General features: G+C 46.9%; 1 protein-coding gene across 1 annotated transcript; it reads left to right on the forward strand.

The window, feature by feature from the left end:
• Nucleotides 1-12586: 12586 nt before the first annotated feature.
• LOC140393866 (plakophilin-1-like) lies at nucleotides 12587-93309 on the forward strand. Its single transcript, XM_072480405.1, has 14 exons — nucleotides 12587-12836; nucleotides 13710-13810; nucleotides 35624-36096; nucleotides 50473-50602; nucleotides 51879-52086; nucleotides 52670-52832; nucleotides 62259-62376; nucleotides 65346-65516; nucleotides 75571-75747; nucleotides 76157-76310; nucleotides 77122-77308; nucleotides 79096-79180; nucleotides 85143-85267; nucleotides 88966-93309. The coding sequence occupies exons 1-13, from the start codon at nucleotides 12653-12655 to the stop codon at nucleotides 85242-85244; spliced, it is 2253 nt and encodes a 750-aa protein (XP_072336506.1). The 5' UTR covers nucleotides 12587-12652; the 3' UTR covers nucleotides 85245-85267; nucleotides 88966-93309.
• Nucleotides 93310-144179: the final 50870 nt, after the last annotated feature.

Below are 144179 nucleotides of genomic sequence, written 5' to 3' on the forward strand. Positions count from 1 at the left end.
TTCGAGACGTCCTGGCTAATACCCGGGCCAATAGACAGCCTGCCTGGTTCTGCGTCTGCACTTCTCGATGCCCAGGTGTCCCACATGGATTTGGCGGAAGACCAACTCTGGAGACTGAGTGGAATGTCAATCTGGTCCAGCTTGAGGAGGATACCATCAATCACCGTCAGGTCGTCCTTTACATTGTAAAATTGAGGGCACTGCCCTTTCTGCCAGCCATTGGCAAGGTGGTGCATGACACACTGCAAGAGGGGGTCTTTGGCTGTCTCCTCCCGGATATGAGAAGACCCAGGCATTCCTTCTCTATTTGCGCATACCTTGTTTCGGTGGGCATCATGGCCCCCGATGCGTAGGCTAACGGTGCCCAGGATGGAGTGTCATCGCGTTGAAGCAGCACCGCACCGATGCCTTCCTGGCTCACGTCTGTCAAGATCTTCGTCTCCCTGCCTGGGTCGAAAAATGCCAAGACGGGTGCAGTGTTGAGCTTGGCTTTCATCTACAACCACTCTGCCTGATGTGCTGCCTTCCACTCAAAGGCAGTGGAATTTTTCACCAGGTTTCGTAGGGCCGTGGAGTGTGAGGCCAGGTTTGGGATGAACTTGCCCAGAAAATTGACCATGCCCAGAAAGCGCAGCACCGCCTTCTTGTCTTCAGGGACCTTCATGGCTTCAATGGCCTTGACCTTGTCTGTGTCCGGGAGCACACCCTACTGGGAGATCTGGTCACCTAGGAACTTGAGTGTCGACATGCCAAAGCAACATTTGGACCTGTTCAGCTTCAGGCCATTGGCATGGACACGGCGGAATACCTGCTAGAGACGGGAAACATGCTCTTCAGTGGTCGTGGACCATATGATGATGATTTAAAGAAATCCATCAAAGATGCCAAAAGACAGTACCGGACCAAGCTCGAGTCCCAGGCTAGTCACAGGGATCACCGCCGTCTATGGCAAGGTCTGCAAGACATAATGTGCTACAAGATGAAGGCATGTTAAATCGTCGGCTCCAACGCACCCCTCCCTGATGAACTCAACACATTCTATGCCCGCTTTGAGCAAGAGGTCAGCGAGAGCGAGCCCTCCACCCCAGAAGCCGCAGATGAACTTGTATCTGAGATTACCACTGCAGATGTCAGAGCAGCCTTCTCGAAGGTCAACCCATGGAAAGCCAGTGGCCCGGATGGTGTACCTGGACGAGCACTCAGGTCTTGCGCGGATCAGCTGGCGGGGATATTCGCAGACACCTTCAACCTCTCTTGACAACAATCTGAGGTCCCTATCTGCTTCAAGAAGCCAACCATCATCCCTGTACAAAAAAAAATCAAGCAGAGTCCCTTAATGACTATCGTCCAGTGGCTCTGACATCCATCATCAAGTGCTTCGAAAGGTGAGTCATGTGTTATGGGCCACGGTTTAGAGAACCCCAAAGTGTATCATGGAGTTCACCTGACCCACAACTTTTAATAGATTGTGGTATGGGGAGTACACGGCCCACTCTACAGGTCTGGTACAGCAGAAATGGAAAAGTATTTTTGAAAGCAAAATAATGTTTATTCTATGAACTCGTTAAACTTTTTAAAACATACAGTGAACATCTTAGCAACCATCAATTCAAATACAACCCCCAAAGAATACAATACTAAGTAATCCTTTAAGCTTTCCTTTTAACATCCATAAGACTTAAAACACCTTTTACCAGAAGCACATCAGGTTAACGACACTACTGTTATTAGTTTTAAATCACCAGGATCGATTTACAGTCTTTAGATTACAGAGGGACTCCAGTACACCTTCTGGCTGTGACAGCAGTTATCCAGCTCTGAAAGCGAAACTAAAACACACCCATTTATAAACACCCATTTCTTAAAGGTACTCTCATCTGACACCTCCCCCCGAGAAAAAAAAATAAACCATCAACTTCAAGATGGTTTCATTTTTCACCTTTTCACTATCCTTTAAGAAATGCACACAGTAAATATACTTTTTCGTTTCAAAAAACAACACACTCAAACAGGTATAATAATATAGTCCATTTTTTTTTTCTTCCTCCAACTGAAATTGCTTCCGTTCATCATATTCGTGACAAAGCATCGGCTATCACATTTTCTCGTCCCGCCACATGTACTATTTTTAAATGAAATGGCTGCACCAATAAACTCCAGTGAAACAGCCTTGCATTGCTATTCCGGAATCGCTCCAAAAACATCAACGGATTATGATCAGTATATATAATGGTGTCAGACGGATTGCTAGTCACATCAATGTGAAAATGTTGCAAAGCCAGCACCAAACTCAAAGTCTTTTTCCAAATCGTGGAATACTTTTTCTGGTGAGAATTCAATTTCTTTGAAAAATAACCAATAGGCCGCTCTAGCCCTTCGTCGTCGTCTTGTAGAAGCACCGCACCTACATCCACACCACTCGCATCAACCGACACTTTGAATGATTTTGTATAATTTGGGATGGCTAACACAGGAGTAGTGGTTAACACAGCCTTCAGGTCGTCAAATGCCTGTTGACACTCCGCTGTCCACTGGAATTTGTTACGCTTCTTGAGAAAGTCCGTTAGTGGAGTAACCACACTGCTAAAATTGGGGACAAATTTCCGGTAAAATCCACTCATACCAAAAAATCGGATTATTTCCCGTCGTGTCGAGAGTATCGGAAACTCCCCAATAACTTTTGTTTTCACATCCCGTGAGAGCATTCGACCCTGTCCGAATGTATGGCCAAGGAAAGTGACTTGGGCCTTTCCAAATTCACTTTTGGCTAGGTTTATCACCAAACTCGCCTCCTGAAGTTGATCGAATAATTCCATCAGATGTTTCAAATGTTCTGTCCATGTCTAGCTGAAAATTACCAGATTGTCAATGTATACTGCTTGGGTAATCCTGAAATAACTTTGTTAGTTAAGCGTTGAAATGTGGCTAGGACGTTTTTCATGCCAAATGGCATAACTTTGAATTAGTATATACCATCTGGAGTCACAAAAGCTGAAATGTCCTTCGCCCTTTCGGATAAAGGTACCTGCCAGTAACTTTTAAGTAAATCCAATTTGGAAACAAAAGCTGATTGTCCCACTTTCCCAATGCAATCCTTCAAACGTGGGTTAGGATAAGAGTCCGTTCTTGTAACTGCATTAACCTTTCTATAGTCCACACACAACCATTGGGTACCATCTGGTTAAGGTACCATCACTGTGGGTGAGCTCTATTGGCTGCAACCCACTTCAATTATGCCATTTTTAAGTCTATATGGATGTTGTTTGATTGGAACAGCATTTCCCACATCTACATCATGTATAGCCATTTTAGTACTTCCCATTTTATCTCTACAAATTTGCCCATGTGATTTCAATAACTCTTTCAGGTCAGTTTGTTTTTCCTCTGGAAGATAACTCAACAGTTTATCCCAATTTTTAAGAACACCCTCGTTTTTCAATTTAATTTGAGTTATGTCAAAATCACAGTCATCTGGATTTGGTTCATCTCTTTGCGTTAGAATCATTAAAACCTCCTCCTTTTTCTCTCCTTCCCTTTCAAAGTACCTTTTGAGCATATTCACATGACACACTCAGTGAGTCTTCCTTCTATCTGGTGTCTTTACCACATAATTCACCTCACTTAATTTTCTTTCAATCTGATCCGGTCCACAAAACCTAGCTTTTAAAGGTTCACCTACCACTGGAAACAACACTAAAACTTTATCTCCACTGGCAAAACTACGAACTTTGGAGTTCTTGTCCGCGACCCGTTTCATCACATTTTGTGCACCTTTTAAATGCTGTCTAGCCAATTCACCTGCTCTATTTAATTGTTCCCTAAAATTTGACAAGTAATCCAACAATGTAAGTTCTGATTTCTCACTCACCAATTTTTCCTTAATCACATGGTCCTCTTACCTCATGACCAAAAATTAGTTCAAAAGGACTAAATCTGGTTGACTCATTAGGTGCATCCCTAATTGCAAACAGTACGAATGAAATGAAATGAAAATCGCTTATTGTCACAAGTTGGCTTCAAATGAAGTTACTGTGAAAAGCCCCTAGTCGCCACATTCCGGCGCCTGTTCAGGGAGGCTGGTACGGGAATTGAACCGTGCTGCTGGCCTGCCTTGGTCTGCTTTAAAAGCCAGCTATTTAGCCCAGTGTGCTTTGTTTCTGGAAATATATCTTGGTGTTGGGTGGGTGGGTGGGGGGGGGGGGGGGGGGGGTAAGTCTCGGGCAAGCATTCCATTTTAACTTCCTTGATGATAAATTTTTTAAGCTTCGATCAATTAGCCATGTCCATAAGTGTTACACGGGAAAAACAGACACTGATGAGTAAGTTGACATGGGTGCAGGGCACAGAATAGTTAGCTGGGTTAGGGCACATGTACAGGACGTCTGTTATTAAACACATTCCACACCTATGTGAGCTGTCTCTTTACTCTGTCCGATGCGGGCAGGGACTGTGTGCCAGTGTGTTTGAGGGGCACTACGATAGAAGTTGAGCTCCGGTGCGTGTAACGTGTGACCCCCCGTGCCCCCGCCCCCTCCACGGTTCTCCCACGCCAATCCGCCCCCAGCCATACGCCAGGGCCATGGGATGCAGTGTCAGGGCTGCGTGCAGGGTCCACCCAGGTGGAGGGTCTTGATGTGACCATGAGTCAGACATTGTCGAACGATGTATGGCTCGGAGCACATCGCACGGCGGGCTGTCATCATCCTCCATGCTTGTACCAGACCCGCTTACACCAGCAACCGTTTGCCCCCATCCCGTTGTGCCGTAGGTGAATGTTTCATGGAGGGGTCGTATGCATGCGGGTGATGTGGTGGTGGGGGAGGTGAGGGTGGTCGGTGGTGGGGGAGATGAGGGCGGTCGGTGGTGGGGGAGGTGCCGAACTCTGCTGTCTGTGCCCATGCCCATCACTGCTGATCCCCACCGTGGTCGCCGAAACGTGCAGCTACCAGCGACACCCGTGCCTGCTGGCCCAGCCGGCGGCACTGGGCAGCCTCCTGTTGCCATCCATCCCCCATGACCCATGCATCTCCTTCCCCCTCGCCATCCCTCATCTGGAGAAGAGTTCCCCTCATCCTGACCGTCCTCCTCCAGCACATCGCCACTCTGCTGGGCTATGTTGTGCAGGATGCAGCAGACCACGATGATGCGGCCGACCCTCTCCGACGGGTACTGGAGGGACCCCCCAGAGCGGTCCAGGCACCTGAAGCGCATCTTCAGCAGCCCAAAGCACCTCTTGACCACACTCCTGGTCGCTGCATGGGCATCATTGTAGCGGTGCTCCGCGTCGGTCTGTGGCCTCCGGATAGGCGTCATCAGCCACGACTGCAACGGATAACCCCTGTCGCCCAGCAACTAGCCCCGCAGGCAGAGTGGGGGGGGTCCCTCAAACATGGCGGGGATGAACGATTGGGAGAGTATAAAGGAGTCATGCACACTGCCAGGGTGCCTGGCACAGACGTTTGTCATCCTGTGGTCACAGACCACCTGCACGTCATTGAATATGTTCCCTTCCTGTTCAGGCACAAGACCCTTTCCTCTGACGTGGGCTGCATGGTGATGTGCACTCCATCGATCGCCCCCTGCACCATGGATATCTGGGCAACAGCGGCAAAACCCGCTGCGCGGGCATCCTGGTGGGCGCGGTCCACAGGGAACTGTATGTACCGGTCCGCGAAATGGTACAGCGCGACGGTGACGGCCCAGATGCACCTGTGCACCGATGGCTGGGAGATGCCGGACAGTTCCCCACTCAGTGATTGGAACGACCCCGTCGCGAAGAAGTTGAGGGCGACCGTCACCTTGACGGCCACCGGGAGGACATGTCCTCCCCCGGTCCCACGTGGTGCCAGGAGTGCCATCAGGTGGCAGATGTGGGCGACGGTTTCCTGGCTCAGCCAGAGTCTCCTCCTGCACGCCCTGTCCGGGAGGTCCACGAAGGACATGCGGGGCCGGTACACACGTTCTCGCATCGGACGCTTCTGTGGCCGTGGGACACCCTCCTCCTCCTTCTCGCCATCCTCCTGCTGTGGCTCCCGCACGGCGTGGTGCTCCTCCTGCGCCTCTCGGGTGTGTGGCCCTGCGGTCTGGGCGACTTGCATGTGCCCCACTGCAGCCCGCTGCACTACAACAGGCTCCACCACCTCCCTGTCACTCCCATGTTCCAGCTCCCACTGGGCCTCATGCAGGGCAGCAGCCCCCGCCGCGGCGGCCAACAACGCTGGAAGATGGTTAAATATTGTACTATCGGTAGGGGGTGGGAGTAGACAGGGTTTCAGTATTAGTCTACACCCCTCCATAACCAGGTGCCATGGGCTACATGGCCGGCCCGATTGCCAGCACGCGCCCCACCCCTACCCTCTCGGTGCCCTGAGACCCGTCGGCCGTCCCCTCTGCCAGGGCCACCGTCTGGTGGCAGTGCCCGCACCGGGGGCCTCCCGTGTGTGCCGCCCTGGACATACCTGCTGGTGGGTGCCGCCAGTTTGGTGGTGGGGGGGGGGGGTGCTGGTGTCTGGCACATGTCAGGACGGCCGGGCCGCCTGCGCCGCGAAGCAAACGGGTTGGGTAGACAGCCGCGTGTCCGCCATCATGTGGTCTGGCCGTTGAACCCACCGCTCCTCCTCATCCCCACTCCCACCCCCACCACCCCTGGATGTGTGCCCCCCCCCCCCCAGCCCAAACCCCTGGCAGGCTCCCCCACGCCGCCCGCAGGCACGGCCATGCCGCTCCCCCTCCGGGACTCCCCACCCCCAACGCCGTCAGCCCCCCCCCCCACCGGGGCCCGCTCCACGCCGTCACCCACCTCCTCCCGCAACGTCAGCAAGGACGACTGATTGACGCTGCTTTATACCATTTTAGAACGGTGCCGGCGTGACGTCCGGTCACGCCAGCGGGACTTCGGCCCACCGGCCCGGAGAATCCCTGCTCCAGTGGAGAATCGCCACTGCGACCGTTTTCGGCGATTCTCCAAGCGGCCGGGTGCCTGTTTTGCCACGCATCTGAGAATGGCATCCCGGCGTCGGAGTGGCGTCGTGTGATTGGCGCGGCGCCGTGGCGATTCTCCGACCCGGCGGGAGGTCGGAGAATTCCGCCCTAGATGTTCTGTGTGCATTTTCACCACGGCCCATACACAGAGCATAATAATCCCCACCCTCCACCAGTGCAGATAGACGCACCTCAGTGGTAAACATGAGTGGTCAGGCTTCCAGGGCACAATCTGGTGAGCACCACTCAGCTGCTGATGTACATTAGATGGAGGCAGGAACCACCAGGCGAGACAGCAGTCGCAGGTCTTAAATATCCCAGGACCTAGCTGAGTCCCAGCCTGATGCCAAGACTCGGGTACAGGGCTACCCGGAGCTGATGGAGATGTTAGGGTGTGGTCAGGACATTCAGAGAGAAATGCAGTGACCCTCCAGCAGGATCATATCCGATTGAAGGAGTCCCCAAGGCTACGGGTGTTGGAGATGTCGCTGGAAATGCGTGGCACCGAGGCCAACACTGCAGCGTGGCGACCGCAGTGGAGAGCCTGGTGCATGACATCAGCACCATTAGTGGAGGTGCCCAAGGCTCTGCGCATTCGGTGACAGCCATGGCTGAGGGTCTCGGCAGAATGTCCGATTCGCTGGGGGATGTTACCTAGTACCACATTGACCTTGATGAGGGGCTGCGGGACATGTCCCACTCTCAGATGTGAATGGCCAAGGCGCAGCGGACCTTGTCCCAGTCACTGAGGAGCATCGGCGAGGGCGTCGACATGATGGTGCAGGCATCGGGGAGCCACCAGGGTGGCAGAGCCAGATGATGCAGTTCAGACAGGGGTTGAAACAACTGCCCCTCCCTCCCAAGGTGAACCACAGGGCCCCATGGACACCGAGCGGGAGGAGGCAGCACTGCATGCAAACCTGGACCCTACCATGGAATGGTGATGGTGGCCACAAGCTCCCCTGAGTTCTACCCCTCTGATGAGGCTGCGTCTCACAGTAAGCACATGGGACAAGGCAGCACGACTATGTATGTGTCGTCGACAAGTGTGCCGGGGCCCTCCAGTCCCAGAGCCCCCAGAGGATATTCGCCAGGTGCATCAAAGGCCATGGGACGATGTAAGCAGCTGGCTGCCTCCAAGTCTGATGTGCATCCTGGTCGCACACCTAGATGTAGCGGTAGAGCTAGGATAGCCAAGCACATTGAGGATCACTGAGGGTACTGGGAGAGGGGGGGAAGTGGGGCGTTGGGAGGTGGGGTGGGAGGGTGGTGGGAGCGGCACCATCGGGAGAGTGGGGAATTATATAACACATTTAACACCCTTGAGCACAACCAGTATGACTGTCACTTTCTTCCGCAATGCGGGCCGACCTCCGAACCCTTGGCCCATCTCTCCAGGCATCTCACCCCGCCCCGGGCACACCACGTGCACGTGATGGATATGCGTAAGCACTCAGTAGACAGGCAAGGGTCAAACTATTGCATGGATTGAGGAGAACTGGCACTCAGCTCTCTGCGGGTTATTATCACCACCCTGCCCTCGACAGTGACCCGCTGACAGTGCCGACATAGTCCCTGCATCATGGAGTGATGTGATGCAGACCCTGGGTGTTCAGATGTTGGCTGCAGCCTGTGTGATGTTGCCTTCCACAGTGTTCAGGCATCACGGACTGATTGGAATGCTAGGCAATGACTCCCACATGCTACATGGACCGTCCGCCAACCCACGGGAATCCACTTGGGATATGTGAAGGGCTCACTTAACTACAATTGCTAATTGTCAGTCAGCAATAGCCTTCAGCCGCATGGCCAGTGGCCTCAGCAGTCAGTGGGAGATATGGGTAGGCGGTGGGGCAGACGGGCAGGGTCAAGGGTTGCCCCCAGAACGCATACACATGATCCTGGGGTTGGCATGGTGGTGTCACAAGCTGCTGTCCCCCGGTTGCCCCCCCTATCCTTCCATTGCAGTCCACCCTTGCGGAGGGTCCCCCACCCCCAGCCGGGGTTCCCCCCCACCAGCCGGGATTCTCCCCCCAACACCTGGGTGGCAGGCCCAGTGTCCCCAGGCTCTTTGCCTGTGAGCAAAGGTGGCTACTTGGCTCCTCACAGAAGCTCTTCCACCAGGTTCACATTTTTCAAAAAGAGTACTAATCGGCGCCAGCATGACCACTTGTTGGGGAGGCCAATGAATCATGGGAGGCTGTTGGCTATGGGGTTGCTCCCGTTAATTGTGTGGAAATAAGGCTTAAATTGTGATAATTGGTTTCTCGCCACACTACGGCGGGACCTTGATTTCAGCACGGGTGCCAGCCAGTTGCATCTCAAACTGTTTGGCGCCTGGCGTGGTTCTCATTTTCGGCCTCTCCTGCTATTCACCGGCCTTGTTTCGCTCGAGCGAGAGCACAACGAGGCTGGAGAATCACGCCTCATATTTAAATAGACTGAAAATGTTGGGATTGCCTTGTCAGTTAGCGTTTGTAGAGAGAGATGAAATGTTAATGGCTTAGCCTGGACACAGGTTGGTGTCTTTCCTCTCTTCAGGACTGCTTGGTATTTCCGATTTTATCTTATTTTTGATTTCTTACAATTGCATTGTTTTCCTTTTATATTCTTTCAATAGGTGACTGAAAATTATCTCCCATTAAAGGGGTTAAAATTAAAGAAGGGTGTGGCCAATTCAAACTGATTCTTAAACAGCAATAACGCCTTTAAATTATGACTGAGTTGGTAGAAATTAGAACCATAATTGTATGTATCATAGCAATATAGGAATTAGGAGCAGAAGTAGGACAATTCAGCCCTTTGAGCCTGCTCCACCATTCAACCAGGTCATGGCTGATCTCTTCCTGATCACAAATCCACCCCTCCACCTGTTGCCCATATCGCTTTAACCCGTTTTTAAAATCAAAAATATATCTATCTCTTTCTTGAAACCATTTAATGACTCAGGTTCCACTACACTGTGGGGCAGCGAGTATCAGTTAGAGGATTTCTGATTTTATGCATCCTGAATTGTTGTGATCCATTTGTTGCAAGCGGGTGGAAATGTGAAGCCAGGAGAGCCTGATCCCATAAGGACACAAATGAGTATCCCCTGCCTTAAAGTGGGGACACTACCAGGTATCTCAGAAGGATTGGTACAGCCAAACTGATTGCATCTAAAGGAAAAGTTAAGTAGTGGAAATAACTTGCAACTTCCATTGGTCATAGAAGACATCTAGGAAACTGGTAGACAGTGTTTAAAGTGGTGCGATCATAAGAAACAGCAGAAAGAGTCGGCAATTTTGTCCTTTAAGCTTCCTCCAACATTCATTAAAAATATAGCTGATCTTCTATTTGAACACCATCTTCCTGTACTATCCCCATATCCCCTGGTTCCCTTCGAATCCACTCTAACCATGTGCTGAATAATACACTCCCAAATCAGGAGCACTTCCCACCTCTGGGGAATGGCAAGGTGATGTTGAATGACTTTCTTGCCAATCTTTTTTATCATTAAAAAAATTGTTGTACGTGGCCTCAGTTGTAATTTATTTTCCCCCAGGTCTCTGACATTGGACGCTCGCATGAAACAGGTGATAATGAGTCAGCAGCTTCTTTTATATTTATGAAAGATATAAAAAGAGGTTGCTGATTGCCTGTTTCAAATCGCACAAAGTCAAGATATAACACTCTTTGTCTAACATGTTTTGCATTTTTTAGACCCTTCTCTTTTCTTCCTAAGGCATTTGTATAGACCATTTTTTTCCTCTTTTATCTTGTTTGCTTATCCATTTAGGGTCACGTTGTGTTCAATCTCCTCTTGGTGGTTTTGAGAATGTATTTATCCTGCATACTCAGTATTACACCTTTCAAAATGCAGCTGGCTAACTGATGGCTAGACTATTCTGTAGCTCAAAGGCTTATGATAAAGCACGAAAAGTGAGTAATTTTACCTGGGTCTACACTTACACCTTATGACAAATATGAAAGGTGTTAATTTTGCAGAAAAGCGGTATGGCCTGAAGGTGTGCAGACTGCATTAGTAAAGAAATCATGTCTTAACTTTATTTAAATATTGCTCACCATCTGTGGTTAAATACCCAGATATGAATTTTGACTTGTTTTCGTCACTTCATCCAGAGAAAATAATGGTTCCAGCTATTAATTACTAACGGTGCTAATTACAAGAAATAACTATTAGAAATGACTGTTTTTCATATTGGAGGCAAAAAACATTCACATGATATCGATCTGTTCTGACAGTTTCATCTGCAGAAAATAAACCAATTGACAGATCTTTACAATAATTGAGTGATGTATTCCATATAAGTGCTTTGAACATTCATTCATATTGTAGTCTTCTTTAGTTTCTGACTGGGGACAGGATTCTAATGTCAGTTGCCTGACGCAGATATGAATACTATATGAAGGTAGTTCACAGACTCCCAGGCTGAATGTCTTTTCTGCAACCACGGGGAGTCTGTGTTCCATGTTCATATAAATTGCCCAAGGTTGGAGCCCTTTTCAGTCATTTGAAGAGGCTGCTCCTCAATTTTTGGTTGCACTTCAGTCCTGCGCTCCTAATCTTTGGTCACCTGTGTGGAGAGGGATGGGACTGGAAGCGGAACTCCTTGTAAGCTTACCCCTGGGTCTGGCAAAGGTGGCCATTAGCAGTTCAAGCAGTGGGAAGGAGAGATGTAGTCCAACCTGACTGTCTGTCCCACTGCCGCAGGTGTGTTTGTGGCCAGGTGTCTTAGGGAGGGAGCACAAGGTATGCATTGGCTCGATTCAAGCATTTCCCAATCGGTGGGCGCCATGAGGGCTGGGGTGCATCATCACCCCTTGGGAACAATATTTTGGTTTAATTATCATAGAATCCCTACAGTGCCGAAGGCCATTCAGCCCATTGAGTCTGCATCAACCCTCCGAAGGGACAGCCTACCTAGGCCCATTCCCCCCCTATCCCCGTAACCCCACAACCCCAACATTTGAACACCAAGGGACAATATTAGCATGGCCAATCCAGATAACCTGCACACTTTTGGATTGTGGGAGGAAACCAGAGAATAGGAGGAATCCCACACAGATTCGGGGAGAAGGTACAAACTCCACACAGACTGTCTGACCTGAGGACAGAATCAAACCCAGGTCCCTGGCACTGTGAGCCAGGAGTGCTAACTATCTGCCACCCTTAACTTTAAGTTTCCTTTTGATGTACTGTTCTATGTTACAGTTTTTAGTTACAGTGCCCCATCAGGGGCTGGGCTGCCCTCTCCCCCCCCCCCCCCTTTAATTTGTTTAGTTCATCGATTTTTGTTTTCTCACAAAGAGTACAAATACTGTTTGTAATGGGCACTTCAGTGAGTAGCAGAAAGGCAACGCGGAACCTTGGACCACTGAGGCAACATAAGACAGTGGGGCAGAAAGTTTTAGCCTTTCATTTTCGATTGTCCAGCAGTCCACAGGATTACAGCATGTTCTCTTCCCTTCCGTTTTAAAAGCTGCTTTGTGCAGATGTCCCTTTAAATGCTCTGGCTTGATTGACAGGAGAACGAGCCAAACAGGACACCGACTCCACCCAGGCGTCTGAGTGTTCAGGTGCAGAACTGGGCGAGGCGAGGGAAGAGTATTAAAAGTCCTGGCGAAGGCAGACGATCGAGAGGAGTCCGAAGAGGAGGATAACGTAAACATGGCTTATGTGAAGACAGTTACAGCCGGTGAATTATTTGATTGTCAGGATAATTCCACATTGGCTCTCCCGCGCCCCGAGACGCTGAGCACCTTGACCCGAGTGGACAGCGAGAAGAGAGTCAGCAGCCAAGTGCGGATGACGATGCAGAATAAGAGAAATCAACAGAACTCCATTAAAAAAGGTCGGGGTCCCACTCGCCGCCTTTCCTCCCGCTATAACGCAAGTTTTCTTTTCTGGAGAAATACCATTAACAAACAAGTTAATGATTGCGTCTTTCACGATCTTATGTTTGCAATTATAATACAATAGAGATCAATATTTGAGCGCGACTATAAAGCTTTAATGGTGATGCTGCATTAATTAAAGTAATATTAACTAATTACTATCTTAATTTGATGCAAACAGCATTGGAAATGAAAAACTTTTCACTTTGTATTGAAATATTTTAATCTTTTAACCTCCTGATTCATGGTGGCACAGTGGTTAGCAATGCTGCTTCACAGTGCCAGGGACCTGGGTTCAGTTCCTGCCAATGTGGAATTTGCGCTTTCTCCCTGTATTTGCGAGAATTTCTTTCCTCCGGGCGCCCCTGTTTCCAAAGATGTGCAGGTTAGGTGGATTGGCCTTGATGTAAAATGTCCCTTAGTGTCCACGGATGTGCAGGTTTGGTGGGGTTATGGGTTAGGGCGGGACAGTTGAGTCAGGTGCACTTTCAGAGAATCATCAGTTGATGCCGACTTGATGGGCCGAAGGGCCTCCTGTAGGGATTCCATGATTCTGAGTAGACATATTTTGTTTTGGATTTTACAAAAGTATATTTTTATTATCATTACAGTTTACTGACAATTTTTACATTTTGTCGCAATGAAATGTTTACATATTGAGAACGGTACTATTGGCCTGGATCCGAAGGCATGATTTATTTCAATTGAAACTATGTACTTGAGTCACAATGATAATCGTATATAACTTTAGTTACATTTTGATGTATAATAAATGCAGTATTACTGGTGTTGCTTAGAATTTTTTCTCTTTCTGCTTCTGTGTGATGTAGAATTATCAAATGGACTGTGGAACATGAACCAAAGAGACATTCTCAATTTTAGAAATTCAGTTGGAGGAACAATCACGAAGAATATAGATCTGAGGCGCAAGGTAATTAAAAAAACACATTTCTTCGACCTTTGACACGCAGCATATCAGCTTTCATAATCTATAATAAGGTGATGTAAAATCAGACTAATATCGGGTTACAATTCATTTAGCAGGTTATGAAATTTTGCCTAACATGCTGCCACCCATATCTGTGTTCAGGTAATTAGATTCCATAATATAAGTGTTACCTAATTTCCAGCAAAGCTGCTAAAATCTTACTGACTTACTGTCCTTGAAAGGGTGGGAATAAAATACAATTATTCTTGGTAATACATTTATATTTTCATTTTGCACTGTGCAGTAAAATTGCACCACTTTTCAAAATTTGAACTAGAACCTAATTCAGATTTAGTTCGAATTAATTTCGGTTTAGCAATGTTAATTATTGCAATTTATGCAAATGTGAAATGGAGGACTATTACGACAAAGAAAAGTTTCAAGACCTAAAATATATACATGTTAGTTCATGGGATGTGTATTCATTTGTTCACGAGATGCGGGTAATGCTGAAAAAGCTTTCTGCCCCGAGAAAGTAATGGGGGGCTTTCCTTCACCACTGTAATATGTTGCGATGGTTTTAGGAAAATAATTTACATTTTCACAGTCATTTTTCAAGCATGTTCACTGTTTTTAGTCAAGGGCAACAGCATAGTACAGAGCAAGATCTCCCAAACAACCATGAGATGAATAATCAGCTAATTTTTGGTGTTTCATGTGGGTGGATTATTGACCAGAACACACACAGACATTTCAGCCTGTTCTAATACTGCAGTGGAACATGTCCAACAGGGATACAGGCAGATGGAGGGTTGGTGCAGAAATATATTTTCTACAATGGTTGGAATGTTGATGGTGCTGCAAGCCGTCCTCCAGAACCGAACTGTATGTGTCGGGCTTAATTTATGTATCAAAGCAGGATTAAAACCCACAGTGCTACCAACTAGGTGTAAACTAACACTTGATCCTAGAATGTCCTCACTGGTATTCCTTCACTGCTGCTGTAACCTTGCCAGAGTAGAACAGAAATCCCATTCACAAATGTATCTTGCTCATCCTCCCTCTTCTGTCCACCTCTCAACTCTCACCCTGCCTTTCTCCTCATTCATGGCTATGCCAACTGAATAAACTCTTTGGCCTCTCTAGCCCTCCCTTCTTCCTTAAACACTTCTTAGAATGTCCTTGACCAAGTTTCCAGTAACTCTTCCTGGTATCTCTTTTCACTGTGTGTCTATTTTTTGATTAATCCTGAACAATTAAGAACGTTTTCCTGCCGAACAAATGAACTCGTTCCGCAAAACTTCTTCCTGTATTGTTTTATTGAAATTATTTAATTTAAGTGCCTGTTTAAGCTGAATTTTTACCACACCAAAAATAACTTGGACATATTAAGTTATGGTGTAACCAATTTATAAAAAAATATATATATATTTTTTAAATTCAATTTTAACAAATTTTCAACAACCCCCCCCCCCCTTACAGAAAGAAAACACACACAGAGACACCGTACGCCCAAATTATATAGAGAAGTCCCCCAATATACAACCCCCCCCCCCCCCATGAAACAAAATAAACACATACCCGGAGACCCCCCAGGTTGCTGCTGCTGACCTCCTCCTAACGTTCCGCCAGAAAGTCTAGGAACGGTTGCCACCGCCTGAGGAACCCTTGCACAGATTCCCGCAAGGCACACTTTACCCTCTCCAATTTAATGAACCCTGCCATGTCATTAATCCAAGCTTCTACGCTTGGGGGCTTCGCATCCTTCCACAGTAGCAGAATCCTCCGCCGGGCTACCAGGGACACAAAGGCCAGAATACCGGCCTCTTTCGCCCCCTGCACTCCCGGCGCATCCGATACCCCAAATAATGCTAACCCCCAGCTCGGCTTGACCCGGGTGTTCACCACCTTGGACATGGTCCTCGCAAAGCCCCTCCAAAACCCCTCCAGCGCTGGGCACTCCCAGAACATATGGGCATGATTTGCCAGGCTCCCCGAGCACCTCACACACCTGTCCTCTACCCCAAAAAACCTACTCAACCTCACCCCTGTCATATGTGCCCTGTGAACAACTTTAAACTGTATCAGGATGAGCCTGGCGCAAGAGGAGGAAGAATTAACCCTACCCAGGACATCAGCCCACAGACCCTCATCTATCTCCTCCCCGAGCTGCTCCTCCACCGAGGCCTCCTCCTCTTCCTGCATCTCCTGATAGATCGCCGAGACCTTGCCTTCTCCGACCCATGCACCCAAAATCACCCTGTCATGAATCCTTCGTGCTGGAAGCAGAAGGAATTCCCTCACCTGCCGTCTCACAAACGCCCTCAGCTGCATGTACCTGAAGGCGTTTCCAGGGGGCAGCCCAAATTTCTCCTCCAGAGCCCCAAGGCTCGCGAACGTCCCATCTATAAACAGGTCCCCATTCTTTTAATTCCTGCCTGATGCCAGCTCAGAAATCCCCCCATCCATTCTTCCCGGGACGAACCGATGGTTCTCTCGAATCGGGGACCAAACCGAGGCCCCCATCTCTCCCCTGTGCCGCCTCCACTGCCTCCAAATTTTCAGAGTTGGTGTAACCAATTTTAAACTGTTTGAATAATGCAACATTGCTGGGAACAGAAAGTTAACTTTCTCTAAAATTACTGTTATTTTACATAGACATTAGCCAAATTGAACAAAGTGTTATCTCTCAAAGATGAGATGAAACGCAGCTAAATTATTTGTTTGGTTTTTCGGGCTAGAATCATAGAATTCCAGGGTAGCACAGTGGCTATCACTGTGGCTTCACAGCGCCAGGGTCCCAGGTTTGATTCCCTGCTGGGTCACTGTCTGTGCGGAGTCTGCACTTTCTCCCCGTGTTTGTGTGAGTTTCCTCCGGGTGCTCCTGTTTCTCCCCCACAGTCCAAAGCCATGCAGGTTAGGTGGATAGGCCATGATAAATTGCCCTTAGTGTCCAAAAAGGTTTGGAGGGATTACTGGGTTGCGGGGATAGGATGGAAGTGAGGGCTTAAGTGGGTCGATGGAAACTCGATGGGCCGAACGGCCTCCTGCATTGTATGTTCTACGTTCCTCCAGTGCAGAAGGAGGCCATTCGGCCCATCAAGTCTGCACCGACTCTCTGAAAGAGGGAACCTACCTAGGCCCACTCACCGCCCTATCCCTGTAACCCATAACCCCACCGAACCAACACATGTTAGCATGGCCAATCCACTTTGTGGGAGCAATGTTGGCCAGAACATGAAGATACATCCCAGCACCGATTCAAATAGGGAACAGAATCTTTAATGTCAACCAAAAACCAAAAAGATTAAGGATTGGTTCAAATTTTTTTTTGACAGTGTAAATAAATTTTGAAGGCAAAAATGTTGACCGTGCTGCAGCAATCTTCTAGAACTGAACTGATGTTCCAACTGCTAAGGGCAGGGCTGATGGCAAATGCCGAATTGTTAAAATCCCAGAAATGAAACTTGAAACAATTACTGTCAATTGTGTTTGTAATTTGAATAATATGGGGAAAGGTATGAAATCCGAAGAGATATGTCCCGGAGTGTGATTTTTCATTAAAGTTTATCAAGAAATATTTTTAAAAGACAAAATAAAATAGAGGTATTGTACACTTTTACTCTTCCCAATCTGTTATACAACACCTTACAGATCGTAAAATCTGTAAATATCCAATAGTGTTACCACACAGTGCTTTTATATTTCTTGGGGCTGTTTCTGGGAAACACCAACAGTTAGTTTTTCAAATCAAGCTTCCTTCTCACACACACTGCTTGCTGGGAGGTAAACATCTATTCCTACTGTGGGCTGTGAACTAAAAGGAACAGCTTTCTCGGTAGGTTTCAGTATCTCCTTAAATATATTTTTTCCTTTGATCTCTCCCGTATCTGACCTAATTTATTTTGAACTGCCCTCTCTTAGACTCAATTACTTTCATCTTCTTTAGCCAATGGAGTTTAAAGGCATGTCTTCCTTATGACACATTTCCTTCACAGCTTGTATCTCTTCCTTTGAAGCCTAATAACACCCATTCTTCCTATATTACCTTGGGTGAGCATCTGTTTGCATTTTTGCTAAAACAATTAACATATCAAATGCACTAGCTCCATGTACACATTCACTCTGTCCCTGCCTTAATTATTTTACTCACATATTCTCGCAGTTTAAAACCCTAACCCACACAATATATTCACATTTCCCTGTTATTTTCATGGACTTGTGTCCGATTATGTATCGAAATTACAATTATTGTATTCAAGTACAATGCTCTCCCAATGCAAATAAAAAATAAAATAGAATTATCTTTGAATAACAATTGTCCTTCAGTCATGAATAACTTTAAAAAAAATATTCTTTTTGATGATCAATCTTATTTGTATTATCATTGTTCAGTTCGATCAGCCATGCTGCAAAACAAATAATTATAATTAAATAGACCACCAACATGTAAATGTGAAATTATATTTATTTGGTTGCCTTGCTTGCTAATTTATAATCATCTTATGGCTCTGATTGTATGTTGCTGGTGTTTCTGTTTCCATCATATCAAATTTATTACCTTTTAACATGTAGAAATATTGATATAAATTTTCAAGTCAATTCACGTATTCTGCACAGAAAGCTGCACTACATGTTTTGTAATGATCACATTAATAGACCATTATGCAGCATATCCAAACATTTCAGAATTGCCATCTTCAAGAAAATATGATTTAAATTGATTATTCCACTAATATTACCTGGATTTTAAACACGTGCTATTTACTTGTTAGGAAAGAGAATATCAATGCTGTAAAGTATATATGGTCTTGGGTGAAAAATAAATGTAGGGTGGCAGTCTTCTACCTAAAGAATATGAGGTCCAGAAGACTAATCATTTTTGTTTATTAATTTTAGTTTTTGATGGTGAATTATCCAGAATCACTGATTTCAGGCGTAGTAAATTAAACTTTGTCATTCTAAATTTAAGTATCTCATGACAGATGGGAATCTGGAGCAAAAGAGTAGCAGTTCTAAGTGTTCGACAGCAACTAACTAATGATTTTCATTACTGATCTTGTATGAAAATAAATAATGTCAGGTTCTAGTGGGTGGCTAATTGTTTAATATTCGGGCGATGGCTACAACCTCTGACAAAAATTTAAACGTAATTCAGGACCAGAGTCATCTCTTGGACCAGATTTGATTGCTGAGCTTTCCTAGTCCTTCCCTTGCTCTACTACAATCACCCCCATCCCCAATAGGCCTGAAGTTTTACCAAACCTTTTGTTTGGGTGTTGCTTGTGTTACCTAAGTCATAATTGCGTGGGGCAGCCAAAAGAGTCTTTTCCTGTGTAGAACTGTTGGACTCTTTATATAACGAGTTAAACAGACATCCATAGAAATGTCTGACAGGAAATTATGTGGGAATTCTTTGGCCGTGCCTGGTGCAAATCCTGCTATGCCGGGAGAATAGCAGGAGGGCTCCTAAAATGGGGTTTGTGCCAAGCGCCGAACAGTGCATGATGCTCCTGGCCATGACAGCTGATGTAAGGGCATGCACCAGATTTAAATTTGCTGGGACCGTTTGAAGTTGGATTTTCCCGGCTCCCGGTATTCTTCAACCCCCCCAACACCTGCCGCTGGCACGGTATGAAGCCGACAGGAATCACTCATGTCTCCACCGCCTGAGACCAGACGTGATGACCACACTGGCAGGTTCTGAGGATACAGGTGGTCAGGGACATGGGCAGGTGCAAATCATGCCCCTCCAAAATATGACTTTAGTATGGGGAGATCGCCATGCGTGGAAGACTTGCCACGATTCGCATCGATTTTCTCACCCAAAATGGCAGTCATATTTTGGGAGATTTACACCATCATTTAAAAGTGGTGCACTCAGAAAACAGTAAAGTGCAAAGTTGAGATTCCCTGAAGTATATTGTTTCCAGTGAATTACATTTTGCCATAGAATCCATGCTGCTTTGTGCCCACAGCATTTTATGTCCACCACCATATTTCCCGGCTCTGGGTCACTGACTGTGTGCAGTTTGCACATTCTCCCCGTGTTTGTGTGGGTTTCGCCCCCACAACCCAACGATGTGCAGGATGGGTGGATTGGCCATGCTAAATTGCCCCTTAATTGTAAAAAATGAATTGGATACTGTAAATTTATTTTTAAAGAGATTATTCCTGTGCATTTTCCGTATTTCTTTTTTAAAATTCATCTATAAGATGTGGGCACTGCTGGTTAGGCCAGCATTTATTGCCCATCCCTAGTTGCCCTTCAGAAGGTGGTGGTGAGGTGCAGTCCTTGCAATGTAGGTACACCCACCATGCAGTTGGGGAGGGAGATCTAGGATGATGCCCCGGCGACAATGAAGAAACGGTGATATATTTCCAATCAGGGAGGTGAGTGACTTGAAAGGGAACGCCCAGGTGGTAGGATTCCCAGGTATCTGCTGCTCTAGTGCTTCTAGATGGTGGTGGTTGTGGGGTTGGAAGGTGCTGCCTAAGGAACCTTGGTGAATTACTACAGTGCATTTTGTAGAGGGTACACACGGCTGCCACTGTTCGGTGGTGATGGTGGAGGGTTTGAATGTTTGTGGAAGGGTGAGCAATCAAGCGGGCTGCTGTTTCCTAGATGGTGTTGAGCTTCTTGAGGTTGTTGGAGCTGTACTCATCCAGGCAAATAGAGAGTATTCCATTACACTCCTGAAATGTGCCTTGTAGATGGTGAACAGGCTTTGGGGGAGGGGGGTCAGGAGGTGAATTACTTGACGTAGCATTCCTAGCATTTGACTTGCCCTGGTAGCCACAGTATTAATATGGCTAGTCCAGTTCAGTTTCGGATTAATGGTAACCCCAGGATGTTGATTGTGGGGGATTCAGTGATGGTAATGCTATTGAATGTCAAGCAGTGGTGGTTAGATCCTCTTTTGTAGGAGATGGTCATTGCCTGGCACTTGTGTGGTGCGAATGTAACTTGTCAGCTCAAGCCTGGATATTGTCCATGTTTTGCTGCATTTGGACATGGGCTACTTCATTATCTGAGGAGTCAGGAATGGTGTTTGAGCATTCATCTACAAACATCCCCACTTCTGACCTGGAAAGGAGGTCATTGGCGAAGCAGTTGAAGATGGTTGGGTTCGCACACTCCAATGAGTTGTTTAATTGTCCACCATTCACGGCTGGATGTGGCAAGATTACAGAGTTTAAATCTGATTTGTTTGTTCTGCAATCGCATAGCTCTGTCTATTATTTGCTGCTTATGCTGTTTGGCACACAAATAGTCATATGTTGTAACTTCATCAGATTGACACCTAATTTTTTGGTCTGCCTGATGTTGCTCCTGGCATGCTCTCCTGCACTCTTCATTTAACCAGGATTGATCCACTGGCTTGGTGGTAATGGTAGAGTGGGGGATATGCAGCGCCTTGAGATTAGAGATTGTGGTTGAGTACAATGTTGCTGATGGCCCACAGCGCTTCATGGATGCCCAGTTTTGATTTGCTATATCTGTTCGAAATCTATCCCATTTAGCACGGTAGTACTGCCACACAACATGATGGAGGGTAACCTCAATGTGAATACGGGACTTTGTCTCCACAAGGACTGCGCGGTGGTCACTTCTATCGATACTATCACGGTTAGATGCATCTGCAGCAGGCAGATGTTTTTCCCCACTTGTTGGTTCCCTCGCTACCTGCTCCAGTCTAGCAGCTGTGTCTTTTAAACCCGGCTGGCTCGGTCTGTAGTGGTACTACGGAGCCATTCATTTTTATTTTTTTTTAAATATTTTCTTAAGACATTTGTATTGTGAATTTTAACAAAATAAGCATCCACGCACCAAACCAACAACAAAACCCAGCCAACATGGCTTGCATAAACAACTCCCAATTCCCCATACTACTGAGCCACTCTTGGTGATGGTGAAGTTCCCCACCCAGAGCATATTCTGCACCCTTGTCACCATCAGTGCTTCCTCCAAGTGCAGTTCAACATGGGGTACTGATTTATCAGCGGATGGTGGCCGGTACGTGGTAATCAGCAAGAGATTTTGTTGCCCAAGTTTAATCTGAAGCCATAAGACTTCATGTGGTCCAGAGTCGGTTGAGGACTCAAAGGGCAACTCCCTCCCGACTATACCACTGTGCCATCACCTCTTCTGGGTCTGTCCTGCCAATGAGACAGGACATACCCAGGAATGGTGAGAGTCTTTAAGGTGATTATGTCAGGCTGTTGCTTAACTAGTCTGTGAGACATCACATCCAACTTTCGCACAAGCCCCCAGATGTTAGTGAGGAGGACTTTGCAGGGTCGACAGGGCTAGGCTTGCCATTGTCGTTTCCGGTGCCTGGTCCGATGCTGGGTTGTCCGTCCAGTTTAATTCCTTTTTTTGTTGAATACAACGGAGTGGCTTGCTGAGCCATTTCAGAGGGCATTTTAAGAGTCAACCACATTGCTGTGGGTCTGGAGTCACATGTAGGCCAGACCAGGTAAGGGCGGCAGATTTCCTTCCTAAAGGACATTGGTGGACTTGATGGGTTTTTACGACAAATGGCAATGGTTTCATGGCCATTAAATTCCATCACCTGCCGTGGTGGGATTCGAACCCCGGTCTCCAGATCGTTATCCTGGGTCTCTGGTTTACTAGTCCAGCGACAATACCACTTTGCCACCGTCTCCACTGTCTTCCCTACTTTTTGTGGATTATGTTCTTACAGTTAGCACTGCTGCAAACACCTTTAAAATATCATGGAATTTTACAGTGCAAAATCATTTTTGTAGCAACAGAGAATAGCTCCAGCCTGGTTTGTAAGTTTTAGTCCTGTCATGAGCTTCATACATTGAAAATTGTAGGTTTGGTAATATCTGATCCTAGACACCAAGTGCGGTATTTACCTTGTCTATTCTATTTCCATGTAGGTGGTCATATCCCAGTTTTAAAATTCAAATCTGACAAAACAGTAGAGACTTCTGGTCAGCCATGCTTGTTGTGGAGTGGTGCCCCTCAAGCTATAAGCTTCTGGCACAGCCGAGCGACCTGTTCCAGGAAATGAAAGCTAGTTAGCTATGAAAAACAGGAGAAAGTCTGCCTTGTGCAGTAATAGATGAAGGGAGAGAAACAAATAAAACCAGAGTGACAGCATGTGCTGACAGGCTTTGTAAATGGTGACCTAAACAGACATTACTCATGCAAAAGCTGAACGTGCTTTTTCTCATACCATTACGAGGAGTCTACACATACTCTAATGTAATTAATTGCCAGCTGGAAATACCCACATAACGAGAGCCAAAGCTAGCTTTCAAGATTTGTCAAATGGTACAATTGTGTGCACTTGCTCCTACCTGACTGTTCTTGTCTTTTTTGGAAAAAAAAAAACAATCAGTAAAGATGTGTGTTTTAAAATATGAATTCAAAATGTCTCAAAGTGAACTGGGTTGCAAATTAAGCCTGGGATTTCCTGCTCCCCCATAATGTGTTTTCCATGGCGGAGATGTTTCGCCGTTGGCCACCGCAAGATCTTCTGGTCCTGCCAATGGCGTTTTGTGTGTCTCAACCATCCTGCCACCTATGGTGGGGTCCACTTCGGGCGGGACCAGAAGTGCTGGAATATTCAGCCCCCAGTCTAAGACTGGTGCAGCAAATGCCTAGCACAGAAAGTTTGAAATTGTATCATCAATCCCTTTTCCAATACTGCAAGAGGTTCAGAGATCAGACAATACAAATTTGGACTGGACAGGGAGACTCTTGATGCAGTGGTATTAAGAATATTAAGCAACAAATATTATACTTAACAAAGGAAAGCAGCTGATAGCCTATGGGAGGAATTCTCCGCCCCCCCCCCCCCCCCTCGCCAGGTGGGAGAATCGCCGGGGCGCCACGCGTGTCCTGCCCCAACGCGATTTCCCCCCCCCCAAACCGGCACGGCGAGAATCACGGCTGGCAACGGGCGAGTGTCGATTCTCCGACCCGGATGGGCCGAGCGGCCTGCCCAATATGATGGGTTCCCGCCGGCGCCGTCCACACCTGCTCATTGCCGGCGGGAACAGCGCGGGAACGCTTGGGGATGGGGGGGGGCGACCTGTGGGGGGGGGGGGGTTCCTGCACCGGTGGGGGGCTCAAATGGGGTCTGGCCCGCGGTCGGTGCCCACCGATCGGCACGCCGGCCTCTCTGAAGGAGGACCTCCTTTCCTCCGCTGCCCCGCAAGATCCATCCGATATCCGATATTTTCTTGCGGGGAGGACGGCAACCACGCATGCGGGGGCTGGGACCGGCCAACCCACACCTGCGCGGGTGAGCCGCGTCATTTACGCGGCGCTGCTTTTACGTGGCGCCAAGGCCCGGCGCACGTAAATGACGCGACGGGAGAATAGGGGGCTGGGAGCGGGCTCCGACGCCGGAGTGAAACACTCCGGTTTTTACTCCGGCGTCAGCAGTTAGACTCCCGATGGGAGAATTGCGCCCAAGGTTTTTGCTTTCACTGACTCTTCTGGCTTGTGGCTTCTGTTGTTCTTTCTCCCCCACTGATTTTAACGTTCAATAAGTAAGTTTGGAGTGCTTTTGCTTTCATATACCCTGTATACAGGGGCTCTTCTTGTATTGTCATGTTCTAATGTTGTTATCTGTCTGCTAATGGTGACATTAACTGTCAATTGTGATCACCAGTCCCGAGCAGTGATCATGAGCCAAACATTAACGAGCTCTCAATACATTGGGCGCGATTCTCCCATCGGCAGTCTAAGTGCCGACGCCGGAGGGAAAACTGGAGTGTTTCACTCCGGCGTCCGAGCCCGCTCCCAGACCCCTATTCTCCCGCCCCCGGGTCGGGTCATTTACGCGCGCCGGGCCTTGGCGCCGTGTAAAAGCGGCACCGCGTAAATGATGCGGCAAGGCGTCACCCACGCATGCGCGGTTGCCGTCCTCCCCGAGGCCGCCCTGCAAGAAGATGTCGGATGGATCTTGTGGGGCAGCGGAGGAAAGGAGGTCCTCCTTCAGAGAGGCCGGCCCGCCGATCGGTGGGCACCGATCGCGGGCCAGACCCCATTTGAGGCCCCCCCCCCCCCCCCCCAGCGTTCCCATGCTGTTCCCGCCGGCAGCGACCAGGTGTGGACGGCGCCGGCGGGAACTCGTCATATTCGGCAGGCCGCTCGGCCCATCCAGGCCGGAGAATCGCCACTCGCCCATTGCAAATGGCGAGCGGCGATTCTCCCAGCGGCCAGCCGTGATTCTCGTTGCACCAGTTTGGGGGGGGTGGGAGAATCGCGGCGTGGCGGGATACGCGCGGCACCATGGCGATTCTCCCACCCGGCATGGTGGGGGGGGGGGGGGAATTCCGCCCATTTGGTTTGAATTGACTCATGCCATGCAGGCACTCTATAATTAACTCTTTTACCAGGAACGGATGCAAAATATCCACAACCCAGACAAATAAAGACAAGTGTGAAAAGGCTCACATTTCCTACAGTATGATGATTTTGAAAACCAGACCATCGAATACATTAATCAAATCTGAAAATGAAAAAGAGTTATGTTTTGATTATATTTGCATACTGAACAGTTCAATTAATTTTGTTATTTTCACACTTAAAGTATACATTGATCTTCACCTTTCTGGAAGACACTGAAAACCCTTAACTACACCATGTAACGCATGAGAAAACATCATAGCCACTTTTCACATGGCAAGTTTCCAAATAGCAATTAAATACATGATTAGTTGATTGAGAGAAGATTGGCTGGGATAGCAGAACTGTGTGATCTGAATAGTGCCTTGGCAGTGAGTATTAGGGGATATTTGACTGTCATTGCATCACGGCTGAATCTGATCCTTTTCACATCCTTTTCACATCTGTCATCCACAGACATGCATCTCCAGCAGGAGTTACTGAATACAAATGAGTTAAATGTCTCTGGCCTCTTACCCCCATAGAGATTGGCTAATTCGAGGTGGATCAATTTCTCTGTATGTAAGGAGATAATTCCGGGTTTTGTCAATGAAAAAAACACCATGCTACCCTTACATTTCCTTAAGTGCATTATGACTCTCTGCCCTACTATACTTATTAATTACACCTTTTTGCTCAGATCAGCTTTCAAGACTTTGAATATTGTCAGATTTTATTAAGTTAATTGACTACAAGTCTGTTTTTTTTTTGAGCATTACTCTCTGCACAATTGACAGCCATGCCTTCAGCTGCCAAGACCCTAAACTCTGGAATTCTCTTTTCCTCTGCTTTTCCACCTCTCTTGACCGATTTAAGAAGCCACCGCTCTGATCAAGCTTTTGGACACTTGTCCAGTCTGAGTGCCTTGGGATATTATCGGCACTGTGGTAGTTGTTGACCTCTAAATACTGTCCAGTCAGAAATATCAACTCGGCCAACACTTGCTCGGCAATAGCTACTTCTTGACTCACAAATATCCTTTTAATGTTAGTCTTGCTACAATTTTGCATTTAGGGGAACATTAACTTCATATTCTTGTATTAATATCTCATTTCCCTTTTTAAAAAAAACACGTGAAGGAACAAGAACAGAAGAAACATGAACAGGCTTGCTTGTTTTGATTATATCCTGACAGGTTTTAAACCTTTTTCTGTTTACTTGTTTGAATTAAGACTCTTGCCCTACATGGATATTTTCAATCAGTTCAAAAGTGTTATTGAAAGCAGTTTTGCTACTCATATAATTGAAGTTTTTAAGCTTTGCAGGTGGCTCATTCACACACCAATAGGATTTTAAAAAATGTTCTTTTCAACTATCCCACACCTATACTCCACCCAGATTTTTGGGTGTAACGTTTTGTTAAGAATGTGACTCGGCTTTCTTGTTAAGAAATAAGGCGTGCAAATACAATTGTGGCTGGTTCCAGCTTCAAATTGTAAACTTTCTATCCTTGCTTGAGGAAAGGAGGAGTTTACAGCCCGTCAGAAGATTCTTTCATGGAATCAGAAAATACATGGTAATCAGCAAGGAACCAGGCCCTTCGGTCCATCAAGTCTGCATCGACTCTTTCAAAGAGCATAATAATAATCTTTATTGTCACAAATAGGCTGACATTAACACTGCAATGAAGTTACTGTGAAAAGCCCCTAGTCGCCACATTCCGGTGCCTATTCGGGTACACGGAGGGAGAATTCAGAATGTTCTAATTACCTAACAACACGTCTTTTGGGACTTGTTGGAGGAAACCGGAGCACCCGGAGTAAACCCACGCAGACACGGGGAATACGTGCACACTCCACGCAGACTGTGACCCAAGCCGGGAATCGAACCTGGGACCCTGGAGCTGTGAAGCAACAGTGCTACCCACTTTGCTACCGTACTTCTAGTTTGTCCCACTTTCCCCATATTCCTGCACTATTTTCCTTCTTCCAAGTATTTAGTCAACTCCCTTTTTGAATGCAGTTTCTAGAATTTCTTTGCTGGTTGTTCAAACCGTGAAGTGTTTTCCACCCAATTCTACCGAAGTTATAGAATAGGATTAGGGGCATCTTTTGGCGGCACAATGGCATAATGGTTAGCACTGTTGCCTCACAGCTCCTTGGAACCGGTTTCAATTCCGGGCTCGTTTGACTGTCTGGAGTTTGCACCGAAATCTTTGGATCCTCACTGTATTCAGGTGATGTCCCGGAGGACTGGAGAATAGCCAATGTTGTTCCTCTGTTTAAGAAGGGTAGCAAGGATAATCCAGGGAACTACAGGCCGGTGAGCCTTACTTCAGTGGTAGGGAAATTACTGGAGAGAATTCTTCGAGACAGGATCTATTCCCATTTGGAAGCAAATGGACGTATTAGTGAGAGGCAGCATGGTTTTGTGAAGGGGCGGTCATGTCTCACTAACTTGATAGAGTTTTTCGAGGAGGTCACTAAGATGATTGATGCAGGTAGGGCAGTGGATGTTGTCTATATGGACTTCAGTAAGGCCTTTGACAAGGTCCCTCATGGTAGACTAGTACAAAAGGTGAAGTCACACGGGATCAGGGGTGTCTGGCAAGGTGGATACAGAACTGGCTAGGTCATAGAAGGCAGAGAGTAGCAATGGAAGGATGCTTTTCTAATTGGAGGGCTGTGACCAGTGGTGTTCCACAGGGATCAGTGCTGGGACCACAGGGATTAGTGCTGGGACCTTTGCTGTTTGTAGTATATATATAAATGAGTTGGAGGAAAATGTAACTGGTCTGATTAGTAAGTTTGCAGACGACACAAAGGTTGGTGGAATTGCGGATAGCGATGAGGACTATCCGACGATACAGCAGGATTTAGATTGTTTGGAGACTTGGGCGGAGAGATGGCAGATGGAGTTTAATCCGGATAAACATCTTCTTTTCAGTGGCACAATTTAAGAAATCACCTGAATATGATGCATATTTTTCAAAATAGCACAGGCAGAAGCAGTACACGCCCAAAATGGAGCCTGCCCAATATCAAAATTGACAGTCTATGTTACGGGTGTGCACTTGTTAGATAGTGATATTCATCATTTACGCTGCCTTGAGACCTCTTGAACACAAGAGGGAAAACCACTCTTGTTTTCACAAATGTTCAATGTTTCCTCTTTCTGTCTTAATTTTCAGTTGCCAAATTGAGAAACATATTCACACATGTTTTTCCAGTTGAACCAAGAGTCCCGTTCCATTAATATTTCAATTTATATTGAGTTTCAAAGGCCATCACTGAAGGAGCTTTTCAACAAATTGCTATTTCTTTTCTTAAAAAGAACATTGAACTTCTCTCCCTGTATGCTTGAATTAACTCCTCTTGCACGAGGGACAGCTAGAAATTGTTATTTGTGTTAATCAAGCATGCAAGTGTTTCTTTGACATGCCCAAAACAGTTAAAGAAAGCTAATGATAAACGGCAGGATTCGAATTCAGTAAAAGAGCTAAGCTAAATTCAGGAGGTACAGGAGAAGAGCTGAAATAGGCGCTAAAAGGCACAGAGAGAATGAGTAGAATTTAATAGAGCCTGCTGGAGCAGTTGTGATTGGTGGACGCGAGGGGGGGTGGGGGGGGGTTGGGGGTCAGGAGAACCAGGCAAGCGTACCTCCATAGGATTCACGACATTGGGGAAACAGTTCTCAATTATGTTGGGAACCCGATGGGAGAATTCCGCCTGCTGGGGTCAGGATGTCAATTAGACTCATTGACTCAGTCACTGGAGAGGAAATACAGTCAGGTTTGCATAGTCTTCAAGGCGGGGCCCTTTGCTGTCAGCCATTTGGTGCTTGATTGAGGGACTCCGCATTGGGAAGCGGATGGTGCCTCCCATCCCTCCCCACTCTCTGGTGACACCCATCCTGTGCCACTCATCTGGTGGCACCCATCCTGTGCCGAGGTATCTAGTGGTGATCCTCGTGCTGTGCCTCAGACCATTACTACTTCCGGTGGTGCTGCCAGCAAAAGAAAGCTGCCAGCCTCTGTCTAGCAGCACTCAGGAAAAAATCTGTATCAAATTGAGGGCTTTATTTCATGCAAGACCAGGGGTGAGATTCTCCGACCCCCCGCCGGGTCGGAGAATCGCCGGGGGCTGGCGTGAATCCCGCCCCCGCCGGTTGCCGAAGTCTCCGGCGCCGGAGACTTCGGCGGGGGCGGGAATCGCGCCGCGCCGGTTGGCGGGCCCCCCCTCACGATTCTCCGGCCCGGATGGGCTGAAGTCCCGCCGCTAAAATGCCTGTCCCGCCGGCGTAGATTAAACCACCTACCTTACCGGCGGGACAAGGCGGCGTGGGCAGGCTCCGGGGTCCTGGGGGGGGCGCGGGGCGATCTGGCCCCGAGGGGTGCCCTCACGGTGGCCTGGCCCGCGATCGGGGCCCACCGATCCGCGGGCGGGCCTGTGCCGTGGGGGCACTCTTTCCCTTCCGCCTCCGCCACGGTCTCCACCATGGCGGAGGCGGAAGAGACTCCCTCCACTGCGCATGCGAGGTAATGCCGTCAGCGGCCGCTAACGCTCCCGCGCATGCGCCGCCCGGAGATGTCATTTCCGCGCCAGCTGGCGGGGCACCAAAGACCTTTTCCGCCAGCTGGCGGGGCAGAAATTCATCCGCTGCCGACCTAGCCCCTTAAGGTTGGGGCTCGGCCCCCAAAGATGCGGAGCATTCCGCACCTTTGGGGCGGCGCGATGCCCGACTGATTTGCGCCGTTTTGGGCGCCAGTTGGCGGACATCGCGCCGTTTCCGGAGAATCTCACCCCTGATGTTGGCCCATTAAGTGCTTGAGGGCACTTGAACAGCACATTTTCGAAGTGATGTGGATATGGTGCTCGATTGAGGGACTCCGCATTGGGAAGCGGATGGTGCCTCCCATCCCTCCCCACTCTCTGGTGACACCCATCCTGTGCCACTCATCTGGTGGCACCCATCCTGTGCCGAGGTATCTAGTGGTGATCCTCGTGCTGTGCCAGTTTCTTCAGCCAGTTTCGAAGGAGGGAGCGGCCCTCTCATTGCTAACACTAATTCCCATCCAATGTATGGAAATAGGTTAGTGGAGAACATTAATTAAAAATGTTTTGTCATACAGACATAAAATGATAGCCAAAAGAAGGGTGGGGCTATTTCTGGAGGCATGGTGTGATACTAAATGAGTAGTTTACACCTGTCATCACGAAAGAAGAGAATTTTGCCAATGAAGAGGTAAAGAAAGTAGTAGTCGAAATAAGAAGCGGCTTAGCTTATTAGCTCACTCATCCAGGTGAGATGCATCTTATGCTGCCGAGGGAAGTAAAGTTGGAAATTGTGGAGGCTCTGGCCATAATCATCCAATTCTCCTTCATAATGGTAATAATGGCAGAGGACTGGAAGGTTGCAGGTATTATACCCCTGTTAGACACTTTGGAGAAGGAAAATCCCAGCAAATACAGGCCAGTCAGTTAAGGTCAGTGGTCTGGAATTTTCTTTGGAGACATCCATCTGGGACAAAATTAATTGACACTTGAAAACAATGTGGGTGAATGATTGAAAGTCAACATGGATTTCTTAAAGGAAAAAAGGGATAAGGAAAAGAGAGGAACTGAAAAGAGAACATCAACTTAAAAGGTTAGGTTAGAGTTAAAGGCAGAAGCTGAGGAAGGTCTGGGGAAGGCGAAATATTTCCTCAAAAGCTTAGCAGGAATATGTTTAAATATATTCAAGCATTGCCAAGATTTAATGAGAAAGATGTGAAAGCCTTTTTCATCTCATTTGAGAAAGTGGCTAAACAACTGAATGGCCAAAGACCATGTGGGTAGTGCTGGTTCAAACAAAGTTGGTAGGTAGAACTAGTGAAGTGTTTGCATCACTATCAGAGGAGGTATTATGGGATTATGATGAGGTGAGAAAAACCATATTAAGTGCATGTGAAATCGTGCCAGAAGCCAACAGACAAGTTTAGAAATTTCAGGAAAGAATCCGGTCAGACATGTATAGAATTCAAAAAGTAATTTTGGTAGGTGAGTATGAGCAGTAAAAATAGACCGACCGCATGGTGCTCTTAGGGAAACAATTATTTTGGAGAAAGTTAAAGATTCACTTCCCGCAATATTGAGAACTCTTGTAGAAGAGCAAACAGATAAAACTGCTAGACTAGCAGCAGAAATGGCAGATGAGTTTGAATTGGTTCACAAAGCAAAGTCTGGTTTTCAACATCAATTCAATCTGTGAACAATAGAAACTGAGGAAATGAGAAATTCACAGGTGGTTAATGCAAAGGAGGTTTAGTTGGTAATGTTAAGGAGAGTCTGCCTCAGAGTAAAAAGGAAACCTATGATAATGGAAGAGAGATAAGAAAACTTAAGTTGGACATGTTAAGTCGTAGTTTTGGTGGGAAAGTGCTGGGAAGACAGACTCCGTGAAACAGAATAAGCCAGTGGGGTTTATTAAAGTGGGAAGAAAAACCATTGCCCAAGGTGCAACAAAGTGTACAGTCTGTTTACAGGTTGGTGGATAAGCAGGTGCCAGAACTATTTATTTGTGAGGCTAATGTTTATTTATGTGTATAAGGTGGAGTAGGGAAGGGGTTTAAGATCTTAAGGGATACAGGAGCAAGTCAATCTTTCATGGTGAGCGATAAGGAGATATGTAGCTTGGAAGGAGTATTTTCAGAAAAGGTGGTAATATGTGGAATTAGTGGTGAGAGGAGTAGTGTGCCACTATGTAAGGTAAAGTTAGAGTCCGGTGAAAAGTTTCGGAGTAATAGACAAAATACCTTTTTCGGGGTACAATTTACACTAGGTAATGATATAACTGGATCACAAGTGGGAGTGTAGCCAACTGTGGTTGGAAAGTCCATCAACTGAGGTGTTGTAAGAAGTATATCCTGGAGAGTTTCCTGATTGTGTGGTGGAGACAAGATCACAAAGTCACAGGTTGAGACAGGAGAAAGAGAACTTGAGGAGTACCGATGGGGAGCCTGAGGTTCAGTTGTCAGAAACCAGGTTAACCAGATGGTGAGGAACAAGAGCAGGTGGTGGATGGAACGGATATCTTTAGTTGAAGCAAGTTGATTGAATTACAGTAGAAAGATCCAGTGGTAAAGTAGTTATATCAAAAAGCATATACGGAAATATAATCTGAGTGTATACCAGAGTGTTATTACATTACAAATAATATATTCATGAGAAAATGGAGACTTACTGAAGCAGATGAGAAATGGGCAGAAGTTCATTAAGTGGTATTACCGGTGGGTTATAGAAAGGAGATTTTGTGGGTAGCACATGAGATTCCAGTAGAGGGTCATTTTGGAGTAAGGCAAACTTTTTTTTAAATTTTAGAGTACCCAATTATTTTTTTCCAATTAAGGGACAATTTAGCAGGGGCAATTTAGTGTGGCCAACCCACCTACACTGCACATCTTTGGGTTGTTGGGGTGAGAGCCATTCAGACACTGGGAGAATGTGCAAACTCCACATGGACAGTGACCCGGGGCCAGTGTCGAACCCGGGTCCTCGGTGCCATGAGGCAGCCATGCTAACCACTGCAGCACCGTGCTGCCCTCGAGTAAGGCAAACTCGAACAAAAATATTTAAATTGGCCTGGAACTGTCTGAGTACTTCCTCCAGGTTTTCCATGTGCTCCTTGTCGGTGGTCCCCGTAATGAACACATCATCCAAATGCACTGCTACCTTTATAGTTCCTGAAGTATGCCCTCCATCACCCTTTGGAAGATCACAGAAGCTGATACCCCAAATTATGGGTAGCACGGTAGCATAGTGGTTAGCACAATGGCTGCACAGCGCCAGGATCCCAGGTTCGATTCCCGGCTTGGGTCAATGTCTGTGCGGAGACTGCACGTTCTCCCCGTGTCTGCGTGGGTTTCTTCCCACAAGTCCCGACAGATGTGCTATTAGGTCATTTTGGATATTCTGAATTCTCCCTCTGTGTGCCCGAACAGGTGCCGGAATGTGGCGACTGGGGGCTTTTCACAGTAACCTCATTGCAGTGTTAATGTAAGCCTACTTGTGACAATAAAGATTATTATTATGGGAGGAGAGTGTACTCGAATAATGCCCTGTTGGTGTTTCTAGTTGCATACTTTTCGAGGTGCGGAATCCAGATCCAGCTGCAGATAGGCATGGCTCATATCGAGCTTTGTAAAGGTTCCAGCCAAGTTCGCATACAAGTCCTCTGGTCCGCATGGGAAGCACTGTTCACCATTAGTTTGTAGTCCCCACAGAGTCAAACAGACTTGTCCAGCTTCATAACCAGTACTACAGGTGCGGCCCACTCTGCAAACCGTACTGAGCATATGATCCATATGCCAGTGCTGCATCAACCGTGACGAATAAGGTATAAGAAACAGGCCAAGCCTTGAAATATCAGGATTGAGCCTCTGGGTCTACGTGGAGGTGAACCTTGGCCCCCTTTATTCTGCCCAGGCCCTCCTGGAATACCTCTGGATAATTGCCCAGGACTTCATACAAGTTTCCAGTGCTTATTCGAAAAATCTGCTGCCAATCGAAATGGAGGACTCCTAGCTAATCACACGCCAGCATGTAAGGTCTCGGACCCTGCACCAGGACTGAAGGTAGCCTGACTGTTTTGCTACCCATGGGTCACTGGGGTCACACTGGTTTCAACAATGCTCAGCGGTTCACCTCTAAGTTGCCAATCTGGCCTTGGTGTCACGCAAGCAAGATCCCTGTAGCTAGCGAACGATTTGCTGACCAATAATGTAGACAGTGACATCTGTCCCCATCTCCAGCACCAGGGGTGCCTGTTTACCTATAGTGTGACCTGGATTGGTGGCAGCTTCAGGGTCATAATGCAGATTAGCTGCATCATATTGTCTTCCTTGGGTGGGGCCACATGCAAGGCCCTGGTCACAGTGGCAGTGTTTTCTCTGCTGATTCTGGCGGCCCTGACTACCATGTGTTCTCCGTCCTCGCGTCCGGCAATGTGGTCAGAATTCCGCTGCCCCCCCTGTCCTTGCGGGAGGTTTCCCGCTGGTCTGTAGCGGTTCCTGAATATAATATAATAATCTTTATCTGTGTCACAAGTAGGCTTGCATTAACACTGCAATGAAGTTACTGTAAAAATCCCCCAGTCGGCACACCACGGCGCCTGATCGGGTACACTGAGAGAGAATTCAGAATGGCCAATTTACCGAACAAGCATGTCTTTCAGGACTTGTGGGAGGAAACCGGAGCACCCGGAGGAAACCCATGCAGCCACAGGGAGAATGTGGAGACTCAGCACAGGCAATGATCCAAATCGGGTCCCTAGCGCAGTGAAGCAACCGTGCTAACCACTGTGCTACGGTACCACCTGACTGTGGTACTGCACTGTTGTTTGCAGCTTTGAAGGAGATCTGGCCATTCGGGCACTGCCCTGGGATGTCACGGAAGTCCGATTATGGAGGGCGGGTCACATTATGGGCCCCATAGTCCATGGACCCATGGACGTTCCTGTACTCCTTTCTCCACGTTTCCGCAGGACAGTGCTAACTCAGTGGCCTGTTTTAAGTCCAATGTGGGCTCCACAAACAGCTTCCTTTGCATGGCTATGTTATTGGTTCCACAGACAAGCCTATCCCTCAACATTTCAGATAGGGATGGCCTGAACTCCATGCTCTGCCAGCCATCTGAAATGGGGTCAAAATATTAGTCACTGACTCTCCCGGAATTCAGACAGCCTTGTTGAACCTGTAATATTGCATTATAACAAATCACTTTGGACTATAATGGTCAGACAGAGGGCAACAAGCTCATCGAATGACTTGGAATCTGGAGTAGCTGGATAGGTAAGGCTCTTTATAATCCTGAGGGTTGGGACCTGAAAACTGGTAGGATGAGTACCTTTTTGCCGTTCTTCATCCAAAATGCCATTGGCCTGAAAGAAGTACCTCCTACGTTCCGCGTATAGGTCCCAAGTTTCCAAGCCTGCGCCAAAGACCTCAAGTTTGCCAAAAAGCATCATTTTTGCACCTTGGGTCCTCATGCTGCTGCACGGTGGTGGTGGTGAAATCCCAGCCTTCAACTCTATGGTAAGCAAAACATCAATGAGAGTCTGAAATAAGCCGAGGCATTTCATTTTAAGATTGAAATTACACCTGTGCTCATTTGTGAAATTGTAAAACAAAGGGCCCAATCAATTTACCACCCTTTTGAACTCTCTGGTTTCAAGTGTGGCTTTCTGCATTGCTGCCCTCCATTCTGGGCCAACAAAATGGGTGCAATAAGTTTAAATTTAGATTTGTAGGATCTCAACTACATTTAGTACTGATGATGCTTATTTTTACCTTGCTGTTCTAGTTTTTAGCTTCAACATTAAATATAGAGGCATGGAACCTTTTAAACTCGTTTATTTGAAAAATGAAGCTGTTCAACTTTTCACTTAACCTACCTTTTTTCTTTAAGGGTTCGCAATATAATGGCACCATGAATGGATTTTCTGGCAAGGAAAGCAGCATGACTTTTGGAACAGGAATCCTGAGAGAATATCCGCAAAAGTCCCAGTTCAGCTCTTTTAGTGTGAAGGGAAACCGGTCCATCAGTGCGCCATCATATGCAAAGCATTTTGTGCCACAAAGTCCGCCGGGTGACAATGAAGTCTTTTACCAAGGCATGTCAAGTAGTCGAAGTGAACCAGATCTCCAAAATTTTCAAAAGAGTCCAACTATAAGAAAAGTGAAAGGCCTGAGAGACAAGAGCCAATCTCAGGGCAGAAGTCTTCAAATAAACACAAGCAGAATGCACCGTTCTTCAATGCAACGTTCTTCAATGCTTCCAGATACTAAAAGTCAGGAAAACAGAAGGTTAAGATCAATTGTCCCAAACGATCACAGCTCCCAAAAAAGAAGCAGTTTTCAGAAACGAATAAATGAAATGCAGTAAGCCTAATTTTGATTTAATTAACTATCGGGATTATCATATTCCTCCTTGGTAATGATTGCTGTCAAATGTGTGTGATGACCTGAGATTTTGACCCACAAATCACGGCAGAGATCCCACTGGCAGCTTAATTAGAACAACATTTTTGATGGCATGTGGTTGGCTGTTTTGCTTGCATGTGGGAATAAGCTATGCTGAGGATTTTTGTTGTTGCAACTTTTTTTAAAAAAAAATGTTTATTAAGAATTTTTAAACAAAATTTTAAACCTTACAAACAACCCCCCCCCCCCCCCCCCCCCCCCCGGGCCCGGTAACAAAAAGAAAGAAAGTTCGCATAGCAAGACATGAACATGGCAAATCAATATGATACATAACTTTGCACATTGGATTCCTCCCGTACATGTCAGTTATCCAGATCATTCATGTGTTTTCTTGCTCAAATGCCCCCCAGATAAACCCCCCCTTCCCCCCCCCCCCCCCCCCCACCCAACGAAAGATATCCCCCCCCCCCCCCCCCGGGTTGCTGCTGTCCGACCTTCATCTAACGCTCCGCGAGATAGTCTAGGAACGGTTGCCACCGCCTGTAGAACCCTGCGCAGACCCTCTCAAGGCAAACTTTATCCTCTCCAACTTGATGATAAACCCTGCCATATCATTTATCCAGGCTTCCACGTTGGGAGGCTTCGTCTCGTTCCACATTAACAAGGTCCTTCGCCGGGCTACTAGGGACGCAAAGGCCAGAATGCCGGCCTCTTTCGCCTCCTGCACTCCCAGCTCGTCCACTACTCCAAATAGTGCTAGCCCCCAGCTTGGCTTGACCCGGACTTTCACCACCTTAGATACTGTTCCCGCAACTCCCCTCCAGTGCCAGGCATGACCAAAACATATGGACATGGTTCGCCGGACTTCCTGAGCACCTCCCACATCTGTCCTCCACCCCAAAGAACCTACTCAGCCTCGCCCCTGTCATATGTGCTCTATGAACCACCTTAAATTGTATCAGGCTAAGCCTGGCACACGAGGAAGAGGAATTAACCCTACTTGGGGCATCAGCCCACAGACCCTCCTCAATCTCCTCCCCCAGCTCCTCTTCCCATTTACCTTTCAGCTCCTCTACCAAAGCCTCCCCCTCTTCTTTCATCTCCTGGTATATCGCCGACACCTTGCCCTCCCCGACCCATACGCCCGAAATCACCCTGTCTTGAATCCCCTGTGCCGGGGGCAGTGGGAATTCCCTCACCTGCCGCCTCACAAATGCCCTCACTTGCATGTACCTGAAGGCATTTCCCAGGGGTAGTCCAAATTTCTCCTCCAGCGCCCCTAAACTCGCAAAAGTCCCATCGATGAACAGGTCCCCCATTCTTCTAATCCCTGCCCGATGCCAGCTGTGAAACCCCCCGTCCATCCTTCCTGGGACAAACCGATGATTATCCCTAATCGGGGACCACACCGAGGCTCCCATTGCACCCCTGTGCCGTCTCCACTTGCCCCAGATCTTTAGCGTTGCCGTCACCACCGGGCTCGTGGTGTACCTTGTCGGCGAGAGCGGCAGCGGTGCCATCACCAGCGCCCCCAGGCTCGTTCCTTTGCAGGACGCCATCTCTAACCTCTTCCACGCAGGCCCCTCTCCCTCCATCACCCACTTACGGATCATCGCCACGTTGGCTGCCCAGTAGTAACCACCCAAATTTGGCAACGCCAACCCTCCTCTATCTCTGCTACGCTCCAGGAACCCCCTCCTTACCCTCGGGGTCTTGCTCGCCCACACAAATCCCATAATGCTCCTGCTTACCCTCTTAAAGAAGGCCTTGGTAATCACAATTGGGAGGCATTGGAATACAAAAAGAAACCTTGGGAGGACCACCATTTTAATCGACTGTACCCTGCCCGCCAGCGAGAGTGGCAACATGTCCCACCGTTTAAAATCCTCCTCCATCTGTTCCACCAGCCGCGTCAAATTAAGTTTGTGCCGTGCCCCCCAGCTCCTAGCTACCTGAATCCCCAAGTATCGAAAGCTCCTTTCCACCCTCCGCAACGGTAGGTCGTCTATCCCTCTTCCCTGATCCCCTGGATGCACCACAAAGAGCTCACTCTTTCCCACATTGAGCTTATAGCCCGCGAAGTCTCCAAACTCCCTTAGGATCTGCATGGCCTCAACCATCCCCTCCACTGGATCCGCCACATATAGCAACAGGTCGTCTGCGTACAGAGACACTCGATGTTCCTCTCCCCCTCGGACCTCCCCCTTCCATTTCCCTGATTCCCTTAATGCCATGGCCAAAGGTTCAATTGCTAGTGCAAACAGCAGAGGGGACAGGGGGCACCACTGCCTCGTCCCTCGATACAGCCGCAAATACTCCGACCTCCGCTGGTTCGTGACCACACTCGCCACCGGGGCTCTATACAGGAGCTTAACCCAACTAAAAAACCCTCCCCCGAACCCAAACCTCCTCAACACTTCCCAGAGATACTCCCACTCTACTCGGTCAAAGGCCTTCTCCGCGTCCATGGCTGCCACTATCTCCGCCTCTCCCTCCACCGATGGCATCATTATCACATTTAGGAGCCTTTGCACATTGGTGTTTAGCTGCCTACCCTTTACGAATCCCGTCTGGTCCTCGTGAATCACCCCCGGGACACAGTCCTCAATCCTCGCACCCAACATTTTTGCCAGCAACTTCGCATCTACGTTGAGAAGTGAGATCGGTCTATACGACCCGCATTGCAGTGGGTCCTTATCCCGCTTCAAGATCAAAGAGATCGTCGCCTCCGACATTGTCGGGGGCAGGGTCCCCCCCTCCCTTGCTTCATTGAATGTCCTTACCAGCAACGCGGCTAACAGGTCTACATACTTCCTATAAAACTCCACCGGGAACCCATCCGGCCCCGGGACCTTCCCTGCCTGCATGCTCCCCAGTCCTTTAACCAGCTCCTCCACCCCACTTGATGCCCCCAAACCAACCACCTCCTGCTCCTCCACCCTCGGGAACCTCAGTTGGTCCAAGAATCATCGCATCCCCTCTTTTCCCCCTGGGGGCTGGGACCTATACAGCTCCATGTAAAAGGCCTTGAATGCCTCATTGACTTTCACCGCACTCCGCACCGTAGTTCCCCTGCCATCCTTGACTCCACCTATTTCCCTCGCTGCCATCCTCTTACGGAGCTGATGTGCCAGCATCCGGCTCGCCTTCTCCCCATATTCATACATCGCCCCCTGTGCCTTCCTCCACCGTGCCTCTGCCTTCCCTGTGGTCAACAGGTCGAACTCCGTCTGGAGACTTCGTCTCTCCCTGAGTAGTCCCTCCTCAGGAGCCTCTGCATATCTCCTGTCCACCCTTAAAATCTCCCCCACTAACCTCTCCCTTTCCCTGCCCTCTCTCTTCGCCCTATGAGCCCTGATGGAGATTAACTCTCCCCTGACCAACGCCTTCAGCGCCTCCCATACTACTCCCACTGCACCTCCCCATTGTCGTTGGCCTTCAGGTACCTTTCGATGCCCTCCCACACACTTCCTCGTCTGCCAGCAGTCCACATCCAACCGCCACAATGGGCATTGGTCCCTCTCCTCGCCCAGCTCTAGCTCCACCCAATGCGGGGCATGGTCTGAAATGGCTATCGCCGAATACTCCGTTCCCTCCACTTTCGGGATCAATGCCCTGCCCAGAACAAAAAAGTCTATCCGGGAGTAGGCCTTATGTACATAGGAGAAAAAAGAAGATTCTCGGGCCAAAGGCTTGGCAAATCTCCACGGATCTACTCCGCCCCCCCCCCCCCCCCCCCCCCCCAATCTGATCCATAAAAACCCCCTGAGCACCTTGGCTGCAGCCGGCCTCTTCCCCGTCCTAGATCTGGAACGATCTAATGCTGGGTCCAACACCGTGTTAAAATCCCCACCCATTATCAAGCTCCCTACCTCCAAGTCTGGAATACGCCCCAACATCCGTTTCATAAATCCAGCATCGTCCCAGTTCGGGGCGTATACATTTACCAATACCACCTCCGTCCCCTGCAACCTCCCGCTCACCATCACGTATCGGCCTCCATTGTCCGCTACTATATTCTTGGCCTCAAACGACATCCGCTTCCCCACCAGTATTGCCACCCCTCTGTTCTTCGCATCCAGCCCCGAATGGAACACCTGTCCTACCCATCTCTTCCTTAACCTGACCTGATCTGCCACCTTCAGATGTGACTCCTGAAGCATGACCACGTCTGCCTTCAGTCCCTTTAGGTGCGCGAACACTCGGTTCCTCTTAACCGGCCCATTTAGGCCTCTCACATTCCACGTCATCATCCCCCTCCCCGCTAGATCCACATCTAGCTCTTTTGCTCCCCCATACTTCTTCCGTAAGTCAGCTGACTTCTGCTGACCCCGGCTTCCCCCGCCTTCCGGTTGATCTCCCCGTGTGGGAGTCTCTCCTCCTCCTTACCTTCCTCCATCGGCCCCCCCCACCTAGCGTGGGAAAAAGCCCGCGTTTTCCTGAGCCAGCCCCGCCCCCTGTGGCGCAGCTCCTGTTGTGGACACTATCCCAGTTCCCCCATCCCCGAGTCTCACTTCCCTCCAGCACCGACGCCCACATTCCCCATTATCTCATCAACAGAAAAAAAAGAATTTTAACCAGAAATCTACCCACATCTCCATCCATCATCCCACCCATGAAGCATTCTTTACCCATATTTACAACCCTGTATACAGTCAACATCCCCCCCACACCCACAGCCCGTCAGTTCGAGTCCAATTTTTCCGTTTGGATAAAGGTCCAAGCCTCTTCTGGCATTTCGAAATAATGGTGTCGGTCCTGATAAGTGACCCACAGTCGCTCAGGCTGCAGCATGCCAAACCTGACTCTTTTTTTTTGTGCAGCACCGCCTTGGCCCGGTTGAAGCCTCCTTGCCACCTCCGCGCTCCAATCCTGGTACACTCGGATCACCGCATTCTCCCATCTACTGCTCCGCACCTTCTTGGCCCACCTCAAAACACTTTCTTTGTCCACGAAGCGATGGAACCTTGCCACTATCGCCCTTGGCGGCTCATCAGCCTTGGGCCTCCTCGCCAAGACCCGGTGAGCCCCTTCCAGCTCCAGGGGGCTCGGAGAGGCCTCCGCACCCATCAGCGAATGGAGCATCGTACTCGCGTACGCCCCGGCATCAACTCCCTCCACTCCTTTGGGGAGACCCAGAATCCGGAGATTCTTCCACCTCGACCTGTTCTCCAGGACCTCTAGTCTCTCGGCCCACCTCCTGTGCACCACCTCGTGCGCCTCCATCGTAACCGCCAGGCCCAGGATCTCGTCCTCGTTCTCATTCGTTTTATCCCTCACCTCGCAGAGCTCCACCGCCTGGGCCTTCTGGGTCTCCTTCAGCCCCTTGATCGCCAACAGCATCGGCGCCAGCACCTCCTTTTTAAGCTCCTCCACACGTCGCTTGAGGAGCTCCTGCTGGTCCGGCCCCCATGCTGCTCGATCTCCGCCCACCGCCATCTTGTTTTGTCCCCCTCGTTTTTGCCGCTGCTCCAGAGCCTCTTTCTTCGACGCTCCACTGCTAATCTTTGCCATACAACGTAAGGAGGGACCTTACGTCACCTTCCCACACGGGATGTAATCAAAAAAATTTCCGTTGGGGCTCCTCTGGAGGGCCCAAACGCCCGTTATCGCGGGAGCTGCCGAAACGTGCGGCTTAGCTCCGCATCACCGCAACCGGAAGTCCCTGTTGTTGCAACTATAAAGGCTTGCTTGCTTTCATTCATAACGGATAATGGTTGGCCTTTCATGGACAGTTAATTTTCCCGGGGTGATTCTTCGGGCTGTTGACCCCTGGCGGGAATCGCAATGTCCCGGAGGAGACAAAACGGCATTCTCGCTGGTTGTCAAACCCATTGCTGGTCTCCCGGCTGACCCCGATCGGGTTCAAGCTCCAAGAGGGCGAGAACATGCTAAATACTCATTGACATTTGAGGCCGGATGCCACCACCTCCCAAGCTGGAAACCCCGCTGCCATGAATCACTACTAGTCCTGGCCAGCAGGGACCAGGTGCCTTGGGGGAGTTGGGCAAGGGGGTAAGTACCCTTTCACACTTATCTCCAGATTGCTGAGGGAGATCCTTCAGGGGAGGTGGGAGCTGGAAGGGGCTCGGGTGAGGTGTCTTTCCCAGGATGGGGGATATATGACAGGTCATCCTTCTGTAGTTAAAAACAAAATTGGGAAAAACGTAATAAAGAATATATTTAAAAAGAAATGGTGCCTGAATGGAGTAAGACCAGTCAGTGAGTTTGAGCCCTACCCCTCCAGGCAAACCCACCCCTCTCCAAAAATACTCTCCGATTTTCCGCTGGCAACACTTTGTTTTTATTCGGGAGAATCAAGCCCCAGAATTTAAGAGCATCAGTTGCCTTCTGGTCAATTGTTGCGATAAGAATGTTTGAGGATGGGGCTAAAATTTAAAAACCTTAGCAAACTGGACACCACTAATACACTGGTGTTCCTTCCATGCAGCATTACTTCAGCATGAATGACCAAATACTAGAATGCAGGTACAGCAGGTAATGAAGCAAATAGAATTTTGGCATTTATGGCTAAAGGAATAGAATATAATAGTCGGGAAGTGTTGCTGCAACTATACAAAGGTATTAGTGAGACCACACTTGGAGTATTGTGCGCAGTTTTGGTCCCCTTATTTGAGGAGGGATGTGGTTTCATTGGAGGCGGTACAAAGGAGGTTCACTTGATTGATTCCAGAGATGAGGGGTTTGTCTGATGAAGACAGATTAGGTCTGTATTCATTAGAATTTGAAAGAATGAGGAGAGATCTACTGGAGGTATACAATATGATAAAAGGCATTGACAACGTAGATATAGAGTGGATGTTTCCTCTTGTGGGGCAATCTAGAACTCGAGGTAATAGATTTAGGATAAGGGGTAGCATGTTCGAGATGAGGAGAAATTATTTTTCTCAAAGGGTTGTGAATCTACGGAATTCACCATCCCAGGGTGTGGTGGATGCCTGGACATTGAGTAAATTTAAGGAAGAGATTAACAGATTTTTAATTAGTAGCGCAGGAAAGTGGAGTTGAAGGGGAGTTCAGCCATGATCGTATTGAATGGCGGAGCGGGCTTGAGGGGCTGAATTGCCTACTTCTGGTTCTTGCATTCTTATGTTGATGTTTGTAAAATCCACACCGGTCCTCTCATTCCGTTACTAAATAATAGCAGGGGGCAGAACAATGGGCGACTTTGTTTAATTTAATCTTTTTTTTAAACAGTGTGATTCTTTGAGTCATACAACTGATTAGAGATTACTGCTCATGGTTGGGTGTTAAAAAGTTCCATTGGTCCTTGTCACATCCAGCGAAAGCAATAAAGATGGAAGAAAATAGCAGTGAGGTTTCTCAGAATCAGGAATCTAGATTATTCCTGCTCTGAATAACACCAGCTTTAATAGGGATTGTATTTGTTCCTGTCCCACTATCAGAGTTAAAATAGAAAATCTCCTGATAGAGATTTGATATTTTGTGTGACAATAAAGCTACTTCACATCTGTCCATCCAGTACTTTTCTATTTTAGTGAACATCCTGCAAATTCAGACTTGTTCTCTCTACTTTGTGATTAATGTGGGTATTTCCGATATATTGGCAGGAATTACCAGCTGTTCACCCCAGCGGGAAATTCCGGTCCCACACTGGTGCACCAATCCCATTGACAATGCGGGAGTGGCAGTTCTCACTGGCGGGCCGCCTCCACCGCTGAAAAACACGTGGCGGGGCGGTCGGTAAATCCCGCCCATTGTTTTATATGTATTTGCTGCAGTAAGGGTTAAAAGACTGGGTTAGTGTGTGTATGACTGCTGCAGTAATATTTTTGAATCCTGCTTTGAAAGGTTTTGGGAGCCGGGTGAAATTAAGGCATCGTAAAAAGCTTGGGTTAATCATAAGAATCCCTACAGTGCAGAATGAGGACAATCAACCCATCAAGTCTGTACCGACTACCTAGGGGCAATTTAGTACGGCAAATCCACCTAACCACATCTTTGGACTGTGGAGGAAACCCACGCAGACACGGGAAGGATGTGCAAACTCCATATAGACAGTCACCTGAGGTCGGAATCGGATTTCTGCCACTGTAAGCAGCAGTGCTAACCACTGTGCTGCCCTGCGAGTTTTGTTTGGATTAATGGAATTCCCTGTGGATTTAGTAGATTTCACCTTGGTAAAATGATGTAATTATTGGGAGGATTTAAGGTACCTGGCGATTTGCAGTTTAGTTACGTTTTGGATTGAGATGTGAGCAGAAGTCAAGCAGCTTCTCTCACTGCAGTTTAGTTAAAGTTATGTCAGTAGATAGATGAGCATTTTTTCCCAAGCAGTTCTGAATTGTATGATTTGATGGTGAGCTGAAACAAGCTGAGCAGCAGCTTATGAAGAAATGCAGCCAGAATTTCTGCATGGTTCTGACTAGGTTCAGGTCTAGCTCTTACAACAGTCTCAAAGTACAGTGGTCAGACATCTCTGAACTTCAGGTATTCCTTTAAAAAAATAAATAAAGTTAGAGTACCCAATTATTTTTTCCAATTAAGGGGCAATTTAGCTTGGCCAATTTACCTTCCCTGCACATCTTTAGATTGTGGGGGTGAGACCCAGGCAGACACAGGCAGAATGTGCAAACTCCACACGGACAGTAACCCTGGGCCAGGATCAAACCCGGGTCCTCGGCGCCGTGAGGCAGCAGTGCGAACCACTGCGCCACCGTGCTGCTGCAAACAGCAGGTATTCCTGAGGGCTAACTGTATTTGGATTGAGAGCTGAGATTATTTTGTTGTTTGAGTGGGAATAAAGATAGCAGTTAAGGATTATTGTGTCACTGTATTGACTAGCAATGTTCAAGGGATAATTGTAAGCTATTTTTCTTATTTGATGTCAAAGATATTTTAGTACTATTAAGAATAAAATTTGTTTTAATATAACATGACCCTATTTTGCAGGAAATCGCTCCTAGAGAGAGATATCCTTTCCTCACAGTCTTGCTAAATTAAAATAAAATATTGGGCTTTCTGTCCACTATCCTAGCCACTTTTGGGGTCTGGTCCAGGATCGTGATAATTTGAAGAATATAAGCACCAGAGGGACTTGATATTAAATTATATATTGTGACATTGCACTGTTAGAACTGAGGTGGAGCAGAACTTTATCTTCAGGTAACAGCATGACCAATTAGGGTCAGTAAATTGCTGTTGAAAAATTTCCTGATCTGTGTCCAATATATACAAGAGGTGGAAGTAGCTGGGCTTCAAATAGGTCACTGTAGAGATTAAAGTCAGAAACTATCAGGAAGAGACCCAAGGAAGGGAAGGGATGGGATGAGGTGAATGGGATGGGTGGGTGGGATTATGGAGGGATATGGATGGGGGGGGGGGGGGGAGGAGGAGGAGGAGGAGGAGGAGGGGGCTGGGGTATGTAGGAGTGGAGCGTTGTGGTTGGTAAGGGTGGAAGATTATGTTGGGAGAACGCAAGGAGGTGCAGTTGGAAAATAGATCAGAGAGTGGGAAGTGGAGACACTGCAGCAGTCAGTCCCAGATTCCAGAGTCCAGGGGCTCATCACTAGTGGCTTGCTCTAAGACAGGATTTTGGATGTGCATCTCACTTTTGTCGACACACTTAGGACGATCTTAGAGAATCAGAAATGGATAGATGGGGTGGCTAAATGGATAGATCTATATGTCAATACAGGGAAAGAATTTTGACACCGAACGTCATGCTGCCTGGGATGTAAGGGAAACAAATTTGTCTGTCCATTCCCACCTCCCAATTGAGAGATGTTTAGATTAGTCAGTACATCCAAAGATTGCAATTTGACACATTGGAGGACTGTTTAGTGAGAACGATGGCAAGCAGCTTTGCAAGATGCAGGGTACCATTTTCTTGGGATCTGAAGGATCTAATTGATACCATCAGATTTTCCTCCGGCACTCAAATTCTGGACACAATGGCTGGAATTTTCCAGCTGTCCTGGGGGTGAGGGGTGCATTCAACGTGAAACCCCGTTGACAATGACAAGCCACCCTCCTGCTGTGAAACACAGCGGGTTGAATGGAAAATCCGCCCTGTATACGTGGCATAGATAGAATTCACCTTCATGATGCCATCTTTTTCTGGTGTCTTGAGCCAGATCCTCCGGTTCCTTCTCACGCAAGCGTTGAGGCATGGACTTAAGCTGCCCATGCACCTGCATTGTTGACACAAACTTTTATAAAGTCCTCCGAAGCCTCCAAATCTATGAGAAAAAAGACAGATTGGACTCCAGAAGCTGATGGTACCACAGTGCAGCCAAGTCCCACTAGCATTACCTAACCTTTGGGTATTTCCTCAGAACAGTGTTGGGATATATTTAACAATTTAAAGGCACTAGGATGGAAAGGTAAAGAATGAGAAGATTTATAAATACATTTATGCACTGCAGTTTAATCTGAAGTGTTCTAAAAATATGGGGCGAAATTATCCGACACCCCGCCGGGTTGGAGAATCGCCGGGGGCTGGCATGAATCCCGCCCCCACCGGTTGCCGACGTCACTGGCACCGGATATTCGGCGGGGGCGGAAATTGCGCCGCGCCGGTTGGCGGGCCCCCCCCCCCCCCCCGCGATTCTCCGGCCCGGATGGGCCGAAGTCCCGCCGCTAAAATGCCTGTCCCGCCGGCGTAAATTAAACCACCTACCTTACCGGCAGGACAAGGCGGCGCGGGCGGGGTCCTGGGGGGGCGCGGGGCGATCTGGCCCCGGGGGGTGCACCACGGTGGCCTGGCCCGCGATCGGGGCCCACCGATCCGCGGGCGGGCCTGTGCCGTGGGAGCACTCTTTCCCTTCCGCCCCCGCCACGGTCTCCACCATGGCGGAGGCGAAAGAGACTCCCTCCACTGCGCATGCGCGGGAATGCTGTCAGCGGCCACTGACACTCCCGCGCATGCGCTGCCCGGAGATGTCATTTCCGCGCCAGCTGGCGGGGCACCAAAGGCCTTTTCCGCCAGCTGGCGGGGCGGAAATCAGTCCGGCGCCGACCTAGCCCCTCAAGGTTGGGGCTCGGCCCCCAAAGATGCGGAGCATTCCGCACCTTTGGGGCGGCGCGATGCCCATCTGATTTGCGCCGTTTTGGGCGCCAGGCGGCGGACATCGCGCCGTTTCCGGAGAATTTTGCCCATGATGTGGAGATGCTTTCTAAAGATAGTGGCAGGAATTCTCTGGCCGCTTGCTGGTGATGGGATTCTCTGGTCCTGCTGGCATCGCACCCCCACCCACAGGTTTCCCGGCGGTGTCAGGTAGTGTCATTGAGAACGGAGAATCCTACCGCCAGCGAACGGCATGCCGTCTCCCACTGCTGAGAAACACGCAGCTGTGAGGCCGAATAATCCCGCCTAGAAGAGTATTTTTGAAAGTCAGTCTGCAGTGAAGACAATTCCTTATATAACTTTTTCCTCCTTAAGCCGACTTCATTGGAGTGATCCTGAAGTCCGTAGTATAGTTTGTGGAGGGTGTTCCTAGTTGGTCTTTTTTGGGTGTAACCTTTGCCTGAATGCCTCACTCATTTCCTCTGCCCTCTCCATCATAGAGACAATGTGCAAATATCCATGGTGAGGCCTAAGGTAATGGTTCATGAAAGTGTCCTTTAGTTGCACTGCTGATCTTTCTAATTGCTTCCATCAAAGCTGATGGCCCAGACGAAGTTTGTTGACATTAGAAAGCTGTGAGCTCAACTGCTTCCTGATTTTAAAGTCATGCGGGCAACTTGCCATTCCTTTCTACAAGTTTAACCTAAATATTTAGAATTGTGCTGTAAATGGCAGCATTTCTATGAGACTGATTTGGCCCTTTGCTGTCCCATCATTTACGTTCAAGCACATTTGGCTTTGTTTATGCAGAGTGATGGTGTGCTCTCCTGCAATAGGAATTGAGTAGTTTGCACAAAGTATTTTAGATGGGCCACCTGACACACAGCTTTATATTCTTCCTGCTTTTTAATAAGGCCACTTTTGCACAATGGAGGAACAAAAATCAGAATTGTGGGCCTTTGTCATGGTGGGTGAGAGTTGGGCAGATGTACATTGGATGCGACCTACTTCTGAAGATTAATTTCCAATTCAAAATGGTGTCACATTTCACATTTTGATGCGTGTCATTTGGATCTGAAAGCTCATTCTCATTATCTGCACAAATACCGACAAACTTTACAGCCTGCATTTGTTCTCAGTTCAACAGTCAAGTACTATATGACTTTGGATTATAGCAACCAATGTTATGATTGTATCACTATTATACATATTCGTTTGTTCATGAGTCGTGGGCATTGCAGGTTGTGCCAGCAATTGTCCTTGAGGGGACAGTTAAGAGTCAACCATTTTGTGTGGATCTGGAGTCACATATAGGCTAGACCAGGTAAGGATGACAGATTTCCTTCCCTGAAGGACATTAGTGAACCAGATGGGATTTTACAACAATCGCTAATGGTCTCATGGTCATCATTAGACTTTTAATTCCAGATTTTTATTGAATTCAAATTTCACCATCTACAGTGGCAGGATGTGAAGCTGGGTCCCTGCTCGACTAATCCAGTGATAATACCACTATGTCACAGTCTCCATTGATCTTTCTATATTTCCGGTGCTGCCCCACTGATAAAGCAGCCTATTTTAAAGTCCGGTTATGGTTTAATTCAGTCAAAATACACTAACCATCTCCATGATAATAAACTACAAATTTGTCACTCACCCGTGATTACTATATCACCTTACCAGATATTTTGAGCAGAATAAGGTCATCATTGAGAAGTTCATGTTATTAATTTACACTTTACATTAGTCACATCTAAACATTTGATGTTGCGGAGGAGAAGGTTAGGAGTATGCATGTGGGAGAACATGGAGTTTAGCATTGATCTTATACTATGGGCGAGAAAGTTTAAGGAATGCCTGAAATCTAGGGAGATCAGTCTGAACATGAAGTCTGGGCGGAATCAGAACAGAGTCCTGGGACGGGTGCTCGTAGTACCAAGAAACACCTCCGTATCTACGGGGACTCTGGTTCAATTCAGCACCTCAGTGGGAACTCCCTGACGAGGCCACATTTAGTCCTGTTTCCTGCACTGAGGTGCTCCACTAGCCAGAACTCCTCAGTGCAATGGTTTCCTAATCTCTTGACCCCTGACACCCCACCGCACTCATGCAGGGCACCTGCAGGCCTGACCCTGGCATAGAAAAAATGCCAGCCTGGCACCTTGGCAGTGTCACCTGGGAACCCTGGCAGTGCCCCTGCCAGCTAGGTGCCTATGTGGCACTGCCAGGGTGCCCAACTGGCAGCAGCAGTGCCACAATGCCACCCTGCCTACAGGGCAAGGAGCTGGGGGCCTCTGATCTTCTGGGAGACCCCTACGAGTGCCGTTCTGTCTGATCTCTGGTTGTGGAGAACAGCACTGAAGGGTGCTTGTCCAAGGTCTCTGAGGCAAAGTGTTAGATCCCAATTTCGTGGATACCTCTGGGAAATGCATGTTAGTGTGAGATTGGCTGTCCTTCTCAAATATACAAAATAGTGATCCCGCCCACAATGGGTGGCATTCGCGAGATCACATTTGATCTTGTGAGGCGTGGCAAGCTGGGTAGATCCCGGAGCGGCTGCCTTTCGGGTGGCCAGTAGATTGCACCCTCTGTCTCTCTGCCACAAATGCTGCTGGACCTGCTGAGTGTTTCCAGCATTTATGTTGTTGATTTACGGTCATCCAGCAGGAAATTGCACTACAGGACCCACCGTGGCCAGAAACCCGCTTCATTACCGCTTCTTTCTGCCTGCATTGTTTTTACAAAGGAATAGCTGAATTCAAAATTCGTCTTTTTATACACAGCTGGTAGCGTTTTACATTAAATGTATTTTCTTGATATTTGATATTTTTGTTCTTTATTTTGAATTTCATGGGGAGCGTGTCTAGTGCGCTAATCGCATTAGTACCATAGTGCCTGCTAGAAGTGGGGGATGCCATACTGTAGTAGAACAGAATGTGGCCTGGAGTACAGAAGTGGGGTGGGGAGGGGGCAAAATGTAAACAAAGAAACCCTACGTGCTCAATTACTATATATCCTTGGCTTTCTTGATTTTTCTTTGTTTATTCTGCTGCATTCATAAGATCGGCAACATTATGACTCTACCATACAATTAACTGCAGCTGGACATTCTGACTGCACTTATTCACATTTTGCATCTCCTAAATACTATATGGTTATGGATTGCATTGATATTATCTTGATGCATTATTCAATAGTAAATAAAAGCATGCATTTTTCATCCAGAGATGATGTATAGCTACAAACTTCAATGTTGTCACACTAATCTTTCTGACCTATTCCAGAGTAATTGATTCCGAGATGAACCTACAAACGGCAGTGACGCTTTTATCCCAACAGGATCCTAAAATTCTGGCCTATGCTTCTTCCTACATCCAGCATGAGTGCTTTAAGGCTGATAGTGCTAAAACAGTGGTAAGGTAAAATATTACAAATATTCCTTGGGACAGGAATTTTGAACAAAATACAATATCTAGCCTGAAAAACAAAGGAAGTCTTCCTACTTTGTTTTTGACCTAAACTTGTTCAAATTAACAAGTACATTCTGTACATTATTATAGATTGGTAATATATATATTTTTTAAATGGGTATACCATTTCAGGAGTCACTGATGGATACATTTGCAATCCAGCCCAATACTGAGCATACTTCTTCATAAATAATATAAACAGTTGCCAGGGTAGGGAGTGTGATGCACAGGGTATCCTGCCATTGTGATTCACTATATGATTGCAGGCACTGGGGAATGGTGTAATTTCCCTGGTCCATTGCAGTTTACAGGATGTTTTCACTGCAGCATTTTCTTGCAGAACTTGGAGCAAACCTGGACTTAACTTTGTTTATGGCCCCCAAAATGTCCCAGAGTGCTTTACAGCAAACTGGGGGCCAGTTACCTCAGCTGATTTGTGATGCAGAGCGAGGCCAACAGCACGGGTTCAATTCCCTTACCGGCTGAGGTTATTCGTGAAGACCCCGCCTTCTCAACCTTGCCCCTCGCCTGAGGTGTGGTGATCCTTGGGTCAAATCACCACCAGTCAACTCTCCCTCTCCAAGGAGAAAGCAGCCAATGGTCATGTGGGACTATGGCGACTTTACCTTACTTTACAGCAATGAAAAGCAGAGAAGCAGGTAATTCAGCTCACAAGGCCGAGCTCGTTATGTTCTATTAAGCGTCCTCCCTATGAGTGCTCCCACTGACTGAGTGAGTGAAGGCTGATCCTTTTCGGCGTCGCTCTGTTTTCCAATTCCACACTTAAATCCCCTTTCTGAACCTCGACATTAAATGGCTCATTTTCTAGATCTTTCCTTTATTTGGGAAATATTCTTTGGCCATTTATTCCAGCCCCAATGCCTTCTTGCCCTCTGGTTAGCAAATTTAGAAGTATCTGTGGTATGAAAATGAACTGGATTAATGATTCAGCTCAATGACCTTTAATCAGGACTCATAAAGAACAAAAGAACTCCTAAAGAACAAAAAAAACTCCTGAGTTCTTTAGCTCTTGCTTTATGTCCGCTTCACATCACCCCCTTTTCAAAACAAGTAAGTCTCGTGTGTACATTTTCTGCATGACTGATGTTCACTATCTGCTACTAAATGTGAGATTGTTGACTGCTTAAATAGCCATTCTAAGTCATTCATTATGTAGTACTTCTTATCCAGCTAGAATAAATAACTAATGTGGTTTCCAGATTTACAGATTGGGTGCAATTCCTCATCTCATCAGCCTCTTGAGAATCAAAAATGACAATGTTCAACAATCTGTCTGTGGAGCCCTTCGGAATGCGGTCTACAAGAACACCACCAACAAGCTTCAAGTAAAGAAATATGGTGGGATCAAACAAATACTTCATCTCCTCCAAGAAACACATGATCCAGAAACACACAAGCAAATAACAGGTAAAATTTCTGTTTCATTGGAGGACTTCTTATGGAGTATTTCTTGGAACACAACGCAGTCAATTATTACTTGCTACTGTGGGTGTCTTGGTCTTCTGCAGGTTATGAAAGCTTCTAAAAGACATACTATTAATCCATAAGGAAGTAATAAAAACATAGCCTATTTTACCTATTCACTAGATTAATGCCATTTGCATTCTGAGGCATGTAATAATCTAGATAGACACCGGGAATCTGCCAACTTGTCTGGATTCATTGACAGGCTACAAGTAGTCCAATTCCCTTAAATCTTTGGTTCATGATGTAGCCTGTTAAATGCTGTGTTTCATGATAGATGTTTGTCGCTTGTTGACCATTCATATGTAGGCTATTGTTTGATTTGTATCATAGAATTGATATCTGAAGTTGTACTGGCTTTAAGTGCTCATTTCAAGATCCCTGTGTCATAAAAGTAGTCTAAAGGAAGCTATTTTAAAAATTATACAAAAGATGAGGCTACGCAAAGAATGTTAGTTTCAAAACCAGTGATTGCTTCGGTTTGTACATGGCATATTCAGTTTGTCAAGTATTTTTCATGTTTTAGGGCTTTTATGGAATCTTTCATCATGTGATGACCTGAAGGAGGACCTGATTAATGATGCCTTGCCAGTCCTGACTGAATCTGTGATTATTCCATATGCTTCTGAGGAACATGGAAACAAAACTACTGATTATGAGATTTTCTACAATGCCACTGGATGTTTAAGGTATGGTTGTCACTGCTCCATTGGTGCGGGAATACGACTCTGGTATAACCAGGTAAAATGCAAAGGACGCAATTCTCCCAAATTATTTTGAAGGAAACAAAATATCCAGCAGGAAACACAAATCCAGAGTGCATCCACCCAGACTTAGAAGTTATTTTGGAGACGGGTGATTTGCACCTTTAAATGTGGTGTGTGGGACCCAAAGAGGCACCCTGATCTCCGAATACCCCTACTGCATGTGTCCCTGATCACCGACAAAAGCCTCCGAGCCCCCAGGGTGGTCATCACAGCTATCCAGAGAATTTAACAGTGGCTGCGAGAAGGTCCTCATTGAGGAATCCTTGCACTTTAATGTCTGACTGGTGCCAGCTGCCTTTATGGTGGAAAAGTAACTCCACTGAAATAAAATGAAATGAAAATCGCTTATTGTCACAAGTAAGCTTCAAATGAAGTTATTGTGAAAAGCCCCTAGTCACCACATTCCGGCGCCTGTTTGGGGAGGCTGGTACAGGAATTGAACCCGTGCTGCTGGCCTGCCTTGGTCTGCTTTAAAAGCCAGCTATTTAGCCCTGTGCTAAAACAGCCCGTCTGCAGGCATGCTGTTCAGGCATGAGGTTGAAAAAGATATAGTCTTTAAAAAATGCTGTCAGACAGAGCACCTACTCTTTGTAGGAAGCACTTCAGAGTAGAAAGAAATCCACTATAGAAAAAATGCGGTTTGATAGGATGCCTACTCAAAGGAGGAAGCACGTCAGTGTTAATGGACTGTGAAGTGCTATAAATAAAAGCTAATCCCTCCTTTCCGATAGTCTTGAGCTATCAATCAAGAGGCTTGTAAAAGTCAATGGGGTGTGAATTCAATGGAAACAACCAAATATAAAAGGATAACAACAGGCACATTGCAACCATGAAATGACAGAGGCTCACAATAGTCAATGGGATGCGACATTCAATGTAAACAAGCAAGTACAAAGAGATAAAATGAGACACACTGCAACAGTGAAACCACAGAGCCGATTGAAACTTCAAGAGGAGTGAAATGCTTTTCCAAGAAACAAGCTGCATGCGAATGCCTCTGTCCTGTGAGATTTTAGGGCAAAGCTGCAGCTGTGCTTTGCCTTGTTATGGGGTGTTATGCATGAAAGAAAGCAGGCTTCACAGACCCAAAGCAGCCCCCATCCCAGGGGAAACCCCCAACCTGGCACCCACCAGTCCAGACCAAGCCCCCCTCCCCATGGCATCACTGATGAGATTAAAATGCATGCAAATAAGCTCTGATCAGGTACTCGCCATTCCTGGCATTGCCTGACTTAATTAGTATTAATCCAAATGGCAGCACAATGAAAGGTGACTATTTTTTCAGTATTGGTTGAAGAAGGTTTGGAGATGCTGTCTATTTTTATACTCTGTGAAGTGAGAACAGAAAATATTCTATTGGCGTCAGTGAAAGATTCCTCCATACCAAAACACTACCTGTCTTTTCTTTTTCATATACTTGATGGGGGATCATCGGTAGTTGCATATTTTCAGGATTTATTAAACTGGAGTTTGAGAGATTTTTAAAAAAGTTTTCTATGTACAGAAAATTGGATCACATGGAAAAAGTGGATGGATTATGTAGCGCGATATTGCAAATGATTTGGAAGTAACAGTGCGGGTCAGACAGAAGACCCTCCTTCAAGTGACTAATGATGAACACTTTGGAGAAAAATGAAAGACTTGCATTTATAATGTGCCTTTCACAAGCTTCGTATATTCCCAAGTGCTTTATAGTCAGCGAAGAACTTGCAAACTTGGATTTTTGTTATTATGTTGGCAAATGAAGAAAGGTGCATGTGAAGGATATTTTGAGCACAAAATATAAGAGATGAAAATTTTGCCCAGGATTAATCAATGAATGTAATATCAGTACTGGGAAAGGAAATCCGACACTTATTCAGGCAAGTGGACAGTATTCCATCACACTCCTGACTTGTGCCTTGTACTTGGTAAACCGTCTTTGGGGTGTCAGGAATCATACAATCATAGAATCAAGGAAGTGAGTTACTCTCCACAGAATTCTTAACCTCTTGTACCCACAGTATTTATGTGTTTTTATCAGTCCAGTTTCTGGTCAATGACCGCTGCCAGGTTGTTGATAGTAGGGTTGTTTGATAGTGTGATGGTAAGGTCATTGAATATCATGGGGAGATAGTTGTATTTTCTCCTGGTCATTGCCTGGCACTTAAGTGTCAAAGTATCATCAGCCAAGATTGAATGTTGTCCAGGTCTTGCTGTATATGGGTACGGATTCCTTCCATATCTGAGGTGTCACGAACGGTGCTGAACATCCGTGAGCATCCCCACTTCCAACCTTATGATGGAAGGTCATTGATAAAGCAGCTGAAGGTGGGATAGGAGAGCACCTGGAGGGATTTCTGCAGTGATGTCCTGGGACTCCGATGATTGGCCTCCAACAACCACAACCCTCTTCCTTTGTGATAGATATGACTCCAACCAGTGATGAGTGTGTCACCCCCCCCCCCCCCACCTTTTATAAAAAATAAAAATTAAAAAAATCTTTATTGTCACAAGTATACTTACATTAACACTGTAATGAAGTTACTGTGAAAAGCCCCTAGTCACCACGTTCCGGCACCTGTTCGGGTACACGGATAGAGAATACAGAATGTCCAAATTACCTAACAACACGTCTTTTGGGACTTGTGGGAGGAAACTGGAGCACCCGGAGGAAACCCACGCAGACACTGGGAGAACGTGCAGACTCTGCACAGACAGTGACCCAAACCGGGAATCGAACCTGGGACGTTGGAGCTGTGAAACAACAGTGCTACTCACTGTGCTACCATGCTGCCCTATTCCCACTGACAAGTTTTGTCAGCGCTCCTCTGATCTATCTGCCCTCTGATCTTTTCAGTTTCATTCTTGTGGACATTTTAGTGGTTTTGATACAACTGGTTAGCTTGCTAGGTCATTTCAGAGGGCATTTAATAGTCAACCACATTGTTGTGGGTCTGGAGTCACACGTAGGCCAGACCAGGTAAGGGTGTTGGATTTCCTTTCCTAGAATTGATATTACATTCATTGGTTAATCCTGGGCACTGAGAGAACATAGAACAGTACAGCATAGTACAGGCCCTTTGGCCCACAATGTTATGCCAACCATTTATCCTAATCTACGGTCAACCTAACCTACACCCCTTCAATTTACTGCAGTCCATGTGCCTGTCCAAGAGTCACTTAAATGTCCCAGAACAAAGAAATGTACAGCACAGGAACAGGCCCTCCGGCCCTCCAAGCCCGTGCCGACCATGCTGTCCGACTAAACTACAATCTTCTACACTTGCTGGGTCCGTATCCCTTATGACTCCGACTCCACCACCTCTGCTGGCAGTACATTACACACACCCACCACTCTCTGTGTAAAGAACCTACTTCTGACATCTCCCCTATACCTTCCTCCAATCACCTTAAAACTATGTCCCCTCGTGACAGCCATTATCCGCCCTGGGGAAAACTCTCTGGCTATCCACTCTATCCATGCCTCTCATCACCTTGTACACCTCTATCAAGTCACCTCTCTTCCTTCTTCGCTCCAGTGAGAAAAGCCCTACCTCTCTCAATCTTTCTTCATAAGACATGCCTTCCATTCCAGGCAGCATCCTCAGTACCCGCTCCAAAGCATCCACATCCTTCCTATAATGAGGCGACCAGAACTGGACACAATATTCCAAGTGTGGTCGAACTAAGGTTTTATAAAGCTGCAGCAAAACCTCACGGCTCTTCAACTCAATCCCCCTGTTAATGAAAGCCAATACACCATATGCCTTCTTAACAATCCTATCGACCTGGGTGGCAACTTTAGGAACTATGTACCTGGACCCCAAGATCCCTCTGTTCCTCCACACTTCCAAGAATCCTGCCTTTAATACTGTATTCAGCATTCAAATTTGACCTTTCAAAATGAATCCCTTCACATTTATCTAGGTTGAACTCCATCTGCCACTTCTCAGCCCAGTTCTGCATCCTGTCAATGTTCTGTTGTAACCTGCAACAGCCCTCAACACTATCTACAACTCCCACAACCTTTGTGTCATCGGCAAACTTACTAATCCACCCTTCCACTTCCTCATCCAAGTCATTTGTGAAAACCACAAAGAACAGAGGTCCCAGAACAGATCCTTGCCGGGCACCACTGGTCACCGACCTCCAGGCGGAATACTTTCCATCCACTACCACTCGCTGTCTTCTTTCGGCCAGCCAATTCTGTATCCAGACAGCCAAATTTCCCTGTATCCCATGCCCCCTAACTTTCTGAATGAGCCTACCATGGGTAACCTGATCAAATGCCTTACTGAAATCCATATACACCACATCCACTGCCCGACCTTCATCAATGTGCCTCGTCACATCCTCAAAGAATTCAATGAGGCTTGTGAGGCATGACCTGCCCCTCACAAAGCCATGCTGACTATCTTTAATCAAACTATGTTTTTCTAAATAATCCTAAATCTCTCAATCCTTTCCAATATTTTGCTCACCACAGATGTAAGACTGATGGGTCTGTAATTCCCAGGGATTTCCCTATTCCCTTTCTTGAACAGGGAACAACATTTGCCTCCCTCCAATCATCCGGTAATAGTCCAGTGGAGAGCGAGGACGCAAAGATCATCGCCAACGGCGCAGCAATCTCCTCCCTCGCTTTCCGTAGTAACCTTGGGTATATCCCCTCAGGCCCAGGGGACATATTTATCCTGATGCTTTACAAAATTTCCAGCACATCCTCCTTCTTAATATCAACCTGTTCGAGTCTATTAACCTGGTTCACACTGTTCTCAGGAGCAACAAGGTCCCCCTCTCTAGTGAATACTGAAGCAAAATATTCATATAGGGCCTCCTCCCATCTCCTCAGACTCTAGGCACAAATTCCTTCCACTATCCCTGATCGGCCCTACTCTCACTCTGATCATCCTCTTATTTCTCACATAAGTGTAGAACGCCTTGGGGTTTTCCCTAATCCTTCCCGCCAGGGCTTTTTCATGCCCCCTTCTAGCTCTCCTAAGTCCATTTTTTGAGTTCCTTCCTGGCTACCTTGTAACCCTCTAGAGATGTGCCAGATCTTTGCTTCCTCAACCTTACGTAAGCTTCCTTCTTCCACCTGACTAGAAGCTCCACTTCTCTTGTCATCCAAGGCTCCTTCACCTTACCATTCCTTCCTTGTCTCAGTGGGACAAAACTATCCAGCACTTGCAGCACGTGCTCCTTAAACAACTCCCACATTACTGTTGTGCATTTCCCCAGAACAATGTTCCCACTTTATGCTCCTCAGCTCCTGTCTAATAGCAGTATAATTTCCCTTCCCCCAATTAAATACCTTCCCATACTGTCTGTAAAGATGAAAACACCCCATTACATTCATTAAACAATGTAAATGACCACATTTGAGGACATTATAATTCTCTTTGCTTACATTTGAAACACTGGCATTTGCCAGATTGTTGTCTGAAACAACATTTTGTGCTCCTGGATTTAGAGAGGTAGAAATTACCTACCACTTCCATTCCTATCTAATACCAGTAACCCTTGATAGAAACATGAATTTTTAATATCAGCTCAAGATCCGAAGAGTAATCTTTTTTTAAAAATTAATTTACAGGATGTGGGCGACGCTGGTTAGGCCAGCATTTATTGCCCATCCCTAGTTGCCCTTCAGAAGGTGGTGGTGAGTTGCCTTCTTGAACCGTTGCAATCCTTGAGGTATCGATACACCCACTGTGCTGTTAGGGAGAGAGTTCTAGGATGTTGCCCGAGCGACAGTGAAGGAGTGGCGATATATTTCCAAGTCAGGGTGTTGAGTGATCTTTGGAAACATCTTTCGCAAAGCAACTATGTTCGCATTAGTCTGAAAAGTGTCTTGTTTCCTAAAAACCATGGGCGCTATTCTCCCCCCCGCCCCCCCCACACACACACGCCGGGTGGGAGAATCGCCGGGGTGCCACGCGAATCTCGCCACACCGCCCAACCCCCGCACGTGATTCTCCCACCCCCCAGAAACCAGCGGCGCGCGATTCACACCGGGCCGCTCGGAGAACCGGCGAGTGGCGATTCTCCGGCCCGGATGGCCCGAGCGGCCGCTACGACACGACAGGTTCCCACCGGTGCCGAACGCTGGGGGGCGGCGGGGGAGAGAGGGGGGCTCCTTCACCGGGGTGGCCTCCGATGGGGTCTGGCCCGCCTCTTTCCCCCCACCCCCCCGGGCCTACCTCCTTCCGCGCGCGGCCCCAGAACACCGGTGCCATGTTGGTGTGGGGCCGGCATGCATAAGACGTTCCCCGCGCATGCGCAGGATTGGGCTGCCCCAACTGCGCATGTGAGGGTTGGCGCCGTGCCCATTTGGCGCCACGTAAGGACGCTGGAGTGGCGTGAACCACTCCAGCGCCATACTGGCCCCCTGTGGCGGCCAGAATAGGTCGTGCTCGGGCCCTGTTCGCGCCGTCGTGAAATGTATCATTTGGTGTGCAAACCAATTGCTGGATACCAAACATCCACTGGGTTCCTGAAGCACGAATCAGGGGGAGAGGGTTAAAAGGGGGAAGAATTGTGAGTTTGTGGAGTGTTGCTTGCTTTTATAAGTTGCTTGGTTTTTACACATGTTTGGATTAAAGTATTTCATTTCATTTTAATTTCAAGTACGTTTTTAAAAATAAAGAATGTGGCTCCACTGTGCAGAATTTCCAGATTACGGGCAGACCTGACTTTGCATCATTAAAGTTACAAAGAATGACACATGCAATGTTTAGAAACTGACACCCTGGGCAGATTGTTCAGCAAAAAATGGTAAAGTGTCAGTCCAGGCAAGAAAAATGGAATGAATCCTGCCGACAGAGCCAGTGGCATTTCTCATGGAAACTTGAACCTCTTGGGGGAGAAAAAATAATGACTGGGCATAGTTACCACCATCACTCTGGCTAGGTGAGAACTCTTAGAGCCGGGAACTGGCTTCAAACAACTCTGGGCGTGATCTTTAAAGGCTACAGCCGAAAAGCAGACAAGCCACTTCTCGGAGGGTGGGGTGGTCTCGAGCATGACCCCCTCCCCCTTGATAGTTATCGCCGGCAGATTATACCTCCCCATAACCCTCCCTGGGCAGTCATCACAGGTAGATCTATCCCCCACACTGTCCACACAACCCCTCTTGCCCCCCCCTCCCTCCATGGGCCTCCCATAAGGGTCCTTACATGTGACTGCCCCCAGCACAGGTTGGCACTGCCAGCTTGGCATCTGGCATGCAACCTATCATTGCCAACCTTGCCAGGGCACAGCCCAAGCATGTCCCACTGACGCCCGGGGGCTATACTTGCCTCTCGCCCCTGAAGGGATCCCCCTCCCACCCACTGCCAAATATCTTAAGACTGTATCATCTGATTATCAAACTTCTGCCTGATCTACTCGGGTGGAGAGGTTAGAATTTAAATGATGAGTTAAGAGTGAGCGCACTGTGGTGAAGAAGAGTGGGATAAGTTCAGCTTCCGTCGTGTGTAAAATTATTTCAGTAATAACAAAGATCTAAGTGAAGCAGCTAACGCTGTCAGAAATAGTTCAATGACTCAATGCTCCAGCAGTTTATTCCAACATCCCCGAGACGGGAGGCGATTCTCACCATTGTGAGAATGAGGTAGCACAAGTTATGAACATTATTTCACATACATGGTTTTGAGACAGCAAGAGACTGGCTGTTCAAAGCTGTTAATTTGTCTGGTATCTCGGGAATTAACCACATAGCAAACTCACCAATTTGTAATCTCAGAATCTGGTTATAGTTATACCGGTGTTGACTTAGTGATACATTGCATTGCCAGTGTCCCCATGTAGCTTATCATTTTAAGCACCTTGTCCATAAATGAGTTGCTATTCAGTTGCTGAGTAACTCTCAAAACGTACATATGATTATCAAATGTTTACGTGCCCAACTTAATTCTGATTTGTGACTGTTCAATAATGCTTCATAATCACAGAATCACTGAATAGTACAGCACAGAACAGGCCGTTTGGCCCATCAAGTCTGCACCGACGCATGAAAAACACTTGCTTACCTAATCCTATGTGGCAGCACTTGGCTCATAGCCTTAAATGTTATGGCGTGCCAAGTGCTCATACAGGTACTTTTTTTAAAGGAGGTGAGGCAACCCGCCTCTACCACCTCCCAGGCAGTGCATTCCAGACTGTCACTACCCTCTGGGTAAAAAAGCTTTTCCCTCAAATCCCCCCCCCCCTCGACCTGTTGCTCCTCACCTTGAACTTGTGTCCCCTCGTAACTGACCCTTCAACAAAGGGAACAGCTGCTCCCTATCCACCTTGTCAATGCCCCTCATAATCCTGTACACCTTGATCAGGTCGCCCTCTCCGTCTTCTCTGCTCCAGCGAAACAACCCAAGCCTATCTAACCTCTTTTCATAACTCAAATGTTCCATCCCAGGCAACATCCTGGTGAATTGCCTCTGCACCCCCTCCAGTGCAATCACATCCTTCATTTTTGATATCAACTGAATAGTCTAACATAGTTCAGTGGGCTGAGACAGACCTCATTCATCCCTGACTAAAGCTTGGAGGTCAAACTTTGGAAAGTTCCTTTGTAAAAGGCTAAAGCAGCAAATTAAGGATTTGTGTGGTTCATTGATGCACATTTCTCCAGATCCCAAACTCCGGAATCTTGCACCTATCACCTTGAGTCTCCAACTGATCTATGCTGCTTTCCTCTGCAGTCTTTTAAATTCTGAGCTTAGTATCAGGTGATAGGGTAGTTACAAATAAGGGCTGGGATTCTCCATCCCGCCAGTCCGCTTTCCTGCGCGGCTCGCCCTCGCCGGCAGTGGGTTACTCCATTCCCGCAGCCAGCCAATGGGGTTTCCCTATTGTGGGCCACCCCACGCTGTCAGGAAACGCATGGTTGTGCTGCCGACGGGGCGGAGGATCCCACTGACGGATTGTCTCGCAAAGGATGTTTTCTCCAGGCTGGTGAGTCCAGAACCAGGGGACACAGTCCCAGAATTAGGTTAAGCCATTTAAGATAGAGATGAGTAGGAATGTCTTCACAAAAAGTGGTGAATCTTAGGAATTCGCTACCACAGATGGTGTGGAATCTCAATCATTGAGCATGTTCAAGACAGAAATCTATTGATTTCTGGGTATTAATGACATTAAGGGATATTTGGATAGCATGAGAAGTGGTGTGAGGTAAATGATCAGCCATGATCTAATTGAATAGCGGAGTATGCAGACTGGACAGGTCGAAGGGCCGACTCCTATATTCCTTTTGTAATTATTACTTTCTGATCTACTTCGTTTCTCTGTTTTCACCTTTGGTGCTCTGCACTGTGAGCTTCAACACTTGAATTTGATTTCTGAATTTAATCTTGCTCTGTATAGGAACCTGAGCTCTGCTGGCGAAACAAGCCGCCAGTTGATGCGCAACTCCCAAGGATTAATTGATTCTCTCATGTCTCATGTTCAATCATGTATTGATGGAAACCAAGCTGATGAAAAAGTAAGTAACATAATTATGCACATGTATATTTTACCACCAAATTAAGAAAATGGAGAAAAACCTGATCGGAACTATTAACTGTAACTGTGCCGATCCATCCCAAAAGCTTTGCGTGCCTGGCTGAGATATTCAAATTATACTTTTTGGGTTTTCATGGTTAGTCATCCCATTTACAGGAAACGGAGTGGGAAAAAAAATGATATGTCTTTATGTTATGAAGAATTTACATGTCTGCCAACTCTTTGTTTAGTTAGTGTTTTTATACAGCCAATAGGTTGACATCTATTTGTTACACTATCTGTGACAGTATGAAATTGATCATTAACTTTGGAACATACCTGCCAGCCATTTAAGTGCAGGTAATGTTAACAAAGAGCCTTTTGTTTACTTCAAAAATGCTCATGCAGCCACTAGCATATGTATTGTGAAAGCGAGAGAATGTTTAATGGGGAATTGACAACTTTTAAAATATTTATCACTGAATACTCATATGCAATGGTTTGTGTTGTTGTGGATTAATGCACTGCCTAATGTAACTGAAACTTAACATAGTTTTAAGAAGTAAACCTAGGGCTATATATTCCTGAGATTGAACCCGGAGCATTCAAAGGTTTACAAAGCGACCACCCTTCCTGTACGTTACTTGAAAATGCAAGATTCTGACACTGTGAGAGTTGGATTTTTAGCCTCTGCAGGGGGTAGGAACAGAGGCAGGTGGGTGCAGAGGGTGGCACGGCAGCACAGTGGTTAGCACTGTTGCTTCACCGTTCATGGGTCCCAGGTTCGATTCCCGGCTTGGGTCACTGTCTGTGTGGAGTCTGCGTGGGTTTTCTACGGGTGCTCCGGTTTCCTCCCACAAATCCCGAAAGACGTGCTGTTAGGTAATTTGGACATTCTGAATTCTCCCTCTGTGAACCCGAACAGGCGCCGGAGTGTGGCAACTAGGGGCTTTTCACAGTAACTTCACTGCAGTGTTCACGTAAGCCTACTTGTGACAATAAAGATTATAAAATAAGAATATTGTTCGCTGGCCTTTGTGCTGGTTCCCCGGATTCATCTCACTCCTGGGCCATTTTACCAGAGACAGGACTGGGTTTGGGCAGGAGGGGATTGTGGGGGGGGGGGGGGGGGGGGAAGAGAGAGGGTGTTCCAGTTAGAAGCAAAAGTCTGGGATCTCCCCCAGCAGTGGTGGCCTGGCTCAAAAGGCCATTTTCTTTTCATTTTTATTGAAACTTGAAATAATTGGAGAATGGGTGCCTCGATTTTGAAGTTCCCTGTCTCTCACTTGCTGCTGTGGTATCCTGCAACTGCTTTCCAGTTGGAATGCCTCTGATTGACCTTTCAGCTTTACCTGCCTTAAATGGTCGGCAGACCTGCCCTCTAGCATTAATTTGGTGTGCTTGGTAAATCTCACAGTTTAACTGTTTCCCACCGTGCGGATTTTAGTTCCTATTCAAATCTGATAACAGAGTTCAAAAGCCTACAGGGAACATCTGCCTGTGAGTCTAAAATATAAAGTATCCTATTCTTGGCATTGATGGCATTCACCTGGTTTAGCATAGTTTGAAGAAAACAGTATTTTGCTTATGTAAAATCCTTTGCCGAACGCAATTTAAAGCAACAGTCAGTTCTCTGACATTGTTATTTTCCAATATCAGTGATCTAGATAACACAATGCTCTTCAGTCATCATCCTTTCCTCCCAGTAAAAATAGGCCAACATCATTAACACACAATGGGATAAGATTTCTTCCAGTAATACTATATGTGAACGCAATGGAGAGGGTGCAGAAGAGAGGTTTACAAGAATGGTTCCAGGGATGAGAAACTTCAGTTATGAGGATAGATTGGGACTGTTCTCATTGGAGAGAAGAGGGCTAAGAGGAGATTTGCTAAAGATGTTCAAAATCATGAGGGGCCTGGAGAGAGCCGAAAGGGAGAAAACTGTTCCCGCTCGTAAAATGATCAAGAACGAGAGGGCGTGGATTTAAGGTGATTGGCAAAAGAAGCAAATGTGATATTGTGTGAAAAAATGTTGCCTCACGAGCAGTTCGGGTCTGGAATGCACTGCCTGGAAGTGTGGTGGAGGCAGGTTCAATTGAGGCATTCAAAAGGGCATTAGATAATTATTTGAATAGAAACCATGTGCTGGGGTATGGGGCAAAGGCAGGGGAATGGCATTAAGTCATGAAACTTGTTTGGAGAACCTATGCAGACACAATGGCCTCCTACTCTGCTGTAATATTTCTGTGACTGCGCTGAATCAGATTATTGATTCTCGTAATATAGTACACAAAATAATATTAACCAATGCACTGCTTCCACATCACTTGAGCCCATCGCGGAATGATGAATCTATTCCTTCATTCAATAAGATCTTGATAGATCTGTCCCTCAACTCCATCTACTCACCTTTGATCCATATCCCGAGACAAATCTGAAATCCTGAAACGTTCCACGGACCTAGATCGGGAGAGAAAATTCCACCTTTCCAGAGGGAAAAAGTTCTTCCTGATTTTATCGCTAAATGGCCTAACTTAAATTTTACCCCTTATGTTTTGGATTACACACAAAAGGAGGCAGCATATTTACTCCATTGAGTCCTTGTATCATTTGGAAAGACCTCAATAAAATCAAGGAGCATAGCAGATTTACTTTGTCAATGCAACTGAGTATACCTCACTTACTGGTTAATGTAAGTGTTTGGTTCTTGCTGTGATTTTCATATACAATTAATTGATTGCCTTCCAATTACTACAATTTATGATCTCGGGTGCCCTACAATTTGAGGAATGCAATATAATACTATATATAATATATATGTTTAGTTATCTTTTTGGTAGTTTTAAGTTAAAAGTATCAGCTTACTTTATAATATTAGCTCATCTTAAATAACCGTTTGCCAACATAAACACTAAACAAGTGTTTCTGTTGTTTAACTCTTGTGATACCATATTTTCTTTCTGCCAGTCTGTTGAAAACTGTGTGTGTATTCTGCACAACCTCTCGTACCACTTGGATTCCGAAGTCCCAACTGCATTCAGCCACATAACTGAGAATGAAAATGTGAAGAGCCGAAATAAAGCAACAAAGAAGTCTTCTGTCGGCTGTTTCAGCCCTGGACCTGATCAATTTGATGAGGTGACCATACATACAATATCTATTATTGAAGATGATGTTCGTATTGCTTTTACAATATTTCAGTCTGCCTTAAGGCCTTTGAGTTGTAAATTTGGTGTTCCATTTCCTTTTCACAATGATAAAAGAAACCCTTAGCAGAATTAATGTATTGATTGAGTTTTGTTTCTCTTTTAACAAGTCTCCTCTGAATATGAGGCAGACCAGAACAGGCACGTTCTGCTATTCAATTGTGGCATATCTGTATCTTAACTCCATCGATCACTCTTAGTTATGTAGTCCTTAAATACCTTTGCTTAACAAAAATCTATCGATCTCAGTTTTGAAATTTGTAATTGATCTACCCTCAACATCTTGAGGAGGAGAGGTCTAACAGCCGTGTTGAGCCCGACTTTGGACGTGAACGCGGCTGGTAAACTCACCACATTTCTCAGGATCTAACCGGACATAGCGAGACTTCACAATTTGGATCCCGTCCACGATGGATGGGGCCTAAATTTGCATATTTAACTGCACACTTAAATATGTCTCTGTCAGAGCCAATCAGCCCCCATCATTAAACGGTCTCCCTGGGCGCCTTTTAGCACTGGTCTCCATAAATGGGGACCAGGCATAATGGCACTTTTGGGGAGGGGGCTCCCAGGCAATCGGAGGCACCTGGGTTGTTGGTCTCTGGGATGGGTGGAGCCCTGACACGGTTGATGCCACCCAAGCACCTTGGCAGTGCCACCCGGGTGTCACCTTGGCAATGACCAGGTGCCCAGGTGGCACTGGCAGGGGCACTGCCGGTTTAGCTGAGTGGGCTAGACAGCCGGTTTGTGATGCAGAACAAGGCCAATTTCCGTACCTGCTGAGGTTATTCACGAAGGGCCACCTTCTCAACCTTGCCCCTCGCCTGAGGCGTAGTAATCCTCAGGTTATATCACCATCAGTCAGCTCTCCCCCTCAAAGTGGAAAGCAGCCTTTGTTCATCTGGGACTATGGTGGCTTGATCTTGCCTTTTACCACAAGCATGGGCTAGGTGTAACGGCACTGGGAGTGGGGGGTCTCCCAGGTGATTGGTACTGCTGGGTCGTCTGGCTCTTGGCAGGATACTACCTTGACACCCCCAATGCCACCCAGACACTGTGGCACTGCCAGCCTGGGTGGCATTGGGGCACACTAGCAGTGCTACCCTGGCAATGACAGGATGTCTAGATGGCGCTGCCAGGGGCACTGCCAGGATGCCAGACTGGCAGTACCAAGTTGTCCAGGTGGCATGTTGCCCATGCCAGGGCCAGGGCTCGGGGATACCCTGCCCTTATCAGATGGGGTACGGGGCTCGAAGAGCCCCTAATTGGTAAGTTGCAGCCAAGCTCATTAGTGCAGGAAATGTGCCAGTGCTGCCTCGGCGGGATATTGACGATGCCCAAAAAAGAAGCAAAGTTCAGTTTTATAGCAGACTCATTGTTGCCGGGAAACACTCTGCTAAACACGTTCAAAATGGTACTCTGTTTCTTTCCATTAAATCGCACCCTGAGGCTATGTGTAGCTCCACCAAGATACTTTGGATTTAGAGTTTGCCATTCAAAGGTGAATTCCTGACAAAGATAACAGGCAAAATGTACCCACTGCATTGTGCACAATGCGGATCTGGGAGCGCCAGTTAAATAGTGGGAAAGGTCAAAATCGAGATTGCGCTGGGCGCCAATCATTTTGCTATCTAACTGGCCAGCTCCCGACGGCGAGTTCCGGAACACGTCCAAATATGGTGAGCATATCATTAACCCTCATTTGTATTCATTTCCATCTCATTCACGAGATTTAAGTCAAATGCAACGGCCTCCCAGGAATTAACCAGCTCCCCAGCGAGAAATCATGTAGCCATAATTTAGTACTTTAAAAAATATCAAGCTGGTGCAATGGCTCCTGAGAGGAACCAAGGTGAGCTCCCATTTCCATTTTTGTGCATGCAGCTCTAGGACATTGAAGCTACTGGACCACTGCTCAGGGGTGGTGGGGACCCCTCGGGGGTTGGGCTTGGTCGGAGGGCTGAGGCATTGCAGGTCAGGGGTCGCCCCTGGGTTGGTGGTGGGGGGGGGGGGGGCGAAAGAGGAGGGGGAGGGTTGTGGAGCTTTTTGACAGTGAGTCATTTAAGCCATCTTTACATATTGCGAGACCAAGAACAGGAATAACTACAGCTGCTGCCTCTCTATCTTACGAAACACTTCCAAGACCGAGCCCTGCTGTTGGTTCTATGATGAAGGTCACTTAACACCATTTGACTGTGAGCAGCCTCAAACTTTACAGCTGAATGGTATTGCTAATGAGGAATTGGCCGTGATAGTTACGTGAGCACTTCACGGCTCTTAATCGACTTCTCATGGGTACAGGTGCCATGACTCAGACTATGATTATTGCATATAATTTCAATCAAACTCTGAAGCCTGGAGAGTGTGCCTGAACTCTAGAAGCAGCAGCACCATAAAGCCAGCAGCCAATAATTAAATACTCCAGAGTTGGGTTTCAGCACTGGGGATAGCCTCATGAGTGTGCCCAGTGCAGTCGATCAGGGAGGGCACCTGTGCACAATCTTCCTAATGTTCCCGGAATGGGTCTGGGGTCTAGGGGCTCCCACTGTTGCCGGGGGGAGGGGAGAGTGTGCGGAGCAAGATTTTCCACCACAACTGGCTCAATTGCTGGTACTCTGGGAGAGAAGGTGGGGCACACAAGGGTGGGGAAGGCTTGGGGGATTTTGGGGTAGGTCACGGGTTCCATGAGGTCATAGATGCTCTGCATGCCCGGGCATCACACTTTTATCAACTTTGAGCTTGACCAGGCCCACCAAGATGCCCAGACTGCAGGATTCTCTGCTATCGCCGGAATGTCCCAGGTCCAGGGGGCAATACAAAGAAGAAAGAAAAGTACAGCACAGGAACATGCCCTCCGGCTCTCCAAGCCTGTGCCAACCATGCTGCCCGTCTAAACGAAAATCTTCTGCACTTCCTGGGTCCGTAGCCCTCTATTCCCATCCTATTCATGTACTTGTCACGATGCCCCTTAAACGTCACTATCGTCCCTGCTTCCACCACCTCCTCCAGCAGCGAGTCCCAGGCACCCACTACCCTCTGTTTTTAAAAAAAAACTTGCCTCGTTCATCTCCTCTAAACCTTGCCCCTCGCACCTTAAACCAATGCCCCCTAGTAATTGACCCTTATACCTTGGGAAAATGTCTTGTTATGCTCTAGGCGTAGCATAAGCGGCTTCCTTGTGGTGCACTTGACAAAGGAAGGTTCAGACGTGGAGATAACTTCAACACGTTTATTAAACTATTTACACTTCTCCTACTCGGGTTCGCCACTACTGTTAATCCTTCTATCGCTACTCAGACTGACTAACCAGTCTGCTACAATCCACGTGATGGGTGTAATATTGAATCAACCCTGTGTCTGTACTCACTGACTGTCTCCACTGGAAAGAGGAAGATCATGTGTCCTTTATATATGGGTTGGTGTGTGTGCGTGCGTGTGTGTGTGTGTGCATGCGTGCGTCCGTCCGTCCGTCCATTGGTCGTGTCCTATCTAACTTGTTCTATTGGTTGAGTGTCTGTGAGACATGTCTCTGGTGCTCCCTCTAGTGTCTAGCTAGTCTACATGTATTTACATTAACTCCTTCTACCTTGGGGGTAAAAAGCCTCTGACTATCCACTCTGTCTATGCCCATCATAATTTTTTAGACCTCTATCAGGTCGCCCCTCAACCTCCGTTGTTCCAGTGAGAACAAACCGAGTTTATTCAACCTCTCCTCATAGCTAATGCCCTCCATACCAGGCAACATCCTGGAAAATCTCTTCTGCACCCTCTCTGAAGCCTCCACATCCTTCTGGTAGTGTGGCGACCAGAATTGAACACTATACTCCAAGTGTGGCCTAATAGATGGCACGAATGTCGCCTTGCGTGCACCAGGGCATCAGGGGGAGTGCCCTTCATTAACAGAAAGGGATCCATTCCCTGAATGTTCAATTCCTGCACGACCACTACCTCTAGATCATGCACACTTCCCAAGCTGCAACCTGGGACACTTTGAGATTTCAGGACCACCCCAGGTTGATGGGTTGTCCTTTGGGGATAAGGGGTAATGCTGAGGTCTTGGCTGAAGCCTCCAGTGCGGAGGTTGGAGACTGAGGTGGAGACTCAATATAGTGAGACCCATGTTGCCACCTGTGCCGTCATTGAGAGGTGCTTTGACTGCTCAGAATGCTGTTCTGATGCCTGGACCGCTCTGGCAGTGCACTGCAGTTACCCCCCCCCCCCCCCCCCCCCCCAAACCTCCCCAAGGGCTCTCTCATTATTTGGTGGTCTGCTGTGCGCTCCACAACCTGGCACATCAATGGTGCGACATGCTGGAGAATGTGGAGGGACATGCTGACTTGGACAAGAAGGAGGCGGAGCTGGAGGAGATGGAGGATGAGCCTGGGAGGATGGGAAGGAGGAGCCAAAGGATGGAGGACAGTCAGCGGCAAGAGTCCGGCATGCCCGGAGGACAAGGAAGGCCCTCATCCTCGCCCGATTCTCACAGGACGCTTTGTCTTTCAGCTCACCACCTCCCTCCCCCAATCGCTCCTTCTTTCCCCTCTCCCATTCCTCTCCTTCCCACCCATTTTCCTCCTTCCAACCCCCCACTCCCCACCAACCCTCCATCCTTCCTCCCGACTACCCTGTTCTACCCTCCAAGCGTTTGTGTAACATCACCTCTGCATGATGGGACTGTGTCGGCACTGTCAGCGGATCAATATACAAGATAGCAGAGTGATGATAACCCACTGGATGGTTAGCTCTGGCACACCTCCGTTTATGCCAAAGTCTGACTCCTGTCTTTCTGCTGACAGCGTGCTCACACCATCCTCTGAATGGGGTCTGCATGGGGGGCATTTGGTCTTGAACTCTGTGCTTGGAGGACGGGAGGAGCAGAGGGAAACAGGAGTTGGTTAGGCAGGCAAGCCTGCTGTGAAGATTAAAGTCACAGAGGCATGTGGCACAGTGGTGTGCCCTGGGACTGCGGCACTGAGGACCTGGGTTCGATTCCCGGCCCTGGGTCGCTGTCCGTATGGAGTTTGCACGTTCTCCCCATGTCTGCGTGGATTCCACCCCCACAACCCAAAGATGTGCAGGTTAGTTGGATTGGCAATGCTAAATTGCCCCTTTAATTGGAGAAAGAATAATTGGGTGCTCTAAAAAAAAAAAAAATTTTTTTAAAGTCATAGAGGCTTTTATCAACAAAAATCAGGTGTAACATGCTTTAATAGTGAATATTTCAGTGATCCTTTCTCTTCTTGATCTTTCATAGTGTACTGCTATGTTTAGCAGTGTCCCCAGGATGCACATCAGAGGTGGAGGCAGCCTGCTGCTTTCCATGCCCTGTGGCCTTTGATGCCCTTGGTGGGCGTCGGCTGGAGGTGGAGGGCCCTGGCTGACTTTCTAGTATCACAGGCATCACCTGTTCTGTCCAAAGGCCTTGAGATGTGCCAGTGTCGGGAGGGGTGGATTCAGATGAACTGGAGACTGCCATTGTCTCCTTGGTGGCAGGCCCAGGCTTGACCTCCAGAGCTGCCTCCTCCCAGACCGTGCCCATATGGTCCTGGGGGTCTCCATGAGACAGAGTGGCAGCTCCAGAGGTCTCTTGAGTCACCTAGCTCTGCCAGTCCTGGAGGCTCCCCATTGTCTGCACCCTCAGTGATGCTCCTCAGTGACTGGGCCATGCTCTGCAGTACCTTAGCAATGTCCACCTGTATCTGTGACATGTCTCTCATCGACTGAGACATGATGTTGAAGCCCTCAGCCATGGTTATTACAGACTGAACTATGCCTTGGGCACTACCACTCAAGAAGCTGATGTCGTGCTCCAGGCTGTCCACTACGGTCACCACCATAGCAGTATCCGCCTGGGTGCCACCCATTGCAGGCATCATCTCCTGTGCATGTAGCCTTTGGGACTCTCCAGTCGGCTATGCAATCATTGAAATAACGCTATCATCCCCTGTTGAATCGCATAGCTGCGTCCTTTCATCTGCATCAGCTCTGGATAACCTTGTCCAGAGACTCGGCATCTGACTGGGCCCAGCTGAGTCCTGAGATTCAGCAGACTTCTGACTGCTGTCTCCCCTGGATGTTCCTGCCTCCACCTGATGTGCATCAGCAACTGTGTGGTGCTCACCAGATTGTGCCCGAGAAGCCTGTCCATGTCGCCCACTGAGGTGTGTCTCTGCGCCTGTGGAAGCTGGGGATGATAGCTGTGAGACCTTGGTGGTGGTCTCCTCTAAGCTCTTCTCCAAGCAGTCCCTTGTGTGGCGGGCAGGGAACAATTCCAGATGGCCTGGCCCCATCAGGCTGAGATCCTTCGAGACAATGGACATGTGGTCAGTGAGAGGGAAGGATCATTTGTCTGACATGAACTACTCACTTGAGGAAGGTCATCTGGGTGAAGGGACAGTTGATCCTCACCTCTTGTGGTGCTGGCCATCCTCACTTTTGCTGACTGCTCTCTCCTCCATCAGCCCCGCGATTCCCAGGCCTGTTCCAAATGGGGGGCGAGGACTCTGGTACTCTGCCCCATATTTTGGCCATTTCCTGCTTATTATGGGCAATCTTCTCCTGCAGAGAAAAAGAGAGGGCATCGTGAGCCACACGCTTGGTGGGTCATGGAGGTCTATTGCAGGTGGCATGTGTGGGCTGGTTGGTGCGAGGGCATTTGGAGGAGCAAGCATGAAGATCAGATGTGGGGAGGGTGCGGGTTGTCAGCCAGTGATCTGTTGTGGCGGTATTGCTGACCCTGCTTCAGGATCGCCGACATCCTTGAGGGAACAGAATGCCCTGTCTCACATCGACCGCATTGAGAAGCCTTGTGAGGTCAGCATCACCAAAGCAAGGAGCAGATCTGTGCAGTGTCATGCTTGGGTGTTGACTGTGAGGGAGTGGTGAGGGAGAGTTTAAAAGCAACTCTCCTTGTTAGCGGAGAGACGCTGAGGCACGATTCTTATGAATCAGAGGCTGAACAGCCAGTAATGCTGAACAGACAGCAAGCTAATGGGAACTTATTTCTGGCACTTTAGTGCCGTTAAATATGACCCGCGATCTCGCCAATGCGGCCGTTGAGAAACACCCCGCCAATCACACAGGACAGGGCACTGAAATAAGCTGTTAGAATTTTGCTTGCCATGAAGGTTATGTCATATTCACCGGTAATATGCAATACAAAGTTAAATGCATTAGATATATACAATAAAAATTGAATCTGGAACCGTAGGGCTGGATTTGATAGGTTTGAAGGCAGGAGAGCTTCATAACTCCGCGAGAGGCCTTCCTGTCACTTGTCTGCCCACCCCAGACTCATTGCAATTATACCAGTGGGATGGATAACATTTTGTAGCTTGGAAGCTAGTGGGCCGAAAGGGCTCATCCCATTGACACCAGTATTTATTCAGTGATGGGAGAAGCCAAAGCCAAGCGGCCAGCTCGGCAGGTTTCCCTCTGAAGAGTCATATTGTACTCAAAGCGTAACTCTGTTTCTCTCCCCACTTATGCTACGTGACCTATTGAATTTTCCTGGCATTTTCTCTCTTTTTTTTCTCATTTTTATTTAAGAGTTCAGTTCAGAGTATGCAAGGGAGTTCAATTCCTTTCTTCTTGGTGCGCGTTCATTTTTATGTGAACGACTCCGCTGGAAACCGTGGCAACGCCGAATTGAAATTTCAAATTGCCTCAAATAGTCGATGTTCACACTTTTTTATACTTCTAGCATTCAGCTGCCTGATAATGTGGTCTTTGTAAGAAGCTTTAATTAATTAATTTAGCAGTTTTTCTGAAAGAAATTCCTAACCTTTTGTACTCTTGATACTGCAGTAAACATCTTTCAGCGTCGACATATGCAAAGTGAAAACTTGTTGATCCAGCTGACCTTGGTTCGAGGGGCAGGTAGATAATTGGAGCAGGGTACACCAACACATAATATAGACTAATTTCAAAGTAATAAATTCTCTCCTTTTTATAGTCCCATTGTAAATTGCCTATTTAGAATAGAAGCTACCTATGTCAACTGTCACATTGTAATTGCATCCTCCTGCAAGTGGTGATGCTGCAACACTTTTGCTGGCAAGTGGCTTTAACTACAGAATGGCTTGTTTTCATTGTTTCTGTTACCAATAAATCAGAAATGGGAATTGGCAGCAATGTAGTGCTGTGTAAAGATTTTTACTATAAGACATTTGGGCCAATGCCTGCTGGTGTTGTAAGGTATATTACAATTTTACAACATATTCCCTACCACTGAAGTAAGGCTCACCGGCCGGGAACTACAGGCCGGTGAGCCTTACTTCAGTGGTAGGGAAATTACTGGAGAGAATTCTTCGAGACAGGATCTACTCCCATTTGGAAGCAAATGGACGTATTAGTGAGAGGCAGCACGGTTTTGTGAAGGGGAGGTCGTGTCTCACTAACTTGATAAAGTTTTTCGAGCAGGTTACTAAGATGATTGATGCAGGTAGGGCAGTAGATGTTGTCTATATGGACTTCAGTAAGGCCTTTGACAAGGTCCCTCATGGTAGACTAGTACAAAAGGTGAAGTCACACGGGATCAGGGGTGAGCTGGCAAGGTGGATACAGAACTGGCTAGGCCATAGAAGGCAGAGAGTAGCAATGGAGGGATGCTTTTCTAATTGGAGGGCTGTGACCAGTGGTGTTCCACAGGGATCAGTGCTGGGACCTTTGCTCTTTGTAGTATATATAAATGATTTGGAGGAAAATGTAACTGGTCTGATTAGTAAGTTTGCAGACGACACAAAGGTTGGTGGAATTGCGGATAGCGATGAGGACTGTCGGAGGATACAGCAGGATTTAGATTGTCTGGAGACTTGGGCGGAGAGATGGCAGATGGAGTTTAATCCGGACAAATGTGAGGTAATGCATTTTGGAAGGTCTAATGCAGGTAGGGAATATACAGTGAATGGTAGAACCCTCGAGTATTGAAAGTCAAAGAGATCTAGGAGTACAGGTCCACAGGTCATTGAAAGGGGCAACACAGGTGGATAAGGTAGTCAAGAAGGCATACGGCACGCTTGCCTTCATTGGCCGGGGCATTGAGTATAAGAATTGGCAAGTCATGTTGCAGCTGTATAGAACCTTAGTTAGGCCACACTTGGAGTATAGTGTTCAATTCTGGTCGCCACACTACCAGAAGGATGTGGAGGCTTTAGAGAGGGTGCAGAAGAGGGCATTAGCTATGAGGAGCGGTTGAATAAACTCGGTTTGTTCTCACTGGAACGAAGGAGGTTGAGGGGGAGACCTGATAGAGGTATACAAAATTATGAGGGGCATAGACAGAGTGGATAGTCAGAGGCTTTTCTCCAGGGTAGAGGGGTCAATTACTAGGGGGCATAGGTTTAAGGTGAGAGGGGCAAGGTTTAGAGTAGATGTACGAGGCAAGTTTTTTTACGCAGAGGGGAGTGGGTGCCTGGAACTCGCTACCGGAGGAGGTAGTGGAAGCAGGGACGATAGGGACATTTAAGGGGCATCTTGACAAATATATGAATAGGATGGGAATAGAATGATACGGACCCAGGAAGTGTAAAAGATTGTAGTTTAGTCAGGCAGCATGGTCGGCACGGGCTTGGAGGGCCGAAGGGCCTGTTCCTGTGCTGTACATTTCTTTGTTCTTTTTTGTTCTTTTTATATTGAGCTTGCTTTTTGTTGATTTCGTTCACCCAAAATCAGTGCTTCATCATTAATTAGAATTTAGTTTCATGTAGCATTTTAATCATTGGCAGGTTTGAATCTCTTTCCCGATTCCAACGCAAACTATATTTCAGTAGAAATACTGATTACTGCTACCTCAAAACAGAAAGAAAATAGACAATTTGCACTTTTGGAGTCGGTGGTTAACTTTATTTGGATTTGCTTCCTGTTCTGCATCTGATTTTTCTTCCATTAGTTTTATAACCACGGGCATGTTGCCAAAAGTGAAAAGAGTCCCTTTTAAATGTTTGTGTTGACCTTTCAGTAACGTGTGTTCCCTTTTCCTTCCACAGTCTGAATTATATAATATGCCTCTCCCTCAAGAGGATCACAATCCCAAAGGTGTTAGCAACCTGTCACATTCAAAAGCAATCAAAATGTATACAGCCCTGATTGGTAAATCCAAGTCCGATGCTACACTGGAAGCTTGTGCTGGAGCTCTGCAGAACCTTACAGCCAGCAATAAAATGGTACAAAAACTTTGAATGAAGGGAAGAGGGAAGGGCGTTTTAAAATGGTTTAGCAAAACATCGTTGCTGAAGATACGAAAGTGGTTGTGTCAAGCTATTAATGTTACTTGTTCGTCTATGGAATCAAATCTGATCTGGGTGTCTTCTCTATGCTGACTGTTAGAATCCTGTGCAAGATGCAACTTGTTAGAATCGGACAAACCATTGAACGTAAAAATGATTTATGCAAGGCATTCATTTTCATTTTTTCTTTCGCAATCCAATGAAAAGCAGATTTCCAATTTTAGTATCTAAAATTAAAAGTTCAGACTTAAATCAGTGGGAAAATGGGCATATGATTAAGAGGTATATTCATCCTAAGTGCACAGTTTCTGAAACATTTAATTTCTTTGACTCTTTTTTTTCCAAGTCATCATATCTGATGAGTTCAGAAATAGTAGATAAAGAAAAGGCGCTTCCTCAAGTCTCAAAACTTCTCAGTTCAAGCAACCCGGAGATACAGAAAACTGCAGTTTCACTGCTGAGCAACATATCGAGGCATAATAGTCTCCAATCACAATTGGGTAAGACATTTTCTTTTAACACTCACTCTCCCAAACAGTTATCCAGTTGAATGTGCGTACCAAAACTGTGATGTTGGTATCAACTATGGCTGAGCATTTCCTAAATCGTCAGTCTTCCTGATTTTCATGAACGGGAAAATTGTGATTTTAGGAAATAGCTTCCATTTTGCATGAGATCATTGTTCTCCAATATGTTCTTAGCAATTTCAGCTGTGCTATCCCTGTCCAATGATAAATAATTAACCAAATAAGTGTTTTTTGCTGCCTAATTGAAGGTTTATGATTTATCACTCATTTTTCTTCAGTCTTGGCATTATTTGTCTTTCACACTTGTTTAGCAAATTTTAAAAAAATAAGAGAAATAGGCATTTAGAGAAAATGTCAGAGTGATAAAGAGAACATAATAGCTGTTTACAAAATGAATCGGAAACAAAATTCTGCACCATGTTATTTTTTAATTATGGGCCTCCCCAGTGGGTTTGCAGCCAAGGGGCCTTACAGAATTCTTTCGAGTGGTCTTTTCAGCACCGCCCATCCCCAAACTGTCAGACATTATATGGAAGGTTGGCAAGGCCTAGGGTGGCCCACCGATCTTTGCTCCAATTGAGGCACCCTCGTAGCCAATTATCGGCCACTTATTGGTCGTTTTCTGCCTAGCTGCAGTTTTGAGGCCAGCAGGAGGAGGTCAGGCTTGTGGAGTAGGTCAGCCTGCTCCAGAATATGACCCAGTTCAAGTGCTGATACAGACAAAGTTGAGTTTTGATAGTCTATGAAGTGTGAGTAATTAACCACTTTTTAAATCATCTGTCAGCATCTCAGACCTTGCCAGATTTAGCACGGCTTCTCCCTGGGGAAGGCAGTAGCTCCAAGACTTCGGATGATACCATCGCTTCTGCCTGCAATATTATGCGAAATCTGATGCCACGTAATACCAGCATGGCAAAAACAATACTACAGGGCTCCACGTTGAGAAATCTGATGAACCTCAGTAAATCCAGGTAATTCATGAGAAAGTCCTTTTTCTAATTTAGCAATCAGACTTTTAGAAATTCCCCTTCATCCCATTTATGATTTGAACATGTGTAGACCAATAAATTGGTTAATGCCTCTACTAAAATACTAAAATAATAAGGAAGCTCAAGCATAATGTATTCATACACTGTTATCATTTTGGGGTAACTGAAGTTAACTTAATAAACTTTATTTTGATAAACATAGTCGATTGGTATTAAATTTGTTTTGAATAATAAATGTTGCTTTGCAGTAATAGACCTTTAGACACTAAACTCTTAACTTCCCTGTCATGTGAGAGTACCTTTAAGAAATGGGTGTTTAAGAAATGTACCTTTAAGAAATGGGTGTTTATCAGTGATATCAGAGCTGGGCTGTCTGTCAGCTTTTTACTTTTGTTTTAGGCTGTTTGCTGCAGGGTGTGTTTTAGTTTCCTTTTCAGAGCTGGATAGCTGCAGTCACATCCAGAAAGGGGTATTAGTCGCTCTCTCTGTAATCTAAAAACTGTAAATCAATCCTTTGGCGATTTAAAACTAATAACTGCTCTCAGTAGTGACTTTAACCTGATGTGCTTCTGTTTAAAGGTTTTTCTTTAAAGTCTTATGGATCTTAAAAGGACAGCTTAAGGATGACTTAGTCTTTTATTCTTTGGGGGTTGTATTTGAATTAATGGTTGATAAGATGTTCACTATGTTTTAAAAAGGTTAACTTGAGTTCATAGAATGAACATTGTTTTGCTTTAAAAAATACTTTTCCATTTCTGCTGTACCACATCTGTAGAGTGGGCTGTGTGCTCCCCATACCACAATCTATTAAAAGTTGTGGGTCAGGTGAACTCCTTGATACACTTTGGGGTTCTCTAAACCCTGGCCCATAACACCCCTCTGCAGGGGCTTAAGCAAGTCACTCAGCTCAATTGCAGTTTGGCTGGCCCAACATTTCTTGCTCATCCCTGAGATGCTCACATCCCATGAATGTGTAATTGATTTGTGATTGGAACAGGGCATCACAATGGTGGGATTGCCAACAAGTGCATCATTCATCAACTGACAGATTTAATATCGTTGACCTTCAATTGGGTTCAATAGGCTGTTTTCACCTGCTTTTGGTCCTGGTTGGGAACAGATTAAAATTTAACAAATGCAGACCAAGGGATTGATTAGGAAGGGGAAAATACAATAAAAATTAGCAGGGAACGTAAAAACTGACTAGAAGTTTCTATTAGTATGTAAAGAGAAAAAGATTGGCAAAAATGTACGTAGGCCCCTTACAAACAGAAATGGGGGAATTCATAATGGGGAACTGAATGGCTGAGGAACTAAATTCGTACTTTGCTTCTCCCTTCACAAAGGAAGACATGAATATTGTGGCACAAGTTTCAGTAAGGAGCTGAAGGAAATCGGTATTAGTAGAGAAATGGTTTTGGGGGGAACTAATGAGATTGAAGGTGGACAAATCTCCAAAGCCTGATCATCTTTATCCCAGAGTACTCCAGGAAGTGGGTGGTAGGCTATGTCCTGGGGGAATGGCCAGTTTTGTGGGCAGGGACTGCCTTGGTTCAAAAGCCTATTCGTGGAATGTAAAAGATCACAGATCATCGAGTGTAAAAGTGCTATTGTATACAATTCACTTGTGTATATACAATCCTGAACTCTCATACTAATTCCTTCTTTCACGAATAAACTGATACCTGCTCAGAAACCATGAGAAGCTCCATACCTATACATTATTCCAATGTGCCTCTAAATGTATGTAAATATTATCTATTTTATAGTGCTCATCCCTCAGCTGGCAAAGCTGCCTGTCTTTTCCTGTATGAAATGTGGGCACAGAAAGAATTGCAGAGCTTCTTCAAAAAGGTAGGTAACACGTTCTTCGACATGGCGTGATTTATTTCTGAGGGAATTTTATCCATTAACATTTAGTATGTGAAAACCTGATTTAAATATCAGCTGACATGACACATACATTTGGCTTCTTCTGAGACCGGAAACCCTACCAAACGTCTATGGTACATTTTTAATTTTTCATGCATGCTCAGTGGTTGTAGCTTTAACTAGCAATGCCAGTGTTTATTATGCATTCCTGGTTGCATTTAGCCTGCCTTTTTATCACCTCCGTCCTTGTGAGGGGGCTTCTCCAAAACTGTTGGGTAGGGAAGTCCAGGATTTTGACCCCATGATAATATATCCAAATCAAAGTGATATGTGACTTGAGTGCAGCTAGGATGTGACGCTGTTGTTATGCAGCTGCTACCCTTGTCCTCCTAATTGTTGGATGATGAGAGTTTGGAAGGTGTGTCAAGAAGGCTTTTGTTAAGTAAGGGTATCAAGAGATACGCAACAGAGGTCAGCAAATAGAATTTAGCTTTTGATCAGCTATGGGTCATAGAGTCATACGATTTAATTGAATGGTGGAACAGCCACATGGCACTGAATTACCTCTATTATCTGTCTCTCTGCTTCTATGCTGTCAAAGAAGTCTGGCCAAATTGCCACAGTGTATTCGTTATATAGTACCTGCTGCAGCCATTGTGTTCCAGGGATGAAGAATGGCTGTTTAAAGTAGAAGATAATGAGCATATTACGAGGTGATATGCCATCAATGAACACACAACGAGTGGTGAACGTAACTGAGACTTTAATACACTAAACAGAGCGCCTCCTGGCCTTTGATCCCGAACTGGATCAGAGGCGGAGATCAGCCACCTTTATACATGAACCCGAGGGAAGGAGCCACGCGGAGCCAGCAGGGACAAGCCCAGGCATGTAACAATACAACAGTACAATACAATACAATGGTTTTCCATATTCACCCCCTGTTTAAAAAAAAAAAAGAGTCCGGCGGGGGTCAAGTGGATGGGTTGAGTTATAGATTGAGTCTGTCGGGGGCTCTGACTTTCCTCTGCGACCACCTCAGTCCCGGATGTGGTGTGGACACTGGTGTCAGATGAGGTGTCGAAACCTGCGTGTCCGGGAGTGTCTCGTAGTAGATGAGTAGCAATGCGGGGAGACTGTGTAGGGTCAGGGTTGGTGTTAATGGTCACTGGGAAACCTACGGGTGCCAAATCCCGAAGGGAGACTGTGTCCTCCCACCCGTCGTGGTGTGCCACGTAGGCATATTGGGGGTTAGTATGGAGGAGAAGGACCTTTTCGACCAGTGAATCCGACTTATGGCTCCTCGCATGCTTCCGGAGGAGGACGGGCCCTGGGACAGTCAGCCAGGACGGGAGCAAGACCCCTGAGGTGGACTTCCTGGGGAAAACAAACATCCTCTCATGAGGGGTCACATTGGTGGCAGTGCAGAGGAGCAACCAGATGGAGTGGAGCGCATCGGGAAGGACCTCCTGCCAGCGGGAGACGGGGAGACTTCTAGACCATAGGGCCAGGAGGACGGCCTTCCAGACCGTCGGGTTCTCCCTCTCCACCTGTCAGTTGCCCCAGGGGTTGTAGCTGGTCGTCCTGCTGGAGGCGATGCCCTTGCTGAGCAGGAACTGACGCAACTCGGCGTTTAAGAAGGAGAAACCCCGATCGCTATGGATGTAGGTGGGGAACCCGAACAAGGTGAAAAGACTGTGCAGGGCTTTGATGACGGTGGCGGCGGTCATGTCAGAGCATGGGATGGCAAAGGGGAATCGTGAGTATTAGTCAACAATGTTGAAGAAGTACACGTTACGGTCAGTGGAGGGGAGGGACCCTTTGAAGTCGATGCTGAGGCGCGCAAAAGGGCGAGAGGTCTTTACCAGCTGTGCTCTGTCGGGCCGATAGAAGTGCGGTTTGTACTCCGCGCAGACCTGGCAGTCACTGGTCACGGTCCTGACCTCCTCGATGGAGTAAGGCAGGTTGCGAGCCTTGATAAAGTGAAAAAAATGGGTGACCCCTGGGTGACAGGTCGTTGTGGAGGGCCCGAAGCCAGTCTACTTGTGCGCTGGCACATGTACCGCGGGATAGGACATCTGGGGGCCCATTGAGCTGCCATGGTCGATACAAGATATCGTAATTATAGGTGGAGAGCTCAATCCTCCACCTCAGAATCTTGTCGTTCTTGGTCTTGCCCCGCTGTGTATTGTTAAACATGAAGGCAACCGACCGCTGGTCAGTGAGGAGAGTGAATCGCCTGACGACCAGGTAATGCCTCCAATGTCGCACAGCTTCTACAATGGCTTGGGCTTCCTTTTCGATGGAGGAGTGTCGAATCTCGGAGGCATGGAGGGTACGGGAGAAGAAAGCCACGGGCCTGCCCGCCTGGTTGAGGGTAGCAGCCAGAGCAAAGCCCGACGCATCGCTCTCCACCTGGAATGGAATGGATTCGTCCACAGCGTGCATCGTGGCTTGTATCTGCCTTGATGCGGTTGAAGGCCCGGCGGGCCTCAGCCGTCAGGGGAAAAATGGTGGATTTAATAAGTGGTCGGGCCTTGTCCGCATAATTGGGCACCCACTGGGCATAGTAGGAGAAGAACCCCAGGCATCTCATCAGGGCCTTGGGGCAGTGGGGGAGGGGGAGTTCCAGGAGGGGGCGCATGCGGTTGGGGTCGGGCCCTAGCACTCCATTTTCCACAACGTAGCCAAGGATGGCTAGGCGGGTTGTGCGGAAAACGCATTTTTCCTTATTGTAGGTGAGGTTCAGGAATTTAGTGGTGTGGAGGAACTGCTGGAGGTTTTTGTCATGGTCCTGCTGGTCATGGCCGCAGATGGTGACATTATCAAAGTACTGGAACGTGGCCCGCAGCCCGTACTGGTCAACCATTCGGTCCATTTCCCGTTGGAAGACCGAGACCCCATTGTGACGCCGAAGGGGACCCTGAGGTAGAGTCGGTTATCTGCCTTGAAGGCAGTGTATTGGCGGTCCTCCGGGCAGATAGCGAGCTGGTGGTACGCGGACTTCAAGTCAACTGTGGAGAAGACCCGATACTGCGCAATCTGATTGACCATGTCAGATATGCGGGGGACGGGATACGCATCGAGCTGTACCGGTTGATGGTCTGACTGTAGTTGATGACCATCCGGTGCTTCTCCCCAGTCTTGACGACCACCACTTGGGCTCTCCAGCAGCTGTTACTAGCCTCCATGATCCCCTCTCGTATGAGTCGCTGGACCTCCGACTTGATAAAGGTCATATCGCGGACACTGTATCGTCTACTCCTAGTAGCGATGTTCTTTCAGTCCAGGGTGAGGTTAGCGAAGAGTGAGGGTGGGGCGACCTTAAGGGTCGCGAGGCTACAGACTGTGGGGGGGGCAGGGGTCCGCCAAACTTTAAAGTAAGGCTCTGGAGATGTCACTGGATGTCGAGCCCCAGTAATAGGGCAGCGCAGAGATGGGGATTGACGTAGAGTTTGAAGTTAGTGTACTCTACGCCTTGTGCAGTAAGGGTCGCGACACAGTACCCCTGGATTTCTACTGCATGTGATCCGGAAGCCAGGGAGATTTTCTGGGTTGCAGGTAAGATTGGGAGGGAGCAGCGCCTTACCGTATCTGGATGTATGAAGCTGTCTGTGCTCCCGGAGTCGAAAAGGCAGGCCGTCTCGTGCCCGTTGATCCGGACGGTCATTGTAGATTTAGTGAGGTGATGAGGCCGGGACTGGTCGAGCGTGATGGAGGCGAGCTTTGGAAGGTGATGGGCAGGCCGGTCGGAGGTAGCGGCGGCCAGCGTACGATCGGGTGAGCAGGGCTCCCGGGAGGATGTGGAGTGGTCCCAAGATGGCGGCCCCCATGGGTCGCGCGTGAAGCACAAAATGGCATTAAAGATGGCAGCCCCATGGGTCGCACGTGGCGGCCGAAATCAAAGATGGCGGCGCCCACGGTTCGCACATGGCGGGTGGCGCGGCAGTTGGGGGCGGCCCCGACAGGCAGCAGGCAGCGCTGCTGGGCCTAGAAGCTTTAGGGAGAGGTCAGGCCTGGCAGGCTTTCGCAAAGTGGCCCTTCCTCCCACACCCGTTGCAAGTTGCGTTATGTGCAGGGCAGCGTTGTCTGGGATGATTACCCTGGCCGCAAAAGTGGCACTTCGGGCTTCTGGTGTTGGCGGGCTGCTGCACGGCACAGGCTTGCGTCACACCCAGGTCGGATGCTGGCGGTGCCCACTAGGGTGCTGCGGGGTCAGAGGTGTAGGCCTCCATATTCTGGAAGGTGACCTCCAGCGAGTTTGAGAGCTGCACTGTCTCTGGGAGGCTGAGTGTACCCCCTTCTAGCAATCGCTGGCGGATGTAGTTGATTTCATGCCTGCGACATGAGCATCCCTGACCAACAGCTCCGTGTGTTGGGTAGCCGATAGCACCCAGCAGTCACAGTTCCGGCAGAGTACCCGCCAGGCACGCAGGAATTCTGCTAGTGATTCCCCAGGGCGTTGTCGTCTCGTGGCGAGAAGGTGCCTAGCATACACCTCATTCACAGACTTAACATAGTGTCCCTTCAGCAGCATTAGCGCCTCCGTATACGAGAGGGTGTCCCTAATGAGATGAAAGGCTTGTGGGCTCACCCGTGCGTGGAGGATCTGCTTCTTTTGGAGGTCGGTGAAGTGTTCGGTGAAGGATCCGAGGTACGCTTCGAAGCAGTTTAGCCAGTGCTCGAATGTTGCAGTGGCGTCGGCTGCCTGTGGGTTCAGCTCCAGGCGATCAGGCTTGAGTGATGAATTCGTATTAGATGTTTAGTGTATTAAATTGATCTGCCATCAATGAACACACGACGAGTGGTGAACATAACTGAGGCTTTATACACTAAACAGAAAGCCTCCTGGCCTCTGATCCCGAACTGGATCAGAGGCGGAGACCAGCCGCCTTTATACATGAACCTGAGGGGAGGAGCCACAGGCGGAGCCAGCAGGGACAAGCCCAGGCATGTAACAATACAACAGTACAATACAATACAGTACAGTGGTTTATCACACGAGGACTGCTTGACCTGGGTGTTGTCTAATTACTGTTATGGGGGGGGGAGCCGGCATGGTGGTACAGTGGTTAACACTGCTGCCTCATGGTGCTGAGGACCCGGGTTCGATCCCGGTTCCGGGTCACTGTCCGTGTGGAGTTTGCACATTCTCCTCATGTCTGAGTGGTTCTCACCCTCCCAACCCAAAGATATGCCGGGTAGGTGGATCGACCATACTAAATTGCCCCTCAATTGGAGAAAAACATTGGGTACTCTAATTTTTTTTTTAAAGTGCTGTTATGATTACAAATATGCAAAAAAGTGGAGTGTATTACACTTCTGATGTGACTTGTCGGATTGTGCAGATGTTTTGGGGAATCAGGAGTTAACCACTCGCTCCGGGAAGTTGGGGCCTAATGTGAAGGCTCAATTGATGAAGGAACTTTGGTAAACTGTTAACGATGGCTGACATATGTTAAATTTTTTGACTCTATTATGGAATAAACCACGAGTCTGCATTTTCAAATAAAGGAAAGGAGAATTTGATTACTACACAAACAGCTTAAAAATCAGTAAATTAAAATGCTGCGCACCTTTGTTGTGAATGCACTGAATCAGGAATGGGGCTGGATTCTCAAGTCCCCCAGCCCCATATTGTTCGGCCACGCGCCATTCACTGGTGACGGGATTCTAACTTCCCGCCACTTGTCAATGGGATTGAAACCATCCCACGCCGCCAGGAAACCTGCTGGCGGAGGTGTGCTGCCAATGGGAAGAGAGAATTCGAATGAGATGAGAATTCCGGCCATGGTCTATGGGTTAAATGTTTTTTTTCTAAATGATAAATTAATTCTATTTTTTTCTGATGCCGCAAAAAGCTTTTTGACTTTAACTAACAGTAGTGAAAGAGCAATACTTCTGAACAAAGATGCAGTAATGTGACAAATATTTTCTTTTACAGGAAGGATTTGGCAAGAAAAACTTTGTAAATGATTTGACATCAGCTGCTGTCAGATTAACTGCACAGAATTCCGGGAAATTCCTCAGCAAAAAATTATTTTAACTGAAGTGTTCAGTTCTCTAAAGGTAACTGGGAAAAATAATTCTTTAACTGTCACTGATATTAAATTAGGATTTCAGGATGTGATTTGTTACAAATGGAAGTCAGTAACCCCCATCAGTGTGTTTTGCGGAGGCAGTCCGCCATTGACCAGTGGTGGGATCTTCCAGTCCCACAGCTGACAATGGGATTTCCTGTTGTTCGTACCCTCCACCTTAGGCGGAAATGGCCAGAAGATCTGACTTTGTAACTTCAGGTTGTCACCGAGCTTGAACCAAGATTTTTTTTTTTTTCCACCCTCTCTTCACCTGGCGAGGAAAGCTGCAGTGGCTTCCCATGTTAGACCAGTATTAAAGTAGCAGTCAAGTTCCAGACATTTTATCCATGTACATGCTTACAGAACCACCTGCTCAAGGAGTGTTACATGTTTGCTTTCCAAACACTCTGTTCCCTGTGCGATCTGAGACCTGGTTCCTCGGGAGAGTCTGTCGGATAAACTTTCTGTCTGCCCTTATCCAAGCCTTTGAGTATGGTTGACTAGCTAATCACGTCTCGGGAGCGATATCACAGCTTTGTTGCGTCTGCCTTGGTGTTGGGGTGACGCCGTTGAATCTTGCGCGAGGCCTATGGCGAGATTTGCGATGCTCGTAATGCCTCGTGAGAGTCTCGCACGACGTCGCAATCTGGTTCTCGCCCTCATTGGTCGAGATCCAGATCTGCATATTTAAAAGATCCATTAGGCTAATTTAAATATGCATCCACGGGATTTTCCCGGCGCTTGGGACGTAATGGCCACACCTGGGAGACCAGGTCAGGGTGCCGGTTAGTACTGGTTTCCACAAATGTGGACCAGTCGTAATGGCACCTGGTGGGTCTCGCAGGCCATTAGAAACCCCAGGTGGTCGGGGACTGGGCAGGGTGCGACCCTGATACTCCCTGTGGCACCTGGGCACATCTGCAGTGCCAGCCTGGCACCATGGCAGTGCTACACATGCACCTTGGCATTGCCGGGCCAGGTGTCACTGCCAGGGTATCAGTGTCTGGATGGCAGGTTGGCAGGGATCGGGTCCAGGGAGTTGACGGGTCAACCCATCTACATCTGTGGTGACTACTTAAATTCCCAGAAATCTGCCACATGTTTTGTGGATGGCTAATTGTTTTCCCAGCTAAGAGTTGTGCCTAGCTGATAATTCCATTCTTTTTAACTATCTATCAATACCACTTCAATCATTTCCTACATTTTAACAATGTCTACACTGCAACTAATCTGATTTAACACTACATCCCTGTATGCTTCACCCGATGCCAGTGTCTATGTATTTACATTGTGTACCTTGTGTTACCCTATTATGTATTTTCTTTTATTTTCATGTACTTAATGATCTATTGAGCTGCTCGCTACACTGTACCTCGATACACGTAACAATAAACAAAATAAATAAATATACTTAATTGGCTATGAAGCACTTTGAAACATTGTAATAAATGCTATATAAATACAAATTTCGATTTTTATCCTTTTTAAACTAGGTGGTATTTCTAACCTCTTTCTCAACTGTCGGTGAATCTGACTTGTCAGTCTCTATGACCGAGATCTCTTTTCCCCCCCCCCCCAGTGTGTTTTCTGGTGCTGGAAGTGGCTTGCCATTGGCGGGATCTTGCAGTCGCGTTGGTGTCTGCGGTGTTTTGCGTGGCTCACTTGACCTGCTGTGATGGGTAACCAGAAGACCGTGCTGGCGGGAAGGGATGGAAAATCCGCCCCTATATTTCTACCCCTTACGTTAGGGGCAACACGGTAGCACAGTGGTTAGTACTGTGGCTTCATAGCACCAGGGTCCCAGGTTCGATTCCCCACTGGGTCACTGTCTGTGCAGAGTCTGCATGTTCTCCCCATGTCTGCGTGGGTTTCCTCCGGTTTCCTCCTACAGTCCAAAGACGTGCAGGTTAGGTGGATGCCATGCTGAATTGCCCTTAGTGTCCAAAAAGAGTAGACATGGTTAGGGTAGAAGTGAGGGCTTAAATGGGTCGGTACAGACTCGATGGGCCGAATGGCCTCCTGCACTGTATGTTCCATGTAGAACCTCTTGTTCTAACAATCTGTATATATAAACAGATTCAACGGTAGCACTATTATACCTGGACAATTGAGTTGAGAAACAGAAACTGCAAGAGATTATCATGGCTGCCGTTATAACAGAAGTTAGAAGTTAAAATACAACGATTTATTTGACAAACAGTTAAACAGTGAATGAGCATTTGTCATAATGCCTGACTCACACCATACAGTTTTGAACTGATTAGACTAAGAATAGCCTTGAGCCACTCAAGCATGTTAAATTCCTCACCTATAATATTATATAATTTATAATCCAAATCCATTAAAAAGACATCCTTGAAAGGTGCCTTGTCAATAATGTTCTTTGTCTCTTACCTAACAGCCATCTGTTTAGTTATCTCATACACATACCATACCTAACCTTCTGAAGCTTCCGAAATCAATCTCATAAAACATAAGGTAACAAAAATGTCTCCTTTACTTAGATTGTTCCATGAACTATGTTCGACTGGATCCGGTCTCAACCTTTAGCGATCTAATTATACTGCAATGTTTAATTCATTTTTTAAAATGTTATCCCAAACGAGACCCTTTTGTTTGGCCTCAGCAAGGAATGCCTTGCCGAAACCGTACTTAGCTTCATTAGCTCGTCAGTGCAGGAAGAGATTGGGGAGCCAAATTTACATGCCGCCCAAACTCCCGATCTCTGGAGACTTCTGCACAGCCTCCGGACTCTTTCCCCCCCCCCCCCCCCCCTCCCCTCTCCCCCCAATGTCCCAACTTACCTGCTGAGGTCCCTGACACCCCCCCCCCCCCCCCTCTCACCCCACCTCATAGGACAGGGTACCCCCTGGGCCAAATCCCTGGCAGTGCCCACTTAGCACCCAGGCTCCTTGGAATTGCCAGCCTAGTGCCCTGGCAGTGCCACCCAGACACACTGGCGATGCCAGGATGACACTACCCGGGTGGCAGTGTCAGGGTGCCTGGGTGCCAGCAGGAGTGCCAAGGTACCACCTTGCTCTGACCGCGACCAGCCAGGGGCCTGTGATGGGCTGGGAGCTGCCCCCCCCCCCCCCTCACCCCGGCGCCATAAGGCCTGGTCCACATTTGCGTGGATCAGTGCCAAAGGGCACCTTGGCGGGATCTCCCAGGCATGGCCTTTCAATCCCGGGCCTTGGGGGAATCCAGCGCAGACGTATTTAGTGAGATCTCACGATGCGACCTGAACATTGTAAATCTCAAAAGAGGCCTCTCGGGAGATTTAATGGCCACATGTCCAGATTCAGGTGTGATGAGGCCACTCAATTGGGCCCAAGCAATTTTGTAAAGTGGGAGCGTGCAAACCCATTTTGCCTATACCCCTTGTACCAATGCCCTTTTTGTATTCCTTGGGGCAATATATTTAGTTATTGTGGAAAGTTTCTAAGATGTTTTCCCTCCATTAGATTTAATTGATATTCTTAAAACCCATCTACATTTTCACAATTTAATTTAATGTTTAAGATTTGAATGACAATAACACGCTCTCATCTGTGAAAAATGGTTCTGTTGAGCATTAAATTTGCATTATATATTGATGCGACAGTGTTACTAATTTCTGTGTTAAGGTCAAATCTGATCACCTTAAATGAATCCACTGTAATTAAAATAATCCACTTTATTTTCTAGGTGGATTCTCTTTGGCTGACTAAAGATCACTTCAACAGATCCCAGATTTCACAATGTATGCAGAAGATTTGTATGTTCATCCACCGATGAATCTTGTGGGTCGGGAGTGGGGAGGGGTGAAGTTAAAATGGTAGCAATTTTATTTTAATTTTTTAATTTTGATGTAGTTTGTAAAATTAGGTGTTGCAAACTTACAATTCGCACATGTACATTTATAAGTCAATGTAGCAAAACTTTCAGCAGGCCGTCCCCTGAAATTTTAAGGGTGGAATTTAACTCCACAGCCCCCAATTGCCTCCCATAGGTGAGTTGGCATCTGAGGGAAGTATAAATGTGGGAACCATGTCAGCGGCGCCATGCCAGCTACCAACTTGCTGGTGCTGGGAATTTGCCCATCATGGTGAAGGCATATCGGGCGACTCTCTTGAGGACCTAAATAGCAGTTTACATGTTAGACTTGAGGCCCTCTAAACCAGTCCCCTTCTACTCCGACAACCCCCCCCCCCCCCCCACTCCCATTCTCCCCCGCTGGGTCCGTGTCTCTTCTTTGGCAACTGTATGTAGTCACAGCTTTGGACCACTGAATTAGCTCTCTGAGACAGAACTTCCTTCCAGTCCTGCCTCAAGCCAGTTAATGGTCTGTAAGTAAAATGGCTGTGTGGTGAGCCTGTCAAGTGGCGGCCGTCTTATTTTTGGTCGGTTGGAGCTGCCTTTCTGTCACTCCAGTTTTAAATGTGAAATAAAGTTGTGCTTTTTGAGCCAGGAGCAGGGTCACCACCTCCACATAGAATTCCAGCAAATATTTTGCCTGCAGTATTTCTCTGGTCAAGTTAAAATGTGACAATCAGCAAGGTGGCTAATAGTCACGGTACAGTGTTCAATAGGACATTTTGGATTCATGTTGAAGAGATGTATGTAAAAAAAAAAAGTCATAATTTTTCCACATTATTTCAGTAGAAAAGCTTTTAGAACAATTGTACTATTTTAATATGAGACAGATAGAACTTCACATCTCAAATCCTTTTAAAATAAATGCATAAACCTGTATTTTTAAAAATCATTCTAACTTCACCAATTCCTCAATATTCTAACATTTGGCTCTGCAAACATTCCTTAATAATATTGGAATAATGAACATGCATAACCGAAGACAAATATTGCAGCCCAATTGCTGTGACTTATTATGAACAAATCTAATCATAACACATAACACAAAGATTTCAAATGATAAATTAAAAATGTTCACTGTTAATTGAACCTTGATTTGTTTGTTGTGTACACAGTAAACATGTATGTCATGTGTGTCTTGCTGCTTGCACACTTTCACTGTATACGACTGTACATTATAATCCTCTCTTTCTCTGGAATTGTTGATGCTTAAGCTGCTATTGTTAGAATGATGTTGGGAATTTACAACTATTAGCTCAGTATCTCTGCCTCTAATGTCCAAAACATTTTGGTTCAGCAGAATTGCAGTCTTAAGCACACATCTCACAAATAGTTCTGCAATAGCTGTATCTTGGAGAAAAACCTAATGGTAAAATAATTTTGTACTACATAGTGTGGAGGGGTGGGGTGGGGGAGGTTTACTATCCTGATTAATTGTCTCGCCATTTTCACTGTTCCATGAAAAGTATTTGGTCGATATTGCATGTTTAAATATTGCATGCCCCAAACAAACCTTTAGGATTGTCACATTTTAAATCTTTAAGGTGTGTCATTCCAAATGTACCACATTCTTTCACAGACAAACAGTTGAAATGTGACTCATTTGAAGGGCGTGATCAGGGGCTGATTTTAAACCAGATGCTTTCGAACCAGACACAAGCATTCAATATGGTCTTTGACAGATATCTGATCTACTATGCCGTGTATGTAATACTATTGCATTAACAGAATGTTTTACTGCCAGTGAAATTTGGTACGTTTAATTTGGAATAATTCATGATAAACTATAATCTTGAATGTTGTGCAACTTTGCAATGTACTTTGTATATAATATTTCTTTTTTCATGATTTACTTCAAAATACCCACAATATGCTCTTCTATCATTTAATTGTATTGAATGGTTATTTTTTATGGTTACAGAGATGAGCATCGAGAAGGTTCAAAATGCTATTTTAAGGTTGCTTTTGCTTATTTTTATAAAGGAGAGGAGCTGGGAATTTTCATTAAGATTTTTATATACCTGGATTTATATATGTTGAATGTCAGGTTTTTTGTAACAACATAATCTATAAAATCAGGCTTTGGAGTAATTATTCAACATTCAGTTTAAAACTTACTAGCTCCAGCATTCAGAATATTTATGAATCAAAACTTAAGGCTTTGAGTGTCATTCCCATTGATATTAATTTGTATTAGACCTGTAATTGTATCCTTGGCACTTCAGCTTTTCTATCAAACTAGGTGGTGGCATCCCACTAATTTGCACCTATGTTCATTTTAAAACATTTGTCCTCCAACCAATTTGGAGTCTGTGACACTTCCTGTATGCCAGTCGTTATCATATGGATCCAAAACAACCTCCATCAAAGGGTGGTTTGGAAAAGATATTCTGGAAAGTTCTCACTTGTTGGAATTTTGACCAGGGACCTGAGACAGGTTCCCAATAAGGGTTAGCAAGCTGATAAAGCAGGCCAATGAGACGTTTTCCAGCAAAGCAGGCCAATGAGAGGCCTTCCAGCTTCAAAAGAGCACCTGGCTGCAGTAAATGGTAAAGGAGGAGCACCACCTTAGGCTAACATTTCTGTTGCACCCTGCAGTGAGGCAGGGCCTAGGCCTGCCTGGAGTACTGGCACCTCAGCCTGCTGCTGTGTGCCTGCCCCCAGCTAGTTAAATTGCCTCCCCTCATGTCAGAAACCTGGAGGTCAAATTGAAAATGTTAGACAGCCTCCTTCATCGCTGGTCAACAAAGCTGTTAATGAGATCAATTATCTCCTTGCCTTATCAGGATAGTTAGTTTTGTTTGGCCGATGTTGAAAATGGAGCCTGGAAATTTGGCACACTAACCAACTTCATTTTTGAGCTTGTCTGTCCAGTGAGGCAGAAAGTTGGGGAGCTGGGGAAAAAGAAGTACAAAGAGAATGAAAAAAAAATACTGAAACAGATCCGGGACGGGATTCTCCCATCCCGCGCCACGCCGTTGTAAATGCCATCGCGTTTTACGACGGCATGAACGGCCCGCTGCCAGGACTAATTCTGGTCCCTACAGGGGGCCTTAATAGCACTGGAGCAGTTCGTGCCGCTCCAGCTGCCAATCTCGGCATGTACTGTGCACCGCGGGATCTGCGCAGGCGCAGTGGCGCCAGTGCCAACGCGGACATGCGCAGTGGAGCCGGCGCCTACGCAGACATGCGCAGTGGCGCCAGTGCCAACGCGGACATGCGCAGTGGTGCCAGCGCCAACGTGGACATGCGCCATGCCAACGCGCGCATGCGCAGTGGCCTCTTTCAACGCGCCGGCCCCAATGCAGCATGGCGCAGGGCTACAGGGGCCAACGCATAGTAAAGGGGGCCCCCAGCCAGAGAGGCCGGCCTGCCGATTCATTAGCCCCAATCGCGGGCGAGGCCACATCGGAGCCCCCCCCCCCCCCCCCCCCCCACAAACAGGTCACCACCTGATCCTTCAACGCCAAGGTCCCGTCGGCTCAGAGCAGGTAGAACGGCGCCAGCGGGATTTGTTTTTTTTTCTTACGGCCGCTCGGCCCATCCGGGCTGGAGATTCGGCAGGCCGGCCGCGTAGAGCAGCCCGTGGCTAGCGCTGCACCAACCACGCCAGCGCCGATACTCTGCTCTGTGGAGAATCACGTGCCGGCATCGGGGAGGTGTGGCCCGGTCACGGGGATTCTCCGGCCCGGCCCTGGGCTGGGAGAATCCTGCCCCTGAGATCAAGAAAGAAAGACTAATTAATTAATAAAATTGAAGCAGAGTGCAGAGGAACTGAAGAGTGTCATTTGTTCCACCTACATTATTACCGAATACTACAGCAAGAACTTTCATTCATATAGCATCTTTAATGCAGAAAAATATCCAAGATATTTCACACAGGTATAATCAAAACAAATAAAAGGCTGCTGAGCCAAAGAAGGTCAAAGTGTAAAGGTGAATGAGGTGGATTTTTAGGGGGAACTTTTAAAAGAACCAAGGGAAGAGATGAGGAACAAATGCTTGGGGAGAAATGTTAAGAGTGTAGGTGGCTAAAAGTCAAGTCTCCAGTATACCTTGTACAACACAATCTGACTGCTAATATGACCAAAATGTGATGTGGAAAGCCTTTTGTTTTGTCTGAAATTGTAAAATATATCAAACTCCTTCTGAATAAAGTTATTTTAAATGAAAGAATGTTTCCGGATAATTGACTTGTTCAATTGAATTTGGTGCCTTATGTGTGTGTGTGTTACAAGAGCACATGATATGAGTGGAAAGTCTAGTGAAGTAATATTACTGGATCTGAACAAACTGGTGTGGTGCAGTTCCATTTGCATTCCACCCAGTTAATTCAATTTAGTGCCAGAAATGAATTGTGAAGTAAAAGTCCATGGGGTAAATTTTCTCGGCCCGCCCTGCACAGGAATCATTGCGGTGGGACGTGACTGGAAAATCCCGCTCTATGAGATTCATTACCCAGCTAGCCTACTGGTGGTGGGAGGCCTTGCTGCATTTAGTGTACCAGGTCACATAATGTACAGCTGGTGAGCTACATCTCCCTGAACAGGAATCTCCCATATACCTTGAATGGGGTGTCCAGTGATGAAACATCTTAAAACTGAATAGCTAGGATGCCGCTAGGGTAGTTCTACATAAGTTAGTTTATTAAGTCTTGAGATTAATCATAGAAAGTATACTCCGTAATCATCGTTAACCATTAAACCTGTATTTTAGGCCATAGCAGTGATAATCATGTAAACTCTGTCGTGTTGGGTGTTCTGATGCACAAATGATCCAACACGGCTGCAAATGGTACAGCTCTGTTTTATTGCCTAATCAATGGTAACAACTAACTACTGGCTTGGGTACGTGCTTCACCAGCTAACCTGTGGACCCAGCCCTATCACTATCTTAGTGAGGCACTCAGCACATGGTCCATGTCTGAGTGGCGCGCTGTGAGCTCTGTGCTCTGAGCTATCTCCTGGTAGAAAGAGCGGGAACTGTGGTGTTCCCTGTTTTATAGTGCGTGTGCTCTCACTGGTGATTGGCTACGATGTTATGTGTGCTGGTTGGTCCAATTGCCTGTCCATCAGTGTGCGTGTGATTGCACCATGATATGCTGATCTGAATATCATGACCAACTCTAGCTTCAAGCAGTGGCCACAATGCATGATGGGATTTAGGCTAGCTAACATGCCCATGTTTTTGAGACACATGGGGTGCGATTCTCCACTCCCACGCCGGTTGGGAGAATCGCCTGGGCTGCCAAAATTTCCGGGGACGCCGGTCCGACGCCCTCCCGCGATTCTCCCAAGCGGCGGGAACGGGCCAGTTGAGTTTTGCAGGCCGGAGAATCGCCGGAGGTACCCAAAATGGCGATTCTCCAGCACCCCCGCGATTCTGAGGCCCGTATTGGGCCGAGCGGCCAGGCCAAAACGGTGAGTTTCCCCCGGCGCCGTCCACACCTGGTCACTGCAGTCGTGGGCGGTGCGTGAACGCTGGGGGGGGCGGCCTGTGGGGGGGCTAGGGGGGATCCTTCACCGGGCTTCACCTGAAATGTGGGGTGGCCCGCGATCGGTGCCCACCGATCGTCGGGCCGTCCTCTCTGAAGGAGGACCTCCTTCCGCGGCCCCGCAAGGTCCGTCCCCCATCTTCTTGCGGGGCGGATTTGGACAGGACGGCAACCACGCATGCCGGGTTGGCACCGGCCAACCCGCGCATGCGCGGATGACGTCAGTTATGCGGCGCCGGCCGCGTCACCTATGCGGCGCCGCTTTTACGCAGGCGACAAGGCCTGGCGCGGGTAGATGACGCGGCCCCGATACTGGCTCATTGTCAGGGCCTGAATCGGTCGGGACCGGGGCCGTTCCGCGCCGTCGTGAACCTCGACGGCGTTCACGACGGCGCGGCCACTTCGGCGTGGCGGTGGAGAATCCCGCCAATGAGATTGTGTGGTCAACAGTAAACAACTGTTATCAGTGGCCCCCAATATCCTCTGAAACATTCTGCATTGTACATTCTATAATAATAATAATCCATGGAGTAAAGAGGAAGCCAGTTCTGGTATCCTGCCCCTCTGAAACAATCCATGGAGTAAAGAGGACACACTCGACTCTGCTGCTTATCGCTTGTAATTTTTTTTTTTTTTGTTGCTACTTTCACCCTTTTTATTAAACCTGTATTTTAAAAGAAAGGGACTTTTAGCTTTCGATGGGAGTGAAACGGATGACACTCTTATTGGGCAAGAAAACGGGTGTCTCGAGCTGCGATTGGAGAGCTCGAGAAGATGGTGGGGTTACGGGGATACGGTGGAGGTGTGGGCTTCAGTAGGGTGCTCTTTCCAAGGGCTGGTGCAGATTCAAATGGGCTGAATGGCCTTCTCACTGTAAATTCTATGATTCTCATTCCAGGTAAAGCAGTGGTTTATGTGTACTTGTGTTCACTGTATTTGCCTCTCACAATGTCGTCTCCTCAATACTTGGGAGAGCAAACATAGATTGGGTAACAATTATGCGGAACGCCTTCATTCAGTCAGCAAGTGTAACGCTGAGCTTCTGGTGGCTGCCATTTTAATTCTCCATCCTGATCTCATGCTGATATTTCTGCCTTTGGCCTACTGCATGGCTCCAGTGTAAACTTCAGGAACAGCACTTTAATATTTTGATTGGGTACTTAACAGCCTTCTGGACCCAACATTTCACTTCAACAATTTTTAAACCATATTTTGTTTCCCTTTCTTTGCATGTTCTGGTATGTCTCTCATTTCTGATTTCAGTTAGCAGCACAGCTGCTCTCAGCACACCTTCCATTTCTTTGTTATTTTTCTCTTACCTCATCACCATTTCCTCTGGTCCTGGAACATTAATTTTCCGGCATTCAATCTCTCCTGTCTTTCACCCTATGACAGGGGTCAGGGTTTTGGGGGAGAGGCCGGTGGGGGGAGTGAACTGCGGAGGCCGCCAGACCTTGGGGGGGCGCTTGCCTGGGACTTATTTGATTTAAATCCTCCCGCCAGCCTATAAGTTGCAGCTGGGTGGGAAATGGCCCTTATGTAGTCAATAAGTAACCACTTAAAGGTGTCATTTGTATGAGTTTCCAATCGCTGTCTGGTAGGGGTGAGCAAGAATCCTGGGCTGGATTCTGTGATCCTGAGGCTAAGTGTTGACGCCGTCGACAGCGGCGTCAACACGGCCTCAGGATCAGCAATTCTGGCCCCTATAGGGGGCCAGCATGAAACTGGAGCATCCAACTCCTCTCCAGCTGCGCATGCACAGTGGCACCGGCGCCAATGCGTGCATGCGCAGTGGCTCCCTTCTCCACGCCGGCCCCAATGCAACATGGCGTATGGCTACAGGGGCCGGCGCAGAAGAAAGGAGGCCCCCAACCAGAGAGGCTGGCCCACCGATTGGTGGGTCCCGATCGCGGGCCAGGCCACAATGGATGGCCCTCCCGGGGTCGATTTTCCCCCCCCCCCCCCCCAGGTTGCCCCCCCACCCCAGGCCGCCCCCAGACCATTGCACGCCAAGATCCCGCCGGCTGAGAGCAGATTAGAACGCCCTGTGGAGAATCGCGTCGGGGCGGCATGGCACGATTCGCACCGGTCGCGGGGATTCTCCAGCCCTGCCCCGGACTCTGCAATTTCACCCTCTCTCCATCCTCTCCCATCTAAAACCTGCCGGCGGGTGAGGTAAAATTCTGCCCTCTATTTCTCCCTCCACAAGTGCTGCTAGACAGAGTGTCTCCTACATTTTGCTTTTTTATTTTGGATTTCTAGCATCTGCATTTTTATGTTTTTTGTTTCTATCCTTCCACCAATGTAAACAATTTCTCCCTCTCTACCCAGCCTCTGTGCAACAATGTTGCTCATCCCTGGAATCATTCTCGTACATGTTCCCTAATGCCTTTACATTATTCATAAAATGTGGTGCCTAGAATTGGATGCAATACTCCAGTTGGGGCCTTTTTGTTTCCCTTTGACACTCAAATATCAGATAAACCTGACAATTAATACTGTTCACTAATGTGTTCCCTCTTTTTCAAAAGCTAACCCAGATCCTGGTGGAGTAAATGAACTGTGGTTTATCAAACAACTAATATTGACTTCATCAAAATTTGGTAACGGTAAAGTTGTGGTGTGACTTATTTAAATTGCATAATGGAAATGTGTCTGTTCAGCAGGGTTTTTGACTAATCGGTCAATCTTTGTTGTTAACTATTTTATTCAGGAACACAGCATGACAATAAATCCAAATCCAAATCATCTTTGCACTGGTGCCAACATATAAAAAGGCAAACTGCCTTCTCGCTGTATGATTAATGTAATTCAACCCAAAATATTTTTAAAAATTTAAATGATTAATTTCCGGAACATTGCCCCAGCCAGCATTTCCAATAGTCCTTGAAAAAGTGTTAGAAAACATCCTTTTTGAGCCACGGCAGTCCGGTGAAGGTACTTACCTGTGCTGTTAGGTGACAAGTTCCAGGATTTTAAGTGACACTGAAGGTATGATGATATCATTCCAAGCCTCATTGTTGTGAAGGGGATTTGCAGGTGGCCATTGTCATGATATCCACATCAGCATATCATGGTGCAATCACACACACACTGATGGACAGGCAGTTGGACCAACCAGCACACACATAACATCGCAGCCAATCACCAGTGAGAGCACACGCACTATAAAACAGGGAACACCACAGTTCCCGCTCATTCTAACTGGAGATAGCTCAGAGCACAGAGCTCACAGCGTGCCACTCAGACATAGACCATGTGCTGAGTGCCTGACTAAGATAGTGATAGGGCTGGGTCCACAGGTTAGCTGGTGAAGCACGTACCCAAGCCAGTAGTTAGTTGTTACCGTTGATTAGACAATAAAACAGAGTTGTACCATCTACAGCCGTGTTGGATCATTTGTGCATCAGAACACCCAACACGACAGCCATGTTCCCATGTGCCTGTTGTTGTGATCCTTCTTTGTGGTAGAGGTCATGTGTTTTTGAGGTGATGTTGTGAAGATGCTACAATGCATATTATAGCTGGAACAGGCTGCAGGCACAGTGATGGAGCAAGTGAAGTTTAAGGTGGTGGATGGACAGTTAATAAGGTGGGCAACTGTACCATGGATGGTGTCAAACTCTTTTTTGGAGTTGCACTCATACAGGCAAGTGGAGAGTATTCCATCACACCACCTGTTATCATAGAATTTACAGTGCAGAAGGAGGCCATTCGGTCCATCGAGTCTGCACTGGCCCTTGGAAGAGCACCCTACTTAAGCCCACACCCTCACACGATCCCCATAACCCAGTAGCCCCACCTAACCTTTTGGACACTTCGGGCAATTTAGCGTGGCCAATCCACCTAACCTGCACATCTTTGAACTGTGGGAGGAAACCGGAGCACCCGCAGGAAACCCACGCAGACACTGGGAGAACGTGCAGACTCCGCACAGACAGTGACCCAAGCCGGGAATCAAACTAACGCTGTGAAGGAACAGTATTAATCATGGTGCTGCCGTGCCACCCCTAAAACGTACGTTTAGATTCATCGTAGGGGTTGGTTCAGTTCCAGCTATGTCTCTATTGTGCTTAGACAGGACTACGGCGTCAAGTTTAAATAAACCAGCAGTTGTTGCTTAGCAACAGGGGCCTTGTAAGGAACCGAAGATTTTAACTTTTGTTTAGCTAATTTGATTGCGGTTGGAGATATGTCGTAAGAGAAAGGCAGCTCTCCCAGCTCTGCTAGAAACAATTTGTAAGGGGGTACTTTTTGTTAGAGCCTCTCTATTGGGGACGTTCCATTAGTTAGGGTGTCACTGGGCAACGGTCCCTATAGTTAGGGGTTCTTGGTGAGGGGGTCCTTTAGTTAGGAGGTCTCTGTGGGGAGGGGAGTCCTTAAGTTAGCGTGTTGCTGGGGGAGGGTCGCTTCAGTTAGGGGGTCTTTGGAAAGGGTCTCTTTTATAAGGGGGTCTCTCTGGGGGAGGGTCCCTTTAGTTAGGGGGTCTCTGGGGGGATCTTCTTATCTAGGGACTCTTTGTTGGTGTCTCCCTATCTAGGGGGGGGCTCTGTCGGGTGTCTCCCAATATAGGGGGCCTCTGTGAGGTGTCTCACTATCTAGGGAATCTCTGGAGGGTCCTCCTATCCAGGATGTCTCTGTGGAGTTTCCCTATCTAGGGGCTCCCTGGGGTTGTCTCCTGTTTTAGGGAGTTTTCTGGGGACCAGAGCGATTGGGGGGGGTCTGGTAGGAGAGGGGTGGGCAGGTCGTGCATTATGGTGGGGGTGAGGTGGCGCTCGGACAGACTTTGGGGGCAGCTCCCTTGAGGGCTTATCCTCTTGGCCCATGGCGAGGTCCCCTATGTCAGGGCCACGCTGATGAACAGCAGTAGTGATCCATGCCCAGTGATTCCTGGCCTGAAAGACCAGAGAATCGCGAGGCCTGGAGACTCTGATGCCCGACCCACTAAGTGGATGCAAATGGGTCCTAATGAGCCATTTGCATTCATTAGAATCCTCCCGCTGGTGTGCGGGTGCAAACCCCAATCCCACCGGTAGTGGGGGCTGATGCACGAAAAATTAAACAAAGACGAGGTTGTAACATAACTGAAGGCTTTAATAGACTAGATCTGTTCCCCAGCCGCTTCGGTACAGAATGAGGGCTGCTGGGACGGCACTGGTTCTTATACCCCGCCTGTCAAGACGGAGCTACATACCAAACAGCCAATGGTAAACTCCTAGGTTTACCCAATGGTCTACAGCCTCTCGGGTACTGCAATACCTGACAATACCACATTCACCCCTGTTAAAAAAGAGTCCGGCGGGGATGGTGGCCAGTGGTTACAATTGCATTTAACATGGTATGATCAGATATAGAGGTACCGTGATACCTCCTTACAGGGTTGTCAAGAATATTTACAAGCGTGGAAGGTATATACAGTCAGTGTTCATTTACAGTTACAGTGAAGCAATCAGTCGGTCGGGTGGCCTGGTCGTCCTCCTGGATCGTCTGAGCCTCGGTGGTGATTCTGGTGGGGGTCTGGGCGTCTGCGACTCCGGGAGCGTGTTTTCATCCTCCATGGCAGCTTCGTCACCCCTAGATGGTGCTGGTGGGGCAAACGGTTGACACGAGAGGGGGGCGCTTGTAGGGGGCGTCGGTGGGTGGGATGGCCTAGGTAGGAGCGGCGGGAGGACCGACCCTCCAGTGAGGTGCTGTGGGCGGGGGGAGGGGTGGGGGTAATGGTTCGGGTGCGCATGGGGTTCCGGCGGGCGCCAGGTCCCGGAGGGAGACTGTATCTTGCCGGCCGTCAGGGAACGCCACATAGGCGTACTGGAGGTTAGCGTGCAGCAGGTGGACCCTCTCGACCAACGGCTCCGACTTGTGCACCCGCACGTGCTTCCGAAGCAGGATGGGTCCGGGTGTCACTAGCCAGGTTGGGAGCGAGGTCCCGGAGGAGGACTTCCTGGGGAAGACAAGGAGATGTTCATGAGGTGTCTGATTGGTAGTTGTACAGAGCAGCGACCGGATGGCGTGGAGGGCCTCCGGGAGGACATCCTGCCAGCGGGAGAAGGGGAGAGTCCTGGACTGTAGGGCCAGTAGAACTATCTTCCAGACCGTTCCGTTCTCCCTCTCTACCTGCCCATTTCCCCAGTGGTTGTAACTGGTCGTTCTGCTTGAGGCGATGCCATTGCTGAGCAGGAATTGACGCAGTTCGTCGCTCATAAAGGAGGACCCCCTATCACTCTGTATGTACGCGGAGAACCCGAACAGTGTAAAGATACCCTGGAGGGCCTTGATGACGGTGGTTGCGGACATGTCGGGGCAGGGGATAGCGAATGGGAACCGGGAGTACTCGTCAATCACGTTCAGGAAATACGTGTTGCGGTCGGTGGAGGAGACTTCGAAGTCCATGCTGAAGCGTTCAAAGGGATGGGAAGCCTTTATCAGGTGCACCCTCTCTGGCCGGTAGAAGTGCAGTTTGCACTCCGCGCAGATTTGGCAGTCCCTGGTGACTGTCCTGACCTCCTCGATGGAGTAGGGCAGGTTGCGGGTCTTAATGAAGTGGAAAAAACGAGTGACCCCTGGGTGGCAAAGGTCCTCGTGGAGGGCTCGGATGCGGTCCACTTGTGCGGTGGCACACGTGCCGCGGGACAGGGCATCGGAAGGCTCGTTTAGCTTCCCAGGACGGTACAAGATCTCGTAGTTGTAGGTGGAGAGTTCTATCCTCCACCGTAAGATCTTGTCGTTCTTTATCTTGCCCCGCTGTGCATTGTCAGACACGAACGCCACCGACCGTTGGTCAGTGAGGAGAGTGAATCTCCTGCCGGCCAGGTAATGCCACCAATGTCGCACAGCTTCTACTATGGCTTGCGCCTCTTTTCCGACCGAGAAATGGCGAATTTCTGAAGCATGGAGGGCACGGGAGAAGAAGGCCACGGGTCTGCCCGCTTGGTTGAGGGTGGCGGCCAGCGCTACGTCGGACGCATCGCTCTCGACCTGGAAGGGGAGAGACTCGTCAATGGCGCGCATCGTGGCCTTTGCAATGTCTGCTTTGATGCGGCAGAAGGCCTGGTGGGCCTCCGTCGACAGGGGGAAGGTTGTGGACTGGATTAGGGGTCGGGCTTTGCGTAGTTGGGGACCCACTGTAATAACTGAAAAACCCAAGGCAGCACTTCAGGGCCTTGGGGCAGTGAGGGAGGGGGAACTCCATAAGGGGGCGCATGCGTTCAGGGTCGGGGCCTATAACTCCATTTCGCACTATGTAGCCGAGAATGGCTAGGCGGTCAGTGCTAAATACGCATTTATCCTTATTATACATTAAGTTAAGGATTTTAGCGGTCTGGAGAAATTTCCGGAGGTTGGTGTCGTGGTCCTGCTGGTCATGGCCGCAGATGGTGACGTTATCAAGATACGGGAACGTTGCACGTAAGCCGTATCGGTCAACCATTCAGTCCATCCCGCTTTGGAAGACCGAGACCCCATTAGTGACACCAAAGGGAACCCTTAAAAATTGGAAGAGCCGCCCATCTGCTTGAAGGTAGTGTACTTGCGGTCACTAGTGCGGAGGGGTAGCTGATGGTAAGCAGACTTGAGATCCACCATGGAGAAGACCTTGTATTGCGCGATCCTGTTCACCAGGTCGGATATGCGGGGGAGAGGGTACGCATCCAGCTGCGTAAACCTGTTGATGGTCTGACTGTAGTCAATGACCATCCTATGTTTCTCCCCGGTCTTCACCACCACTACTTGAGCTCTCCAAGGGCTGTTACTGGCTTCAATGACCCCTTCCCTCAGTAGCCTTTGGACCTCTGACCTGATGAAGGTCCGGTCCTGGGCACTGTACCGTCTGCTCCTGGTGGCGACGGGTTTGCAATCCTGGGTGAGGTTCGCAAACAGGGAAGGCGGGTCGACCTTGAGGGTCGTGAGGCCGCAGACAGTAAGGGGGGGTATAGATCCGCCGAATTTAAAGGTCAGGCTTTGCAAGTTACATTGGAAGTCCAACCCCAGGAGTGTAGCCGCGCAGAGGTGCGGCAGGACGTAAACGTGGAAATTGTTGAATTTCCTGCCTTGGACAGTGAGGTATGCTAGGCAGAACCCCTTTATCTCCACTGAGTGTGGCCCGAAGGCCAAGGAGATTCTTTGGTTTACAGGGGGGGTAACAAGAGAACAGCACCTTACCGTGTTGGGGTGTATAAAGCTCTCCGTGCTCCCAGAGTCGATCAGGCAAAACGTCTCGTGGCCGTTGATGAACACCGTCGTCATTGCAGTCGCGAGTGTCCGATGTCGATTTTGGTCCAGCGTCACTGAGGGCAGATGGAGCAGTTGCGGGTTGTGATCGGGCAGCGTGTAGTCAGCCGGGCTGGAGGCCTGGGGCCCCATCCAAGATGGCGTCTCCCATGGATCGCACATGGTGGTCGGGGATGGACAAAATGGCGGCGGGGATGGATAAAGTGGCGGTGCCCATCCGTCCAGCATGGTGTCCGAGGGGCAAGATTGCCACACCCGTGGGTCGGACGTGGCCCTAGGATAGGGGGGTGACGGTGAGTGCTGGCCGCCTTGGGCCCGAGGGGAAGATTGTCGCGGCGGTCCGGAGTCGCTGGAGACCGCGGCCACAGCTCGTGCTTGGCAGACCCCCACAAAATGGCCCCTCTTGCCGCCCCCTTTGCAGGTGGAGGTGCGGGCCGGGCACCGCGTGCGGGGAAGCTTCGCCTCCCGCAGAAGAAACAGCGGGGCCCAACGGAGTTAGCGGGCCGTCTTACAGTGCAGGCCTGCGTGGACACGGGGAAGGTCAGTGGGGCTGCCGCTGCGGGATGCCACGCAGCCCAGGGGGCCGCCGCGCGGTCGGGCGCATAGGACTGCGCGTTTCTGGAGACAACATCCATGGACCCTACCAGGGCCCGTGCCTCTCTCAGACCCAGGGTGTCCTTTTCTAAGAGTCTTTGGCGGATCTCTGAGGAGCTCATACCTGCTACGAAGGCAGCCCAGATTAGAAGTTCCGTGTGCTCGCTGCCCGAAACTTGCGGGCAGCCACAGTTTCTGCCCAGCATCAGTAGCGCACAGTAGAAGTCCTCCAGCGATTCCCCGGGGCTTTGCCGTCTAGTTGCAAGCAGGTAACGTGAGTAGACCTGGTTTACAGGGCGGATATAATGTCCCTTCAACAGTTCGATCGCAACATCATAGTCCTCCGCCTCCTCGATGAGGGTGAAGATTCCAGGGCTTACTCTCGAGTGCAGGAGATGCTGTTTCTGTTCTCCTGAGGGGGTGCCTCCAGCCATCTCGAGGTAGCCTTTAAAACATGCCAGCCAGTGCTTAAATATCGCAGCCGAGTTCTCCGCGTGGGGGCTGAGTTGTAGACACTCCGGCTTGATTCGGAGATCCATTCTTTCAGCTTAAGAGTAGTCTATTAAATTGATGCACGATCAATTAAACTCAAAGACGAGGTTGTAACATAACTGAAGGCTTTAATAGACTACATCTGTTCCCCAGCAGCTTCGGTACAGAATGAGGGCTGCTGGGACGGCACTTATTCTTATACCCTGCCTGTCAGGGCGGAGCTACATACCAAACAGCCAATGGTAAGCTCCTAGGTTTACCCAATGGTCTACAGCCTCTCGGGTACTGCAGTACCTGATAATGCCACAGGGGCCCAGCCTCAATTTTGGCTAGACACCCGATTCTCCAACGGATAGCGATCCGCATTGCCGGCGTCACAGTGCGGAGAATCCAGCCCAACATCGGTCTGAATGCTGAGACTGAAGAAGAAACTAACTGGAAGATGTCCATCTGAAACAAAGATTCTCATCGTTTTATTTTCATCATTATTGTACACCCATCCTTCCCTTCTGTGTTTGTTTTTGTAGAGGATGGGGCAAGTTGAAAAGGGGGGTTAGAGATTAGATAGTAGTTAATCAGTTATATTTGTTGCCTATTATAGTTACTGTTAATAATACAAGTTAATTGTGTTTACATTTATAGACCTGTTGACTGTAGCTATTGGGCAGCTGAAGACCTCCGGTTGCTGAAAATAAAAGCTAATTTCAACCATACTGCGACTCGGGGTCAAGTGTGGCTGGAATTAATCGGGCACTGACCCAAGGTGCGGTAGCAACTTGTGCGACACTTACAAAAAAAATTGCCACTTGCGCGAGGCCTCTGATTCACCTGCTTTGCAATTGCCTCAGTGCTTCAATATTCTGGGCGTCACATTTAAAAGCCACCCCTGCACGCAGCTAGCACAGTTCGGAGTTTGCTGGGAAGTCATGGCTGCCAGACCCAAGTTTACCCACTGCCTCTCTCCTACTCACCCACTGTCCCCCTGCCTCCCCCACCCCTGTTCCCTGCCACTCCCTTCCTGCCTCACTCACCCCAAGTCTCCAAAGCTGTGGACCATGCTCTGTCAGTTTGATTGCACACAGTACGAGCTCCCTTCAGAGGTCTATGTCTATGTGCCAGGTGCAAGCCTTTTGAAACCAGTGGCACGTTGCCCTGTTCTGACATCCTGCCATCGTGGAAGCATTATTTGACGTGGGGATATGACCACGGCGTCAGGACTCGAGTAATATGCTACTGTAGTACGATGAGGTTGCCAACATTGAATGGCGAGAAACGTGGCCTGCCACAGACAGCGGGAGGGTCAATCGTATCTTGCAATAGTGTCAATGTGAAACATGTCCAAGGTCTTTTCACCATATTTTCTAGTCTCGCTGCCAAGCATGAATGGGTTTTGAAGACACAGAACCAAAGGTGGGTGAAGGAAGTTCAGATAAAGAACTTTAGTGCGTGTACCCCCCACGCACCAATCCTCCCCAGAATTACATTCAAGACCTTGGTGTGAGACAGCAAGAAACTGCTTTCAGCTGGCAAATGGTGTAAGAGCAGAGACAGGAGCGAAAACCCACAAAGCATTTAAGTGACCTCTGCACCCTCTGAGGAATTTATTTAATTAGTTTCACACCGCACTATGCTGCGTACACCATCAAACTAACATGGCCGCCTGTGGTTATTTCCACACTCTGCATGAGTCTGATCAGAAGCCATTTGGCAGCAAGGCAAAAGTGACAGAATAACAAGCCAGAGATCAGGCAGAATAAGTTTTTTTAAATAAATTTAGAGTATCCAATTCATTTTTTCCAATTAAGGGGCAATTTAGAGTGGTCAATCCACCTACCCTGCACATCTTTGGGTTGTGGGGGCGAAACCCACGCAAACACGGGGAGAATGTGCAAACTCCACACGGACAGTGACCCAGAGCCAGGATCGAACCTGGGACCTCAGCGCCATGAGGCAGCAGTGCTAACCACTGTGCCACCGTGCTGCCCTAGAAATTTTAATTCTAATCAATTTGGAGGATTTTTAGTTCTGTTTAAAATAGTATGTGTTATTTTTTCCGTCAATAGCTTCCACACTCTTCTTTAGAATTTGCTTGCTTGCTACTTATCGCTGAATCTCTGATTGTTGAAATCTGTCTTACAATGAAAGATTGGGGTATTCATTTATGTTGGTTTTGAAGTTAATAAATGAACAGTGAAACTCAGTCACTATACCATGTCTGTACCCTAGGCTGCAAGTAATTTGGGGTTTCTACTCGGTGTATTTTGTACACTTTAAAGCCTGTTTTCTCTATCTATGACCTCTTCTGTGAAATATTTCATTGCATTGCTTTATCATCAAAACAAGATAGGCAGAGATACGGCTTCAATCGTGCTTGTCATCTTTTCTTGTTTTTAATTGTCTGATTTAATAAATGTCCTCTGGCCTAATTCTGATTGCTTGACTGGTGGTGACTCGTTCATTTTTTACAGGGAGTTTTATTTTGAATACAAGGACCTAATGAGATGATTCACTTGCGTAGTTGAGTCCATTTTCTGTGGAATGACATTTCCTGTGTTTAGCTACTGAGAAGTGAGGAACTGGATGCATTACATTCTGACATGTCATATGTTAATTGAATGTCAAATAAACAAAGCATTTTTGAAACCCGAGGCAAATTCCCTTGAGGCCTATCTATAACAGACTAATGACATTGGTGTTTTTCAATTTCCAGTGTCTTTAAACTGTGTGAAATTTAGATTGTCACTGAGAAATAGCGAGGGGCAATCAATGCAACCTTGGTGCCGCCAGCCACATTCTGAAAATAGTGTAAAAGCATGGGGCGGGATACCCCGAACTGGCGGGCAGGCCATACCGGCGCCGAGGAGTGGCGTGATCCACTCCGGCGTCGGGCCACCCGGAAGGTGTGGAATCCTCTGCACCTCGGGGCTAGGCCGGCAGGGTTGGCGCCGCGCCAACCGGCGCTGAAGGACTTGGCACCGTGCCAACTGGCACCGAAGGGCCTCCGCCGGTCGGCGCAAGTTGGCGCATGCACGGTTCTGCTCCGCGCCGACCATGGGGGACCGTGATCCCCCCCTGACCCCCCGAGGACTCCGCAGGCCGCCCACAGAGCCAGGTCCCGCCGGTAAGGACCTTGTTTGATTTATGCCGGCAGGAGTGGCCGAAAATGGGCGGTCACTCGGCCCATCGCGGAGCGGAGGATCGCCGGTGGGGGGGGGCACTGCCAACAGCCCCCGACCGGTGCGATGCGATTCCCGCCCCCACCTAAAAACCGACGCCGGAGAATCTGGCAGCCGGCATCAGGTCGGCGGGACGGGATTCGCGCCGCCCCTGGCAATTCTCCGGTCCGGCGGGGGGCCGGAGAATCCCGCCCAAGGTTTGAGTATTCTTGGGTCAAATTGATTGTTGAAAACATGGAAAATGTGAAACATATTTAAATTGTTGACTTCCTGCAAGTGTTCAGTCTTGCTGCAAAGGATTTCTGGGTGTTCCTGGTTATTAAAACATTCACACAATCTTCTGCGCAATTTATGCTGTCATTGTTTTGCACAACTTAATATATTGCTTTCTGCTAGCATCAGAGCACGTTGTTATATGCGTGAGTAAGATTTTCCACTTTCAGTTTCTTAAACAATGATCCACTTTATTCAACTTGAACTGTGCCTCTTGCCAACTTTACAAGGGCACAGATTGTTTATGGAGATACTTATGACCTGATTCTTCTGCTATTGGTAAAGAGTTCATGCTGATGCTTGAACATTATTTAAAAAATGGTTAATTTGATTAAAAGTTAAAGTTGCATTTTAATAATTTTATGTGTGGGGGAGGGCAGGTATGCGTGTCTGATGAGTCTTGTTGGCAGTCTTGTTCATTCGCTCCTGGTCTTCTTTGCACTGGTTGCCTGTGTTTGTTCCAGCACTACAAAGAGTATGCATTGGTTTCTCAGTTTGTTTGTAGAATTTACAGTGCAATAGGAGGCTATTCAGCCTATTGAATTGCACCGGCCCTTGGAAATAGCACCCCACTTAAGCCCATACCTCCAACCTATCCCAGTAACCTTTTGGACATTAAGTGCAATTTAGCATGGCCAATCCACCTAACCTGCACATCTTTGAACTGTGGGAGGAAACCGGAGCACCCGGAAGAAACCAATGCAGACTTTGGGAGAAAGTACAAACTTCACACAGACAGTAACCCGAGGCCGGAATTGAACCCAGGTCCCTGGAGTTGTGAAGCAGTAGTGCTAACCACTGTGCCACCGTGCTGCCCACCCTTTTGTGTCTGAGGCAGCAGAACACCAGAAATCTCTTCGGCTGATTGCCACACTTGCTTTCCTTAAAATGCAGTAGGTATCACAATGTTAAGGGGACGGCATGGTGGTGCAGTGGTTAGCACTGCTGCCTCACGGTGCCGAGGACCCGGGTTTTTTCCCGACTCCGGGTCACTGTCCGTGGGAGTTTGCACATTCTCCCCATGTCTGTGTGGGTCTCACGCCCGGAACCTAAAGATGTGCAGGGTAGGTTGATTGGCCATGCTAAATTTCCCCTTCATTGGAAAAATTAAAACAAAATCACAATGTCAGACAAATTGTGATAGCGTAAATTTAAATATAATTGCAGTATGTTGCAATTAAGTAATCCAAATCCTGCTAATTAATCTCAGTAGCATTAAATTTGTTATGGGTCAGGGTTTAGAGAACCCCAAAGTATATCATGGAGTTCACCTGACCCACAACTTTCAATAGATTGTGGTATGAGGAGCACACAGCCCACTCTACAGGTGTGGTACAGCAGAAATGAAAAGTATTTTTTAAAGCAAAACAATGTTTATTCTATGAACTCAAGTTAGCCTTTTTAAAGCAAACAGTGAATATCTCAGCAACCATTAATTCAAAGATAACCCCCAAAGAATACAACACTAAGTAATCCTTTAAGCTGTCCTTTTAACATCCAAAAGACTTAACAACCTTTAAACAGAAGCATATCAGGGTTTACATTCAATACTGAAAACATTTGAATATCTGAATTCACCAAATGATCAAGAGATAGTCCTTCATGGCAGAGAGCTCAACAATACAGCTGCTTTGGCTGACTTCAGCTGCAACACACTGAAAAACGAAACCAAAAAGACAGACAAACCCAAGCTTTTCTCAAAGTGAAACTAAAAAGCAGAACCAGAGCTCAGCTCCACCCACACTCTGACATCACTGCAGTAAAAGAGCAACTAACCATTTCTTAAAGCGACATTCTCATGACACATCCCCCCCCAAGAAAAAAAAATCATCATTTTCAAGATGGTTTCATTTTTCATCTTTTCACCATCCTTTAAGAAATGCACACAGTAAATATACTTCATCGTTTCAAAAAATAACACACGCAAACAGGTATAATAATATAGTCCATTTCTTTTTTTTTCTTCTTCCTCCAACTGAAATCCTTCTCAATTAACAGTCTCTTTGAACAAGGAGGCCTCTGCACGATCTGTCCATTGCTCTCTATGCCTCGGCATTTCTCTTTAAAGTTAGATACTTTAGTTCAATCTGATCACAGAGTCCCTTGCAATTCTCCAACACAGGAGCATTGGTTATCACAGCTTTCAGGCCGACAAATGCCTGTTGACACTCCGCTGCCCACTGGAATTGGTTACGCTTCTTGAGCAAGTCCATCAGTGGAGCAATCACACTACTAAGATTTTTCACCAATGTTCAATCAAATCCACTCATGCCAAGAAATCGCATTATTTCCCTTCACCTCGAGGATATCGAAAATTCCTCAAGAAAAGTGACTTGGGCGTTTCCAAATTCACTTTTGGCTAGGTTTATCACCTACCCGCCTCCTAAAGTCGATCGAATAACTCGATCAGATGTTTGGACTGTTCTTTCCATATCTGGCTGAAAATGACCAGATCATCAATGGATATCGCACAATTGGGTAATCCTGAAACAACTTTGTTAGTTAACCGTTGAAATGTGGCTGGGGCATTTTTCATGCCAAATGGCATAACTTTGAATTGGTATTTACCATCTGGAGTCACAAAAGCTGAAATCTCCTTCGCCCTTTCGGATAAAGGTACCTGCCAGTAACCTTTAACTAAATCCAGTTTGGAAATAAAAACTGATTGTCCCACTTTCTCAATGCAATCCTCCAAACGTGGGATAGGATAAGAGTCCGTTCTTGTAACTGCATTAACCATTCTATAATCCACACACAACCGTTGGATACCGTCTGGCTTTGGTACCATCACTATGGGTGAGCTCCATTGGCTGCAACCCACTTCAATTATGCCATTCTTAAGTATACTCTCAATCTCTTTGTTAACCTGTGCCAATTTTAAAGGGTTAAGTCTATATGGATGTTGTTTGATTGGAACAGCATTTCCCACATCCACATCATGTATAGCCATTTTAGTACTTCCCAATTTATCTCCACAAACTTGCCCATGTGATATCAATAACTCTTTCAGGTCAGTCCCTTTTTCCTGTGGAAGATAACTCAACAATTTATCCCAATTTTTAAGAACATCCTCATTTTCCAATTTAATTTGAGGTATATCAAATTCACAGTCATCTGGATTTGGTTTGCCATTTTGAGTTAGAATCATTAAAACCTCCTCCTTTTTCTGTCCTCCCCTTCCAAAGTACCTTTTAAGCATATTCACATGACACACTCGGTGAGTCTTCCTTCTATCTGGTGTTTTCCCCACATAATTCACCTCACTTAATTTCCTTTCAATCTGATAAGGTACACAAAACCTAGCTTTTAAAGGTTCACCTACCACTGGTAACAACACTAAAACTTTATCTCCACTGGCATAACTACGAACTTTGGATTTCTTGTCCGCGACCCGTTTCATCACATTTTGTGCAACTTTCAAATGTTGTCTAGCCAATTCACCTGCTCTATTTAATCATTCCCTAAGACACGTAATCCAATAATGTAATTTCTGGTTTCTCACCCACCAATGTTTCCTTAATCAATATAAGTGGTCCTCTTATCTCATGACCAAAAATTTGTTCAAAAGGACTAAATTTGGTTGACTCATTAGGTGCATCCCTAATTGCAAACAGTATGAATGGAATTCCTTTATCCCAATCCTCTGGATAATCTTGACAATAAGCCTTCAACATTGTCTTTAATGTCTGATGCCACCTTTCTAACGCTCCCTGCGATTCTGGATGATACGCAGTTGATTTTAAATTGTTTTATTCCTAAGCTATCTATAAGTTCTTTGAATAACCTTGAGGTAAAATATGATCCTTGATCCGATTCTATTTCTGTGGGTAGTCCATATCTCGTAAAGAATTTAAGTAACTCCTCCACAATCTTTTTAGCTGTAATATTACGTACTGGAATGGCTTCTGGAAACCTAGTAGACACATCCATTACAGTCAAAAGATATGGATTCCCACTTTTTGTTTTAGGATGCGGTCCTACACAATCAATTAGGACCCTTGTAAAAGGTTCCTCAAATAATGGAATGGGTATTAAGGGCACTGGCTTTATGACTGCTTGAGGTTTCCCTATCACTTGACATGTGTGACATGATTGACAAAATTTAACTACATCTTTATGTAGCCCAGGACAATAAAAATGTTTCTGGATTTTAGCTTGAGTTTTCCTTATCCCCAAATGACCTCCCACTGGTACCTCATGTGCAACTCGCAATACCTCCTTCCTATACCCTCCCGGCAATACTACTTGATGAACTTCTGCCCACTTTTCATCCGCCTGCATATGTAAAGGTCTCCATTTTCTCATCAAGACATCAATTTTACAGCAATAACACTCTGGTATACACTCAGATTCTTCTTCCGTATATGCTTTCTGATACGTCCGTTTTATTTCTATATCTTTTTGTTGCAACTCCGCCAATTTTCCTGAATTAAAAATATCCGCCTCATCCTCCACCAGTTCTTGTTCTTTTTCAACCATCTGATCAAAAATCGTTTCTGATAATTGCACTTCAACTTCATCTTCACTCTTTGATTTCTCCTCTTGTCTTAACCTGTGACTTTGCGACCTTGTTACTACACAATCCGGAAAAATCCCAGGATATTCGTCCTTCAACACTTCAGTTGTCTGATTTTCCACTGGCTTATCAACCACAGTAGGCATAACTCCCACTTGCGATCCAGCTATATCATTACTCAAGATAAACTTTATTCCTGGACAAGATAGTTTCTCTATTACTCCTACTACCACTTCACCACTCTTCACTGGACTTTCCAACCTTACCTTATATAATGGAATGCTACTCCTCTCACCCTGAATTCCACATATTACCAACTTTTCTGGCAACAGTCTTCCCAAACTACGTAACTCCTCATCTCTTGCCATTAAAGATTGACTAGCCCCGTATCTCTTAAAATTGTGACTTCTTTACCTGCTCCTCCTGAGACATATGAGTAAACTTTACCCACACAAGTAAATTCTTTAAAGACATCTGGCACCTTCTTATCAATCACCTCTTGAACAGTCTGTACAATCTTTTGCACCTCCTTCGCTTCCCTTAGGCTTTCCTTTACCACTCTAACAAACCCCACTGTCTTATCCTGTTTTACTACATCAGCCTTCCCAGTGCTTTTCTTCAACCAGCAACACTGTGACTTTACATGGCCTAGTTTATTACAGTGAAAACATTTGAAACTTTCCATTTCGTTTCCACCCTCCTGGATTTCTTTTTTAATCTAAGGTACACTCTCCTTATTATCTCCCATCTGATCACTTTACCTTTACCACTTGAGTATTTCTCATATCCCCATTTTCTATCCCTGCCAGGCTGAGACTGATGTCAGAAACCAAGCTTTGATTTATGAACTAATTCATAATCATCTGCCAATTCTGCTGCTAATCTCGCAGTTTTAACCCTCTGCTCTTCCACATGAGTTCTCACTACATCAGGAATTGAATTTTTAAACTCCTCCAAAAGTATAATTTCTCTGAGAGCTTCATAAGTTTGGTCTATTTTCAAAACCCTTATGCACCTATCAAAATTACTCTGTTTGAGCATTTCAAACTCCATGTATGTTTGACCAAATTCTTTCCTTCAATTTCTAAGATGGATTTTTTCACCTCCTCATACATCCCAGATACCTCCTCCAGTCGTGATGCAAACACTTCACTAGCCCTACCTACCAGCTTTGTTTGAATCAGGAATACCCACATATCCTGTGGCCAATTCATTTGTTTAGCTACCTTCTCAAATAAAATGAAAAAGGCTTCTACCTCCTTCTCGTCAAACCTTGGCAATGCTTGGACATATTTAAATAGATCCCCACCACGCCTTTGACTTTGACGCTCTTTCACACTATCCTCATCACTATCATCCAACTGTACGTTTCCCTTTACGTCTGCCAATTTTAACTGACTGTTATGTTTCATGGCCATTTTCTGAAGTTCAAATTCTCTCTCTTTATCTTTTTCCCTGATCTGTATCTCCCTTTCTTTTTCTTTTTGTTCTGCTAGGGCTATTCTTTCTTTCCTCCTTTCTTCTCTCTCCTTTTCTTTGTCCTCTGTATCTGTCTCTCTTTCTTTTTCTTTTTCCTCTCTTTCGTTTTCAAGCTGCATTAATTCTTTCTCATGTTCCATTTGTTTAATTTGTAACTGAATTTTTGCCATTTCCAGTGACTCAAACTGTATCTCATGCAACTTTAAATGCTTAGCCACTGCCATAATTACCTCACCTTTTCGCATTTTGTCAGGTAATGTTAACTGCAATATTTTCTGCTTTTCGTCTCTGTCCGTAAGGTACTGCGTGTGACAGTCTCCACCCGCAAAAACTTCTGAGCCTCTGAAAGAGCCATTTTCCACAACACACTCCCCACTTAAACTAAAATACCACTCACCTGAAAAGCAACCACAATATGCTCACCCCTCACTGTCTTTAAGTTCACTAAGCCAATTCAATAGATATACTTTTATCCCCCTCGAGCCCCCAATTATTATGGGTCAGGGTTTAGAGAACCCCAAAGTGTATCATGGAGTTCACCTGACCCACAACTTTCAATAGATTGTGGCATGGGGAGCACACGGCCCACTCTACAGGTGTGGTACAACAGAATTGAAAAGTATTTTTTAAAGCAAAACCATGTTTATTCTATGAACTCAAGTTAACCTTTTAAAACAAACAGTGAATATCGTAGCAACCATTAATTCAATGAAAACCCCCAAAGAATACAACACTAAGTAATCCTTTAAGCTGTCCTTTTAACATCCACAAGACTTAACAACCTTTAAACAGAAGCACACCAGGGTTTACATTCAATACTGAAAACATTTAAATATTTGAATTCACCAAATGATCAAAAGATAGTCCTTCATGGCAGAGAGCTCAACAATACAGCTGCTTTGGCTGACTTCAGCTGCAACACACTGAAAAATGAAACCAAAAAGACAGACACACCCAAGCTTTTCTCAAAGTGAAACTAAGAAGCAGAACCACCCACACTCTAACATCACTGCAGTAACATGAGCAGCTAATCATTTCTTAAAGCGACATTCTCATGACAAATTGAAGGTCAGATGGTGTCCAATGGAAATTGGACATTGAGCACAGCTTCTTCACATGGTGTAAACAGTGAGAAGCAGAGTTAAAGTGGGAGAAAATGGGTGCATTGATGTTGAAATTCTCCCAACAACACTCAGGTGAGTGGTATTTTAGTGAACAACAATGATAAATTTAGAAGGAAGAAGGCCACCTCCCTATTTGTATGTTCATTTACATATGAACACATGAACACATGAGTTAGAAGCAGGAATAGGCCACTGCTAAACTCGTTAGAGTGTCTCCCCAAAATAGGCATTGGGCCTTTGAACAGGAGTGGCTTATCACCCATTTAATGAACCCCCGTGGAGAAATTAGCACTAGCCGTATCATAGCACATCCATTCAGATTTTCCGGGGATTGCTGCGGCCTTAGTACCGGCCACCAACAAGCAGGTAAAGTGTAATTGGATATTGAGCTGCGAGAGGCAGGATTACTCCACAGACTTTCCGTGAGCCACGACTGGGCTGCAATCACCCTTCCTTCTGCCTAATCCCTCATGGATCACCTACTGGCCAATATTTCCTCTCCTACCCCTGAGTTCTGCTTCCGGCTAAATGGTGCGGCACGGTGGCACAGTAGTTAGCATTGCTGCCTCACAGTGCCAGGGACCTGGGTTCAATTTCCGGCCTTGGGTGACTGTGTGAAGTTTATACGTTCTCCCCATGTCAGGGTGGGTTTCCTCCGGACGCTCCGATTTCCTCCCACAGTCCAAAGATGTGCAGGTTAGATGGATTGGCCATGCTGAATTGTCCCTTAGTGTCCAAAAGACTAGATGGGGTTACTGGGATAACTTTGGGGTGTGGGCCGAGGTAGAATGGGTGGTGCAGACTCGATGGGTCGAATGGCCCTCCTTCTACACTATAGCGATTCTTCGATTCTGTGGAAGGGAAATTAATGAGTTGCCAACTTAGAGGCATGCTGGAAAATGCTTGACTATAGTTCAACACTGCTTTTGAACAAAAATAAGTAGGTCAAGTACATAAACGAAACACTGCTTAATATTCTGGTCTCGGCTTTATTATGATAACACATTGTCCTCCGAAAGATAACAAAATGTGTACTCGAGTTGTTTTTAGCCAAGGGCAAGAACATACGTCCTATGTATTTCAGCTTACGTACTTTCGAAGGTCTATTTAATATAAACATGGCTGTTTACTTCAAGCTGTTATTTCAGACTATAAAAATATGCTTCCTTCAATCGAATCTCAGAGTGCAGTGCCCTGGCTTCGCAAGTGGAGCACTCTCCAACCGCAAATATATTTGTGTAAATAAATTTCCTTAAATCGAACCTCAAGGAATTTGTCTTTATTATAATTTCCACGACAAATTGGCGTAGTTGTTGCAGTTTCCCTAATTTAAAGGGACGTGAACCCCGAAACGATTCTCTAAACAGGACTCTCTCAGCAGAAAGGGAGAGAGCCATAGCGTGACCCCAGCTGAAAGGGGGGTCTGCTGCTCGGCAGCCTTAATTACTGGCCAGTGACTCATGCTAGGATGAGTTATCTCAATGAATAAATTAACGATAGCTGCATGGGAAGATAAAAGGTGCCTTAGAGACTAAAATTTAAAAGAAAAAGACTTTGTGGTTCGTGAAAGGATAAACACCGGTGTGCTCTCCCTGTAGTATTTGTAAATGATTTCCGCGGTTGTTGTTATTGTTATATATATGTTCTAAAGTATTTTGCAGAAGGAACGATGAGCAATAAACTCGACGCCCCCTCACAGGTCGTCCCGAAGCCTCGGTAAAGACATCCGGAGCGAGAAAGAGAATGAACTCCTTAAAGAGGACAGATAAGGGATTCAAACTGAGTAAGAAAATGAAAAGAAACAATCGTAAAGCAACGGAATGAGGTAGGAAAACCTATATGTCCCGCATAGGAATCTAATGAAGCTGACCCCCTCTTGAAACAAAAAACAGGGGAGTAAAAGTAAATAAAAGATTAAGATAAAAGCGTAACAGATGGGTTCCTGTAGAAAAAGGGAATTCAGATTTGTCTGTAGCCATGAGATATGGCTACCGGTTAACTGATATTTGTGAGCTGTGAGAATCTGTGTGTTTTGTTTAACCAATTAATTTTAGTCAAAACATGAAGTGCTAAGTGGGTTGTATTTTTTATCGTCTGTCATTGTGAGTCAGAGATTATGACTTAAGTGATTTTTGTTGAGATTTCTCTAATGAACGGAAAGATATGGAAATTAAAATCAGTTTAAAAGAAAGAAAGTGCCTTTACGAATAAAAGTAATTTAATATGAATTAGTTTTTAGATTATGTGAAAAGACGTAAATGGCATCATTCCAAGTTCTCCGCCCCTTAGGTTCTGCAGGAAACATTAACCATTTCAGCAGACAATTGACCTTTTCTGAATTGACAAAGAGAAAGATACGCCTCTAAGAATAGCTGATGCCTATAAAATCAATCATTGGAAATTGACTTCAATGTGTGCTATTTATAGCCCCCTCCCAGGGGATGTTTTGCTGCTTCTAAAATACTCTTATGGTGCATCTTGGCCAGCTTTGAAGGATGGGATTGCAGTCCCACCCAGCATAAATGGGGGCTGGGTTCCCAATAATGAGAATCATTTGAATGAAGGAAATTAGTTCCTCGAACACTGGTTAGCAAATAGAGGGAAAGAGGCTGTCATGCAAGGGGCCAAGAAGCATTTAACCCCCAGGAAGGATGTACCCCACCTAGCGACACCTTTCCCTATTAGGCAGACAGACACTCTGCAAATTAGGAGCGGTAATACATTGCATTGATAATGGAATGTTTATAGAACTGTCTCAAATACGAGCTCACCAGCTGCAAAATTTCATAACTTCTGAGCCTGCGCCCGATCGCTCTATGTCTGTGTTGTATGCTGGCAGCTGAACGTTAACCCTTACAGTAAGTCTTACAAAAGGTTAATGACCCTTGGGCACAGCTATTAAAACACCTGATGGAGTCCAAACGAGAGAATATAGTGACCCATTGCACAGCTTGGTATGCTCGTGAGGATGAGCATGCATACAATTACAAGCACAATATCACTTAGGAAAGCCGACATCATTGCATTGCATGTTACTCCTTTTTATTTTTCGGTGTTGTGGGATTAGGAATGTTAGTACAGTTGACCCATAGTCAGAGGGACCTTTTTAGGATGGGTTTAACTTCAGAACCCCATTTAACATTGGCCGTAAGACATCCCACTAAGGCAGAACAAATAGGAGAAGTGATCAAAGAGGCCAAAGGAAAAAAGTAGCACATGGGATTTATATTGAAATGGACGGATGGAATTGCCTGATAGAATTTTATGGCAAACAGGAGGGCAAAGTGACCTGGAAAGAGGAGCAATGGCCCGCTACATTTGAAAGACAACAACCTCCCCGAGAGAGCCATCATTTACTCCCTTCAATCCTGGCCCAGGTACTGGCACATCTATGGGCCCAACATAAAAATCATGTTGGAAAAGTACATTCTGCCCCAGTGCATAGGGTGCAGTTACAGAAGAACATTGCCCTGCTTAAAACGATACTGGTTGGCACCGGAAGCAGAAAAAGGGATAGAGGGAGTGATCAATGCACTATTACAGCAAGGGGTGCTGAAGAGAACACAAAGCCCCTGTAATACCCCTATCCTCCCCATTCCAAAGGTAGGAAGACCCAACGAGTGGTGGTTTGTGCAAGATCTTAGAGCGATCAGTAAAATTGTTAATACTATTGCTCCATTGGTGCCGGACACAAATGTCATTTTGTCTTCATACCACCAACAAAGGATACTTTCTCAGCCTTTTTCTCCATACCATTGCACCCGGAAAGTCAATATCTATTTGCCTTTACATATTGGAATTAACAGTATTAAAAGAGACTTGGATGAGTGCCAGTTGTCTGCAGGCTCAACATTCCCTCAATATGATGACGATATATTGATAGCCTCAGAGGGAGGGCTAGTTTGTCAACAGAATACCCTTTTGTTATTATCACATCTGGCAGAAAGAGGGCATAGGGTCTCAATGGACAAACTGCAATTCTGTCAGGAGACAGTTCAGTATTTGGGATTTCAGCTGCAGCAAGGACAGCGGAGGCTTGGGTCTGAAAGCGTACAGGCTGTAGCAAGGGTTCCAACTTCGCGCACGAAAAAGGAAACCTTTACCTTCCTCGGAATGGTGGGCTATTGTAGGCAGTGGATACCGGACTATAGAGAGATGGACGCAGTACTGCACAAGGCTACCCTACAGGATGCCCCTTCGGTTGTTACCTGGATCCCAGAGAAGGAGGAAGCATTTCGTAATTTGAAAGAAGCCATGATTAGCGCCCCTGCCTTGGGACTTCTAATTTCAGCAAGCCCTTTACTCTTTATGTGAATGAAGCAGGGTGATTTGCAACAGGTGTCCTGGTACAAGAGCATTGAGGAGGGAAAATACACTTTGCCTATTACTTGGTGGCCCTAGGTGCTGTGGTAAAGGGTATGCCAAGTTGCTTAAGAGCAGTAACAGCCACAGCGGCCATAGTAGAAAAAAATCAGTTTGCTACTGCTTAATTCAACCGCAACGCAGCATTTTACTGCGGCTTGATGCACTGGGTGTGGATCCCCAAATTTCTTTCTCTGTCAGTCTGGCCTCAATAAAAGTTGAGATGGATTCGCACGTAAAAAGAAGTTATTTATTTAGCTTGCAAGCTTGATTCATTTCATAGAAATATAAGAGACATCCAGTTTCCTATATCCCAGAAAGCGAATGAACAAAGAAACAAAGGGATCTCTGCAAATCAATTCAAATGGTATCAAGTTTCACATACTCGACGGACATAGGTCAGCCTATGTCCCTCCTGACCTGTTCGATCTATTCTGATTGGCTCACTTCCAATCCCTTTCTCTGGCCCCTATCAATGCAGCATCACTCTCATAGACACACCTCTTCCTGCTTTTTCCATGCGGTCTCAAACCCCTTTGTCCCTAACTGCCAGAATCAAAGTGGCTTATTTCTACATTACATTAACTAGTATCTCTAAAGTAACTATTTTATATCACATTCGTCATTCCCTCCTTTTATCATTCCATGATAACCGAACTATCCAATCCATAGCTACGGTTCCTCATCTAAAAAGATCCGTCGCTGCATTTCCAATTCCTGTCTTAGCCCCCCTTCATCTGCCTCACCTTCATGGATTTTAACAGTTAAATTTTTTTTCCGGTGATTGGGGCGGTGATCTGATCTAGTGCACCCCGCATTCTACCCATCACACATTTAAGGATGGCCAGGCCCACAAAGATGCAGCCGATAGCTACCACTAGATACATGGCCATATTTATCAACCAGTCCTTCCATCCTCCAAATCCCCAGTTACCCCAAGAGTCAGGATCCTGCATCCCGTCCAAGTGATCCCGTATGCGATCCATAAATTTAGTAATGTTAGCGGTCAAGTCCTGAACACCCATGATACACTTGCCCTGTACTATGGCGCATACCCCACCCTCACGGGCCAGAAGATAGTCAAGAGCATACCGGTTCTGCATTGCAAACAACCGTAGCTGAGTCAACTCCTTGGTTATTGCCCCGAGGGCTCCCAAGGTTTACTACCCGGGTTTTCCTCAGTTTGGCCTTTAACTAACTTAAGTGTATCTCCCGGTAACCTACGTTCTAGCTGTACTTCCCTTCTCACACGCCCCGTCCTCTCTCTAGTCCCTTTCTCTTTCTCATGGTCTCTTCCTACACTCTTCTGACAGCCTGATTTTACCTTTATTGTACCACTTTTAACACATCCAAAATCAAATTTACATGTATTCCAAAAACAAGGCAATGTCCATATAATGTTCCCTTCCCATCGCCGGGACCGGTGCAGCTGCTTCATGACTCCTGCATTCTCCTTAACTTTGATGACCTTCCATGAGTCGATACCATGTCCTCGTATATGGGGGCAGCGAAGAACATCACCTTTGCATAGGTGATGTATCCTTGTAGATTGGTTGGGGCTACACAGATACATAATATTCCCCTTTTCCATATCCATCGCCAATAACATGCCAAGCGAAGTGAGGCCAAATATCAGACAGACGATGCGTAGCCACTCCATCATGCTCCACACCTGTAAAATAGCACTGGAGAAGGGAGGCAGGTTAGTATCCGACCTTTTACAGTAGTGGAGATGGACTCAATTTACAGTGATGTAGGTGGAACCAAGCACTTCGCCCCTCCACTTTAACTGCTGTGGGGGTGGTAAGGAGAACTTGGAAGGGCCCGTCCCATCGCGGCTCCGACCCCTTCCTAGTCCAATTTTTGACCATGACATAACTACCGGGCTGGACTGAAAGTGAGCTAGGTACTGGGGCAATGGCTGGTGAGCCGCGCGGACTTGGCCATGGAGTTCCTTGAGCACTTGCGTAAGGGCTAGAACATAGGTGGTCATTTCTTCAGTCATCTGATGAAACTGAACCCGTCTGGGAACCTGCAGGCTCCAAGGAGTTCTAAGAGGCCTGCCATAAAGAATCTCGGCGGGAGAGAGCCGGGCTGGTCCCGCAGGTGTAACCCGCAGCTGGAAGAGGGCAACGGGGAGCAACTTAAGCCATGTCAGTCCCGTGTCTGCTCTTAATTTAGCCAATTTAGTTTTGAGGGTCTGATTGTGTCTCTCAACCAACCCGGCCGCCTGCGGTCTGTAAGGACAGTGTAACTGCTGGCGTATGCCCAACTGGGAGCAAAACTCCTTGTTAATTTGTCCAATAAAATGAGGCCCATTATCAGAACTTAACTGAGCTGGTATACCGTACCGGGGAATGATTTCCCTCATCAAGACTTTAACCACAGGAGCAGCTTTACTATAGATAGTCGGATACGCCTCGACCCATCTGCTGAACACATCCACAATGACCAAAACATATTTGTAACATTGACACCTTTCCAACTCAATGTAATCCATTTGGAGCGTCTCAAAGGGACCACTGGGCAACGGGGTTTGCCCCTTCCCACAAGGGATACCTTTTCCGGTGTTATATTGCTGACAAATCAAACACCGATTACTGATACTTTGGGCCAACCCCTGCATTTTAGGGTGCCACCAAGTGTCCAGCAACAAATCACTAGTCCCTCGAGCCCCACAATGAGTTGCAAAGTGTACACATTCAATGACCCATAAAGCCAGCGCATCAGACATACAAGTCTGATGTGCAGGCGTGGTCCATAAAGAGGAAACAGAATCATATGTACAACCTAACCGTTTCCACATTTGTTTATCACTCTCAGGAGCGTCCTCCTGTAACCTTATGACGTCTTGGATGGTTGGCATTGGCTTGTCAGAAGCAGACATATTCATAGTAGATCGTTTAGTCTGACTTAACATTTTAGGCACCATCACTTGCTGAATTTGTGTGGCTGTGCGCGCTGCACAATCTGCTCGTTCATTACCAACGTCAACTGGGGTTGTACCATTCGTGTGGGCAGCGCATTTAATAACGGAAATCTGCGCGGGCATAAGGAGGGCCTGCAGTAGGTCATTAACTAAACCCCGGTGGGATATTTGACCACACATAATCATGTCAGGTTGTTCTGACGAAATGTCACTCAAATCGCCCCTTATTGTGGTAGTTTCCTGAATCAAGGCTAAACAGTCGTGGCCAGGTGCGTCTTCATGGACAGGGGGACCACTAAGAAAACAGGCTGGATTGATAGTGGTACAGTATTTAAATGTCAGACGTGGATTGTTCAAAAGGTATATCTCATACCTATTCTGACGAGCTGCGGTAAGATGCTGACCATTCGCCCCATATCCCTGGCATGGTACTGGTCATGGACCTGACGTGTAATATGAGGGCTTACCGAAGCTGACTGTGGCCATAAATGTGGTGATATTGTAACAAAATCGGCTGTACCTTCTTTTCCCGTGACTGTGGCTGTAACCTTGACTGGCCATTCGGTCTCAAGTAATGGCCGGTATTTGTCCTCCAACTCCCTGTTTCGTCCAGTTCTGTCATAGGCCAGGGTAACGTGATGCAGTGACTGTTCAACGTCTAACGTCCACCACTGGGGGGTGATAGAAATATAGCACTGTTGTCTCATCCTCCTCTTCGCTGATCCACCCACCCAAAGTCACTATATTGGAGCTCCTGCTGGTAAACTACCATTTCTGCCGCTTGTTGGGGTCGCAGATCATCCTTTTTCATTACATACTCAGTCTTAACCTTTGTAACTGAGCCTCCTTCTTGGCCTACACCCTCCTTCCAGTAAAATCTGACTGCCCTTGCCATCTGGGAAGGGTCGTTCTCTGTCCAATTCATGTTATTACATTTCACAGCAGTAACCACAGAAGGTGGTAGGCAATGCATTAACATAGCACAGTATTGAGGGGAATTCTGACCATTTTGATACAGCAAATCGCCTGACTGCCCCCGGTGGATTTCATTAAAACGCTCCAGACATTCCTCTGGCTCTTCAATCTTCCTAGGTTTTAGGTCTAAGATAACAGAAAGATTTATGGGCCTTTGAAATGTGCTATTCAACGCATTCAAGATCTGTGTCCTTCTTTTCTCTATTTGCTCTCTTTTTTTTAAAAACTTAAAAATGTTTGAAAATTCAAATTGAATTACTGCAACTTGCAAGCTTAGCTCTGATCTCAACTCAGAACTAAATTTACAATTTGCTTAACACAAACTTGTAGAACATTTACAACTTAATTATTTCTTTATCTTAACAATTTTTCTTTTAACAAGTTTTTTTTTCTTTTACATACACATAAGTATTAGCAAAATCAACTATCATCTCCAGATTGACACTTTTTAAAATGGTGTCCATGATCTTCTTTAAGTTTCTATTAATCTCCAGATAAAATGAGATAAACCTTATTTCAAGTAAGTAAAACTTAAGATTCTGGCAATTTCAATCAATTGCTTTCGAAAATAATAACTTTTATCAAAGAGGTGGAGAAACCCACTGGTTTCCTTTAATTAATTCAAAACGTAACTTTGCTGGTGTTCACTGACTCAAAGGAAAGGTATCCGATTACACTAGGGCTGCTGCTGTTATCTCAAAGCCTGAGTGAGAAGCACTGTCTGTTTTCAACTCCGCCTGCTGCTGTTAACCCTTTGAGAGACTTCTGCTTCAACCAATATGCAGCATTCCTCACAATCTCAACTGGACCTCGGAACTTTACAGTCCAAGGAGACAATTTTAGCTTAATCAACTATATATTTAAAACACTCACACATAGAGTTGAACCATCTTCAGATTTAAAAACAGTTATACTGGACTGAACCTCCATCTATTGAAGTCTCATCAGCCCCTGAACCCATATAATAGACTGAACCTTCATTAATGAAGTCACATCAGCCTCTGAACCCATATAATAGACTGAACCTTCATTACTAAAGTCCCATCAGCCCAAAACCCTAACCCAAGCCGAAACAACAATATGAAATCCCATCAATTAAAGTGCTAATCCCCAGACTGACCTGTGATTTCGTCAAGGCGGTCTTTCTGTGCCAACCGCGAGTGACCAGACTAATCAGACGATAAGAAGAGGGGAACAATCAATGCGCGGTCGTTTTCCAGTTCTACATTGAGGGCCCTTTGTTCCCCATCCTCCTGTTCATAATCAGTCTAATTCTGATTTCGCAGTTGGATCAGGATCGCCCTGAGAAATCCCGGTTTTCGGCACCAAATGTTGATCCCCAAATTTCTTTCTCTGTCAGTCTGGCCTCAATAAAAGTTGAGATGGATTTGCACGTAAAAAGAAGTTATTTATTTAGCTTGCAATCTTGATTCATTTCATAGAAATATAAGAGACATCCAGTTTCCTATATCCCAGAAAGCGAATGAACAAAGAAACAAAGGGATCTCTGCAAATCAATTCAAATGGTATCAAGTTTCACATACTCGACGGACATAGGTCAGCCTATGTCCCTCCTGACCTGTTCGATCTATTCTGATTGGCTCACTTCCAATCCCTTTCTCTGGCCCCTATCAATGCAGCATCACTCTCATAGACACACCTCTTCCTGCTTTTTCCATGCGGTCTCAAACCCCTTTGTCCCTAACTGCCAGAATCAAAGTGGCTTATTTCTACATTACATTAACTAGTATCTCTAAAGTAACTATTTTATATCACATTCGTCATGGGTACAAATTAATCCTCTCTAAAACCGTCTTTACCTACAAGCGAGTGCCAGCTGTTAACCCTACTATACTCTTGCCCGCACCCTCGGGAGCAGAACATATGTATGATCATGACTGTTTACAATTGGTTGAAGCCACCACAACCCCTCGACCTGATTTATTGAGTCACCCACTAGAAAATCCAGACATCATCTTTTTCACCGATAGGTCAGCAAACCGACCAAATTATATGACCCTCCTGGCCGGCTATGCAATAGTAACTCCATTCGAGATAGTGGAAGCTTTTGCTCTGCCTACGGGAACGTCTGCTGAAGCGGCAGAATAGTTTGCCCTTACTAAAGCATGTTTTCTGGCTAAAAATAAAACAGTCAATATTTATATGATTCCCGATCCGCTTTTGGTGTAGTACATGATTTTGGCCAATTATGGAAAAACAGGGGATTCATAACTTCCTCCAGCCAACCTATTAAACATGCTAAGTTGGTTATAAATTTACGAGATGCTGTTCAGCTGCCCAGCAAGATAGCCGTTTTAAAGTGTGAAGCGCATACTACCGCAGACGATTAAGTCTCATGCGGCAATAGATTTACTGATAAAATAGCAAAGAAAGTGGCTCTCAAACAGCAGCCACAGCTACAAGCTGCTGCAGTTGAACTTCTGTCCACCATAACAGATCCAAAGTTAAAACAGGCACAGGAACAAGCCTCCCACAGTAGCATCACTCTTGGCTAAAAGCCACTATGTCGCCTTGCCTATAGGCAGGCTCATGTGGGCAAAGGAGGAATGACGCATGCCATATGTCAACAGTGGTATGCTCAAGGTATTACGGTAACAATTGAAAAAGTAGCCCGCACATGTATGAATTGTCAAAGGAATAATCAGTGATAGTGGACATGTTTTCACGGTGGGTAGAGGCTTTTACAACCAAAAGAGATGATGCTAGAACAGTGGTAAATATTCTATTAAAGGAAATAATACCTAGGTTTGGGCTACCAATGGGTATTAACAGTGACAGGGGAACTCATTTCACTAGCAAAGCCCTAACAGAAGCCATGGGATTTGATTGGAAATTGCATATCCCATATCAGCCACAATCCTCAGGAATGGTGGAAAGGGCGGATGGAATAATTAAAACTGCAGTGACAAAAGTGCGTCAACAAAATGGGCTGCTATGGCCAGATGCCATACCTATAGCAATGTATGCCCTGAGAAATCAGAAAAATCGCAATACAGGCGTAACCCCATATGAGATATTAATGGAACGTCCCATGACAACTGGGACTAAACCCCCAATGACTCCAGTGGCAGAAGCCTTAATATGGGCAGATGAGGCATCACTAAAATATGCCCAGGCCATGTGTGAAACCGCTGAAAAAAAAAAGAAAAACATGAAAAGGTGCAACAGGCTCAGATGCATCCAAAAGAGGGAAATACACACCCTTTAAACCTGGAGATCAAGTATGTGTGAAAGCACTAAACAAAGATTTTTTTTCTCCGAGGTGGAATGGACCCTACCAAGTGCTGCTAACAACCCGAACAGCCGTTAAAGTAAAAGAAAAGCCAGATGGGATCCACACAACGCGGTGTAAACTACATCATACGGAACTTTGAGAGTCCTAGCGAAACGCTGACCAGAAGAGAATGACGGCGTTGATGTTTTTATATTATCATATTAATCCAACATCATGTAGAGGGTAAACTGAACACTAACACCTTAATATACATGTCTCACTCATACGCAGAGAGGGTCAATAAATCCAGTTGTTTGGTTTGTACACAAATTCCCAGATGCTTGGGGGAGGGCATCCCCGTGCGACCCATCCCATTCACCAGTAACGAGATAGCAGAGTGGTCCCTAAGATGGAATAATACAGGGCATGGGGAAGATACACAGGATATGTTAGATTGGAGATCAGCTGGGTACGATATGAATAGGTTTAAAGGATGGTAATGGCCTAGATTTAATGTGATATGCCAGCCGCCCTGTTTGATCCTTCCCAATTATACGGGAGTCCCAAAGGGTAGTATATGCTTTAGGAAACATAAAACATATGGGACCTACCCATTAGGCACAAGTCAGTGCTACCAGACCTTGAATTGGCAACCCCCTATACTCCGCCTTACAGTTAAAGGACTATTCATCTTTGACTGGTTAGCAGTTGAAAATCAAACGAGTGGAGGCTCCTGGGAAGGGGATCCGATTAGACTAATGATGACTGATAGTAAAGGAAACCTGACCGCATATAACGGCACGTATTTTATCTGTGGACGTAAGGTGTACCCGTGGTTACCAGAAAATTGGGAAGGCCTCTGCTATTTGGGATATGTAGTCCCTTATGTGCATCACATTCAGCAATTGCAGGACTATCCCCATCACAGGACGACACAAAGTATTATGACATGGGCACAAATGCTGGGAATAATGATACTATCATTAGGAATAGCCACTAATGCATACGAACTACAAGGCATCCTTAAGCAGGTAGCTAATGACACTGCAGAAGCTGTTAACCAGATAGAAGCTGAGATGGTTGCTATAAGAGCGGTTGCACTGCAGAATAGAATGGCTCTTGATTTCTTGTTACCTGGAAAGAGAGGCTCTTGTGCCCTGATTGGAAGTGACTGTTGCACATACATCCCTGATAACTCAGAAACAATTGATAATCTGGTGGATCACATTCGGAGAGAGGTGACATGATTATATGAAAATGAGGGATGGGACTTTGGCTTTGAGTGGTTAGGATCGTCAGGACAGAGGATTGTGTTCTGGATTATAATCGGCATTGTAATCTTGATTGTCGTATGGTTCCTGTTTAAATGTTGCGCAAGATAATTTTACTGTACTAACATGGGAACAGCCCTCGCCGCCTTGCCTCCTTGCTACCAGGCTCATAACACGCAGGGAACTGTCATATGTCAGTTCCCCTTACATTAAAAACCACCCTTTTCTACGGAGGACACGATAATGCACTAAAAGATCAACAAGGAGGGAATTTTGGAAGGGAAATTAATGAGTTGCCAACTTAGAAGCATGCTGGGAAATGTTCAACACTGCTTTTGAACGAAAATAAGTAGGTCAGGTACATAAACGAAATACTGCTTAATATTCTGGTCTCGGCCTTATTATGATAACACATTGTTCTCCGAAAGATAACAAAATGTGTACACGAGTTGTTTTTAGCCAAGGGCAAGAACATACGTCCTACGTATTTCAGCTTACATACTTTCCAAGGTCTATTTACTTCAAGCTGTTATATCAGACTATAAAAATATGCTTCCTTCAATCGAATCTCAGAGTGCAGTGCCCTGGATTCGCAGCTGGAACACTCTCCCTCCGCAAATATATTTGTGTAAATAAATTTCCTTAAATCGAACCTCAAGGAATTTGTCTTTATTACAATTTCCACAACAAATTCTACACAAAAGTCCCCTAATTCCATCCGGCCATGCAATCAAATCTAAAATTGTTCAAAATGTTATATTCATATCCTACATCATAGATGTAATTCTGAATTCTCCCTCTGTGTACCTGAACAGGCACTGGAAAGTGGCAACAAGGAGATTTTCACAGCAACTTCATTGCAGTGTTAATGTAAGCCTACTTGTGACGATAAAGATTATTATAAGATTATTATTATGTAAAGTTATAGATTTAGAGATATCTTCAGTCACACGTTGGAGCTGCAGGCTAAAATATTCCTGGGCTCTGATGGACTTCTTTTTGTCCCAAGAAAACATGAACAATGCATCCAAGAGATACAAGGGATGGAGGTGAACGTTTTGGGGCTTCGCCCCTCACGTGGTGTCCCCACGGCCCAGACCGACCACCGCTGCGACTCCGGCTTCTGGGGGAAGAGTTGGCCGTCGAGACGTGGGACATCCCCAGGCTCAGCTGAAGGCAGTTCCGGCCTGTATGCTGCGTGGGAGCACCGGTCTAAGTGTCTTCGCAGGCAGCAGGAAGGCCAGTGTTCCAGGCGCCCTGGTTCAGGTAGGTGTCAGACCTGGGACCAGGCCCTGAATCTTGATGACCCAGAAGAGGCTGAGGATGAAACTGAGATCAGCTGAACTGTTTGGCAGCACCCCGTGTGACCCTTATTAGTGTCCCGATACAGGTGAATAGCCGTATGCTCCAAATGGAGTTGGATAGGGCAACTGCCATTTCTGTGGTGGCGCAAAGCACCTTTGATCTTATTAAATGTGTGCATACTTTGTCTTTCGCTGACACGGCAGCTCATTTGGCCACTTATGTGGGGGAACGACTGAATATTATGAGGTCCACATTTACTCCGGTAGTTTATGGGTGCCAATCGGTTCACGGGACCTACGGAGTGGGAATGATTATCTTCCCCGTGGTCCTCAGGAAGTCCGAGCTCCTCTGCTCGAGGCAGGGCAACACTAATTAGCCAATATATAAAAGGTTGGTCAGTAAGGTAATTACCATAATGAGAGGAATCCGATAGGGAGCTACTGGGCACTGTATATACTGCATGGTAAATAAATCTAGGTTGCTACTTTACTTGGTGTGGCCTCCCCTTATTAAAGAAGGGATAGAAGGTATGGTTGCTAAATTTGCTGACGACACAAAGGTAGATAGGAAAATCAGTTGTGAAAAGGACATTGGGAGGCTACAAGAGGACATGGATAGGTTACGCAAGTGAGCAAAGATCTGGAAAATGGGAGTACATTGTGGGCAAATATGAAATTCTCCATTTTGGCGGGAAGAATAAAAAAGTCAATTCAGAGGGATCTGGATGTCCCAGTGTAGGAACCACAAAATACTACTACTACTACTAATAATAATATTTATTGTCACAAGTAGACTTACATTAACATGCAATGAAGTTACTGTGGAAAGCCCCTAGTCGCCACATTCCGGCACCTGCTGGGGTACACGGAGAGAGAATTCAGAATGTCCAAATTACCTAACAGCATGTCTTTCGGGACTTGTGGGAGGAAACCGGAGCACCCAGAGGAAATCCACGCAGACACAGGGAGACTGTGCAGACTCCACACAGACAGTGACCCAAGCCTGGAGTCGAACCTGGGACCCTGGAGCTGTGCTACCATGCTGCCCCACTAGTATGCAAATGCAGAAAGATTGCTTTTGTTTATTGTGACGAGAATTGAATATAAAAATACTGAGGTTATGCTTCAGTCATAGAGGAAACTGGTGAGAGCACAACTGGAATCCTGTGTACAGAATTGGTCTCCTTATTTAAGGAAGGATGTAAATGCATTAGAAACATTTCACGGAAGGTTTGCGAAACTGATATCAATGAGGGTGGATCATCTTATGAGGAAAGGTTGGACAGGTCAATCGTGTACCCACTGGAGTTTAGAAGAGTAAGAGGTGGCTTGATTGAAGCATATAAGATCCTGGAGGGGTATTGACAGGATTGATGTGGAGAGGATGTTTCCTCATGTTGGAGTGTAGCCGTCTAAGAGGGCCACCTGCAAAGGACCATGGGAATTATGGCCAACCCAGGACTCAGACAGGTACAGAGACTATGTATATCTGAAACACAGGTAACCAGGCCTGATCGAAACCCCTGCTCGTTTGCATTTTAATGGCCAATTTTCCCAGGACAATAGAACTCCAATCAAGCAACCGGTACAGCCACAGACTGATCGGCGCCACTGACTTACTCAGAAAGCCCAACTGCCAAGGTCAATGACCGCTAAGGACCCGCCCAGCCACCAAGGCACCCGCCCCTTTATTGGCCGAAATCGAAGACAGTGATCAGAGCCCTGTCGAACTATTGGGTCCAAGGTTAAGGACCGCCCCAAAGAGCGCGAAATCCCAGAGGGATGAAAGAGAGCACAGCCATGTGTTCTGTCTCTTTTGGATCTGGCCTGTGCCAACCCAATTGTAGCAGGAACAGCCAGCCAAGTTCAAGACCAACGATCGCTACCTGACAGTTGAGCCCAGCAGAAACAGAACCACTTTTCTCGAACCAGCCAAGTGAAATCCAGATAAAGGCCTTATCCATTTGCACAGTGCCGGTCGCCCTGAAGTTAAGTATAGGTTATCGTAGCTGATAGGTGTAGTTTAACTCGTAGTAGATATTGTGTTTGCATGTTGGGATAACTCTTGTGTGTGTAAATAAACCATCTTTTGGACTAACTAACTGGTTGTGTGGTCATTTGATCGATATAAGGGAAGGCTTGTGGTTCACCAACATTATTAATAGAGCAACATTATTGGCGAACTCTGACGGGACTTGTCACTCCGAGAGAACCCACAAACTTTGAATCCAATTGCGAGAAAGAGAAAGAACCACAAGTGCAAATCCCAGATCGACCAAATATCCAAATTTCGGAAGTGTGTACTAACGCGCATGCGTACCTAACAGGAAGACTAAAGTAAACTCATTAGAATTGTGTACAACCATCGAGGGATTGTGAGCCGGAAAATACCTTAAGCCATACCCACTGTTCAAATCACCGCCTTATTCCCCTGTCCCGAATTGAAAATAGAGCAAGAAATAAGAGAAGTACTGGCCACTAAAGCAATGGAAAGATTGATGAATCCACATGAACCCGAGGTCACAGCGACCAACAGAGCAGAGCAATGCCCCATATCGGAGGAAGAGTTAAGGAAATATTTAAAGGGCAAAGGATGGCCTTTTGTTCAAATTTTTGCACTCATGATGAGTCAGGTCCAGGAAAGATAGGACAAACTTGGTGGGAGAACCTAAGCGAGGTCCACAAAAAAAATGTAGGGAAAGTCAGAAAGCCGATGGCAATAGTGACCTGTTTGGCACAGTTGCGAGGCACAGAGGAGGTTGCGAAGACGCTCCGTAGGCAGTTAATTGAGAAGGAAGAAAAGAACGAGGGAAACAGTAACGAAAGTGAGAAGATAATTGAGCAACTCCAGGAACAGTTAGCAGCTAAGGATAAGGAAATGACTGATATAAAACGTGCACATCAATCTTGTCTAGTTCACCTTAGTAGCTTCCAGTCCCAGTACGATAAAGCCTACCAAGAGACAGTGCGTGCAGTCTGGTAAGAGAGGAAACAGAACAGCAGGTCGCCCAGCTAACTAGCAAATGCACAGATTTAAAAGCAGCTTTGAGAGCGCTCCACTACTCCATTAAGGAACAGAGGCACAGTACTGTTGACCATGCTAAATGCCGACAGATGATAGAAAAGTTACAGTCGCTACTCTCAGTACAGAATGGCTTTAGGTACACTTTCGGGCAGGATTTAGATGAGGAAGATGCTCCCGATTGGCAAGAGTTAAACGAAAGCGCCCAAAGGTATGTAGAGGACACGGGAAATCAAAATTGAGCCCCCCACGCCCTAAATGGAAAAGCACCCGCACCACCAACTGCACAGACAGCACACACCCCCACTCACAATTCGACCCCCATGAATCCGGTTACCACACAACACAAGTCATCAGATCATGAGGAGCCTGATATCGTTTACACCACCCCACTATCCATAACCCAATTAAGAGAAGCATGCACGAAAATTAGTCCATTCCAGCCCACCGCAGACCCGCACAGCTTCTTTGAGGAGGTGTGCCAACAAAAAGTTATATACGGCCTAGACGAGAGTGAGGAAGTAAAGCTAATAGTTATGAGCCTTAGCCAGTCCAAAAGATCAGCTTTGGCCGAACCCCAAAATGTAGCACGAGGAACTCTACAGGAAATGAAAACAGCCATATTAGATGCCATCGGGTGTAACAAAGGAGATCCAGTCGAGGGTTTAAATCACTGCAGGCAAACGAAAGGAGAGCATCCGACCACATTTGCTGGTCGCCTATGGATTCATTTCATGGAAGTCTACGGACAATTGAACCGCGCACACCTAAATGAGGAGAACACCACTCAATGGTCCTGCATCTTAGTCTTGCATGCCACAGATGCAGGTCAAAAGGCTTGTGTAAACTACGACCCTGCAGACCACACACACAATGAAGTTTGGGTATTGAAACGACTTTCTAGAGCATGGGAACAAACCCTACACCGACAGACAGATCAGGACGAGATAGAAGCAAACATGCACCCAATTAGGACTAGTCAGGGACCTGCATGGATAAATGAGGGTAGAGGAGAAGTCCAATATCCCAGGGAACCATACCCAAGGGAGCAATACACCAGAGAGCCTGCTCCATCTTACGTGCCCCGGAGGTCATGTCACAACTGTGGGCAGTCAGGACACTTCGCCCGAGATTGCAGGAGACCCCCACCACCAGCTAGACTAGCCCCCAGTTATGAAAGAGAAGACCACCCACAGCAGCTACAAGGTCCCAGCTGCCCCATGCAAACTGTGAGCGCTTACCCGCCACTTCTCATGGCAGGGACACCTCAGCAATGCCACTTCATTTTTGTTTCTCTCCTCGTCCTCTCTTCTTCGGTCACAGTACACCGACTCCATATGCTCGTTACACCCCAGGCCAAATGTGATTGCGGCTATCAAATATATAAAACTGGCCACCCTGAAATTCGGCTGGTTAAGATAAGCCTCAACAACCACTGGTTGCAAGTAAAGAAAAGACTGGTCGAAGAAATTGTCCGCCCACTCTCTGCATCGACCACAAGCTGCGAGAGTCTCTGTACTTTGAAAATTTGCATTTCTTGTCTCTCCAAAATGGTATTTCGAGAAAAAAAAATGAGTGAGTCACACATGGTGACAATCAGAACGGGTAATTGGAGGAAGGAGAGAAAGACTAATAAAACGAGATATTAATCAATGATAATAACAGATACTATGCTTGCACCCCAGGATTACCCGGAAAACAGAGAACACAGGATGAAGCAAGGACTGCTGCCATGCGTTTGGATCATCGCTGGACTTCTGCAACTGCGCGCGCAATGGACTGCTTTAACAAACCCCACACCAGCCCCGAACACCACCACACAACAGGCCACCACCAGCCCGGACACTACACCACACATAAAGACAGACATCGAAACCCCCACCTGGTGCGAAAACATTGCCAAATGGAACCCCCTTTCATACATAATAGAGGCCCTTCTAGTAATTGCAATAATCTGCAGTGTCATTCAGACACTCCGACTCTGTAAATGGTGGGCAAAAGCCTCCTGCTCCCCGATATATACAGTCTGATCCCCCTTCTTTGGAATTCAACAAAATTAAACTCATGTACCAATCGCTGCTAAAAATAAACCATGTACCTCTTTAACTTTATGAGGATTAAGTAGAAATGTGGTGCTGCTGTTTTAAATTTTGTACTGTATATAAGTTCTTTGATATTTACCAGCAGCATGAGAGTAGCTTAGAGAGCGTTAGCTAGAGATCAACTGTGCGGATAAATTAATTGTTTTATAGTGACCTGAATTAGAGTGACCGTTAGAGTTGAATTAATTTATGGATGTATTAATGGAATATTAGGTAAATGTCCCAAACCATATGCTAGAGTAGAGTAGAACCTTGCCTTGACCAAGGGTGACCGGGCCACCAAGGATGAACAGGGATCGATAGTGTGATCCACCACGCTTCGCGTTCAGGATCAAGAGGACAGAATGTAGCCATCTAAGATGGCCACCTGCAAAGGACCATGGGAATTATGGCCAACCCAGGACTCAGACAGGTACAGAGACTATGTATATCTGAAACACAGGTAACCAGGCCTGATCGAAACCCCTGCTCGTTTGCATTTTAATGGCCAATTTTCCCAGGACAATAGAACTCCAATCAAGCAACCGGTACAGCCACAGACTGATCGGCGCCACTGCCTTACTCAGAAAGCCCAACTGCCAAGGTCAATGACCGCTAAGGACCCGCCCAGCCACCAAGGCACCCGCCCCTTTATTGGCCGAAATCGAAGACAGTGATCAGAACCCTGTCGAACTATTGGGTCCAAGGTTAAGGACCGCCCCAAAGAGCGCGAAATCCCAGAGGGATGAAAGAGAGCACAGCCATGTGTTCTGTCTCTTTTGGATCTGGCCTGTGCCAACCCAATTGTAGCAGGAACAGCCAGCCAAGTTCAAGACCAACAATCGCTACCTGACAGATGAAGCCAGCAGAGACAGAGCCACTTTCTTCGAACGAGCCATGTGAAATCCAGACAAAGGCCTTCTCCATTTGCACAGTGCCGGTTGCCCTGAAGTTAAGTATAGGTTATTGTAGCTGATAGGTGTAGTTTAACTCGTAGTAGATATTGTGTTTGCATATCGAGGTAACTCTTGTGTTTGTATATAAACCATCTTTTGGACTAACAAACTGGTTGTGTGGTCATTTGATCGGTATAAGGGAAGGCTTGTGGTTCACCAACATTATTAATAGAACAACAGGAGAATCTAGAACTAGGGATCACTGTTTAAAAATAAGGGGTCGTCTACTTCAGACAGAGATGAGAAGATTGTTTTTCTCTCAGAGGGTAGTCAGTCTTTGGGATTCCCTTCCTCAAAAAGCAGTGAAAGCATAGTCTTTAAATGTTTTCAAAGCAGAAATAGTTAGTTTCTTCATAAGCAAGGGGGTGAAAGGCTGTCAGGGCAGATGGGAGGTTACAGTCAGATCTGCCGTTACCTTATTGATTGGCGGCCAGGCTCAAAGGGCCAAGTGGCCTTCTCCTGCTTCTAGCTCTATGTTTCTTTGTTCTTTGAAATGTTACTTGTGTAAATTTTGTTATATCAAATTGACAAAGCAAGGCGATAAAGCCACAAAAATCAGTGTTATTTAAGATTAATGATATGAGAGTAAGAAAGCTAGTTGAAAAATGTAAACTCCTGGATCAACAGATGTAGGTCAGGGATGTTCAGTGTTGTGACAATGGGAATGAAATAGGTTCATATCAGGAACAAAAAATGGGCTGTTATTGAATTGGTAGCCGACCAATTGTTTCTGATTTTCTTTCACATTGACCAGCTCAATTAGGTATGGTATAAAACAGGTTGCTGATTTGTTATTGGCCTGATTAACACGACTGGTTGAGACTAATTTCACTCTCTTGTCTTCCTTGTACAGGAGTATGAGTCAGAGAAGTACTGCAGACCCCATTGTGTGTTTTAAGGTGAATAATGAATGATGTATTAACAAAGGGCCCACGAAGGATGGTCCTGGAGCCCTTGCTATTTTAGGGTTAATTAGTGTATGCAAATATGTATGGCAATTTAAAAGTAATTTCCCAAGACATTGTGAGCTGCTATGGGAACAGTTGACACAGTTAGTCCTGATCTGCTATATATATATATATATATATATATATCAATGTCACCCTTCCCAAGATAAATGTTGGTAAAATAACAAAGACAAACCAGACTATTGTTCAGGAATCCAAATACAACCACAAGAGTTTGTGTGAAAGAGATGGTAACAGATGATAGCCATATATGAATCATCATAGCCCCTCCCTAATTCAAAGCAAGATTGAACATGTGGTTCACATTCACATGACAAAGAAATCAGCAGATCCGTTAAAGCTTGTAGCTGCTGTGTTCATAGAATCTAGAATCCCTGTAGTGCAGAAGGAGGCAATTCAGCCCATTGAGTCTGCACTGACCCTGTGAAAAGAGCACTCTACCCAAGCTCACTTCCCCCCACCCTATCCCAATCTTAACTTAATCTACACATCTTTTTTGGATACTAAGGGGCAATTTAGCATGGCCAATCTGCCTGACCTGCACATCTTTGAACTATGGGAGGAAACTGGAACACCCGGAGGACACCCTCGCAGTCATAGAACATAGAACAGTACAGCACAGCACAGTACAGGCCCTTCGGCCCATGATGTTGTGCCGACCATTTATCCTAATCTAAGGTCAAGCTAACCTACACCCCTTCAATTTACTGCTGTCCATGTGTCTGTCCAAGAGTCGCTTAAATGTCCCTAATGACTCCGACTCCACCACCTCCGCTGGCAGTGCATTCCATGCGCCCACCACTCTCTGCGTAAAGAACCTACCTCTGACATCTCCCCTATACCTTCCTCCAATCACCTTAAAATTATGTCCCCTCGTGACAGCCATTTCCGCCCTGGGGAAAAGTCTCTGGCTATCCACTCTATCCATGCCTCTCATCGCCTTGTACACCTTGGGGAAAATATACAAACTCCACACAGACAGTGACCCAAGACTGGAATTGAACCCGGGTCCCTGGCCCTGTGAGGCAGCAGTGTTAACCACTGTGCCACCCTGCCGCCCTTTGTTGACAACAATATTACGCTGTCTGGTTTATACAATGGAGGGAGATTCTGAAAGCTACAATTTTGGGGAAAGCAACAATCCTCCCCATTTGTTCAACAAAAGACTTGAAATTATTGAGCACCTTTAATATAGCAAATCATCCCAAGGCACTTCGGAACATCAATTATTAAACAAAGTTTTACACCAAGCCACATAAAGCCCGTAACATCCTGGCTCCCCAGTTTCGGATTTGGGAGGTACCCCAAAGATGCGCTGGGTGATCCCTCTCGGATGTTCTCAGGTAATGGTTTACCTGATAATTGTCCAGAAGGGCTAACTTCCCCTACAATTGGGCTGGGAACCATCCGACAAAGCGATTTAAATTTCTAACTTTTGATGGTTCTGCTAGTTTTACACTCGGGCAGAATTTTACGCTGCCTGGGTGAGGCATGGACCTAATCCACAAGCTCGTGAAATCGCACAGGAAGAAATGGGCCCACACCCCAACATCATCAGGCACTCGCGACATTTCAGCGGCGGCTGCAAGCGAGGATTGGTCATGTGCTCACCAACAATTAGAGAACACATTGAGAGGATTAAAGCTGTAATTGTCCAGAATATTATGTTACCTGTGACATTTTCAGGTTGGTGCACATGCAACATGGTCAGTATTCCCATCCAAGGGTGGGATAAAAAGGAGTTGGAGCAAAGGCAGGCTGGGTTAGGAGTTTCCGGGAGTTTGGTGAGGGTTTAGTTTCGAGCATTGGGAGCGTTTTCACTGGAGGTTTAGCATCCAGTCAGGAGCTTTCAGGACATTGCAGTCTTGTGACATATGAGATTTGCTCTCCTATGGCACCCTCCATGCATGGGTCAGCCCCATTTACATCTCTGCAGATGGGTATTGTGTACTCAATGAGGAGCACCTCCTCTGAGGAGGAAGACAGGAGACAATGAGAGAGGAGGCCAGGTGGTCGCAGACATCACCTCAGAGTAGAGGTGCAGGCATAGAAAAGTTCAGGACCAACAGGGAGGATAAGGAACATGTCCCCGCAGAAGACTCCACTACCCAGCTGCCAGGGTGTACAGGTAATCCAACTATCTTGACATGACAGGAGTCCATTGCCGCAGGAGGCTACAGCTTTCAAAGGAAGCCGTGACAACCATTTGCCAGATGATTGGGCTGGAGGTAGCCTCTAATTGTGTGGATGGTCACGGAATGCCTGTAGCTCTCAATGTCACTGTCGCATTTAATCTTTATGCCTCCGGATATTTCCAGGGCTCAGTAGATGATCTTTGTGGAGTCTCCCAGTCTGTTGCACGCAGCTGTGTCAAGCCGGTGACTGATGCTTTGTTGAGTCAGGTGAGGACATTCATCCATTTCAGGATGGATCAACTCAGCCATGCTGAACAGCCTAGAAGCTTTGCTGCAATTGCAGGATTTCCCTGCATTCTGGATGCCATTGATTGCACCCATGTTATCATCAAGGTCCCAGCCAGCCGGGTGCGTTTGTCAATAGGAAGGGATTTCACTCCATGAATGTTTGGATAGGCCATCTTGACAGCTGGTTAATTGGTGACATGGGATACCCTTTGAAAAAGCGGCTGATGACTCATCTCAGGAACCCGAGGACAGAGGATATATACAATTGTTGCCATGTATCCACAAGGGCTGTAGTGGAGAGGACAATCGGCCTGCTGAAGTTGAGGTTTCGATGCCCGGACTGCCCTCGGGTGCTCTGAAATATCCATCAGGTCGGATTGTTGTCCGTTGTGTTCTTCACAATTTCTCTCTCTAGGAGGGAAACCACTGAGGTAGATACACTCGCGTCAGAGGAGAAATCCGATGAAGACTCAGTGCAGAGCCAGGCCAGGCTGATGGTGAAGACAGAGAGGCTGAAATGAGGAACCTTCAGAGAGGCAGGGTCACTAGCGAGGCCTTGATTCAATATTCTTTCAACTAGGCTGCCAAGGCCTACCTTCTATCTGAATCCATGGGTACCACCTCCACCCAGAATATCACATGCACGACCATGCCATGATCCCAATGTCACATCAATATCTTAGTAATAAAGTTTGATGCCCCAAACATCTTTCGCCTGTCATTGAATGAGGCAAACCCTCATTGAATACACAGTACACTAACGGCTTGTGAGCTAATAGCCAATTTCCTTCACAACATTCGTGTTAAACAAATCAAAAACATTCAATCGGAACTGATTTAAACATTTGCCTCCAGTGTAGATCCATTGCTGTGCTGGCTGAGAAAAGAAGCTTACTTAGGGGCAGATGGCTGACTGTGGTGTCCAGTCAGTATAGATGACCTTGCGAGTGGTCCTCGGGCCAAGGGAGTCTTAGCAGGCTCTGCCTGAGATGGTGCGTGGGGCAGCATTGCTGTGAACTCCTCAGGCGCCGTAGAAGCTGAAGCTGGCATGGTAGTGGAGGAGCTGCTGTCCTCATCCGGGGCACCATGAGAGGAGCCCATAATGATGACAGCCAGCTCATCCACCATTGTGAGGTGCGTCTGGACCTCCCTGCGAACTATTGAAGAATGGGGACCCATCTGAGAGATTGGGTGCCACATCCTTCTCCAACACTGGCAATGACCACCGGAGGTCAGTGCTTGTTTGAGGCCTTGCAGCTACGAATGCAAGCCCGCCTGCCTCCATCATTGTCTTCAGCAGCCTCTGCCAGACACCTTTAAAAGTTGCACCAGGCCACCATTGGACCCGGCAACTAACACACACCTGCCCCACCAACCCGGCTGACCCTATCTGCACATGTTTCACACTGACTGCTGACATGCTGATGTAATATTGCGTTCTTCAATTGATCTCGGCGGACTGGGGGACACAGTTTTGATTCTCTGGCCATGCACGTACATTGCACGTAAAATTCAGGCCATAGTTACCCTGAAAAAGTTTGAAAAAATAAATTATTTCTAACTAGAGTAACTATTTTAAAGATCTAGACCGAACCCTGCATGGGACACCTCCCATGCCTGCTGACCCTCCAAGACACATGGTCCATCGAAACACCCCATCCCCCATGGTATTCCTCACCAGCATGGGATTCCTCCCCACCCCTTGACCTGATACCCACAACCCCAACTGGCATGAACCCACACCTGCCCAACTACTCCCCCATTCTGAATGATCCCCCTCCTCCGACCTGACCCCTCCTGACCTGACCCAGCCCCACAGCCCGCTCACAATCCCCCCCAATGTATGACTCCCCACCTCAGAAATGTCCGAACCCCAAACCCACCCCGATAACTTCCCCTCCCCCTGGCTGTCTGAATCCTCCACCCCAATGATGTTGAACTGCCCATTCCCCTGATGTTGAGATACCTACCCCCCAAGGTCCAAACGCCTCACCCCTTATGTCCAATACCCCAGCTCCCAAGGTCCAAACCCCCCCCACCCCTTATGTCCAGCACTACCCCCCCCCCATGTCCAAGGTCCCGCATCCCTGGTGCCGAACCCCCTACCTCTCTGATTTCCAATTCCCCCTCCCTTTGTCCAAAACTCTTTCTCCAACGTCCGAGTCCCCCACTCTCCCAATGTCCGAACTTCCCACCCCCCTTAATGTCCATCTGCCAAACTCCACAATATCCTAGCCCTCCTCCCCACTCCTGATGTTTGGATCCCCGCCCCCGCGCCCCTTGTCCAGATGCCCCCCCTGCCAATATGCAGATCCATCCCCCGGTGATAGCTGAACCTCCTCCCCCACATACCACTCACTTACCTCCCCCCTGATGATGGGACTTTTAAACTCACCTGCTTTATGGCAGCTAAAAAAGGGGCGTGTCCACTTTCGCTCCGCTCCTTTTACACTCTGCCGCTGGAGCCAGGGATGCACTTCCCTTCTTCAGTCTCACCCAGCCTGAGTCAGGAAGGTGAAGGGAAGGGAAGTCGCTACAGAGCGGCAATCTCTTGCTCTTTGCCACTATGAGGAAGGTGCGGGCCATTAGAAAAGGTAACCAAAAGTTTGTTCAAAGAAGCAGCTTATAAGGAATTGCTCAAAGCAGGGGAGAGAGATGGAGCGTTCTAAGGAAGAAATTATGAATCTGTAACTCTGAGATAGCTAAAGGCATATGACCAATAGTAAAGTAATTAAAACTGAGGACGCGCATAAGGTCCGAATTGGAGGAGTGCAGTGACCTCAAAGGGTTGCAGGGCTGAAGGAGGTTCCAGGGGCAGGGAAAGGTGAGACAATATGGAGGAATTGCCATTCCCAGGTGCTAGTATTGTCAGCGAGCACAGTAGTGATGGGGAAATGAGTCTTGGTACAACCAGGAGTGTGGTCGCACAGATATTCGGTTAAGTTTTGTTTATGTAGTGAGAAAGGTAGGAGGCTGGACCAGTATAGGGATAGTTAAGTCGAGAGATAATAGAGGTGTAGATAAGGGGTTGTAGCAGATGAACTAGGGGGTGGGTGGGGGGGTGAAGTTGGGCAAAGGGAGAAGTAGGCCCTCTTTGTAATGTGGTCAGAAGCTCATCTCTGCACGTGTGTCAAATACAACATCAAAGTTGCAAGCCATCTGAGTCACCCTCAAAATGGTGTCAGGGACAAGGTCGGAGTCAACGATGGGGACTGAAGGTTGTGATGGGAGCCAAAAATAACTGGCTTCATTCTTCCCAATATTTAGTCGATGGATTTTTATGTTCATCCAATACTTGAAGTCAGCCAAACAGTGTGATGATTCAGAGACAGTAGAGGGGTCAAGAAAGATAGAGCTGAGTCATCAGCCATACATGTGGGAGCCTGGCATATTTTCAGATAAAATCACAGCCTGTAGGTGTGACTGTTCATTCATTTTCAGCACCTGAGACAAAATCAAAAACAAATTATTCATCATCTGTTTTAATAGCATCACTGACAGATCACAATGTACATTGTGGCATTAGGCCACTAGCTAGCTAGCATTCTTCCCAGCAAAATGATTATCTGGGACAAACAAGATGTGTTGACGTGTTTTATATGTTCAGATGCAATGATCATTATTAATGAACCATTCATAGTGATAATTTTTGTGAATTGTATTAGTCCATGAATTTCCTCACCCCATTTTGTTCAAAATTGTTTATCTTTCCTCATTATTATGAGCTGCCTATAAGCATTTCCCCTTTAATTATTTGGGTTCACATATGGGTTGCAGTTTACTTGGTGGTTTCTGTCACTTTTAATATGCGCTACGGTCAAAAGCAAGCCCTTGACTCTTGCCTACTGATGCTTCATCCTGAGCTGTTTTCTCCTGGCAATTTTTGTCAGTGATTGCCTTTCACCCTCAGGAACAGGGTTGACGCAAGCCCCAAGTCCACCTCAGCCAAGTAGGTTTCAAGCTTGTTCTGTTGGCTGGATTCTGAATAACAAGCTCGTCATCCAACCAACTGAGTTAACTGGCCCCCATTCAAAAGACACAGCGCTCATAAAAACAAAGTACACATTTTCTGCTTGTATTCACAAAGTACTTAAGTGATGTGTGCTGCATTAATGTGACTGAACATCATCAAATGAAAATGATAAATTGCTCTTTTCCTACTCCAAAGGCAAAACAATGTTTGCGAACTAATTTCATTGTCTGAAAGATTGAGTCAGATCTGTTCTGACAGACCCAAAAGTGAGACAGGTACCAGACGAGAAGATAAGAAAACTCTGCTATGTCATGACCTGATTCAAAGCAGACAATTGCAAAGTGGCGAGAAAGCGTGGCATATAACACATCCCAATGGGGCGAGGGAGACAGAATGGAAAGTGCATGGGGTGCCCACTGCTGCCCCGTTAATGTTTCCAGAATGATTAACCACCCTGCAGCCAATTAACACCCTGGCAACATGGCCCGTGGGATGTCCTGTAGCAACAGGCTACCAACAGGAAGTCCTGGAAAGCAATTTAAAGGACCACCAACACTGGGGAGGCAGTGGCAGGAAGGAACACTTTCTTCTTTTTTAAAAAATATGTTTATTCAGAATTTTTCAACAAAAATTTTCAACCATTCAAATCGGCCCCCCCCGTAACAAAAAAGAAAAGAAAAGTCACAGAGCCAGACATAAACATAGCAATCCAACATAATACAGAACTTTGTACAATGGGTTCCTCCCGCACATATTGACTTTCCCATATGTTTATGTTTTTCCTTTCTCAAGTGCCCCTAGGTAAAACCCCTTTCCCCACCCACCCTTCTACCCCCCCCCCCGAAAGAGATGCCCCCCCCCTCCCCACTCCCCCCCCCCCCTCCCTGGGTTGCTGCTGCTGCTGACCGACCTCCATCTAACGCTCCGCGAGATAGTCTAGGAACGGTTGCCACCGCCTGAAGAACCCCTGCGCAGACCCTCTCAAGGCAAACTTTATCCTCTCCAGCTTGATGAACCCTGCCATGTCGTTTATCCAGGCTTCCACACTGGGGGGCTTCGCGTCTTTCCACAATAGCAAGATCCTCCGCCGGGCTACCAGGGACGCAAAGGCCAGGATACCGGCCTCTTTCGCCTCCTGCACTCCCGGCTCATCCGCCACTCCAAATAGTGCTAGCCCCCAACTTGGCTTGACCTGGACTTTCACCACCTTGGACATGGTCCTCGCAACACCCCTCCAGAACCCATCCAGTGCCGGCACAACCAGAACATATGGGCGTGATTCGCCGGGCTTCCTGAGCACCTCCCACATCTGTCCTCCACCCCAAAGAACCTACTCAGCCTTGCCCCTGTCATATGCGCTCTGTGAATAACCTTAAACTGTATCAGGCTGAGCACACGAGGAAGAGGAATTAACCCGACTTAGGGCATCAGCCCACAGACCCTCTTCAATCTCCTCCTGCAACTCCTCCTCCCATTTTCTCTTCAGCTCCTCTAACAAAGCCTCCTCCTCTACTTTCATCTCCTGATATATCGCCATACACCCGAAATCACCCTGTCCTGAATCCCCTGTGCTGGGAGCAACGGGAATTCCCTCACCTGCCGCCTCACAAACACCCTCACTTGCATGTATCTGAAAGCATTTCCCGGGGGTAGCCCAAACTTCTCCTCCAGCGCCCCTAAGCTCGCAAACGTCCCATCGATGAACAGGTCCCCCATTAATCTAATCCCTGCCCGATGCCAGCTCTGAAACCCCCCGTCCATCCTTCCTGGGACAAACCGATGGTTATCTCTGATCGAGGACCACACCGAGGCTCCCATCGCACCCTTGTGTCGCCTCCACTGCCCCCAGATCTTTAGCGTTGCCGCCACCACCGGACTCGTGGTATACCTTGTCGGCGAGAGCGGCAGCGGTGCCATCACCAGTGCCCCCAGGCTCGTTCCTTTGCAAGACGCCATCTCCAACCTCTTCCATGCCACCCCCTCTCCCTCCATCACCCACTTACGGATCATTGCCACGTTCGCTGCCCAATAGTAGCCACCCAGATTCGGCAACGCCAGCCCTCCTCTATCTCTACTACGCTCCAGAAACCCCCTCCTTACCCTCGGGGTCTTGTTTGCCCACACAAAACCCATAATGCTCCTGCCTACCCTCTTAAAAAAGGCCTTGGTGATC

This window comes from Scyliorhinus torazame, chromosome 17 (genome assembly GCF_047496885.1).
Source record: "Scyliorhinus torazame isolate Kashiwa2021f chromosome 17, sScyTor2.1, whole genome shotgun sequence".
In the NCBI taxonomy this organism is placed as follows: Eukaryota; Metazoa; Chordata; class Chondrichthyes; order Carcharhiniformes; family Scyliorhinidae; genus Scyliorhinus; species Scyliorhinus torazame.

Bases quoted from the DNA above. Each gene is read 5' to 3' on its own strand.
- LOC140393866 (XM_072480405.1), top strand. From the start codon at position 12,653: ATGGCTTATGTGAAGACAGTTACAGCCGGTGAATTATTTGATTGTCAG. The intron at 62,377-65,345 runs GTAAGTAACATA...TCTTTCTGCCAG, and splicing joins GAAACCAAGCTGATGAAAAA to TCTGTTGAAAACTGTGTGTG. The intron at 77,309-79,095 runs GTAATTCATGAG...TCTATTTTATAG, and splicing joins ATGAACCTCAGTAAATCCAG to TGCTCATCCCTCAGCTGGCA.